This window comes from Notamacropus eugenii, chromosome 4 (assembly GCF_028372415.1).
Source record: "Notamacropus eugenii isolate mMacEug1 chromosome 4, mMacEug1.pri_v2, whole genome shotgun sequence".
NCBI classification, from domain to species: domain Eukaryota; kingdom Metazoa; phylum Chordata; class Mammalia; order Diprotodontia; family Macropodidae; genus Notamacropus; species Notamacropus eugenii.
In genome coordinates this window covers 66,169,324-66,313,130 of record NC_092875.1, presented here as the reverse complement: position 1 = coordinate 66,313,130, position 143,807 = coordinate 66,169,324, and the positions used below count along the sequence as shown (strand labels likewise).

Here is a 143,807-nt window from a genome sequence, read left to right as displayed (position 1 = left end):
CCTCTTAGAATCCTATGTTCCTTTCAAAACTGCTCAGTGAACCCTTCTACGTGAAAGCTTTCATGCTATCCCCAGCTGTTTATAGCCTGCCAAAGGTTTACTTTGTATATATTTATGTAGTTTCCCCCTCAAAAAAATATAAATTTCTTGAGGATAGGGTCAGTTTCATTTTTACCTTTATCTCTCCAGCAGCTAGCACAATGTCACATAACAGGAACTTAATAAATGCTTGCTGAGTGATGGGTGTCAAGCTCTACTAACAATGCATTAGTATGCTTGTCTTTTCATAACCCCTCCACCACTGAAGATTCTCATCTTTTATCATTTTTTCTAGGTAAGGGATGAAATTTCAATTGTTTTGATTTCTCTTACTGCTAGCGATTTAGAGCTATCTTTCATACTGTTAGTAATGATTTGTAACTAAGCATTTCAGTGTGAAATGTCTCATAACCAAAAGCTAACAAATTTGTTTTCCTTCAAGTTATAGGTAGCATGGTATGGTAGAAAATACTGGTGAACTTGAAATGAGAAGACCCAAAACTGAAGTCTAGGTCTTGCTTCTCGCTTTATGACATGGTTACTTAATTACTGGGCCTCAGTTTCTTCCATCTGCAAACCAGGATGACAATACATGCACTAATCACCTCACAAGGTCACAGTGAAGGAATACTTTGCAACCTTCTGACAAGCACTATTGATTCCTTCCATCCCCCAAAGCTTCTTTTAGTTTACCTTGGGACTTAAACTGATGAAGAGTGTCTTCTATAGCATCACTGTGGTCCATGCGGTATCTCTTAACCTTTTCTTGTATTACAGCATCAAAAGTTTCCCTTGTGACTCGCCTAGATGCCATCGTTTAGCCCAGCTAGAAGAAAAAGACATGTTAACACAAAAGACCCTATTTGTCCACTGTGCTTTTAACTAAATGCTTCAGAAGTTTCACACTTATTAACACCACTTGTATCTGGTTATCAGGTATTGATGTGGCATACATTTAAGCACAAGAGAAAACTGAGACTTAAAATCTTTCAGCCTTACTTCATATTACTCCTTTTTGTAAAACACACAGGACATGACAAAATGTAAAACCTGTTGAGTTTTCTCCAGTCTCCTGCCCTGTGCAAACGTTCCCACTTCTGGAACCTGCTCCTTTATCTTAGCCTGTTAGAATCCTTTTATTTCTTCAAAGTACAATTCATCCACCACCTCTTCCATAAAGCCTTTACTTATTCTTCTAGTTAAAAATAATCTTGTCCTACAAATGTTCTTAGAACACTAATCTAGATTTCAACTTTGACTTTTTCATATTTTACCTTGTATTATATTATTTGTTTTTTAAGGTGTCATGTCTTTACTAATAATATGTTGGAAGCTTTTTGAGGTCAGCGATTGTACCATTTTCACCTTTGTATATCACTTGAGCCACACAGCAGGTACTTAAAACTGTTTGTTGAAACCGAAACTATTTGGTCTCACCTTTGAAAAGACATTTTTTTTTCCAGGTGAGGGTATACGGGGCTTGAAGAGTAAGGTAGGTGGCATCCACCTGTAGCCCAATGTCTCATCACAGTTCCAGGGTTATACTGAATTTTCAAATGCTATCCTACTGAGCTGAAATGGCGTCCACTACAAGTCAGCCATGGCTTGTCATCTAAAGACTAGCTTGGCAAAGAGGTCTGCAGGATGCTCATGACTAGGCTGGCCACAGCGTAATGCATTTTCTGTTCCACAGCTACTATCAAACACTGCCTACTGTGTTGTGGGGAGATTGCCTAAATGGAAGAAGCATCTACACGGATGAAAAATGGGATCCTTGAAATCTAAATGTATTTAGGGTCTCTTTTATTAGAGGCCCTGTGCAGGGTGCCGGGCTGGGGTAAAGCGCAGGAGGGAAGGACAAAAGCAAATGATACCAGATTACCGGAGCCTGAAGCCAAGATCAATGGATTGAATGATGAACCCCGGAGGCCTAGGTTCCCAGGCCTGGGGACCCTGAAGGAGAGGAAGCCCCGGGGTTCAAGGTGCCACTGCTAGGGGAGGAGGAGAGGAGGGAGGGGGAGAGGAGTGAGGGGTCCGCATCTCCCCAAGATGCTGGGAGGGAGAGGAAGGGTCTCGGCCTTCTTGGACTCCTCTCTGGCCCAGGCCTGGCTGCTTTCTGCCCCGGGGCCCGGCTCTTCCCATCGAGTCCCCCACCCCCACCCCATCCCCTTCAATACAGCTCCCCCTCCCCCCCCTCCCGCCCCCAGCCCTGCTCCTCCTCCCACCAAGGCCCTTTACCGGCCCTCACTAGGATGCAAAGAGCGGCCGGCTGGCTGGGCTGGGCCGGGCCGGACCTTGTGTGGAACCACCACCGCGCGGCACAGTCACAGGCCCCGGGGGTCCAGCAGATTTCGGGGGCTCCAGACACTGGACTACCCCAGCCCTCAAGTCCTTTAGGCGCTGAACTGCACATGCGCCGGAAACCGCTCCCCTAGATACCCACGTGACCAAGGCGAGGCGGGAGCATGTAAATTAGCTAACGGTCTTCCCAACCCTTCTCTGACTCAAGCACCGCCTAGTCTCGCTGCGCATGCGCCACGCATCCCCCGGCCGTTCATCTGTGAATCCATTCTCTACGAAAGCTCACCAAGACGAATCTTTCCTTTACTGCGCTGAAAACAAGGGGGGACAGGCCTTGCGGTATGGCAGCTATGTAGCTGAAGGCCCATTCACTCCCTAGCCCTTTCTTTGCGTCGCCTCCTCTTCCCCCCACACCCCAAAAGCTCCGCCTGCTTGGGGGGAAAACAGAGGGCTAGTGCGTCTGCGCGGACCAGCCCAGCTGCTACGGTGGCCCCCGAGAGTCAGACGCGACCGCCGGCCGGCCGGCTGAGCCCACGGTTCTCTGCGCGTGGGTAGCCCTGTCCGTGGCTGCGAGCTGGTGAGGCGGGACCTGTCACCTCGGAGTCGAGGTGAGGGGCGGGGCGGGGTGGGGTGGGGAGAAGCTGGACCTGAACCACGCACGAGCCGACCCCTCTGGGAAACCCTGGTTAGCACGTCCTGGGACTATCCTTCGAGGAAATGGGGGCCGGTGAAGTAGCCTACGTACAAGAGAGCCTTCTAGAGAAAGAGCACCAGAGACCTGAGAGGTTACCGAGCCACACATCACAGATTTTGAGAAATCTAATCCATACCCTTCCCCTCCTTCTTACAGAGAGACTTAGTGATTTGTCCAAGGCCACGCTGCCAGTAAGTCAGGGCCAAGATTTGAACCCCTGCCTCCTCATCTTATAAATGGGGAAACTGAGGCCTAGAGAAGGGCCTAGCACATAATAAGCCCCTTAATAAATGCTTATTCCCTCCCTCCCTATACTTTACCTGCTCTTACTTATCATTTATGTGGTCTGTAAAAGTGTGAAGAGGCACATCTCCATTCAATAGATTCACATGTTGTTTAATTTATTAGAATTATTTGTATATTTCTAAAAGGACTTAAGTCTCACAGTCAAAGATCTTAGATCTGGAGACTTGAAGGAATCTCAGAGGGAAAATGTGTTGCAAAGGTACGCAGCACACCTCTGTGGAAGGAGGAGATTCAGAGATAATGAAGACATTCCCTGACTTCCAGAAGAAGCATGTACAAAGAAATAGAATACCAATTAGAATATGGCAAGATGATCTCTAGGGTCCCTACTAACTCTAAGTTACGTGAATATAAAAGAGTCACACAGAATGCTATAAGAACAGGGGAGGGAGAACTCTTCCTGCTGGAGCATTAGAACTGTATAAATGCAAGGATAACACTGCCTTACATTTGTATCATGCATAGAAATTACTTCATTTGATCCTTATGGCAACTTTGTGAAATGGGCAAGGCAACTGTTGCTAGCTCTATTTTATCAAGTGGGCTGAGGCTGAGAAAAAAAATGAGTAAGTTGTCCATAGTTATAGAATCGAATAGACAGTGTACAGACTTAGAGTCTGGAAGACCTGGGTACAAATCCCACTTCAGATATCTTACTATCTGCATGACCATGGGCAAGTCATATAATTTCTCTGTGCCTTGGTTTTCTCATCTGTCAAAGGGGCGATATTTTCCCTCTGGTCCTCAGTGTCAGAGCACATACAAATCTCCGTGGGAGAAGGGGTTTGTTTCTTCATGGGGAGTTCTCTCTGTCAGTGAAAACAAAGTCTAGTTCAGGAGTGGGGAACCTGTGCCCCTTTAGTGCGACCCTTTGACTGAATCCAAACTTCACAAAACAAATCCCTCTAATAAGAGGATTTGTTCTGTAAAACTTGGACTCAGTCAAAAGGCCACCCCCAAGGACCTAGAAAGGCCACAGGTTGCCTCTAGGCCATAGGTTCCCCACCCTTGGAGTTGCTTCTCTCCCTTTCCAGTAAAGTATAATGATTATATCTGGAAGATCTCCATCCCTTATAGGGCTGATGATCCTTAGATGAGAGGAGATAATGGATATAAAACTTGAAAGGGTATAAGATCATAGGATCCTGTCTTTAGAACAGGAAGGGACTTTAGAGGTCATCTTGTCATTTAAGTGGTTTTGCTCTGGGTCACACAAGTCAAGTCTATAAGCGCTTATGTGCCAGGCACACAGGTAAATAAGTGACAGTTGTTTTTTGTTATGTACAGAGTGAACTCAAGCGTCAGAGGTAGATCGCAGTCTCCCTGGGCAAGCTGGGTAATGTGTTGTGTGTGGGGTTCTCATGGTGAATGGTGGCAGTTGGGTTATGTGACTTTAATACACATTACTGAGACCTAGTAGGACTCTGATATGGTCTTGAATGTTGCCCTACAACTTTAACCAGTCATCCAATGGTTTGTATTGAATTTTTAGCTTTGGGGACCGGAGTTGCAGAAGCCTTCCTGAAATCAGCATGGCCAAACGCATCACGCAGGAGACCTTTGATGATGTGGTACAAGAAAACATCACAGACTTTGATATGGACCCTGAGGAGGCTGTGAAAGAAGCTGTCCAGCAGTTTGAATCTCAAGGTATTGTCCCTTGGTTCTTGTGGTTCTGAGTCTAAACCAGCCTGCTGGGGATGCCCATCCCAGGTGTCAGCTGGCCTCTCTGATACAGTGAGTGCAGCTGGTATCATGAGGGTCCCTGCACCTTGAGGGGTGGGAGGCAGACCATCTTATGTCCAGGGGTTGCCTTTCAGTATCAGTTTATCTTCAAAGGCACAAAGAACTCAGGCCTTTGGAGGACTCCTCCTTTACTCCAGTTCAGATACAGGATCTAACTTGTCAGTCATCAGCAAACGTCTGTTAAAAACCTATTATGTGCTGGGCAGGTACTATGTACACAAAAGCGAAATGAAAGCAGTCTCTGCTCTCCCTGGAGGGGCTTCTGTTCTATCAGGAGAGACAACATGTAATCGTGTTTACATGTGTAAACGTGTAAAAAAGGTGTAAAAAAATATGAGGTAATTCCAGAGGAAGAGTATTGGCAGCTGGTGGGGAGAGGAGGTTAGAAAAAGTCACATGCTAAAGGTGCTAGTTGAACTTTGAAGAAAATGAGGGTCTCTTCTTGGCAGAGGGAGAAAGGAGTGCATTCCAGATATGAGAACCAGCCTGTACCAAAGCCTGGAGACAGGAAGTGGAAGATGGAATGTCTCAGATGGGGAAGAGCAAAAGGCCAGCTTGGCTAGGCTAGAGACTGCGGGAAGGAGAGTCATATGATGACAAAGGGCAGGTTGTGAAGTATTTTAAACAAGTCCAACAGACATGTTTGTAGGGAATTTTAGAGGGAATATGGAGACAAGGGAGTTTATGGAATAGGGCAGTGACATGGTCAGGTCTGTGCTTTAAAATCATTCTGGCTACTGTCAGGAGGATGCATTCTCTGAGGGCTTCATCTAGGGCACTGGCTGTTGGAGCACAGAGAAGGTAAGAGATGTTGTGGAGACTGAACAAGATGCCGCAGATGATCAGGTATAAAAGGGGAGGGGAGCAAGGAGCTGAAGATGATCTTAAATCTACAAACCTGAGTGACCTAAAGGACTGTGGTCCTCTCGACCAAAATAGGGAAGCTGTGGTAGAAGAGATGACTTGAGTGCTGGGTTCTGTTTAGAAATGTCTAATGAGCATGTACATATCTGGGGTTCATGAGAGAGACTTGGGATGAATGTAAAGAACTGGGATGTCGGTACATAGAGTTGATAATTTTAAGTCATTGGTTGTTGATGAAGTCACCAAATAAGACATGGAAAGGGAAAGAAGGCAACACAGATTTGGGGAGTCCCCACAGACAAAGTATGCAATATGAATGATGAACCAGCAAAAAAAGTGTGAGAAGTAGTCACAGAGGTAGGAGAAAAACCAAGAAAGAATTTGAATATCATGAAAACTCTGAGAGTAAAGAGAATTCAGGATGAAATTATTGTCAGCAGTCTTACATGTTGTAGAGGGACTGGGAAGGATGAGAAATGAAAAGAAGGCCTTGAAGAGATTACTGGCAGAGCAGTTCTGGTTGAGTGATGAGTCCAGAAAACAGATTCAAAGAGTTGCAAGATGAGAAGAAAGGAAGTCGGTCAATCAATGTAACTTTTTCTAGCGGGTTGGCAATAGTTTGAGGGGATGGTAGAGTCTATTAAGGGTTTTTTCAGGATAGGAGAGACTTGAACATATTTATAAACAACAAAGAACTAGGAGACGAAGAGATTAAAGATGGAGGAGGAGATGACTGTGGGTGAATCTGCTAGAGGTGAGGTACATGTAGAGGGACTGTCCTTGGTGGAAAAGGGTCATTTCTTCATCAGAAGAACAGAGCGGATGTCAAGGGGAAGAGGCTCATAGTGAAGCTAGGTCTTGTGAGTGATGATGGCAAAGGGAGGAATGTCTGGAAGTGGCTGTGGGAAGGACCAGTGGCACAGAATCACAGACTGGGAGAACCATAAGGGGCCTTGGAAGTTATATTGTTCAACATCATTCTTTCATAGACAAGAAAAGAGGCACTAAAAGGGAAAGTGAGTAACCCACAAAGCCTGGGGTAGCTAGCATCAAGTCTGAAGTAAAGAATTAGACTGGAAAAATAAGTAAATAAAAAAGAATCTCCGCATAAAAAGCTATTTATTGTGACAGGGATGCTCAAGGCACAAACCCAGAAGAGAATGACTACAAAAATCTACAACCAAGACCTAAAAATAAAACATAGCTTGGGTACAGACCTAACTAGAATTCCTAGAAGAGATGAAGCAAGAATTTAAAAAACAAAACAATTAAAATGTCTTATGAATTAAATGAATGTACTTGAGGAAAAAATTTGAAAAGAAATGAAAGCTGTGGGAGAGAGAATTAGAAAAAAAATTAGCAGTTTATCACAAAAGATACAAAAGCTTACCCAAGCATCAAACTGAAAATTGGAATAAACAAAAAAAAAAGCCAGTGACTACATGAAACAACGACAAATATTCGTCATTTAGCCAAAAAATAAAAAAGAACCTGGGGTAGGCCCTCACCCTTGCCCAGTGCTCCTCACTCTGCCAAGTCTTCAGTCACTTAACCCAGGACTGTTTTTACTAGGTCATTATTGGCTGACTTCACTTGGGTTTCTCCTTCATTTTGGCAGACAGAACTTTCCTTGTCCTAGGGCACCTTCTGTAACCTAAGAGGGAGCCTTTGCTATGGAATCATAATCATAGTTGTTCATATTCTTGAGATAATTTATATACATTATCTTATTAGACCCTCTGTGCCCAAAGAGGACTACTTTGAATTGAGAAGGAAAACTTTCTATCTGTCCATCCTGAGTTTGAACACATGAATTAGGCAAATCAGCTACACCAAGACACTCAAGACACTATCCCCTCCTGCCCCACTCCCATGACCAACCTTCTAGTACAAGCTCTTTGTAACAACTACCTAGAACAGAGATATTAAACTCACTCCCATTGAACTAGATTAAAATGTAATTGGAAAATATTTAATAAAAAAAGAAAAATACAGTGCGTCATAATGTTAATTTGTGATTTCCTAAGTCTGTATGCTGGGATCTATATGTATTTTAAGTTTGATCCCATTGGCCTAGATTATTGCAGTAGCCTCTTAGTAAAATTTCCTACATCCACTTTCTACCTGCTCCAATCCATCCTTCATATTACATTTTTTTTATTGGTTTATTTGTTTTCAGATTTCTACAGTCACTCATTATTTTTCTTATGGTTAAATCTGATCATACCGTTCCTTCTTTCAGACATCTTCCCTGGCTTAAACACAGTGCCATCAGGCATTGTGGTACAGTGGGAAGAGTCTTTTGATTTAGACCTCCCACTCCCTTATTCACAAATTATGAATTCTTTTATCTGATCATCTTTTCTTTCATCTTTCCTTGTGCCTTATAGCCTCTCACCCTGGTGTTCTTTGTCCTAATGGTGATCTCTAATCTCTTGACCCCTCACTTCTTTCCTGTGCTATCACCCCTTTCCTGGATACACTCTTCTCTCTTCTCCATCTTGACCTCTTCATGAATCAACTCATTTCTACCTTCAAAAAATCCTTGTCCTGTTGCCAAGCCCCTTCCCTGGACAGCACCCACCCTCCATCTCCTTTTCTCCTGGTCACATCTGCCATATGGGAGCTGGAGGAAATTACAAAACTGCTGACTGAGGCCCTACAAGTGTGTCATCTTAGTCTCTAATCTCACTGGGGCTCTTACCAAAGCACAGTAAATATCCTGCTCCTTCTTAATTGACTCCCAGACCCACCCTCTGCAGCAGCTGTTCCAAACCTTTTCCCTCAAGCCTCCCACAGTTCCCCTCTCCACCCCATCGTATCAGCTGAGGACTTTACTTTATATATCAGTGAAAACATTGAGACTATTCACCAAGAGCTCCTATTTCTCCCCTCATCATATATCATTCAGACCACTCATCTTAAGAGGTGGCCCTTCTTACGAAGGCCAGCCACTGTACATATACCTTTGATTCATTCCATCTCTGGCTTCTAGTTTTCTCCTCTCCTTCACTGTTAAACTCTGAGAAAGTCCCCTACATTTGGTGTCTCTGCTTCCTTCTCTGACTCTCTTTTAAACCCTCTGCAATCTGACTTCTGACCGCATCATTCAACTGAAACTGTTCCCTCCAGTGTTACCAATAATCAAATGACCTCTTCTCAGTCCTGGTCCTCCTTGATCTCACTGCAGCATCTGACATTTTTGATCACCTTCTTCTGGATGTTCTCCTCTCTGGGATTTCATGATACTCCTTGCTCCTGGATCTCCTGTCTGTTTGACTACTACTTCTCAGTCTCCTTTATAGGTTTCTTCATCCATGTCATGCCTACTATCCTTGGGAGTCCCTCAGGGCTTTTTCATAGCTACTCTTCTCTTTTCAGTCGTTATTGTCTCACTTGATTATCTCATCAGCTCCCAAGGGTTCAGTGATCATCTTTATGCAGACGATTTCCAGATCTATATATCCAGCGATAGTCTCTCTCCTGAGCTGTAATCACAAATCTTCAGTTGCCTCTTGGACATCTCAGAGTACACAGATGTCCTGTGTTTTCCTGATGTTCCATAGGCAGCTCAAGCTCGGCATGTCCGAAACAACTCATCATCTTTCTCTCAGAACTGTTCTCCCTTCTGAACTTCCCTGTACTCTCCTCCCAAGTTACTCAGGTTCTCAAGCTAGGGGTTCTCATTGCCTCTTCTCTCTCACCCCACATACCCAATCCATTGCTAAGTCTTGGTGTTTCTCCCTTCACATTTCTCACTTATATCCCCTTCTCTCCACTCACCTGCTGCCACCTTAGTGCAGGTGCTTGTTACTTCTCACCAGACTATTGCTTTAGCCTACTTCAAGTCTCTCTCCACTTCAGTTCATCTTCTATGCGACTGGCTAGTTGATTTTTCTGAAGGGTAGGTCTGCCTGTTGCTTTGCTGCTCAGGGAACTCCAGTGGCTCCCTTTTACCTCCAGACTCATGGATCAAGTTCTCTGTTTAGTATTTAAAACTCTACCTATCTTGGCCCCTTTCTACTGTTCTAGGCATCTCACACTTTACTTTCCGCTGGGCATTTGTAGTTCCTAGAACATATCCCTCCATCTCAGGGCCTTTGGACCTGTTGTTCCCCATACCTGGAATGTTCCATTCCATCTTAACTTACTTTGTTTCCTTCAAGACTAAACAAAAAGTCTAACATCTGCAAGAAACCTTTCTCAGTACCCCCACCTGCTGGGCTTTCCCATCCCTTCTTACCTTCTCCTATCTCCTTGATAGGATATCTAGTATGGACCTGGTTATTTCATGTTGTCTTCACCATTGCATCATGAGTTCCTTGGTGGGGGGGGGGATAGAGACTGCTTTTGCTGTTTTCTGTATCCCAAGCCCAGTGCTTGGCACATAGTAAGTGCTTAATAAATGCTTGTTGTCCGGCTCACTACTGACCTGTTCCTGGAATGCACTCACTCTTTCTTCTCTTGGTGAATTTCTACTCAGTTGCTGAAGTCCATCTCAAATGCCTGGTCCTCCTTACCTAACAGTTCATATCTGCCTCAGTAGGTGATGACCTCCATCCCCTTGAAATTCTGTACTCTTCTTTTAATTTTTTCTGCATCCTTTTGATGTACTTGTCATTTAATATGGTGTGTTGTGGTTATCTTTGTTTGTGATCTGTTTTTCTGACTAGATTCTGAGCCCCAGGAGAACAGAGACCTTATTTAAGGTCTCTTTCCCTATGCCTGGATAAGGAAGCTTTTAATGAATGTTGGGATTGAATTGGAAGCACATACAGCTCATTTCTCTCTCCTATGTGTTTCTCCCTCTTTCTTCTGTAGGAGTTGATCTGACCAACATTGTAAAAATGAGACCCAAAGCATCTGCTTGTGGTAACCAGGGGCCAAAACATGAAATTTTACAGGTAGGAGCCAACGGATTATTACAGGAAATGATAATATTATTGCCAGCTTTTAGCAGCCCATGATGACAGTATCAATAGACTTCCCCTAGTGTCCAGCACAGGATGATGCTGAGTAGTTTGGGTATTAAATTCTTGGGCTGTGATGTGCATAATGCTTTCTAAGAGGACCAGAATTGAGAATTCACAGGAGTTGGCCTCAGTAGGACACAGCCAAAGGACAAAGCTGGCCCCTTCTATTTTTTTTTTTTTTATGAATGCCTTTTAGATTTGTATTATGTTAGTTTCTGAATATATCCCCTATTCTTCTGTCCAGCAAACATTTCCTTGTAACAAAAATAGAAAAAAAACAACAGTTTGGCAAAATCAACATATTGACCATATATGACAGCATATGCTATATTCCACAGGCATATTCCCCAACTCTGCAGTAGAGGGAAGGAAGTACATTTTCTCAGCTCTTCTCTGGGAACAAGTTTGGTCATTTTCACTTCATGATACTCAGTTACATTTTATCATATCTTCCATTGACATTGTAGCCACTATGTGGTCATTTTCCTGATTCTGCCTCATCTATTAATTCATGTGACTCTTTTATGTTTCTTTGAATTCTTTATCTTTGAATTCTTTATATTTGGCATTTCTTAATGTGGTAATTTTTCATTGTATTAATGTAGCACAGTTTATTTAGCTATTCCCCTGATTCTGTACATTTTTTTAGGCTCAAACAATTAATTTTTTCATTTAATATTTTATATTCCCCCAATTTAAAAACAATTTCCAACATTCATTTTTAAAATTGAGTTCTAAAATAATCTCCTCCCCTTCCTACTCCCCTCATTGAGAAAGCAAGCAATTTGATATGTTAATCATGCAAAACATTTTTCCATATTAGTCATGTTGTAAAAGAAAATAGTCCAAAATAAAAACCCAAGAAAAATAAAGTTAAGAAAGTAGGCTTCAATCTGTATTCTGATTCCACCAGTTCTTTCTCTGGGGATAGACAGCATTTTTCATAAATCCCTCAGAGCTATTTTGGATCATTGTATTGCTTAGAATAGCTAAGTCATTCCTGGGTGATCATGTTACAATATTGCTGTTACTGTGTACAGTACAATGTCCTCCTGGTTCTGCTCATTTCACATTACGTCAGTTTAGGTTTTTTTGAGAACATCTACTTTTTATATCATGATAGTATTCAATCACAATCATCTACCACAAATTGTTCAGCCATTCCCCAACTGATAGGCATCTCTTCAATTTCCAATTCTTGGCCACCAGAAAAGAGCTGTTATAAATATTTGGGCATAGTTCCAAATTGCTCTACATAATGGTTGAGTTGTTTCACAACTTCACAAACAGTGCATTTGTGTCTCAATTTTCCCATATTCCCTGTAACATTTATTATTTTCCTTTTCTGTCCTATTAGCCAATCTAATAGGTGTGAGGTAGTATTTTAACTTGCATTTCTTCGATCAATAGTGATTTAGAGCATTTTTTCATATGTTATAGATAGCTTTGATGACTTCATCTGAAAATTAACTTCATATTTTTTGATAAATTGTCAATTGGTGAATGGCTCATTTTCATTTATTTATTTGTTTGTTTATTTATTCAGCATTTATTCAATTTATTCCTCTGTATATTTGAGACATGAGGCCTTTATCAGAGAAATTTGCTTCAAAAATTTTTTCTCAGTTATGATTGCTATTTCCCCCCATTTATTCAGTTTTCTCTCTCCTTTCATCCTGTTGCTCCTCAAAAATATTTTGCTTCTGACTTTTACCTCCTTCAATCCACCCTCCCTTCTGTGAGCACCCCCCACCTTCTCTTATTCCCTTCCCCTCCTACTTTCTTGTACCCTAAAGTGCAGGTTAAGATTGATTTCTATACCCAGTTGACTGTGTATGTTTTTCCCTCCATGAGCCAATTCCAACGAGAGTAAGATTCAAGCATTCCCTGCCACCTCCCCCATGTTTCCATCCACTGAAATAGCTCTTTCTTGTCTTTCTGGTTTGAGATAATTTACCTCACTCTACCTCTCCCTGTCCCTTTCTCCCACTGCATTCCTAACTCATCCTTTAATTATACTTTTAAAGATATTAGCCCATCATATTCAACTCACACTTACGACCTCTGTCTATGTATACTCCTTCTAACAGCTCTAATAATGAGAAAGTTCTTATGAGTTACAAGTGTTATTTTCCCGTGTAAAAATGTAAAACAGTTTAACCTTATGATTTCCCTTTTCTGTTTACCTTTTTATGCTTCTCATGAGTCTTGTATTTGGAAGTCAAATTTTCTATTCAGCTCTAGTCATTTCATAGACCGTAGAACTTTGGCCAGTTCTATTTTTAAATGAGTTCCTTTCTTCAGTGAATTTTTGCATCTTGTTTTCCATTTGGACAATTCTGCTTTTCGAGGCATTCTTCTCCTCATTGGATTTTTGTACCCCTTTTTACCATTTGGTGAATTCTGTTTTTTAAGGTGTTATTTTCTTCAGTATTCTTGTGCCTCCTTTACCCAGCTGTTGACTCTTTTTTCATGATTTCCTTGCATCACTCTCATTTCCCTTCCCAATATTTCCTCTGCCTCTCTTAATTGATTTTTAAAATCCATTTTGATCTCTTCCAAGGCCTGAGATCAATTCATATTTTTCTTGGAGGCTCTGTATATAAGAATTTTGATTTTACGGTCTTCTACTGAGTGTCTGTTTTGGTCTTCCTTATCACCATAGTAACTTTCTGTGGTCAGAATTTTTTTCTGTTGTTTGCTTATTTCCACATCCTATTTCTTGACTTTTAACTCATTGCTAAACTAGGGCTCTGCTTCCAGTATGGAGGGTGTGCTCTCCCAAGCTTCAGGGGTTTTATGGAGCTGTTTTCAGAGACATTTCTAGGGACCTGTAAGTTTTCAGTTTTTCCAGGGTGGTATGATCTAAGGAGAGGTGTTTACTCCTTTCTTGACCCGTGCTCTGGTCTATGAGTGACCTTGACCTGTGAAGAGCCACTATAGCCACAAGCTCTGATGTACTAGTGTTCCTCCTTACTCTGGGACTGCCACGCAGGACTGCAACCTACATCTGGGTAGGGCAAAGCAACAACGTCCTGCCCCAGTGCCAGCAAAAAGATACCTGCAATCTTCTGACTAGCTGTTTGATCCCTTTACCATCTGTGGGCTGAGAGCTCTGGATGGAAGCAGCTGCTGATTCATTCACTCCCAAGATGTGCTTCTGATCTGCTAGAGCCCCGTCTGGAGTGTGGCCTGCACTGGACTGTGCTCCACTCTCACCACAGTGTGATAGACCTTTCCTGCCAAACTTTTAAATTGTCTTGGGCTGGAAAATTGTTTCATCCTGTGCTTTTGTGGATTCTGCCAGTCCAGGATTTGTTTTAGGGCATTATTTAAAGGTCTTTGGAGGAGTTTGGGGGAGAGGTCAGGGGGGAGTCCTTGCCTTCTCTCTGTCATCTTGGCTTTGCTCTGATCCTGTACTTTTTGAAGGCATAAAAATGATATCAGGGGTACAAATCAAGTCATAAGTTTTTGCAAATACAGGAATTTAAAGACTTGACTATGCATATTTGTTAGAAGACTTTTGTTTTTCTTTCTTTTCTTAATGGGAGGTGGAAGGGAAAGAAAATAAATTTTTATTAACTGGTCCCCCTCTCCTCTCCAGGGAGGAAGGTAGTTAAAGTTGGTGACTTTGAAACTCTGAACATCTAAAGCCTGTGGCCTAGCATTCAAGGACTTTTACAGTCTGGAACTAACTTCTCTTCCCAGCCTTAGCTCACACTTCTTCACACACTCTGTGCTCCAACCAAACTGCTTTCTTCCCTCTAAGCCTTTGCTCACATAGTTCCCTATGCCTGAAATGCATTTCCTCCCATCTCTTCAAAACACCTCCTCTGAAAGCCTTTCAGTGATACTGCAAGTGTAAGTGATCTGACAACTGAGCAAACATTTTTGAAGCATGTACTACTTATGGGGGCATTGAGTCATGGCCACTATACTAAGTGAAGCTAAGACAGTTCCTCTTCTGCTCTGTTAGAAGGATAAGAAGACCTCAACACTGATGACTATGAGATTGTACAAGTACATTTGAGAAGTCTCCCCCATGCTTCCCCTGCTCACCCTCCTACCCCCAATAGGGTAAGGAGGCACTGAGTCTTCTTTTTTCTTGGCTCTTCCATAATATAGAAGCTAGAACTAGACACATGTAGTCCAGTAAAGCTTTGGACTGACTTGAATTTTCCTTGGAAGAGGAGGATGTCTGTGTGCCCATATTGCTGGATGCAAAGCTGCCCTACCTGGCTGCTTTCATGTTCCTGGGGTGGAGGAGCAGATTAACCTCTTCCCTTGTTCTGCCACACCCTGATGATGCTGAGTCCTTTCGGCAGGCAGTAGGAGGTGGAGCTTGGTCAGTGCCTTCCTCTCCTGGGGTTGTGGGATAGAAATCTACTTTTTTTTCATTATCTGTCTTAGCATTCTTGAGTATGTTTCCAGCCATAAGATTTGTAGATTTTGGAGAGTTGTTCATTCCTGTTTGAATCAGCAGCTGAAAGTAAACATTAATATCTGCTGGAATGTCTTTGGGGAAAAAAGTTGGCAACAGACACACATTTTCTAGACATCTGAGTTAGGCATCTGATGCCTCTCTGAGCTTAGGACATTCTCTTCATCTTTCTGGCCTTAGGGAAGACTAGGAAGTGCCAAACCAGTTTGAGAAGAGAGGTTTCTTGAGCCTCAGAGGCCTCATTTTTCCGTAAAGTTGCTGAGTGAGAAGCTAAGGTCCCTTCTGGTCTAACAGCACATATCATACCTCTCAACGTATATTGGATTTATCACGATATGTGACTGACCCCACGACATACCTGAAGGATATCTGTGTCTCAGCCCTAAGAGAGTGCACTGCCTTGTACAGACACCTATTCTTAGATGAATGAATTTGGGCAAAATTTCCTTTGCTTGTAAAATTAAATATGGAAGAATGAAAATTACTCTAGGCCTCTCTAGTCTTTGATTTAAGAAAACCTTTATTAAGTGCATATAGTTTGCCAGCCACTGGGTTGGGTGCTAGGGATACAAAGACAAAACAGTTCTTGCTCTCAAGGGGTTTATATTCTAGTGGGGGTGGGGTGGCAAATGAATCTATGCAAGGCAGCAAACACAAAGTCTATAAAGAACAGTACAAAGTAACTCCAAGAGGACCTAAATATCACTGACGGGGGGGATCTGGGGATCTGAGTGCACAAAGACTTTAACATTGTGTCCACTTGTTTCTCTTTGTGCTTCACAGACGCTGGATGCTCTCCAGAAGTCTGTTGACTCTGCAGTCCCCCAAGAGGTGGCTGAACACCTTGTGCACTTCAGTGAGCAGTGCCGCGGGCAGGTTGCGAAGCGCTATCTGGCTGCCGAGAAGGGTGCGTACCCTATCGTGCTCTTGGCCTGTCAGCGAGCCAGGACAGAAGATGAGGGCTTCTTGGTAAAGGCCCTGAATGCCCTGGCTGCCCTGACTGAGGGTCAGCCAGACCTGCTGGATCCCAAGGGACTACAGCTGCTAGTGGCCACACTGAAGGAGCATTTGGGGGTGGCTGAGGTGACATGCTCTGGGCTCCGCTGTGTTCGACATGTCTGTCTCAAGCATGAGCAGAACCGGCAGAACTTGGTGAGAGCGGGCATCCTGCCTCTGGTCACTGGAGCCATCGAGAGGCACAGCTGCAAAGCCAATGTGGTCAAGGAGGCCTGCTCTACTCTGAGAATCATGACATTTGATGATGACATCCGAGTGCCCTTCGGTCACGCACATGACCACGCCAAGATGATAGTACAAGAGAATAAGGGCTTAAAGATTCTCATAGAAGCAGCCAAAGGTAGGAACAGTTTGCTTCTGGTATCAGTAGACAAGGTGGCTAGGTGGCACCATAGTGCACAAAGAGCTGGGCCTGAAGTCAGGAAGACCTGAGTTCAAATGTGACCTCAGACTCTTCCTAGCTTTGTGACTCTGGGCAAGTCATTGTAACCCTGTTTGCCTCAGTTTCCTCATCTGTAAAATGAGCTGGAGAAGGAAATGGCAAGCCACTCCAGTATCTCTGCCAAGAAAACCCCAAATGGGGTCATGAAGAGTCTGACACAACTGAACAAATCGGTGGAATAGCCAGTTCCAGCCTCTACATGGTAGAAATCAACCATGGAAGTCCCTGGGTTTGGGGAAATGCTGAAGCCCACAGGTAATGGTGCTTATTGGAACTGGCCCATTGCTTTTGGCGAGCCAGAGCAATAACAGCATCCCATGGAAGACATCTCCTAGCCAGCAGAGGGGACTGGGGCCTGAGATCAGTATTCCTACCACACCTTTTTGGGAATAAGCCCATTCCTCCTTTCCCTTACGGGAGTTTTATGGCTCTCTGTGATTCCCTACAATGGGTATCAAACAAAAGGGGCCTAGTTCTCTCTGAATGGGACTGTGGCATTGTGGAAGCCAGAGGCTCAGCCAGTGTCACTCAGTTTGCTGGAGGAATTTCCTCTGGGGATATCAGACTTCAGAGACTGCCCCATAGCAAATATTTCAGTATGTCTTTGCCTCAGATAGAATGATGAGAAATGTGCATGGGAGCTGACTCCTGGTTAGCCTGAGTGGGAGAATGAATCCTTTTTCACACTGGAATTAAAGGCACTGATGAGAAATCCATTCATGGGACTGAGCAGGGGGTCAGTGGTAGTTCTGAGTGGATCCTACAACCTCTGTGCTATTTTTCATTAGAAGGGACCCTGGGAAAGAGAAACTTTAGCTTTTCCTGAAGAGCACCTGCCCCTTGCAATGCTAAGCCAAGGCCACATCCCCTCAGTTTATGGACTAACTGCTTTGAATGGTCTTGGTTCTCTGAGCACAGAAGCATTCATTCCTTGTTTCCTCCTTCCTTCCACTGGGGCTTCTTCCTCTGGCAGCATTCCCAGACAACCCGACTCTTCTTGGGGAGCTGTGTGGCACTTTGTCCCGCCTGGCTGTACGGAATGAATTCTGCCAGGAGATCGTCGATCTCGGTGGCCTCAACATCCTGGTGACCCTTCTGGCTGACTGCATTGACCACCAGGTGAGTAGCCTGGGGAGATGAGGGGGAGGGAAGGTCTTGGTGACCTTGCAGATTTTGTCTGTCTGGTCTTGGAAGTTTCAACAAAAAGAGGCAGTTACATAGTGCAGCAGAGCCAGCTTCATAAATTTAGAAAGAACTGGGTTCACAACCTGTCCTATCTCTGACACACATCTGGCTGAGTAACCCAGAGTAGGTAGGTCCCTAGTGACTCAGGTGATTCTAACAATATTCTTGTAGAGAATGGGAAGACCAGCCCAGGCACTGGGAGTTTCCTCACTTGGGTTGTAATGATGTCAAGGTTCAGCTCCTGTCTCATTAGAGGTGGGGCAATGGGCATGACCTCATTACAGCCTGGAGAAGGATGGGAAAGGTGAGAAGTGAAATGAGAACCATGTGCATGTCTAGTTCAAATTCTGAGACACGTGAAGCTAAACTAGGTTTGAGAGTCTGAACTATCTGGACAACAGTGTCTTCTTCACTCCTTTCCCATGTCATTCATAATGACAAGACGGCAAAAACACAAAATAAAAATAATAATTCAGCCAAGGACCACTTGCTGGTGTCAAGACATTGAGCAGCATCTGGGCATATGGCAAAGCAGTCCTTCTTGACAGAGAGCCTGTTGTGCAGTTTAGACCTTTTCTGTCTTGTCCTACTGGCCCCCAAGGGCAGGGTAGGCCAGGAGCAGGAGTGAACTCCACCTTGTGCCCCCTTCAGGTGACCCTCAGAGTGAGGCCAACTCACTAAACCATTCCCACTTTAGATTTCCCTTCATGTGCCCATTGCTGTGGTCAGAGCCTGGGATTCTGATTGGCAGACCTCTATCGTAATCCAGCTATGGGACCTTGGACAAGGCATCTCCCCTTCTGGGTACCCACACTGCTCTAAAAGAGAGACAATGCTAACTGCTTCATGGCACTGCCAACCACCCAAGACTGTTGGGTTTTGTGAGCGCTGAGTCAAAGGAGAGTCACCAAGTCTCTCTTTTCAGGGTTGAGCCTAGCAGAGTCAGCAGAGAGTTAGTCTCAGAGTGAGGAAGATGGAGGTTCCAAATTACCTCTGCTGCATGCTGCCTTGTGGCCCTGGGCAAATTGCTGGAACCTCTCACTGCCCCAGGAAAGACTCTTGTTACTGGTTTGCATTGGTGGAAGAAGTGCCCTCACTAAGAGTTCACCTACACCCATGAAATCACAGATTCCCCCCTGCCCCCCAGTTATCTGTTTTCTGAAAGGTATTGGAAGGAACTGGAATTCTCTGGTGGTGTGACATGGTTTGTCTGCTGGGCACAAGAGGGAAGAGAAATTTACCCAGAAATAATGGTGATACAAAAAAATGAAAGATAGCAACCAAAATCAGATTTTCTAGACAGATACTTTCGTGAATTCTCCAAAGCCACAACAGCAGAAGCAGCTCTGGGAAGTCCTAATGGAGGACAGGCTCAGGTTTAGGCATGAACCTAGACAGCCACCAGAGGCAGTGGGAAGGCCCTGACCCTGGCAGGAGTCACAGGGTCTATCAGTTACCTCCTTTGTAAAATTAGATCATTCTTATAACTACTGACATCCGTTCCACATTTAGATCTTCACTTGGGGAGGGGAGCTTCAGCAATTCTAGAAGACTTTTTTTAAAAAATTATTTTATTTGTTTTCAGTGTTCTACAATCACTTCCATATATCTTAGATTTTTTCCCGTCCCTCCCCCTCCTTCTTCCCTCCCTCCCCACTCTCTCCTCAAGACAGCATGCCATCTTATATAGGTTCTACATATGTGGTCCTGTTAAATACATTTTCACTTTAGTCATGTTAAATAGAAGAATTAAAATGAATGGGAGAAACCATAAAACAAAACAAAACGTAATACAAAAGTAAATGGTCTGTTTCATTCTGCTATCCAATTGCATAGTTCTTTCTCTAGATGTGGGAGGAATTTTGCCTCAAGAGTCCATTGGGAATTTTTTAAGTCCTTGCATTGCAATGAAGTACTAAGTCTACCAGAAAAATTCCTTGCACACTGTGGTTGTTTCTGTATACAAAGATCTCCTGGTTCTGCTCCTTTCACTCAGCATCAGTTCATATAAGTCTTTCCAGGCTTCTCTGAAGTCTTCCTGTTCATCATTTCTTACAGCACAATAGTGTTCTATTACATTCATATACCATAATTTATTCAGCCATTCCCCAATTGATGGACATCCCCTTGATTTCCAGTTTTTGGTTACTACAAAGAGAGCTGCTATAAATATTTTTGTACATGTGGGACCCTTTCCCATTTTTATGATCTCTTGGGGATACAGACCTAGAAGAGATATTTCTGGGTCAAAGGGTATGCACATTTTTGTACATACTTACAAATTGTTCCCTCCTCAATTCATAAATGGTCAGGCAATTTTCAAAGGAAGAAATTAAAGATATCTATAATCATATGAAAAAATGTTCTAAATCACTTTTGATTAGAGAGATGCAAATCAAAACAACTCTGAGGTACCACATCCCTCCTATCAGATTGGCAAACATGACAGAACAGGAAGATGATAAATGTTGGAGAAGATATGTGAAAGCTAGAATACTAATTCATTGTTGGTGGAGCTGTGAGCTGATCCAATCATTCTGGAAAGCAATTTGGAACTGTGCCCAAAGGGCTACAAAATGTGCATACCCTTTGCTCCAGCAATATCACTTCTAGGACTGTATCCCCAAGAGATCATAAAAATGGGAAAGGGTCCCACATGTACAAAAATATTTATAGCAGCACTCTTTATGGTGGCCAAAAACTGGAAATCAAGGGGATGCCCATCAATTGGGGAATGGCTGAATAAATTATGGTATATGAATATAATGAAATACTATTGTGCTATAAGAAATGATGAACAGGAAGACTTCAGAGAGGCCTGGAAAGACTTACATGATCTGATGCTGAGTGAAAGGAGCAGAACCAGGAGAATTTTGTGCACAGCAACGACCACAGTGTGTGAAAGTTTTTTCTGGTAGACTTGGAACTTCCTAACAATGCAAGGACTGAAAAAAAATTTCCCAATGGTCTCCTAAGGCAAAATGCCTTCCACATCCAGAGAAAGAACTATGGAATTCAGTCGCAGACTATAGCAGATCATTTTTTTTGTGTGTATTACGTTTTGGCTTGTTATATGATTTCTCCCATTTATTTTAGTTCTTCTATACAGCATGACTATGGTGAAAATGTATTTAATACGAATGTATGTGTAGATCCTATATAAAATTGTATGCCATCCCAGGGAGGGAGGGGAAAAAAATCTAAGTTATATGGCAGTGATTGTAGAACATTAAAAATAAATAAAATTAATATTAAAAAAAATTGTTCTCCAGAATGGTTGGATCAGGTCATAGCTCCACCAACAATGAATTAGTGTTCCAACTCTCCCACATCTTCTCCAACATTTATCATCTTCCTGTTTTGTCATGTTAGCCTATCTGATAGGTGTGATGTGGTCCCTCAAGAGTTGTTTTGATTTGCATCTCTCTAAACAATAGTGATTTAGAGCATTTTTTCATATGACTATAGATAGCTTTAATTTCTCCCTCTGAAAACTGCCTGTTCATATCCTTTGACCATTTATCAACTGGGAAATGACTTGTATTTTTGTACATTTGACTCAGTTCTCTACATATTTTGGAAACAAGGCCTTTATCACAGACACTAGTTGCAAAAATTCTTTCCCAGTTTTCTGCTTCCTTCCTAATCTTAGTTACCTTGAGTTTGTTTGTGCAAAAAATTTTCAGTTTAATGTAATCAGAATTTTCCATTTTGCACTTCTTGTTTGGTCAAAAATTTCTCCATTCTCCATAAATCTGACAAATACACTATTCTCTGCTCCCCTAATTTGTTTATAGTATCAGTCTTTATACCTAGATCATGTATCCATTTGGACTTTATTCTTGTGTATGGTGTCAGGCATTGGTCTGCCACACTGTTACCCAGTTTTCCCAGAAATTTTTGTCAGATAGTGAGATCTTATCCCAGAAGCTGGATTCCTTGGGTTTATCAAACAGTAGATTGCTATATTCATTGATCACTATGTCTTGAGTACCTAACCTATTCCACTGGTCTACCCCCTGTTTCTTAGTACCAAGTGGTTTTGATGATTGCTGCTTTATAATGCAATTTGAGATCTGGTAGGGGTAGGTCACCTTCCCTAGCATTTCTTTTCATTCCCTTGATATTCTGGACCTTTTGTTCTTCCAGATGAATTTTGATATTATTTTTTCTGTCTCTAGAAAATAATTATCTGATAGTTTGACTGGTATGGCACTAAATAAGTAAATTAATTTAGGTAGAATTGTTATTTTTATTATATTGGCTCGGCCTACCCACAAGCAACTGATGTTTTTCCATTTACTTAGATCTGACTTTATTTGTGTGAAAAGTGTTTTGTAATTGTGTTCATATAGTCCCTGGGTTTGTTTTAGCAGGTAGACTTCCAGATATTTTATAGTGTCTACCGTAATTTTAAATGGGATTTCTCTTTCTATCTCTTGCTGTTGGGCTAGAAGACTTCTTTAACGAGGCAATCTGCTCTGATGGAGGGAGTGCCTGTAACCATGCAGTAATGAAATATTCTGAAAAGGTCCAGATTTCTAGTCCCAATTTTGCTGTTTACTAACTATAAGATCTCAGGCAGGTTAAGTTATTTTGCCATTCTGGGCCTCAGTTTCCTTATCTGTAAAATGGCCAGGATCAGGGTAGCAGAGTGGGATTTTGTGACTGAATAAATATTTCGGATTCTGAGATCAAGAACATCAAAATAGTTTCTGGAGCTGAATTTAACTACTGTGCTTTGGCAGCCACCCTGAGCACAGATCTCTCTACCCTCTGATGTGCTCATTTTGATGACCACACATAGGAGCTGGTACGGCAGGTGCTGGGTGCTCTCCGAGCCATCGCTGGCAATGATGATGTGAAGGATGCCATCGTCAGTGCAGGTGGGACAGAATTCATTGTGATGGCGATGAACCGGCATCTCTCCAGTCCCCAGGTACCAACTGTGGCAGCTGAGCTCTCTGTCCCATCTTCATGGGGTTTCTTCAGTTCTTAGGCAGCCTAATTTTGACCTGGATGGTCCCAAAGAAAGGACATTATATGTAAATAGCCTGTAGTTGGGCTTAATAAATGATGAAATCTTGGTCTCTTCTGGCCTGGAATAATTGTGTGTCCCTAAGCTCCACCTATACCTTCTCTCAAGCTTGAGGTCTCTGTGAGGCATGAGGCTGAACCTCCTGGGGTCAGGATGAAAGAGCTAGGAGTTGAAAGGGGAGAATAAGAACACCAGCACATATTCAGAGTACATGGGGGCCATTGTGGTAGAGTGGGGAGAATGCAGAACTGGAAATCTGAAGACCTAGGTCAGAATCCCTCCCTCCTCTGTCAGATGGAAAGAATCCTCCTGGGACTCTCTTCTTCACTGGGATGTTATGAAAGCTAAAAGTAAAAGTCTACATTTCTCAGGATGCGAGTGCAAGCATGTGCATGTGTGTGTTTGTATGTGTGTGTGTTTATTGGTCTGGTTTGTGTAGCTCAGTGAAACACTGACTCCTCTGTCCTGTGCCTGATCCCTGCAGATCTGCGAACAGAGCTGTGCAGCCCTGTGCATGCTGGCCCTGCGCAAGCCAGCCAATAGCCAGGTGATTGTTGAGAGTGGGGGGGCCTTGGCAGCCCTGCAGGCTATGAAGACCCACCCGAAGGAAGTCAGCGTGCAGGTAGGCAGCCAGCTCCTTCTCCTGCAGCCTCCACTGGATTGTTCTTGTGGTTTTACAGGAAGAGGCTCCATGACTCTTTTCCGCATGAGATTGGAGGGGTGGGGATGGCCCCTTTTTGCTCAGGATAATGATATTTCTTACCTGAAAATACTGCCACCACATGTAGGGAAAGGAATCTTTCTCCCTCTGATCTCACCTTTCCTCCTTCTATACCTACGCTGCTACTAACAGACAGAACCAAGATCTGGGCAGTGTGGCAGCAAAAAGGCAGTGAATCTAGTGCTCTATGACAGGGATTGAGGGGTTTTTTTTATTTTTTTATTGTTTTTTAAATTAATTTGTTTTCAGTTTTCTACAGTCACTTCCATAAGTCTTAGATTTTCTCCCCCTCCTTTCCCCCTCCCTCCCCAAGAGGGCATGCAATCTTACATGGGTTCTACACATACATTCTTATTGAACACATTTTCACATTAGTCATGTTGTATATAAGAATTAAAATGAATGAGAGAAACCATGAGAAAAAACAGACTACAACAAAACATAACACAGGAGAAAAGACTCTGCTTCATTCTGTGTTCCAATTCCACAGTTCTTTCTCTGGATGTGGGTGGCATTTTGCCTCAAGTCCTTTAGGAATGTTTTGAGTCCTTGCATTACTGTGAAGAGCTAAGTCTCTCAGAAACAGTCCTCACACAGTGTGGCTGTTACTGTGTATAATATTCTCCTAGTTCTGCTCATTTCATTCAGCATCAGTTCATATAAACCTTTCCAGGGCTCTCTGAAGTCTTCCTGTTCATCATTTCTTATAGCACAATAGTATTCCATTACATTTATGTACCACAACTTGTTCAGCCATTCCTCAATTGATGGGCATCCCCTCGATTTCCAGTTCTTGAGCACCACAAAGAGAGCTGCTATAAATATTTTTGTACGTGTGGGACCTTTTCCCATTTTTATGATCTCTTTAGGATACAGAGGGACTTGAGTTTCTCAATGTGCTCAGGAATGGAGCTTTGCCCTGCCAGTCCCGCCCTAGGCTCCATGGTGTCTTTTATCCACTTCATTATGGCTTAGACCAGTACTTCTTCAACTTTGGGTTGCAAGTGGAAAAAGTTTAAGAAGCCCTGACCTAGACTGTATCTCAGTATTCACATCCCTCTAGATGCACTCAGTCTTAGGCTTGGCTTGTTACTTCTGCCTGATGGAGCTACATGGTCAGCTTCTTGAGGCTCTTCTCCCTCATCCCCTTCCACCACAGACATAACAGCCTGCTTAGGCCCAATTCCAGTCTATTAACATTTGGTTGGGATTTGGAATTTCATTGGTTTGGCAAATGAGCATCATGTCTACATGAGAGGGCCAGTGACCTGCCTGAGGTCACAGAATTAGGATGTACAAAGGAGGGACTTCATGGCTCTAGGCCAGCCAGCTTTCTGACCTCTTCACTGCAGCTTCTCTGAAAACTCTAAGGGTTTCATACATCAGAGGTCCTGTGTTTGGTACTGGCACAGCCAAGACGAAAGAAATCCTAAGCTGCCCTGATGGAGCTTGTGAACACAGAGGCACACATGTCCGCGTGGTGTTTGTGTAAAGGAGGACCTATGACAAACTGTTAGGTGAGTTGAGAGGAGAGGAAGCTGGGGAGGAGGCAGCAGGCCCCTGAGCCAGGCCTCGTGAAAGGGTTCTGAGCTGGCAGAGGTGGAGGGTGGGGAGGGACATGAAGAAATGTGCAGAGAGGGGAAGGGCAGGAGAAAACAGAAAACAATGAGTCATACAGTTTGGCTGGTACTGAAGAATATGTGAAAGGGAGGCTCGTGAGCTAAGGCTGGAGATGGAGACTTGACTCCCAGTCTACAGTAGCAGACAGTGAAGAGCTCCTGAGGTAGTTTTTTGTTTTGTTTTGTTGTGAAATTTGGAAGTGATATGATTAGGGCCATACGTTAGGAAGATTGCTCAGCAAGCAATGCAAAGATGAACTGGAGAAGGGAGAGCCTTGGGGAAAGGAAGCGCTTAGCATTGCAAAGGGGGTCAAAGATAGGTGGCCCCACCTGCTTTCAGGGATCACTAGTAATACTTAGGGCCCCACCCCTTTTGTTCTTTCCAGGCCAGAATGATGAACCCGGGCTAATAGGAAATATAATTAGGGATAGAGATCAAGTCTTGGACTTTAATCGAAAAATCAAATGAACCAAGTGCAGGCTGGTGAAGGCATGACAAGATGAGTGCCTATGAAAGTGACTATGGTTTGAGGCTGCTTTCACGGAGGCCTAGGGCCCAGAGGGAAAGAGGCTAAAGCTTGGCTGTCACTACTCTGGCCAGACTCCTCTGGAGCCTTGGGAAGGCCATTGACTGACTGGAGCTCAGCCCAAAGAGGGAACCCAGGATGGTGGGGGGCCAGAAAGCTGTGCCAGAAGAGGATTGACTGAAGGGATTGGAGAGGCTGGGCTTAGAGAAGAGGAATCTTTGCAGGGTGGGGGGTGGGGAAAGGGCCACTGTGGTTCTCTTCAAATACTGAAGAGACTGTTGTGGGATGGCTAGCCCCAAAGAGCAGCCCTGGAAGCAGCTCAGGGAAAGCCGAAGCAGGAGACCACAGTGGATTTTTGGCTCAGTACTTAAGGACAAACTTCCTAATGTTTTAGGAGTGTCTGAAGGGTAGAGAGAGGGAGAGAATTTGGAACTGAAAAATAAATAAATATACCTGTGCTCTTAAGAAAAAATAATCTTAAAGGTGAATATGATATCAAAAAAAAAAGAATCGTCTAAAAGTTGAATGAAATGCCTTGTAAAATATGAACAAATGAGTTAAGTGCTCAATTTATGTCAAGCACTGTACTGAGTACAAAGAGAAGAAGAAAATCCTTGCTCTTTGTGAGCTCCCACTCTAAAGGGAGAGAGAGCATGTAAAAGAGAGAGCAGCTACCGTAGACAGATGTTAAGGCCCAGGGGTCCTTGGTCAGAGGACATAGAGACAGGGCAGCAGATAGAGCCTAGAACACCTCAGGAGACAGTGGCAGAACAGAGGCTGAACTACTGTTTGTTAGTGCCAGTGCAGGGCGCAGTAAGGTTCATAGACAAGTGTATTGGGAAATGACAGAATATAATAAACAGCATTGGTAAAACTTTTAAAAACTATATTGTAACTGGGTCAGAACAGGCAACACACTGAAGGGAGAGAGCGGCCTGACTTTCCCAGTGGTGGCCTATCTTATATCATTCCTTCAGCCTCAGAATGCCTTCCACACCCCCTTTTCTACCTGTTGGCAATTCCACCCATCCTTCTGGATCCAGGTGGAATAAATTCTATGTCTTCCATGAAACCTTTCGAGATCCCTCATCCATCCTACCCAGTAGTCACGAATCTTTGCCTCTTCTGAACTCCCTTCATACCTTATAACTCACAGTGCTTATTATCTGTTCTGTCTTGGATAGATGGGGCAGTGAGTCTGATGTTTTGAGAAGTGGATGAGAACAAAAGGGCTAGGCTTTTTCTTCCCATCTTCTTCCTCCCCTTCTAGATTCCGACATGCGTCTCTGTGCTCTCTGGTAATAACTTTTTTTTTTTAATTTTTTTATTTTTTTTATTTTATTTTATTTTTTAATTATTTTTTAATGTTTAACAATCACTGCCATACAATTGAGATTTTATCCCCCCCACACCTACCCCCCACTACCCCCCTCCCTCCCCATGACTGCATACAGTTCTGTATAGGTTCTACATATACTTTCCTATTGAGTACATTTTCACCATAGTCATGCTATGTAGTCAGACTAAAATAAATGAAAGAAATCATATAACAAATCAAAACATGATACACAAACACATACACATACACAAACATGATCTGCTGCATTCTGCGAATGACTTCCATATTTCTTTCTCTGAGTGTGGAAGGCATTTTGCCTTAGAGAACCACCATTGGGATTTTATTATTTTTTTTTTTTAAGAAGTTCTTGCGTTATTACAAAATTCCAAGTCTACCAGAAAAAACTCTCGCACACTGTGGTCGTTGCTGTGCACAAAGTTCTCCTGGTTCTGCTCCTTTCACTCAGCATCAGGTCTTATAAGTCCTTCCAGGCCTCTCTGAGGTCTTCTTGTTCATCATTTCTTATGGCACAATAGTACTCCATTACATTCATATACCATAATTTATTCAGCCATTCCCCAATTGATGGACATCCCCTTGACTTCCAGTTTTTGGCAACTACAAAGAGTGCTGCTATAAATATTTTTGTACAATGTGGGACCCTTTCCCATTTTTATGATCTCTTGGGGATACAGTCCTAGTAGCGATATTGCTGGGTCAAAGGGTATGCACATTTTTGTAGCCCTTTGGGCATAGTTCCAAATTGCTCTCCAGAATGGTTGGATGCGCTCTGGTAATAACTTTTGCTTTTTCCCTAGAAACAAGCTTGCCTGCTGATCCGTAACCTCGTAGCCCGCACACAGGCCTTCTCCCAACCTATCCTGGACATGGGAGCAGAGAAGCTCATCATGGAAGCCCGAGCCACGCACCGGGAATGCGATGATGTGGCCAAGGCCGCCCTTCGGGACCTGGGCTGCAAGGTGGAGCTTCGGGAGCTCTGGACGGGAGAAAAGGGAAACCTGGCTCTCTGAGGCCCCTCCTGCACTGTCAGGCTTCGGGAACATTCCACACCCCAACTGGGCCCATGGAAGGAAGCTCTCAGCTGGGAACTGAGGACTCCCTGAAATGTCTCAGGGACCATGGGCTTTAAGAAAGAGTCTGCTGGCTTCCACCGGCCCAGAAGTAAAGTCTGGTACCTCTAGTTCCTAACACACTGGCCCCCTCTGTGCCCACCTCTATCTGGCACACTTCTGAAAGCCATAGTCGGAGCACATTGGTTTGGATGCAATGGGCCCCCTTCCTCCTGGAGCAGTTTTGACCATTCTGTCTTGTTTGCTTTAATATGACCACCTCTTGGTGGCCCTGTGTGTCTTCTGCTTTATTGTCTTTAGGCCAAAGTGTGTGTTCCTGTGAAGATGGGACAACCAGAGGCTGTCAGTAGGAGGTCAGGAGGGCCTTCTTATCACTTTGACTTAACCTTCACTTGCTTACAACAGTGAAGAAGGAGGGCTGAGAAGTGCTTCTCAGGTACTGAAGGCTAAACAATAAAAACCTACCTCCCCATTCATCCTCCTGATGTTGCACAGTCACCACTCGGCCTCCCTCTTCTCTAGTCACTTGCCCCCATCACATCCCCAGGCTTGCCCTGCTAACTCTCCATCCCCTGCCTTGCTGGGGAATGAAGTGGAGAAAATCATCAAACTGTGGTGACTATAAATTTATGTTACATAATCTTTCTTAAGCTGGCCTTTGTTATTCCTCAAATAAGGCCCTCCAAGCATTTCCTCTGGTCGTCCCCTAGGCATAAAATGCACTCTCCTCATCTCCAGCTAATGGAAATTGCTTCAAGTCCCAACTAAAAGTCCATCTGTTACTGGAAGCCTTCTCCAACCCTTCTTAATTCTGGTGCCTTCCCACTGTTAATTATTTCCTATTTATCCTGTAAAGAGCTTGTTTGTAACTATTTGTTTGCTTGTCCTCCTCCTTATTAGCTTGTGAGCTCCTGGAGGGCAAGGACTTTCTCGTGCCCTTTTTTTGTATTCCCAGAACTATCAGCAGTTCCTGGGGCACATAGTAGGTACTTAATAAATGTTAATCGACTGACTGTCAAGGCTGGGCATTTGATTATGTCGTGTGTCCCAAGCATGGGAATGCCAGGTAACCTGTCACAGCAGCCCCCCAAACCAGGTGCTAGGCTTATTCTCTGACAACCCTGTCATGTGTTCTAGAGCTGGGCAGATCTGTTCCTCTAGACTTCCTCTTCCTTCCCCTCAAGTAACTGGCCTCCTAATCCTGCTCTCCTACTTAGGGAACCTGATCTCTCCTAGCCTTCCCACCTATTTATGCTCTACTCTGTCTGCCTACTGGTTAACAATGGCATCAAAAGCAAATGCCAACTCATTTGTGGCAGTTTTAAACCTCAGCACATTTTTTAGCACTAAGAAAATGTTCTCCAAATCCAGTTGTCAGATTGGTCTGCTGGAGTTTGATTCAGGGGACAAACAAAAGTATATAATCGTAAGTTATGCAGAAAAGTGCCAATGTAGCTAGGTGCCACTGTGGATAGAGCACTGGTCTGGAGTCAGGAAGACCTGAGTTCAAATTTAGCCTCAAAATACTAGCTGGATGACCTTAGGCAAGCCACTTAACTCCTGGCTGCCTCAGTTTCCTTACCTGTAAAATGGGGATCATAATAGCATCTATTTTGCAGGGTTGGTATAAGGATCAAATGAGATGTTTATAAAGCTTAGGCATTTAAATGCTTGGTTCCCCTCTCCAAAAAAAATATTTTAATCACCTCAACAAAAATAATACTTTCTGTTCATTTTCTTTTTAATTTGTAGTAGTGGTCAGTAAGGCAAAGGGATATTAGATGGTATCTGTCACAATAGAATCTCAGTTACATAAGCTAACCTTTACCTGAAGCAGGTGTCCTCTCTAAACATCTCTGACAGGTGGTCCCCCAGCTTGAATACTTATGGTGATAGAGAACTTATATTGCCAGAGACAGCTCCTTCTACCTTTAGATAGCTCTAGCTGCCTGAAAAATCTGACTGGAGACATGTCTCCAAAGTAAAGCATGCAAGATATTTCATAGGGATGAGGGGCCAGCTAATTAAAAGATGGGTCACATCTACTACTCTCAAAACACAACTTCATCACCCCTTTACTTTCAACACTCCCTGACTCAGCTCCCTCCAGGTTCTGGTCCAAACCACTGTCCTAGTTCCCAGTCTCCCTTCTTCACCAGGGGCTGGCTGCTCAGAGTGGTTACAACATTGACCTGGACCCCCACAGACAATGTTGGGGAAATTCCCCCCCCCCCCCTGCCCCACATACAACCTGCCCTTAGTGCTTAAGGCCCTGTCTCAGCTGGCTACACTCTGCATGCTGGGCCAGTATTTCCTGCCTAGGTGGGACCAATACCCACTACCAACCAATCACCCAACACCTCCCTTCTCTGGAAGGGAGCACTTGTATCCTGAAGGCCTAGGGGAACCCAGGGGAAGGCCTAGCCACCAACCAGCACCTTCCTTACACCCCACCCTACTCTGCAATCCAGCGACCTGGGCCACCTGGCAGTTCCTTGAATAAGACACTCCCATCTCCCAACTCTGGGCATTTGCAGAGGCCAGAATTTTCTCATCTTTCCCCTTCTTCTCTTCACATCCCAATTAAAATCCCACCTTCTATAGGAAATGTTTCCTGACCCTTCTTAATTCTAGTGCCTTGTGTGGATTATTTCACATTAAAAGTGTATATAGCTTGTTTGTACATAGTTATTTGTACCTGTGAGCTCTTCACAAAAGATGGGGACTACCCTCCCCACTTCCAGTGAAAGATCAGACCCATGGCTCAGGGTCATGCTCTCTTAACATCTCTTGGAGACTAATGAATTTCCCCAGCCATTTGTAACCCATTAGTACCCTCCTATGTTCTGTTTCCCTCTTTATCCTTGTCATAATTAACACGCATTTAGAGGAATATAATCCCTGAACCTCTCCTTATGTTCTTTCATTCCCATTTCCCCAACCTCACCCATGTCCCAGTCCTATACTGTCCACCCCTCCCCATGTACTCTCTGGTATTTTAGTGGACAGAGGTCATCTTAGACCTCTTTTATCTCATACTCTTCACATCTGTCAGTTTTTGCTGAGACCTGAATCCTCTCTGAAGTCAGTGAATCCCCAGTAAACACTTCCAAGGCTGGCTGTACCACACTTCCCCAGCTCTATCCCTTCTTTACACACACATACAAACAGGTCCTAGCAGGGAAGTCCTTGTTCATCCTGCCACTTCAAGACTCCCTTTGTCTCCCATAGTCAGTAACATTTCCTCCTCTGAAGTCCGCTTAAACCAAATTCCTCACTCAACCAAAAGTACCTGAGTTCTAGTGTACTGAAGTCCAGGTCATTCTCCCTCCCTCTCAAAGAGTTAACACCTGATTCACTATTTTTTCCTCCCTAATCCCTGTCCTGATGCCAGGTGAGACAGCCAAGCTTTTGCCTCTTTCCTTCTGGACCCTAGGCCTCTCTGAGAACAGCCTCAAACCATAGTCACTTTCATAGGCACTCATCTTGTCATGCCTTCATCAGCCTGCACTTGGTTCATTTGATTTTTTGATCAAAGTCTAAGACTTGACCTCTTTCCCTAATTACATTTCCTCAACCTCTTAGGTCACTCCCTGACCTTCTTCCTCATTTCCCCTTAACCACACATAGAGATGATGCACATGCTAGAGATAAAGGATGGAAGGGGATCCATCAAGTGCACAAGTTGCTTTGACAAGGAGGGACACCTGTTTGTCAGAGACTGGATTTTCTGAGATGAAAAGAATAGGAAAAGGAGTTCACAACAAATGCCCTCATTTTTTTCAGTAAAAAGGCAAGGTCCTCAACTGAGGGGAAGGGGAAAAGAAGAAGATGTAGATAGCTTCTGAAGATGAGATAAGGAACCAATTAAAACAAGAGTGACTGACCAATTATTGTGGGACTGGGCTTGGCAGTCACTGGGCAGTGCCTAGTGGCTGCCAGGCTGGACCAGAGTGTTAATTTTCAGCTAGAGTTCTAAAGAGTTTTTTCAATGAGGACAAAGACCTTAGTCTAGGATTGGAAGAAACTTCTGGTCTCACTGGGGTGCTCCCTTTTTCACAAAGAACAGAAAGGGGGATCATATACAAAAACTAATTTCTGTTAATATAGCGTGGTTTTTTTAAGTAAATTGATCTTTTGGTACACCCAGTAGTGGTGTCAACAACTGTTTCCCTTCTCATTTTAACTGTATTCATTTTGTACAAAAACTTTTTGATTTTATGTACTCAAAACTGGCCACTTTATCTTTTGTGATACTTTCTGTCTTTTGGTCATGAACTCTTCCCTATCCATAATCGTGAAAAATATTTTGTTCCTTGTTCTGCTTTGTTTCCAGTGTGCCCTTTTATATCTAGGTCACATATTAGCTTATTGTGGCATATGGTGTGAGACCCTGGTCTAACTCTAGTTTCTGCCGGACTGACTGCTTGCTAGTTTTCCCAACAGTTTTCATAAAAACGTAAAGGGGGGAGGGGAGGTGTCCTCAGGATGTCTATTGTCACCATTATTATTTATTATTATGTTTTAGAAATGCTAGCTTTAGCAATAAGTCAAGAAAAAGAAATCAAGGAATAAGCACAGGCAACAAGGAAACAAAACTCGCTTTTTACAGATGATATAATATTCTTAGAGAATCCTAGAGAATAAACTAAAAACTAGTTAAGACAATTAACTACTTTGGCAAAGTTGCAGTATAGAAAATAAAGCCACATAAACCCAGCATTTCCACATATTACCAACAAAGCCCAGCAGGAAGAGAGAGAGAAATTCCACTTAAAATAATTTCAGACAGTATAAAATATTAGGGAGAGTCTACCTTCTAAGACAAACACAAGAACTATGGGAACACAATTAAAAAACACTCAACATAGAATTAAAGTCAGATCTAAAAAACTAGAGAAATATCAATGGCTCTTAGGTAAGTGAAGCCAATAGAATAAAAATTACAATGCTACTTAAATGAATTTACTTATTCCATGCCATGCTAATCAAACTATCCAAGAATTTATTTATAGAGCTAGATAAAAATAACAAGATTTATCTGGAGGAACAAAAGATCAAGAATATCAAAGGAATTAATGGGGGAAAAAATAATGCATAGGTGCCTGGCTATACCACATCACAAAATATATTACAAAGTGCTTTCATTAAAACAATTTCATACTAAGTAAGAGTGATTGATTAATGGAATAGATTAGGTCACAACACAGAAAAACAAATGAGCACAGCTAGTGTTTGATAAACCCAAAGATCCCAGTTATTGGGCTGAGACTACGTTAATGGACAAAAACTGCTGGGAAAACTGTAATCTGACAGAAATTAGGCATATACCAACAGTTCACACTGTATAACAAGACAAGCTCAAAATGGGTCCATGATTTAGGCATAAAGGGTGATAAAATAAACAAATTAGAAACATATGGAAGAAATTACCTATTAGATCTATGGATAGGGAAAGAGTTAATGACCAAGCAAAAGACAGAGAGAGTCAAGGGAGGTAAAATGGATAATTTTTAAAAATAGTATTTTTTCCCAATTATATGTAAAGATAATTTTTAGCATTCAGTTTTACAAGGTTTTGAGTTCCAAATTTTTCTACTGCAGTCAAAATTAAAAGAAAAGAATTTTTCCAATGCAGTCACAATTAGAAGAAAAGTAGGAAACTGAGCAGACAATTTACAGCAAATTTTTCTGATAAAGGTTTCATTTCTCAAACATATAGAGAACTGAGTCAAATTTATAAAAATAGAAACCATTCCACAATTGGTAAATGGTCAAAGGATATAAACAGGCAGTTTTTCAGAGAAAGAAATCAAAACTATCAATAATCATATTTTAAAAACCCTCTAAATCACCAATAATTAGAGAAATGCAAATTAAAACAACTCAGAGATACCACCTCATTCTCATTAGATTGGTAAAGATGATAGAAAAGGAAAATGACAAATGCCAGGGGTGTTACGAGAAAACAGGTACACTAATGCACTGTTGGTGGAGCTGTTAACTAGTTTGATCTAATTATGCCCGAAGGGCAATAAAACTGAACATACACTCTGACCCAGCAATTCTGCTTCTGGGTCTATGCCTCAAGATGAGCAAAGAAAAAGGAAAAGGATCCATGTATACACAAATATTTATAGCATATGTTTTTGTGGTGGCAAAGAATTAAAAATTAAGGGGATGCCTATAAACTGAGGAACTACTGAATAAGTTATGGTTTATGAATGTGCTGGAATACACTGTAAAAATGATAAAAGGAATGATTTCAGAAAAACCTAGGAAGAAATATGTGAACTGATACAAAATGAAGTGAGCAAAACCAGGAAGATCTTCTACACAGTTATAGCAATATTGTAACAATAATCAACTGTAGAAGACTTAGGAACTCCAGCCAATACAATGATCCATCACAACTCCAAAGGACTCATGATATAAAATACTATCTACCTCCAGATAGAGAACTGATAGACTCAGAGTGTAGACTGAACTACATTTCTTTCTCTTGGGAATACAGCTAATACAGAATTATGTTTTGCATAATTTCACATGTGTAATGGATATATTATTTCTTGCCATCTCAATGGATGGAAGATGAGAAATAAAATCTCTCCTGGAGGAAGAGAGAAATAAAATACTGAAAATAAAATTGGGAAGAGTCCTCACTATTTCACAAAAACTGCTAGGGAAACTGGGCAGACATAAATATTTGGCAGACATTAACTTTTTTATTTTTTTTGTATATTTTAAAATTTATTTTAAACAAATACAAAATGGGAAAAGAAAAAAAAACATTGCCATGTACACAGTAGAACATAAGAGAAGATGCAATATAAAAAATAAATTTCTATTTCAAGAAAACCTGTATTATAAATACTACACTTTGTTTTAAAAGTTTTTTGCTTCCTTGTAGGTTTCCTTCTCTGCTGTGCACTTTTTACTTTTCCTTCTCCCTTCCCCCACCCTGCCTAAAGAAGGCTACAATTAAGCATGTATACACACACGTATACACACACACATACACACACACGTACACACAAAGATATCTATAAGCATACACATATATACACATATACATTCATACACTTAGATGTAAGACCATACTATTCTTATTTTCACTGGACTGTTTCTCTGAAGGTGGATAGCATCCTCCTTCATATGTCCAAATCTTTCCGTGTTTTGTCCAAATCAATCAGCTCATCACTTCCTACAACACAACAATATTCAAATTCAACCACATCCTATCTGAGAGATTGTCTATGAAAGTTTTTTTCCCCAGTTTCCTGCATTCCTTCTATTCTTGGCTACATAGAGTTCATTTATACAAGAAAATTTTAAAGTGATCAAAAATATCCATTTTATACTTCAACAATACTCTCACTTTATAATATAGTTAAAGATATGATACTATTGAATCTGCTTCCTTTAAGTCTTTTTTTTCCCTTGGTTTCTTTGAAGTTCTTCCAAATGAATTCTATTATTTTTTCTAACTCAGATAATTTTTTTAGTAATTTAATTGGGATGGCATTAAATAAATAGAATAGCTATGTAAATTTGTTATTTTTATTATATTGGCTTTACCTACCCGTGAACAATAAATGTTACTTTAGCTATTTATATCTGACTTTATTTATATAAAAAGGATTTTGTTTACATTCATATAGTTCTTGTGTGTGTGTTTGGGCAAGTATGCTTTCAGGTGTTTTATACTATCTAGTTATTTTAAATGGTCTAAAATAATATTGAATAATATTGCTGACACATACTGTAGTTTTCTTATTTTTCTCTTCTGATTAAATCTATTTTAACTTTAACTTTGAGATCATGATTTCTACCCCTGCTTTTTTACATTATAAATTCTATTCCTGCCCTTTATTTCATTGTTGTGTGTATCTCTCATTTTTATTATTTCCTGAAAGCAACATATTGTTGGATTCAAATTTTTAATCTGCTATCTATTTCTGTTTTATGGGTAAATTCATCCCATTCACATTCTAAGCTATAGTTATTTGTGTATTTTTCTCTTTCATATTTTTCCTCACTATCCTTCTTATCCTAGTTACTCTATGTCTTCTCACTCTTCTATTGTATTTCTACCCATTACCCATCCCTCTAAGAATCCCTCTCATCCTCTCCCCTGACCCTATCCCCTTTCACTCTCATTTCTTTCTGAATGTAGAAGACTTTTATACCCTTCTAGACATATGTTGTTCTCTTTTTCTCCCATTCCTGATGAGAGTAAGATTCTAACACTACCCGCCCTCCCCCCACTAGCTTCTTCTGTATCAGTTTTTCCTTTTATGCCTCATTTGTATGAGATAATTACTCCTTCTTATCTCCCTCTACAGTTTAATTTTTTTAGACTCACCCCATCACACTCAGCCCCAGCCTTTCTTTCAAACTACCCAAATAATAACCGTCATATAAGTACTGATAATATTTTCATATATAAGAAGCAAACAATTTGACCTCATTGAGTCCCCTGTAATTGGTCATTAATGTTTACCTTCTGTTTCACCTGGATGTTATATGTCAAAATTTCCCTTAAATTCTTCGGTTTTTGTTACAAATATCTGAAAGTCTTTCAGTTTGTTAAATGTCCATTTTTTTTTCATTCAGGATTACACTTAATTTTTTTGAGGTAAGTTATCCTTGGTCATAACCCCAACTCGTTTGCTCTATGAGATATATAGTATTCCAAGACCTACATCTTTTCAATGTAGTAACTAGCTACTAAGTCTTGGGTAATCCTTATTGCAGCTCCATGATATTTAAATTTTTTATTTTTTTCTTGTTGCTTCCAATATTTCCTCCTTAATCTGGAAGTTTTGAAACTTGGCTCTAATATTCCTGCAAATTTTCCTCCTAGGATCTCTTTCAGGTGGTGGTAGGTGGATTTTTTTTCTATTTCTGCTTTACCTTCTTGTTCTAGAACTTCAGGGCAATTTACCTTGACAATTTCTTGTAATACTGTATCAAGATTCTTTTTTAAAAATCATACTTTTTTAGGAAGTTTGACTATTCTTATTTCTTCCATATCTATCCTCTAGATCAGTTATTTTTATGATGAGATCTTTCAGATTCTCTTCTGTTTTTCATTCTTTTGATTTTTGTTTTATGATTTCTTGATGTCTTAGAACATTATTAGCTTCCCTTTGCCCAATTCTAGACTTTAAAGAATTATTTTCTTAAGTTTCTGATTCCCTATTTCAAGTTGTATAACTTTCTTTTCGCAATTTTCTTGATTTTTGTGGATTGCTCTTATTTTTTTTCTCTCATTTTCCTTTATCTCTCTTATTTGATCTTCAAAGTTCTTTTTAAGTTCTTCCCAAGCACTGTTTTTGTGCTTGGGAGCATTTGACATTTCTTATTTAAAAAAAGGAGTGGCTTTTTTAGTTCCATTACCTTTCTCCGAATATGAACCCAGATCTTCTCTATCCTCATAGTAACTATCTGTATCTATAGTTGGCTTCTTTCTCCTTTGCTTACTCATTTCTCTTTATTTGTTGCTTCATTTTGTTTTTAGCAGCTATTAGTGTAATCAAGTTTTATTTCTGAGGCATGGGGAATGATATCCTGAGCCTCAGGTCCTTTATTTTCTGAGGTCTGTCTCGGGGCTCAAACTTGGTCTCTCCTTTCTGCTCCTAAGACACAGTTAGGGCTCCCAGTCACATTGTCCCACAAATGATCTTGCTCCCTTCAGTCCCTCATGTGGCTGCTAACTACAGCTATCCTCTCTGCCCTGGAACTGAAACCAGAGACTCTGCCAGCGAGGTCCCCACCCTTCTGTTACTGCACTCACCAAGTGTGTGCTAGCCCCTTCACCTCAGCAGCTGCAGCCCAGCCTGGAAATATCTGGTCAACACAGCTGTGCTTGGTATCCCTTGACAGTGGAAGGTCCTTCAATCTTCTCCTACTTAGTGGTCAGACCCCTACACTGTCTGTGAGAAAAGGTTCTAAGGCTAAGGCTGGCCTCCCAACTTCAGCTGCCCCAGGACTTGTTTGCTGATTTCTGCAGAGTGGACCTGGAGTTGTTTGCACTTCACTCAGGTCAAACAACCACCCCTGGAGATCTTGGGGTCTTTTCAAGTTGTCTTAGGAGGACAACTGCTTTATCCCAACTTTTGTTTATTTCTGCTGCTCTACATTCCCTCTAAGTTGTTTGTTTTTTTGTGTGTGGAAGAAACTTGGAGATCCCAAGTTTTCTGACCTACTTTGACATCTTCCTAGGATCCTCCCCCTACCCCAGACATTAGCTTTAGACTAAATACTTCATTCCATACACCAGGATAAGTGCCACATGGATTCATGAATTAGAATAAAAGGTCACATCATAGACAAATTAGATAAGCAAGTAACAGACTAACTTTTGGAACTATGGAGAGGGGAAAAGTTCATGACTAAACAAGTGATAAAGAGGTTAGACAAGATAAAGTGGCAATTCTGATTATATAAAATGTTAAGTTTTGGCACAAATAAGATAAAATAAAAATTAAAAGGAAACAGGTAAATGAGAAAAAATATTCGCAACAAATTTAAAACAAATCTCACATTTAGATAAACAGATTCAAATATATAAATCTAAGAGCCATTCCACATAATATAGTCATAAATGATAAATAAGCAATAAATAAATAAGTGGTCAAAGGATATAAACAGGCAGTTTTTAAAGAAAGAAATCCAAGCTATCACCAATCATATGAAAAAAAAATTCTTCTAAATCACTAATAGAGAAACTCAAAATGTTTTAGAACTCTGATCAGTGCAATAAACCAGGAGTCTGAAGGAATAAAGGTGAAACGTGATGCTCACTTCCTGCCAAAGACACGATGAACATAGAACGCAGAAAAAGACATACATTTCTGACATGGCTAATGTGAAGATATGTATTGAGGACATTATTTTTCACATTTAAAAAAAAAATTGCTCTACATGGGGGTGGGGCTAGTAGGAAGAAAATAAATTTTAAAAAATTTTCAATTGAAAAAAGAGGATTTCTTTTTGCAGTCGTTGGTATTTTTGGATTTACTGAATATATTGTGCTACACTGAGGCTGCTGGGTGGCACAATGGGGAGAATGATAGAGCTGAGGACAGCAAGATATGAGTTTGAATCCAGTTTCAGACACTTGCTAGCTATGTGACCTGTGTCACTTAATTTCTTGCCTGCTTCAGTTTCTTAATCTATGAAATGGAAATAATAATAGCACCCACCTCCTAGGGCTTCGAGAACACAACAGATATTGTTAAAATGCTTTTGCAGACTTGAAGCACTATGTAAACGTGAACTACTGAATTCCATTGCTTCTGCGTCTTGTTATAAAATCTGTTCCACTAACTTTTCATTTTAACCAATATCATTCTGATGATTGCTGACAATTTAGTTTGAGAACTAATTCTGCAAGACCTCTGTCACTCTTGCTTTGATTTCCATTATTTCCCTTGAAAATCTTGATCCATTTGTCCTTTGTAATCTGGCATAGGCTCTACTTATACATTCATATTAAACATATTTTCACATTAGTCATGTTGAAGAATTAGAACCAATGAAAGAAACCACTAGAAAGAGGAAACAGAGAGAGAAAGAGAGCAAAGAGCACGCCTTGCTCCGCATGCAGACTCCATCGTTCTTTCTGTGGATGTGGATGGCATTTTCCATCATGAGCCTTTTGGAGTTGTCTTAGATCATTGCACTGCTGAGAAGAGCTAGGTCTATCAAAGTTAGTCATCAAACAACATTGCTGTTATGTGTACAATGTTCTCCTGGTTCTGCTCCCCTCATTTAGGATCAGTTCACATAAGTTTTGCCAGGTAAAAAAATCTCTTTGTTCTAAGGACACCTCCAGGGCTGATGTTCTGTGTTCTAAGGACCCCTCAAAGGATTCTAGATTTAGAGCAGGAGGGGATCTAGGAAGCCACTGAGTCCAACTCCTTCATTTTACAGATGAGGAAACTGTAGCAGAAAGCGGTTAAATGACATTCCCAGAGTTACACAGTCAGTAAGGTTCTGAGTCATAATTCAAACTCAGCCTTCCCGATTCCTGGTCCAGCTCTGTCCACTATGCCAGCTCTGACATTCCTTGTCCCAGTCCAGACATTCTGTGTTCTAAGGGTCCTCTTAGCTCAGATATTCAGTGTCCTAAGAGGCCTCCCAGCTCTGACATTTTATAGATTTTCTGATCTGAGGTTCCTTTTATCTTTAAATTGGTGATCAAAGGTAGTAAAAGGTTAGGAATTTTCCTTAGTTAACAAAGGGAGGGACCTTCTAACCCTTTCTTAGAGAGAGGTCTTCTCAAGAAGGATTTATTTCTGAGGCTACAGCAAGGGAACATGAATCACTGAGACCCCTTCCCAGCATCTCCCCTGCTCTTAAGTCCCTTATGGCCAACACACTAGGGCACTGCTCAGTTAGGATCTGTTTTGAATGATGTCAATCAAACTCTGGCATTGGCAGGAAAAGGCAAACTGAAACCTGGGCCAGAGAAGAAAGGCAAGGCAGCGGTACTGCTCCTGACCTTTACCTTAGTTGGCAGCCTCCCTGGGAGCCTTGCCTAGCCCTGCCAGAGTCCTCCTGCTTCCCTGAAGAAACCTTGGCTAGAAAGGTAAGGCAGCCTCCTTTGGTGGCGGGGGTAGTAAGACTGGGACTCTGGAAAAGTCCCTTCACCTAGCCGAACCTTGGTTGCCTTATCTAGGAAACTCAAGTATAAAGAGCCTCATAAACGAAGCTTGTGCACTTTGGTGTAAATCTCAGACCAAAGCCATATGTAGAGGGAGACAGGGCCCTAGAGATTGCTTCATCTAAGCGTCCTTAGGGTAGGATCCATGGGGGCTGATAGATTCCTGGAGGCCTATGAACTTAGATAGAAAAATAAAATTGAAATCCTTATCTACTAATTTCTTCTAACTGAAATTTATCATTTCCTTACATCATGATTTTTTAAAAGGCTACATTATGCTGAAAAGGGTTCCATAGGTTTTGCTAGTCCAACCCTTCCATTTCAGAGATGGAGAAACTGAGGCACATAGGAGATGAGGTACTTGTCCAAACTCACATAGATAATGAGTGAGTGAATAGTTCTGGGGTGTGAATCCACGTCTCCCAATCCACATCTCCAGGTGTGTGTATGTATGTTTGTATGTGTGTGTGTGTGTGTGTGTGTGTGTGTGTGTGTGTGTCTGAATTTGAATTCTGCCATACTATTGAAGGGAGGGGTAAAATTAGAATGGACAGTCAAAGCTCAGGAATGTGAACAGAACTGTTCCGTCCATGAGATAAGATCCAAGTCACATGAGGTGAGTAGGAGAATGGGGTTAACAAACAGCAAAGTGTACCAGGGCTGTCTGGGTTCCCTCCTGGTTTCTTCTCTGGGGGCAGGAAAGGAGGGGAGATGGAACAGAGAGCCACATGGCTCTTTTCCAGGTCCTCAGGCACCTGGAATAGTAAGCCAGGTGCTAGAAAAGACATAAAATTGTGATGAAACACGGTTTCTTCCCTTATAGAACTTACATACTGGTGGGGGAAAACCCACAGGTAACTGTAACATACAATATTACGTCACTGTACTAGATAGTGTCAGAGTGCTATGCTGAAGAAAAAAGATGAACACTATACACTGTGTTCTAGGCACAAGATTGCCAGAAATGATTTTTTATTAATTTATCATTCTAATCTCAAGCACTGATCTGAGAGAGGAAGAAGAAAGAGAGACAGAAAGAGACAGAGATGGAGAGACAGAGAGGAAAGAGAGAGACAGAGAGGAAGGAGAGAGAGGAGAGAGAAGAGAGAAAGAGAGAGGGAGGAGAGAGAAAAAAGAGGGACAGGAGAGAAAGAAGGAAATAGAGGAGAGAAGGGGAAGAGAGAGAAGTCAAGAAAGAGAAGAGAGAGAAGAAAACAAGAGAGAGGGGGGAGGGAGAGAGAGAAGGAGAAAAGGAGATAAGGAGAGAAGGAGAGAGGGAGAGAGGGAGAGGGAGCTTGAGCCCCCACTGGTATTCTCCCCAGAAATGATTAGTTGAGAATCAGTCAGTCTTATGTAGCTTTTAGAAAAAGGGTATTTATTAAGGCAGTACAAGAAGAGTTAGTTCCAATCTTGTCCCCAAAGTCTGTGATACAGTTCCCCTCAGGACATACAGAGTCAAAGGGAAAGTGGGCCCAAATTACAATGTACATGAGGCAAAAAAGGTAATTCACCGTCCCTGGTTGCTAGAAGTTCTTTTCTCTCATCCACAGAGAGGCCCCTTAGGTATGATATAGTCTCTTTACTTAGCTCCTTGCAGAACAGTGACTTGCAGGATGTTGTCGGCTCTAGAAGAGGCTGATATGACTAGCAGTTAATCTGGAATGTTTAGGCTACCAATGAGAAGATGGGAGGACCACTATCCTCTGAACTCTTGAAGGAAAAGTCCCATTCCTGTTAAAAGGGGTAGGAAAGAACATCTGGCCTCAACCTACGCCTCTCCTTACTCCTCCAGAAGTTTCTTCAGTCTTCACTCTAAAACAAGTGAGCATGTCTTAGAACACCATGCTCACTCCAATTTCTGGGATTCCATCCCTTCTCAATTCACTTGATAATTTATAGATGATCCCTGGGCCTATCTGAACCCGATTCTTGTGCAAAGTCATTCTAGTACAGAGGTTCCCAAACTTATTTGACCCATTAAAAAAAATTACTGGGTGACCTGCTGAAAAATCTTTTGTTAACCCTTTAACTTTTTTGGAAACTTGTATCATTTCAAAAAAATATAAATTTTTTTTTAAAATGATGCATCTTAACATTTAATAATTTGTTGTAAATTTGTGGGGTTTTATTGCTGCACTGAAATTTTGATAATGTAATATTGCACCACATCACCACATAGTATTGTGGTGTAGACAAGTCATTACACGCACATATTCCTGCCAATGCATGCTGGACTTTCCAACAGTGCATGACAAACACTAGTTTGTTAAGACCTATCAGCAGATATGACCAGTTGTAACCTGCATTTTGTGTGCTTATTTGGAAAATGATGTAATCAGTAAGATTTTAACTCTGCTATACAACAGATGAAACATGTAATATTGGTTTTTCAAAATTTTCTTCTCTCCTTATGCTTCCACTGCCTCCTTATTTTTACTCAACACCTGAGGCTATTACCACTCTCCTGGATTGTTTCAGCACCCCCCAAGAGGTGGTATCACCCACTCTGGGAATATCTGTTAGTAGGAAGAACTCTGTACACTTAGTCTAGGGTCTTTGGACTGACCGATTGACCAAAACCTGTTTTCACTAGTTAGGTTATTAAAGTTAAGATGGGGCAAGGCAGTTTCAGACCTTGGACTCTAATCCTGGTGGATCAGTCTGGGGAGCCTAATCCTGGTCCTTCCCTGGTCACTTCCTTCTTGACTTCAGAGAGGACTTCTTCCTATCTGGGAGTTACTTTGCAGAGAGGGGAGCAGGGCATTAAAGAACAGTTGATAAGGATTTCTTTCAAGGTTTCAGACAAGTCCCTTAATGCCAGTCTGTTTCCACATTTGTTTATCCCCCATTTATCCTGTCTTATTTCTATAGCTGTCTGCATGTTATCACCCCTCTTAAGACTGTGAGCTCCCCAAGGGAGGAACTGTCTCTTGCCTTTCTTTGTATCTCAAGGATGAGCCCAGTGCCTGTCTGCTTAGGATACATTTAAAATACTTTCTTAATATTTCTATTAGCAGGTGACTGCTTCCATAGGACACAGGATCATCATAGGTCCAGAGGTAAGTGGTATTTCATAGGACATCTAATCCAAAGCCCTCATTTTACAGAGAAGGACACTGAGGCCCAGTGAGCTTTAGTGACAGGTCCACACTCACACAAGGTGGGAGGTGACAAAGCTGGCATTTGAAACTGGGCTGTCTGGCTCAGCTCCAAATTCAGCTGTCTTTCCACTGAGCTGTGGGGCCTGTAGGTACAACAAATGTTTCCAATTAGCTGGAACATATGGACTCTGTGGAAGGGAGGAAGATAAGATAGAGCTGGAAGACTGAGTGTCATTAGATTGTGGAGGGCCTTAATCCATGCAGCCAGATTTTCATCTTTCAAGAACGATAATAGGGAGCCATGGATAATTTTTGAACAGAAGAGTGATGTGACTTGATCCATTCATAAGACAGATTATTTTGTCTCATCTGTTGGATGGCCTGGAAAGGAGGACCAAGGAAAGGTTAAAATCCTGACAAGGGCCTACAGTTCATGGTGGGAGTGGTACAGGAGAGCAGGAAATGAATGCTAGTAGGGGATTTTCAGAGAAGTGGAAATGAAAGGACTTGGTAACTGATGAATAAAAAATATTTACTTATCTCCTGGTAGGATAAAAAAAAATGCAAAAGCAAATCATCCCCATCTACGGAGGGGTCAATTGTCATGCTATTTCCAACAGCAATGACAATATGACTTTAATGACTATTCCCAGAGAAAGCTGTCAAAAGGAGGGAGGGAGGAAGAGCATTTGCTCAGTGGCAGGCCAGAGGACAAGACACCAGGGCAGACCATGTTACCTGGAGAATGGCTGGGCTGGATGTGATGTGCTGTCTGGGGACTGCGAGGTGTAGTGAGAAGCTGATTTTGTACCTAAAGGATCAGACATATGGGAGAAGAGCCAGAAGCATAGTGTCATGAAAACCTGGAAAGGAGAGTGAATCCAGAGGAAGATGGCGTTGGACAGCGTCAAATTCTGCAGAGAAGTCAAGAAAGCTGAGGATGGAGAAAAGGCTGTTGGATTTGGCAATGAAAAGCTCATCGATGACTTTGGAGAAGGCAGAACAATGAGGCTGGAGGCCAAACTATAGAGGGTTTTAAAAGACAGTCATAGGTGAGAAAGTAGAATTTAGGGAGGAGAGATAGAGGACAATAGCTATTAAGAGGAATGGAACAGAAGGGAGGGTTTTATAAGGAAGGGGGCAGATGTAGGTGTGTTGGTAGGCAGCAAAGAATGAGCTGGACAGGGAATGGACAAGAATGGACAGGGAGATAATAAAGATAAGTAACACTGTGTGTGTGTGTTGGGGGGTGGGATAGAGGGAACAATCTTCTAAAGAAGAGGAAGGGAATGGGATCATTTGTGTTTATAGAGGAGTTTGTCTTGCTAAGGAGGAAGTCCACCTCTTCATGTGAGACTTGTGAAGGAAGGTGTCTGAGGGTGATAGGAAAAGAGGGAGCTCTCAGCAAACAGCCTTGGGTTTTTTCAATGAAGTCTTAGGCTGAGAGTGGGCTAGTGAGTCTTAAGGGAGGCTTCAGGAGAGATAAAAATGGTTTCTGTGGTGAGTAGGATCATGGATCAATTGAAGTATGAAAGGATTGCCTTGCTGCAGCAAGGACCCTATTGAGATGAGGTGTGTGTTCATCTTTCGTTGCTGAAGAAGACTGCCATCAGAGAACTAATAACCTGACTTGCACTTGACTTTGTTTTGAGTGAGGGAGGGCTGATTGAGATGAGGTAACAAATCTATAGTGGACCCAGTCCAGCTCCATTTGGTGGCATGTGAACAGGGGCAAATGCGGTGGGTGGTTGGAGGAATCCAAGTTTGGGGCTTCTGAGGTGGTTAAGGGACAAAGGACAAGGATGTTCAGAATGGTATACTGCTGGTGCAGTTCATCAAGAAACAGAAACAGGGAAGAGTGCATGAGGGGATGGCTTGAGAAAGAACCGAGGGATGAAAAATATGGATTATGGGGGATGAGGATGAAAAATAGGATTAGGGGTCTTAACGCCAAGGGAATAGCACTCAGGTCTCCTGACGCCCAGGCTTATGCTCATTCACCACAGTAGAGACACAGTCTGACCTACAGTCCTGTACTTGAAGTCAGGAAGACCCATACCTTTACTAGCTATGTTACCTTGGGTAGGTCACTTATACTCTCTGAGTTGGATTCCTTGTCTATAAAATAGACCCAACTTCACAGAATTATTGTGGGGATACATCTATATATTACATAGGTATATGTATACTATGTATAGATATAAATGGATATATATGCACATATAGACACATATAAATGTTATGTGAATGGGAGGGCCTCTTTTGATACTACCAAAATAAGGCAATAGCCTTCTTTTGGGCAGAGGAACCATGTTCTCCTTAGGGGAAATACCAAATTTCTTCATCGAGGGCAACTGAAATTTCTAAAGCAGGATGCTGAGCATTAGAAAGATGGGGTTGGCAGTTTACGCAGGGAAAAAGCATAGAGTGGTTGGCTGATCCGAGGGTCCTGCGGATAGAGGCAACGGAGTAAGTGGCCAGACTTTCAAAATGAGTCTGCCCTGGACTGATAGATTGGTAAATGAGGAAGTGGAAAGCAATCAGCTTGGTCTTCTTGCTGTAATGAAAAAAACCACCTGCTTCACTGGAGTCGCCCAGAAGCAACATGGAAAGTGGGGGTCTGACCAGAGACCTAGCTGGCTGGAGGGGTCCCTTGAAAGCCCTGCTAGCTCTTCATGCTGAATATGCCTCACTGAAAACAGCACTCTGATTTTGTCGGTGTTTGAGTTGCACATCTATTACTTCTTATACAGATTTAGAGCTAGAAGGTGCCTTGGAGGTGTTCTAGTTGGACACCCCTCATTTTACTGATGAGGAAACAGAAATGATTTTCAGGTCACACTGGAAGATGAGTGGCTGAACCCAAATTCAAACACTGACTCTCGTTCTCAAATTGTGGGTGTCCTCAAAGTTCTCCTGCAGCTTTTAAGATTTCTGGAACGCTCGAAGGGAAGGCACAAGCAATTTATTTACCGTCTACTATGCCCAGACATTGTAAATGAAGAACTTTACACACTTAATATCTCATTTGATCCTTCCCCAAACCCTAGGAAGTAAGTGTGCCATTATCATCTCCACTTTTTACAGATGGGGAAATTGAGGCAGCCTATGATTAAGGGACTTGCCCAGGGTCAGCCAGCTACTGTGTCGGAGGCAGGATCTGAACCAGGTCTTCTAGTGTACTCCATGTGTCCGGGTACGCTCCTTCTGCCCCGTTACTTATCCGCGTACACGCTGGGCGCCCTTGAAGCAGCGGAGGAGCTTGGAGGCCAAGGGCTCTTTCATTGTGGTCTGCACAACCCCAGAACCGGGTACGATGCGTAGGTCAGAGCCGGTCTCCGCGGGAGACAAGGGACGCGATGCCGGGCGAGAACGCCGAAGCCGCTGCATACCTGCACACGTGCGCCGCCCGGTACCAGCAGCGGGCCCCGCTAACCTTTTCCCCACTACCCCCGGGCCGCTCCGCTGGTGGCCCCGCCCGCGGCGCGGCGATTGGTTAACGGCCTGCTGCCCGTCCGCACCTCTCCCACCAATGACCGCCCTCTTCCCCTGTGCCCGCCCCCGCAAGGAAGGCGCCGCCGCCTCGAGCCCCACCTCGACACCCCACCCCGCAGATGCGCTTTTGTCATTGGTTCATAGGTAGCTTCGGCTAGGAGAGACAGCGAATCGGAACGCTGGGCGGTGCGGCCCTTCCCCCCCTCCCTTCTTCCACCTCCGCCCCCAGCGCAGGGTGCGTGAGGCGGGGCCGGGCTGGGCGGGGCTGGATGGCTGTGGCGGCGCGTCCCGGCCAGTGAGGCGGAGGGAGCGTCGGGCGACCTGAGGCGGGTGACAGGCCCAGGAGAGCCGAGGGGGCGGCGGGAGCAGCGGCCGCGGGGTGAGTGTGAGGTACTGAGCCGGGCCTGGGCCTTGGGCGGGAGGTGGGAGCCGCGGCGTCTCCTCTCTCCTCCGCCCTCGAGGCAGGTGGCGCGCGGCGCGTCCTCCCTGACAGCGGCGCGCGCTCCCCCTCGGCGCGCCCCCGCGACGCCCCCCTCCCCCTCCTGCTCCCCCGAGCCCGCCCTGGGGACGGCCTGTCAGTGCCCCAGGACCTGGGAGTGCACTGCCCCCTCCCTCCGCCCCCCCGATGAAGTACAAACAGATGTCCGCGCTCTCCGCCCCCTAACGGAGGTCTCTGCCCCTCCTGCCCCCCCGTCCAGATGTTGCCTCTTCCCGACCTCCTCCCTCCCCCCAAATCCAGATCTGTGGCCACGTTCCCCTCCCTCGCCCCCCCCCACAATCTGACTATGGTCTTAGCCCCACTTTTTCCTCCCTCCCCAACTTTTAGGTCTTTTGTCCCCCACAGCCCCCCCCCCCAAATACCCATATTTGTTACCTCTCGTTGTTGCCCCTTCCCCACCCCAGACTCCTAGATTTGTTGCCCCTCCCTGCCCTCAGACATCTCTAGCCCTATTGGGAAGGTACAGGAATCGAAAAAGCATTTATTAAGCGCCTCTTATATGCCCGGCACTATGCGAAGCGGGCAGGTACCTCTCTCACCCTAACCCACTGCCAAAAGGGCTGCTGATAAAATCCCAAGGTGGGGGGCAAGGAGAAAAGCTGCAAATAATAAGGAGGGGGACTGTGGGTGGCAAAGGGGGAGAAAGTCATTGCACTGCTGCTGACCACTGTTAGTACCGACAGGATTTGAATTTTGAGTGTGTGTTGTCCCTGTAGAGTAGCTAAGTGAGGGGCACTTGTATCCCCAGCCTTGGTTTTTCTACTTTGCTTCACTTCTTTCCTGTTCCAAACTTTAGGGCTGTGGTCCTTGGACCCCAGAAAACCAGCTGTGTTTCTCTAGCTAGAGGGTTTTTTTTCTTGACTTTTTTTTCTTCCAGACTACCTTTAACTTACAGATGCATGTCATTTAGGGCTCAGTAACATTTACTGCACTTTTTTTTTTTTTTAACAAATAAGGAATGATTACATTTCATTTCCTATAAGGGGAAAGAAAACTATTCCTTTTAACCTTCCTTTATCCCTTATTGGCAAATGATGTGGTGTAAGGGTATTCTTTTAGATAATGTCACTGCCTCTTCTGGTCACCTATACATCAAGTCACCTTGAAAAGTTTTTCCCCCAACACTTTTGACCTATCCTGAAAATTTATTGAAGAATCCAGTTATTGAACATCATCTCTTTTTCTTACTGTCTTGTTTGTTGAGCTATACTCGTGAAAATCTGATTGAAGAACTTTTGCTGAATTCTTTGAACTTGAGCTAACAGAAGAAGCAGTGGGACAGAAATCAGGAAATTTCCTTTGTGCCCAGAAGAAAGGCCCTTATGTTTCCCCTTTTTGTACAGTTTGGGCTATACTGTTTTCCATACCTACCTCACCAAGTTATTTTGAGAACCAAAAGAGAAGTTTAGAGACAGACATTTCTAAAAGTGCTACACCCAGGTGAGGTTTTAGAGGCAAATGATAACATTCAGAAATATTAGGTAAGCTGTATTATTTAAATGGCTAGGCTGCTTTACTATTTAGGGGCAAAGAAGGACTGAGTTCAAATCCCAGTTCTTTTTATTACCTGTATGACTTTGTGAATCTGAAAGGGTCATTGTGTGATTTAGAGTTAAAAGAGACTTTACAGATCATCTAGCCTAAATCCTTCATTTTCTTTTGAGAAAACTGAGGCCCAGAGAAGGTGATTTGCCTAAGGATACCTAATTATTAGTACATTGTAGAGCTAAGATTTGGACCCATATCTTCTGAGATCTAAACTTGCTCCATTCTTTCCATACCACCTCAAAAGTAGTCATCTTAAATCCTGTTATTTTTTTCTACTTTAATAAGACAAGATTACCCATACAGTATTATTATTATTATCATCATTATTTTTTCCTAAGGCAGCTAGGTGACTCGGTGAATAAAGCACTTGGATTTAAAGGCAGGAAGACCTCAGTTCAACTGCCCACAGACACTTACTACCTGTGGGACTCAGGCCATGTCACTTCACCTAACTATTTGTCTCAGTTTCCTCACCTGTAAAATGTATTGGAAAATCACTCCAGTATCTTGTTCATGATCACATCGTGTATGTTTTTTGAAATTTATCTTTTATTATTCTAAACTTAAACACCAAATGAAATGGGAATTTCTATATACATACTGGTAGAAAAAGAGGGTTGTATGTGAAACTTTGGATGTCTATTATGTGTAGCTTGTTTTTCTTTAAAAATACACAATAAATTCAGCATGTAACTTTGACATATTTCTTGCTTCTCATCTTCTGTTCTCTTCTGTGCATTAAAAAAATCACATAGTTTGTTACAGACACTGGACCTGCACCAATGTAGGGGAAAAGAGGAATTGTCTTAAAAAAACAATGTTGATGTGCACAGACCTTTCCAACTAACGTAGATTTTTAACAATATATATTCAGAAGGTAGAAGTAAGGGCAGATAACAGAAAATGAATACAAAATCATAACTTGATACTATCTTGTCAAGACCTCTTCAGTTTATAATGAGTACCAGATGCTGACAAAAGCTGAGATAAGAAGAATATTTTTTAAAGCTATGTTAGGGAAAAGGAAAATCAGGGAAAGAATAGGGCCACTGCTAGAATTGGATAGGAAGATGATAACTGATAATAGAAAGTAGAGCTACTCAATTTTTATTATTTTATTTAACCTTTGAACTGGAAAGAACAGAACAAAAGATGTCTAAAAGGGAGTTGATAACTAACATATATAAGGAGATAATGGTAAGGGAGCACCTCATTGCCTTGATGAATCCAAGTCTCTTGTTCCAGATGAACTACATCCTCAGGTACTGAAAGAACTGGCTTCAGATATCCTGACTTCCCAGTTCATCGCCTTTTCTATTCCCGTGACCTGTACCTTTATTCTACCTCCTCCACGTAACCCTGACACCTGATCTTATCAACCAAAAGTGCTCCACCTCCAAGACTCAGAACTCTGACATTTGTCTTCTGACTATATCCTTCTTTCCTTCCATTTCTACCTTTGCCCTTACCACAGCCTCTAGTCATACCACCTCCCTGCTTTCTCAGCCTTGCTTTGGATTTCCTTTCCCTTCTTTAATATCTTGGTGTTATAGATGACCATTTCAACTTTACTCATCTTCCACCCTAGAATCCCTATCCCCAGTCCTGTCATTCAGCTTTTTCTGTGCCCCAACCCTAAATTACTCCACCCCACCATCCACCTTTGCTTCTACTTGCTATGTTGCTGAATAGTGCTGTAGGAAATCACACAACCATGCTGAGTCCAGTACAAGTTGATCTTGTCTCAGCTGGTTCCTCACAGCTGCACTCTGCTCCTTTTACATTTCCATGATTTTTCCTTGTCACATACTTCACAGATCAACTATTCTAAACTTCTTTCCTCAAGCCACTTACCATACCCCTTCTACCCTTCCCTCAGCAGAAGACTTTATTATATGTTCTACCAAAAAAACCTGAAGCCTTCCCTTGTGAACTCCTTTCCAGTTCTCTACCTGATATCCCCTTGGCATCATCCCCTATTGTCTTCTGCTTTGCTCCAGTCTTAGAGTAAAGAAGTAGTCCTTTCTTCTGAGGCTAGTCCTGCCTGTTTCCTTGATCCTATCCCTTCTGGTTTCCTTTGGTAGCTTGTCTTTTCAGTCATCTATTTTCTGTTTCTAATCTTCAGTCAATCTTTCTTCATCCTGCCTGATTCCTACAAAACAGGTCTCCTTTATCTTTAATAAACCTTCACTAGTCTTTGCCATTCCTCTAGCCAAATTCCTAAAAAAAGTTGACTGCATTCACTGTTTTGGGTCCTTTTATTGCACTTCTCAACCCTATTCAGTCCAGCTTGGAATGTTCTTATGGTTGAAACTGTTCTTTACAAGGTTACCAGTGATTTCTTAATTGTTAAATGCTGTAGGTTTTACTAGCTCACCTGCTTCTTGACATCTCTACAGCATTTGATGCTGTCAGACACCCCCTCCTACATAATAACTCCTCTCTGGGTTTTCGTGACATTGTTCTCTCCTGGTTTTCTTTTCTTCAGTCTGATCAATCCTCCTCATTCTCCTTTCCAATCAGTCCTCCTAAGTCTTCTTTACTAGATTTCTGTCTTTGTCCTTCCCCCCCCCCCCGCCCCATGAATGTCCCCTAATACTTTGCCCTCTACCCTCTTCCTCTTTCCATACTTTTGGTAATTTCATCAACTTCCATGAGTTCAATATTTTATTTCTATGAAGATGCTTCTATGGAGCTGCTGCGTATCTAGCTGCCATTTCTTTTCTGTCTTGAGTTCCGATCAAATCTGCAGGATTTCTCCATTTGTAAGTCTCAAAGACATCTCAAATTCAGTATGTCCAAAACAGAACATACCTTTTCCCAAAGTCCCCCCTCTCCTTTCCTAAATTCGTTATTTCTACATGGCAACACCATTCTTTCCGTCCTTGACGTCATTCATCCTTGACTCTACTCTCATGCTTTCCATTTATCTAGTAACTTGCCAAGTCTTCTTAATCCCCAGACATCTCCCACATCCCCTCTAAATTATTAGATTAGTGCTCCCCCTCACCAATGTTCTTTTGTGTTTACTTACCTGTGTACGTAAGCTCCTTGAGAATTGAGATGATTGGTTTAGTTTTGCCTTGGAAGGGTGCACAGCAGCTGCCTAATTAACCCTTACCACAGTATCCTAAACAAGCAGTCATCTAGTATCTTCTCTCTTTCTCTGTTCTACTAGGCTTGAGAACAATGTGAAAGAAAATTCTGTACCCTGCTTTAGGCACAAGCCTACCAGAAAATTCTTATTAATTCACATTATTCTGATTCAGGCATTTCTGTTTAGGAGAGAGAACCAGAGATAGAAAGAGCCACCCCTTGACTGTGAAAGCCATTTTCTGAATAAACGTTTAAAGCATTCTTACACAATAGAAAAATTCCTCAAGAAGATAAAACATAGTTAGAAAATTCAGAATGAAGTTTGGTTAACATTTTGCTTCTTCAAAGAGAACATTAATCACTTAAATTTTAGCATACCCTTGGAGAATCATTTTCCTAAATCAATGTTTGGACACATTCTTTAAGAACTTTACGAATTTCCCTTTCAAGCTGGTCAAGGGTGAGACTTCTTTTTTTTTCCTGATTCTTTTTAAAAATCTTATTTAATATTTTGTTTTTTCCCAATTACTTATAAAAACAATTTTAACATCCTTTTTTTCTTCAAATTTTGAGTTCCAAATTCTCTTCCTCCTTTTCTCCCTCCCTTTCTTTCTCCCTTCCTCCCTCCTTTCTTCCCTATTAAGAAGGCAAGCAATTTGATATATATTATATGTGTTTTGTCATTCAAAGCACATTTACATGTAAATCATCCTGTGAAAGAAAAGACAAAAAAAAAACTAAGAAAAATAAAGAAAGAAAAGAAAGAGTATCTTTGATCTGCATTCAGGTTCTATCAGTTCTTTCTCTGGAGGTGGACAGCACCTTTCATCTTAAGTCCTACAGAATTGTCTTGGATCATTGTCTTGCCAAGAATAGCTAAGTTATTCATGGTAGATCATCGTACAGTATTGCTGTTACTATGTACGATGTTCTCTTGGTTTTGCTCATTTCACTTTGCATCAGTTCATGTAAGCCTTTCCACGGTGTTATGAGAACATCCTGCTCATTATGTCTTAAAGCACAATAGTATTACATCACAATTACATACAACATCTTGTTCAGCCATTCCCCAATTGATAGACATTCCCTCAGTTTCCAGTTCTTTGCCACCACTGAAAGAGCTGCCATAAATATTTTTGTACACATAGGTCCTTTTCCTTTTTGTTTTTTATCTCTTTGGGATACAGACCTAGTAGTGTTATTGCTTGGCCAAATGGGTATGCGTAGTTTTGTACCCCTTAGGGCATAGTTCCAAATTGCTCTCCAGAATGGTTGAATCAGTATACAGCTTTATCCTATGACTATTAGTTGGTAATCATTACCGTGAAAAAAAATTGTTTATGCTGTTTCTTTGATAAAGACTTCATTTCTCAAACATATAGAAAACTGAGTCAAATTTATAGAAATAAGAGTCACTTCTCAATTGATAAATTCCTCAAAGGATATGAATGGGTAGTTTTCAGACAAAGTAATCAAAGCTGTCTATAGGCAGATAAAAAAATGCTCTAAATCACTATTGATGAGAGATATACAAATCAAAAACAGGGGTAGCTAGGTGGTGCAGTGAATAGAGCACCAGTGCAGGAGTCAGGAGGACCTGAGTTCAAATCTCACCGCAGACTCTTGACACTCATTAGCTGTGTGACCTTGAGCAAGTCTCTTAACCCCAATTGCCTCATCCTGGATCATCTCCAGTCATCCTGATGAATATCTGGTCACTGGATTCAGATGGCTGTGGAGGAGAAGTGAGACTGGTGACCTGCACAGCCCTCCCTCACTCAGAACAAAGTCAAATGAAAGTCATGTCATTATTTCCCTGATGGCATGGTCTTCTTCAGCAATGAAGGATGAACACACACACACACACACACACACACACACACACACAAATTAAAACAACTCTCAGCTGCTACCTCACACCTGTTAGATTGGCTAATATAACAGAAGAGGAAAATGACATGTTGTAGTGGACGTGAGAAAATTAAAACACTAATAATATACTAGTGGTGAAGATGTACAGCGATACAGCTATTCTGGAGAGCAATTGGAACTATGCCTTAAGGGCTATAGAACCATGTATCCCCTATGACCAAGCAATACCACCACTAAGTCTATACCCCAAAGAGATAAAAAACAAAAAGAAAAAGGACCTATGTGTACAAAAATATTTATAACAACTCTTTTAGTGGTGGCAAAGAATTGACAATTGAAGGGATATCCATCATTTGGAGAGTGGCTATTTCCAAGTTGATGAAGACTGATAATTTTCTCTTTCAAATTAGTCCAAAACCTTCAGACTTGGATAATTTTAAAATACTTTCTTAATATCTCTAAGGGGATGGGACGAATCTGCTTCCGTCACTGGAACCAATTTTGCTAATCACTATAACTCCCTGGAGTGTGGTATTTTGTGCACCACAGGTTCTTAATAAATGTTTGCTATATGAGTAAATGAATGAATTTTCCTCACTACTTGCCTACAGTCGTTTATGGCCAGCCAGTCAGCTGTAGTTTTTCCTCAGCCTAACCACTCCTTCCCACCCAGTAACCTCATAGTCACATTCCCAGTGCTTTGCTGGCACTACTGGATAGGCAGTATTTACCTTGAGGTCTGGAGAGTTACCTCTTGCCCTTTATATAATTATTCTATTTATTTAGAATAAAAGAAATCTGCATGCAAAAAGTGAAATAACAAAGCAAGTTGATACAGAGAATCCACACACAATTTGCTGAATAAATGAAAGTGCCTAGTCCATGTTCTCGTATTTCACTAATATAGAAGTTAAGGCTTCTAGAGAAAAGTATGTGGCAAAAATCACATAAACACCTAATTAATGGCAAAATCAAGACAGGAATCCAGGGTTCCAGCCCCAGGGAAGGGCTCTTGCTGCTAAGTTGGGAAGATCAGGAGCCACTAATGGTCTTTAAAGGAAGGAAGCAATGTATTAAGGGGGGAAGGGAACTGACATCTGGCAGTCACTTTAGGAAGTGATTGTAATGATAACTGATATTTACATAGCATTTTTAAATTTACAAAACACTTTAGAGACTTGGCCTCATTTGAGTCTCATAACCCTGCCAGGTGATATAAGTATTATCTCTATTTTATAGATGAGGAATTTGAGGCTCAGAGGGATTAGTAGTCATTCACCAAGGTTTTGAACCTGGGTGACTGGAAGAATGAAGGTGCCCTTGGTAGAAATAGGGTCATGTGAAAAAGAAATCATTTTGCCCAACTCTTTATACAACACTGTGAAGTAGGTGCTGCTGTTATCCCATTCCACATTTATCACAACTGAAAGTAAAGGAGCTGAAGTGACTTGCCCAGGGTCATGTCTGAGGTAGGATTTGAACTGATCTTCTTGACAAGTCCAATATTTTATTCACTATGCTACCTAGTTCCTTCTAATGTAATAAGATCAATGATGTAGATAACAATCCTTTTATGTCTACTCAGCCTCTGCAGGTCATTCTGTCACCTCAAAAGAAATGAAAAAAGGGTAAGGTGGAGTAATCATAGTCACAAAATGATGCGGGGTTGTAGGATGTATGTTAGAGAGTACCAGTTAGGTTATAACTATTCTAAGTTGCCAATACCAGAGACAGAGGGCCACAGGGCCTCAGAACTTGATAGTGTCAGTGATAATTTATCATGGCCTTGTTTTGGAGAAAAGCTCCATGGGCTTCTACCCATTGTTTTCTTACGTTCTGATTGAGCACATACCCCTGGGTGCCATGTCAGGGCATGTCACGAGAAGACCACTCCTATAGACTCTAGGGAGCCATTATTGATTCTTGAGTTGGGGAGTAACATACTCATAGAATTTTAGAGCTAGAAGGGAATTTAGATAAAAATGACATTTTAAGAAGATTATATATCATCTATGTTAAGGATATATGGAAGGAGATGGAAACAGAAGCAGAAGGCCCAAACAGAAGGTATTTGCAATAATCCTGTCTCTGAAGAGACAGAAAAGAGATCGGGGACAGAGGGGCTATTTGAGTATTTTCAGGTATGCCAATGTAAACAATAGCAATCTATTAGTAACATTAAGTTCAAGAATAAAGGGCACCAATATCAGGGTATAGACCAGGGTAATGTAGCAATACTAGATTATGGGTTTCAAGATAGTTCGTAGAATCCCTGGTTTTCTTAAAGACTCATCTCAAAGGAGCTGCCTTCTTCATAAGGCTATAGATACAGTGCTGGAAGGATCTTCAGAGACCCATCTAGTACAATCCCTCCCCTCCACCACTTTACAGAGGAGTAAACAGAATTTTAGTCACATGACCAAGGTTAAGTACCTTGCCAGATCACACAAAGCCTTTCCTGACCCCAGAGCTGCTATTGCCCTCTGTCCTCAAACTACCTCATATTCATTCCATATATATTCTCTATAAACTTGCATGTATATATTGTCTTTCCTGTTTGAATATAAATTCCTCGAGGGCAGGGGCTGTTAGCCTTCTTTGTATCCCCAGTGCTTAGCACGGTACCTGGCACATAGTAGCTGTTTGATTGATTAAGCATCTTAAGAAAATAGCTAGAACGTAGAAGTGAGTAGACTCAAGAGCACATGTTCCTTGTTTGCAGGATATGGTTGCCCCATGACTGTCTCCGTAACCTTATTGGTCATAGGTACCACTTTCCCCAAAGCAAACTGCAAACTGTGTACAGCTAAGAAGAGGGTTTTATGAGTTGCAGCAACTGAGAAAATTCATCTGAACTTAGCTAGAATTCCCCCTTGCATATCAAACAGTTGGAGGTGCTTTTTGGTTGACATTTTCCTGATAACATGGTGTGAAGGTGACCCCTGGGTCTTCCAAAGCTGTACTACTGGAACATGATATTTAACTGGGTCCTACCTCTTGAAAATCCACATTAAAACAAACGACACATTTAATTAGGGAAAATTATTCTTAGTGCTTGAACCAGAAAGAGTTGAATGAAGTGATTGAGTATTTTGAATCTCAGGTTTGGTTTCTAAAAACAAAACAAAAAAACAAACCATAAATTATCAGTGAGATAGGGTGTTTATTGGCTTTCTTGTATAGAGTAGTTTCTGGATTAATTACATCACCAACCTATAAAAAGCTATCAACCATAAAATTGCTTTCTTGGTTCTGGAAATATTTTCCCCTTGTTTTTTTTGAGTAGAAATGTTGATACTGATGAGAGGCACTTGGATTTGAATTCTAGTTCCTCTATTTACTAGCTTTATGACCTTGGGTAAGTCATTTATTCTGAGGAGAAATCAGTTTTCTCATCTTTAAAGTGATCACAAAAATAAATACTACCTACTTTTTAGTGTCCTGAGGAAATCATTTTGTAAACTGCAAAGCTCTATATAAAATATAGCTATTGTTATTCTGATATACCTCCACCTCCATCATTCATACACCAGTGGCATGGTTATTTCAGTTAACCTGGCTCCCTGTGCTTCCTGAGGAAGCTGGAGATTTGTATATGCTGTGATATTGAATCCTTCAGCTTATTATAATGAGTTGATATTTTATTGAATATTTATGGTACTTTTGGTTTATAACATGTTTAGTTCAGATTAGTGTTTCATTTGGATAATATTTTTAAATTTTTATTCTTGTAGTTTTAATCTTTGCTCTAAGAAGTAGGTAGTCTGACTTTATATAGATAGCTAATTTGGAAATAATTTGTAGCTAATATTTCCCCTCTGACTTTTTTTGTGATATTATTTGGTGCTTGCTGTGTCTAGTGCCTTACATTATCTTTTTGAATATTGTATGATGGTGTGAGGGTTTCTTGCATAGTTTTAAAGCTTTTAAAGTCTTTCTCATTTCTAAGTTCTAAACTGTGTTTTATAATGTATTTTGCACCTTCTCCTTTCTCAACCTTTGCATTGAAATTGCTGAATATTAAAATATATGTTGATTTAATTTGTAGAATCTTAGAAAGTTCTTTGGAGGCTTTCTTTACTTCATCATCTACAACATATGTTGGTGTATAAGGTATAGTTATTTTCAAAGTGGTCTCTGAAAATGGTTATCATGAGTACAAGAGGACCAGATGTCTCTTGAACTATTTCTTGTTGTCTTTGGACGCTTAATAGAAACAACCTGTATTTCTTCTTTTCTTTTTAATTTTAAACATTTATGCATATGTGTATGTATATGTATATAATTTTTGAACAAAGATCATCCTCTCAGTTCCCTCCTCCTACCCCAACCCATTAATTGAGAAAACAAGAATAACAAAATCCCTATTTCAATGTACAGTCAAGCAAAACAAATTTTCTCATTGGTTATGTGTAAAAAAAAAAAATCTTAATCGGTGCTCTGGCCATCACTTCTCTCTCAGGAGATAAATAGCATATTTGAGCCCTGTGGAATTGTGGTTGGTTATTATTACACGGCGAAAAGTTCAGCACAATAGTATTCCATCACTTTTATATACCATAATTTGTTCATCCATTCCCTAATTTATGACCAGTCCCTCAGATTCCCAATCTTTGCCACCTCAAAAAGAATTTTAAATATTTTTGTACATCCTTAGAACTTGTTTTCTTTAGGACTAATCCCCTCCTTAATCTGCTCTCTAATTCCCAATTTCCCTTCCCTTTTCCCCTTTTCCCTTCTATTTCACTGTTGAATGAAATGTATTTCTTTCAAATGTGTGTGTATTCTTCCTTCTTTTGACCAGTCCAAATAAGAATGAGGTTCAAGTGTCAGCCACTTTCCTCACTCTCTCCTCCTTGTTGGTATAAGTGTCTACTTGTACACTTTTATTATATATTATTTTACCTAACCTTCCTTTCCCTTCCCCCCTCCCTCTTCCTTTGCTTTTCCCCTCTCTTTTAATTCTTAACATCATCAAACCAGGCCTTGTCTAATTGCATTACCTCTATGACCCCTGATGATCATAGGATTCAGAGGGATATATGTATCACTTCCTCATAAATGTGAGTAGTTGATCCCTATTAAATCCTTTATCGCTGTTCATTTATGTTTATTTTTTATGTTTCTCTTTACTCCTATATTTGTACTTGAGTTTCTCCAGAGTTCTAGTCTTTTCATCAGAAATTCATAGAATTCCTCTATTTTATTAAAGGTTCATTCTTCTTCCCTGCCCCCCATGCAGTGGCATTATACTCAGTTTTGCTGAGTAAATTATTCTTGGCTGTAAGTACATACCCTTTGCCTTCTGGAATATAATATTACAAATTATGTACTCCTTTTTAGGTGTGACTGTCAAATCTGGGCCTTCTTTTGGATTCCTCATCAGAATTTTGTTGGATGCTTTTTCTAAATTGATTAGGAAGAGCTTGTGAAGAAGAACTAGCTCACTGTGTTACTTCCTATCATTCTGCCATTTTGACTCCACTCTCCCCCACCTACCCCCCTTCATTATTTATTTTTTCAGCCATTTTTACATTTGGCTGCAGTCTTCTTTTAATTTATAGCATGGATATCAAAAATAAATCACGTTGGGATACCAAGATAAGGTCAAAATGGGTACATGATTTAAAAATGATATCATAAGCAAATTAGGAATAGTTTACCTGTTGTATCTATGGATAAGGGAAGCATTTATGACCAAACAAAAGATAGAGAACATTGTAGGATGTAAAATGAATAGTTTTGATTACATTAAATTTAAAAGGGTTTGCACAAACAAAACCAATAGAGCCAAGATTAGAAGGAAAATCGGAAACTAGAGGAAATTTTTACAGCAAGTTTCTCTGATACAAGCCTCATGTCCCAAATATATAGAGAACTGAGTCAAATTTTTAAGAATTCAAGTCATTCCCAAACTGATAAGTGATCAATGGTTCTGAACAGGCAGTTTTCAGAAGAAGAAATCAAAACTATCCATAGGCATATGAAAAAATGCTGTAAATCACTGTAGATTAGAGAAATGCAAATTAAAAGAATTTGAGGTACTTACCTTACACGTAATTGTCTAATCTGACAGAAAAGGAAAATGACAAATGCTAGAAGGGATGTGGAAAAATTAGGATGCTAAGGAATCGTTGGTGGAGTTGTAAACTGATCCATTTTGGAGAGCAATTTGAAATTATACCGAATGTGCCAAATTATATATGTATATATATATATACCAAATTATATCAAACTGTATGTAACCTTTGACCCAACAATACCAGTACTAAAGCTGTATCCCAAAGAGATGAAAGAAAAAGGAAGAGGTCCTTTAATACAAAAATATTTATAGCAGCTCTTTGTTTGTAGTAGCAAAGAAGTGGAAATTGATTGGTGAATGGCTCAACAAGTTGTGGCATATAATTATAATGGAGTACTATTGTGGTATGATTTCAGAATGATTTCAGAAAAACTTGGGAAGATTTATATGAACTAATGCAAAGTGAAGTAAGTTGAATCAGGAGAATATTGCACATAGTAACAGCAGTGTTGTATAATGAATGACTTAGATACTCTCAGCAATATAATAATCCAAGACAATTCCAAAGGACTTAAGATGAAAAATACTATTCACCTCCAGAGAAGGAACTGATGGGAATCTGAATGCTGATTGAAGCATACTTATTTCTTACTTTATTTTTTACTTTGTTTACATATTTCTTTTTCTTGTTTTGTTTTAGTCTGTGCCCTCTTTTGCAACACGGCTAATACGGAAATATGTTTTGCATCACTTCATATGTATAATCTATATCAAAGTGCTTACCTTCTCAAGGAGGGAAGTGGGGAAAGAGGGTGGGAATTTGGAATTCAAAAATTATAAAAAATGAATGTTAAAAATCAGTTTTATATGTAATTGAGATAAATAAAATAAAAATATTTATAACATGAATATAAATATTGGTATGACTCAGTTACCCAAAATACATGATCACTTAGCAGTTACTGGACAGGGATCTCACATTTAGAGTAGCAATATATGATGGTTATAGATGATCTGAGAACTGCATGATTCTTAAAAATTCTTTTCACCTTTTCTGCTATTGCAGAAACCGAAGGGAACCTCTATGGGCTGGGGGATAATTTATATTTTCTTTTTTTTCATGGGTTGCCTTACCTGAAGAATTCAGCATCAAAGGTCTGGGCTTCCTGGTAATTTTCTTCGTCCTTTTCCTATAGGTGGGAAATGATGTTTGAAAAAGTTTTACTTATTAAAAAGCAGTTTTGCATTCTTTGCTAAAACTAAATACTGATTGTAAAATTAGAGTATTTTGCTAGGCTTTCCTATTCCTTATTAAATGTTTATTGACTACAGATTTCTAGTTTTACTCTTAATTCAGCAACTGTTGGTTAAACACTTGTTAGGATACTCTCACACCACCTACTGTAGTCACTGAAGAGAATATAAAAGAAGTACAGGACATGCCTTCAATGAATTAAAATGTCCTTAGAAAGACATGTGAAACTTTTAGAACAATAAGAATTCATTTAATCAAGTTCTAAATTTGAAATTAACAAGTACACAAAATGGTATAATATAGGAAGGAAGAAAACAAGCCTTTATTAAGTCCATACTGTGTTCTAAATGCTTTATAAATATCATCTCATTTATTCTCACAACAACCCTGGGATGTAGGTGCTATTATTACCCTCATTTTACAGTTGGCAAAACTGAGGCAGACAGCAGTTAACTGACTTGCCCAGGGTAATACAACTTGGAGGTGTCTGAGACTAGATTTGAATTCCAGTCTTCCTGACTCTAGGCTATGTGCTACCTAATTTTATGTGTTATAGGTGTTCATAAAGGTAAATATGATTGCTTTGAGCTGGAGCTATTTGGGAAAACCTTGAAAAACAGGTCCTTAATACCAGGTTGAAGAGTTTGATTTTTATTTAGTAAGAGTAGTAATAATAAGGGCATTTATGTAATGCTTTAAAGGTTGCAGATCTCATTTTATCCGCACTGCCACCATTGAAGGTAGGCACTATTATTTCTATTTTACAATTGAAGAAACCAAAATGAACAAGTTAAAGTGATTTGCCCAGGGTAACACAATCAGTCAACAACATTTACTAAGTATTTTGCGTCAGACTCTGTGCTAAGCAAGGAGAATATGAAGAAAGGCAAACAAACAAAAACCAAGTCCTACTTTCAAGGAGCCTAGTCTAATAAGGAAGACAGCTTGCTTACAACTATGTACAAATAAGATAGATACAGGATAAATTCAGGATAGCATTTAAGGGAAGGCACTACGTTTAAAGAGAAGTGAAAAAGACTTTTTTTGCAGAAGATGGAACTTAAGCTAAGACTTGAAGAAGGATAGGGACACCGGGAAGTAGAGAGAGGTGCCAGGCCTTAGGAACAGCCAGCGACAACACCCCAGATGGGGTGATGGAGTGTCAGGTGCAAGGAGCAGTAAGGAATCCCAATTTTCTGGATCATGGTGTCAGAAAACTGGAAAGGGCTTTCAAAGCTGAATAGTATTTTATATTTATCCCAGAGGTGATAACCACTAGAGTTGATTGAATAGGGAGGTAACCTGGTCAGACTTAGGCTTTTTAGGAATATTAGCTTGACAGCTGAGTGGAGAATGGATTGAAGTAGGCAGTTTCAAGGCCAGGAGACAGACCAGCAGATTGAGGTCATGTTTGATCTCAGGTTTTTGTGACTCCAAGTCCAAAGCTCCACTTGATACTCTACCTAGCTTCTCCTATGAGGCAATGGGAAGCCATTTAGGCTTTTGAATGGGAAACAGACATAATGAAAGTAATGTTTTAAGATGATTGATTTCCCAGAAGTGTACAGAATGGATTTATTAAGTGTCTACTATGTGCCAGGAACTGTGCTAACTCGTGGAGACCAGTTAGGAGGTAGAATGATGAGAGCTAGGGATGAGAGTCAGGGTTAGGGGAGTAGCTCAGAGAGAGACCCACAGAAAAATCTGGTAAGAAAGAATGCAGAGAAGTATTGACACAACCTGGTGACAAGTCAGAGAAGAAAGAGGGGAAGGAATCACTGAGAAACTAAATCAGATTTAAGAAATTAGCTGAGAACCATCTTGTCATATATTTGTAATGAGGTATTTCCTTGGCTGAATGATGTGGAAAAGGTTACATAAATACTCTCACATTGTGTCTTATTTGTCGCTCCACTCTTTGGAGAGTCACTTTTGGGGAGTATTACAGGGAATTTTCCCCCCTCCCCATTTCCATCATCCCAAAACAGGCCTGATAACTTTTCTTTCACCCCACTCCTAGAATGACTATAATGACACACCACTAATTGATCCACCTCCTTTTTTAAAAAAATTAATTTGTTTTCAGCCCCTCAACAATCACCTCCATACATTCCAAATCTTCTCCTCCTCCTTCCCCCTCCAAGACAGCATGCAATACCACATGGGCTCTACATTTACATTCCTACCAAATAAACTTCTCCATTAGTCATGCTTCACAGAAGAACCAAAATGAATGGGAGAAACCATGAGAAAAACCAAAACAAAACATAACAAAAGGTAGACTAGTCTACCTCACTCTGTGTTCCAATTCCATAGTTCTTTCTCTTGATGTAGATGGCATTTCACATCAGGTGTCTTCTGGAAATGTCCTAGGTCCCTGCATTACTGTGAAGGGCTAAGTCCACCAGAAACAGTCCTCACACACTGTGGCTGTGCCTTGCGGTTGTGCACATCTGCACATCTGCTCATCTCAGCATCTGTTCATATAAATCTTTCTGGATTTTTCCGGAGTCCACCTTTTCATCATCTCTTGCAGCACAATAGTATTCCATTACATTCATATATCACAACTTGTTCAGCCATTCCCCAATTGATGAGCATTCCCTCGATTTCCAGTCCTTGGTCACCACAAAAAGAGCTGCTATAAATATTTTTGTACAAATGGATCCTTTTCTCATTTTTATGATCTCTATGGGATGCAACCCTAGAAGTGATATTGCTGGGTCATAGGGTATGCACATTTTTATAGCTCTTTAGGCATAGTTCTATATTGTTCTCCAGAATGACTGGGTCACCTCACAGCTCCACCACCAACTAATTAGTGTTCCAACTCACCCACATCTCCATCATTTATTGTTTTACTATTTTGTCGTGTCAGCAAATCTGATAGGTGTGATATGGTATCTCAGAGTTGTTTTGATTTGCATTTCTCTAAACAGTAGTGACTTAGAACATTTTTTCATATGACTGTAGATATATTTAATTCCTTACTCTGAAAACTACCCATTCATATCCTTTGACAATTTATCAATTGGGAAATGACTTGTATTCCTGTACATTTGACTCAGTTCTCTATATATTTTAGAAATGAAGCCTTTATCATAGATACTCATAAAAATTCTTTCCCAGTTTTCTGCTTCCCTCCTAATCTTGGTTGCATTGGGTTTGTTTGTGCAAAAACTTTTCAGCTTAATGTAGTCAAAATTATCCATTTTGCATTTTGTAATGTTCTTTATCTCTTGTTTGGTCATAAATTTCTCCATTCTCTGTAAATCTGACAAACTATTCCTTGCTCCCCTAATTTGTTTATAGTATGAGCCTTTATACCTAGATCTTGTACCCATTTGGAATTTATTTTGGTGTACAGTGTCAGGCATTGGTCTGCACCCAGTTTCCACCACACTGTTATCCATTTTTCCTAGCAGTTTTTGTCAAACAGGGATTTCTTATTCCAGAAGCTGGGGTCCTTGGGTTCATCAAACAGTAGACTACTATAATCATTGACTACTGTGTCTTATGTACCTAACCTATTCCATTGATCTACTGCTCTATTTCTTAGCCAGCACCAAGTGGTTTTGATGGTTGCTGCTTTATAATACAATATGAGATCTGGTATGGTTAGGCCACCTTCCCTAGCATTTTTTTCATTAATTTTCTTGATATTCCAGACCTTTTGTTTTTCCAGATGAGTTTTGATATTTTTTTTCCTAGCTCTAGAAAGTAGTTTTCTGGTAGTCTGATTGGTATGGCACTGAATAAGTAAATTAGGGGGGCAGAGCCAAGATGGCGGGGTAGAAAGATGCATATACTCTAGCTCTTCCCCCCACAGCCCATAAAATATCCGTAAAGAAAGATTCCCAACAAATTCTCTAGCAGCAGAAGCCACAGAACAACGGAGTGGTGGAGACTTCTAGCCCAGGGTGACCTGGAAGGCTGACGGGAAAAGTCTGTTGCACCAGATGTGGAGTGGAGTTTAGCCCAGCCTTGACCTCACTGTGCAGGAAGGAGGACTGGAGCAGACCTCGGGGGTGGAATCCCCAGTGGAGGCAGCAGCAGTTCGCAGAGCCCTCAATCCACAGGCACCAAAGGTCAGGGAGAGGGCTTTTTCAGCTGGTCTGAGAAGGGAGCAGGGTTCCCCCCACCCATAGCTCTGACCCCAGGCGGTGGCAGTGATAGAGGCCTCAGCAGGCAGTGGCAACTCCCATGTCAGGCAACAGCCGACATCCATTGATGGAGGCCTCATTGTAAAGCCCCTGGGGAAATTGAGCTGCTGATCTGAACCTCAGCCCTGAGTGCTGGCATGATGGAACTAGAGGTGAGGCTGTTGTGGAGAGGAAATTCTACTATTTGCAGATTCTGGGCACAAAAGTTTCTGGTTGCTCCCAGATTAGTGTGCAGGCTTGATTGTGCCACCTTGGAGGAACTGAGATCTTAACAGAGTATACCCTACTCTTGACAAAGAACCCAAAAGTCAAATAACTGGTTGGGAAAATGCCCAAAAAGGGAAGAAAAAATAAGACTATAGAAGGTTGCATTCTTGGTGAACAGATATCTTCTCCCATCCTTTTGGATGAGAAAGAACAATGCTTACCACCAGGGAAAGACATAAAAGTCAAGGCTTCTGTATCCCAAACATCCAAAATAAATATTCAGTGCTCTCAGGCCATGGAAAAGCTGAAAAAGGATTTTGAAAATCAAGTAAGAGAGGTGAAGGAAAAATTGGGAAGAGAAATGAGAGAGATGCAAGAAAATCATGAAAAGCAAGTCAACAGCTTGCTAAAGGAGACCCCAAAAAATGCTGAAGAAAATGACACCTTTAAAAATAGGCTAACTCAATTGACAAAAGAGGTTCAAAAAGCCAATGAGGAGAAGAATGCTTTAAAAAGCAGAATTAGCCAAATCGAAAAGGAGATTCAAAAGCTCATTGGAGAAAATAGTTCTTTAAAAATTAGAATGGAACAGATGGAAGCTAATGACTTTATGAGAAACCAAGAACTCACAAAACAAAATCAAAAGAATGAAAAATGGAGAAATGGAATGGGGCAGATTATCTCTCATGAAAGAGGCAAGAAAAAGCTTTTTCAGTGGAGGGGAAAAGGGGAGAGGTGAGAGGGAAAAAGTGAAGATTACTCTCATCACATTTGGTTTAAGGAGGGAATAAGATGCACACTCAACTTTGGTATGAAAATCTATCTTACGCTACAGGAAAGTAAGGGAGAAGGGGATTAGTGGGGTGGGGGAATGATAGAAGGGAGGGCAAATGGGAGGAGGGAGTAATTAGAAGTAAACACTTCTGGGGAGGGACAAGGTCAAAAGAGAGATCAGAATAAATGGGGGGCAGAATAGGATGGAGGAAAATACAGTTGTCTTACACAACATGACTATTATGGAAGCCTATTGCAAATCTACACATATATAGCATATATTGAATTGCTTGCCTTCTCAGTGGGAATGTGTGGGGAGGGAGGAAGGGAGAGAAGTTAGAACTCAAAGTTTTAGGAATGAATATTCGAGAATTGTTTTTGCATGCAACTCAGAAATAAGAAATACAGGTAATAGGGTATAGAAATCTATATTGCCCTACAAGAAAAGAGAAAAGATGGGGATAAGGGAGGAGAGGGGTGTGATAGAAGGGAAGGCAGATTTGGAGAAGGGGTAATCAGAATGCATGGCATTTTGGAGTGGGGGGAGGGGAGAGATGGGGAGAAAATTTGGAACTCAAAATTTTGTGGAAATGAATATTAAAAAACTAAAAATAAATGAACATAATTTAAAATTTTTTAAATTATAAAAGAATAAGTAAATTAATTTAGGTGGAATTATCATCTTTATTATATTAGCTTTGCCTACCCATGAGCAACTGATATTTTTTCAATTACTTAGATCTGACTTTGTTTGAAAAGTGTTTTCAGTTGTGTTCATATAGTCCCTGGGTTTGTTTTGGCAGGTAGGCTTTCAAATATTTTAGTGTCTACTCTAAATTTAAATGGGATTTCTCTTTCTATCTCTTGCAGTTGAGCTTTATTAGTAATATGTGGAAATGCAGATGATTTATGGGGGTTTATTTTGTATCCTGAATCATTGCCAAAGTCGTTTATTATTTCAAGTAGTTTTTTACTTGATTCTCTAGGATTCTCTATCAACATATTATCTGTATAGAGTGATAACTTAGTTTCTTCTTTCCCTATTCTAATTCCTTCTATTTTTTTTCTTCTCTTATTGATAAAGTTAACATTTCTTGTACCATATTGAATACCAGTGGTGTTAATGGACATCCTTGTTTCACCCCGATCTTATTAGAAATACATCTAACTGATTCCATTACCTATAATGCTTGCTGATGGTTTTAGGTAGATAGTACTTATTATTTTAAGGAAGGCTCCATTTATTCCTATGCTCTCCAGTGTTTTCAACAGGAATGGATATTGTATTTTGTCAAAAACTTTTTCTGCATCTATTGAGATAATCATATGGTTTCTGTTAGTTTTGTTATTGATATGATCAGTAATGCTGATAGTTTTCCTAATATCGAACGAGCCCTGCATTCATGGTATAAATCCTACCTGTCCATAGTGTATCTCATGATAAGTTGCTATAATCTTTTTGCTAATATCTTATTTAAAATTTTTGCATCTATATTCACTAGGAAAATTGGTCTATAATTTCCTTTCTCTGTTTTGACTCTTCCCGGTTTAGGTATCAAAACCATATTTGTATCATACAAAGAGTTTGGTAGGACTCCTTCACCAGTTTTCCCAAATAGTCTATAGAGTATTGGAATTAACTATTCTTTACATGTTTGATAGAATTCACTTGTAGATCTAGCTGGCCCCAGAGATTTTTTCCTGGGGAGTTCATTGATGGCTTGTTCATTTTTTTTTTTTCTGAGATAGGGTTATTTAAGTATTTTACTACCTTTTCTGTTTCTGGGCAATTTATATTTTTTAAAATATTCATACATCTCACTTAGATTGTCAAATTTATGGGCATACAGTTGGGCAAAGTAATTTCTAATTATTGTTTTAATTTCCTCCTCGTTGGAGGTGAGTTCACCCTTTTCATTTTTGACGTTGGTTAATTTGGTTTTCTTCGTTTTTTAAATCAAATTGACCAAAGGTTTATCAATTTTATTGGTTTTTTTCATAAAAGCAGTGCTTAGTTTTATTAATTAGTTCAAGTTTTCTTAATTTTGATTTTATTAATCTCTCCTTTGGTTTTCAAAATTTCTAATTTGGTATTTAATTGGGGATTTTCAATGTGTTTTTTTCTAGCTTTTTCAATTGCATGCCCAATTCATTGTTCTCCTCTTTCTCTATTTTATTCATGTAAGCATTCAGAGATATAAAGCTTCCCCTAAGAACTGCTTTTTCTGCATTTGGTAGGTTGTCTCATTATCATTCTCTTGAATTAAATTATTGGTTGTTTCTATGGTTTCTTGTTTGACCCACTCATTCTTTAGGATTAGATTATTTAGTTTTCAAATAATTTTTCGTCTATCTTTCCATGACCCTTTACATATAATTTTTATTGCATGATGATCTGAAAGGGGTCCATTGACTGTCTCTGCCTTTCTGCACTGGACTGTTAGGTTTTTATTCCCCAGTACCTGGTCACTTTTTGTGTATGTGCCATGTGCCACTGAGAAAAATGTATATTTCTTTCTATTCCCATTCAGTTTTCTCCAGAGATCAGTCATATCTACCTTATCCAGAATTCTGTTCACCTTTTTAACTTCTTCCTTGTTTATTTTGAGGTTAGATTTATCAGGTCCAGAGAAGGGGAGGTTGAAATATAGTTGTGCTGTTGATTTCTTGCTGTAACTCCCTTTACTTCTCCTCTAAGAATTTGGATGCTATACCACTTTGTGCATATGTGTTTAGTAATGATATTGTTTTGTTGTCTACGGTGCCTTTTAGCAGGATATAGTTTCCTTCTCTATCTCTTTTGATTAGGTCTATTTCTACTTTTGCGTTGTCTGAGATTAGGATTGCTACCCCTGCTTTTTAACATCAGCTGAAGCATAATATATTCTTCTCCAGCCTTTTACCTTTACCCTGTGTGTATCCCACTTTTTCAGGTGTGTTTCTTGTAAATACCATATTGTAGAAATATGATTTTTAATCCATTGTACTATCTGCCTCTGTTTTGTGAGAGTTCATTCCATTCATATTCATAGTTATGATTACTATCTGTGTCTTTCTCTCTATCCTATTTCCCTCCCATTTATGCTTTTATTTCTCCCTTCTCCCTTACTCTCCTCAGAAGAGTTTTACTTTTGATCACTACCTCCCTCAATTTTCCCTCCCTTCTGTCAGCCCCTCTCCCTTTTATTTCCCTTTTCCCTTCCCTTTTAATCCCCCTCCTTTTTCTTCCTTTTTAAAAAATAATTTATGTATTTTTAGTTTTCAACATTCATTTCCATAAGATTTTGGGTTTCAGATTTTCTTTCTCTCCCTCCCCCCACCCCAGGACAGCATGCAGTCTGATATAGGCTCTACATATGCATTCACATTAAACATTTTCTAGCACAGAGTGAATGTAATAATAAATAGTAATTGTTTCTCTTTTACCCAAAAACCCTGAGGGTCTTCCCCTCCTAGTTTGATTTTTTTTTTTTATTAAAGAGGCCATCTTTTGAGTAATTTAAAGTAAGCCTATTCATTGAATGAGGGCAGCTAAGTAATGCAGTGAATAGAGCACCAGTGCAGGAGTCAGGAGGACCTGAGTTCAAATCTCACCTCAGACACTTGACACTCACAAGCTGTGTGACCTTGGACAAGTCACTTAACTCCAATTGCCTCATCCTGGGTCATCTCCAGTCATCCTGATGAATATCTGGTCACTGGATTCTGATGACTCTGGAGGAGAAGTGAGGCTGGTGACCTGCACAACCCTCCTTCACTCAAAACAAAGTCAAGTGTAAGTCATGTCATTAGTTCTCTGATGGCGTGCTCTTCTTTGGCAACGAAGGATGAACACACACATTCATTGAATGGGTGTATCTCATTCAAAGGGAGAATGTGATAAGACCTTAGACTGAAAGGGCCAGGGTCTCACATTGCATCCTGGGCCATCTCTAGTCGTCATGATGAATATCAGGTTCCTGAATCCAGATAGCTCAGGAGAAGAAAGTGAAGTTGGTGATCTTACACAGCCCTCCCTCACTCACATCAAAGTCAACTGAAAGTCATGTCATCATCTTGATGTCATGGTCCTCTTCGAGAACAAAGGACTAACACAATTTTCACATTAGTTATGATGTAAAGAATAATTAGAGCTAATGGGAGGAGCCAGAGAAAGAAGAAACAAAACAACAAAATAAAAGGAGAACAAATAGTATGCTTCCATCTACATTCAGACTTCAGACTTTGGTTTGTTTTTTTTTTTCCTGGATGTAGATAGCATTTTCCATCTTGAGTGTTTTGATCCACCTCCATTGATGCAACCAACCCACTCCAAATACAACCAACTCACTCTGGTCGTTTCTTTCCTTTGTTCTTCTTGGCTTACATGATATAGTAGAAAGAGCAGTCAATCAACAAGCATTTGTTAAGCACTTACTATGTGTCAGGCACTATTAAGCACTGAGGATACAAAGAAAGGTGAAAGACAGTCCCTGCCCTCAAGTAGCTCACATTCTAATGAGAGAGGCAACATAAAATAACATACAGGTGGCACTATCACAGGAAGTAACCTCAGTGAGAAGGCACTAGCAGTGAGAGGGACTGGGAAAGGGCTTTCCCAGAAGGTGAGATTTTAGCTGAGTCTTAAAAGAGGCCAGGGAAGCCAAGAGATAGAAGTGAGGAGGGAGATGTATGGAGGGCAGCCAGTATAAAAGCATAGCATCTGGAAATGGGGTGTTGTGTGTTAAGCTGTAATGCCAATGGGATACCCATAGCAGCTGCTATGAATATGCATGCATATTTCCAGAGTAATTTTGCAAAATGTAATAAACTGTCTTCCTCAAAGGCAAAACCAAAATATTTCTTTGAGACATCGTTAGAATACCAGGAGGTAAGATTTAACAGGGTACTTATCACTAATCCAGGGAGTGCCAACATGTTAAACCTTCTTTCTGTCAGGCCTCCCCATAAAAACAAGTTCCCCTAGACAAATTCCTCCCTCCACCCACTCACAGCTTGCTTCTCTCTCTCTGCTGTGCCTGTGTGGTCAGTTTCTCTCTCTCTCTCTCTCTCTCTCTCTCTCTCTCCCTCTCTCTCCCTCCCTCCCTCCCTCCCTCCCTCTGTCCTTCTCCGTCTCCTCCTTCAACAAGCTTCTCCCATTCTGAGCTCCATGTGAATACAGGTTCCATGTGTTACACCTATTAATGGGTGGGGAAGATCTTCATATTCTATTAACATTACATTGGTCTAGAGGACAGAGTCTGTGTAGAGAGAGAAATACTTGTAAGAAGACTAGAAAGAAGGATAGGAAGGGGCCACGTTGTGAAGAACTTTAAATGCCAAAATTAATTTGATATTTAATCCTGGAGGTAATAGGAAATCCATGAAGTTGTTTGGGTATGTGTGTATGGGTGGAGAGGAATTGCCCCAGTGTGTAGTAGACCTGTTCTTTGGCAACTGATGATAGAATATCCACTATCATAAATTAAGTTTTATGTCAGTTCAGCTTGATTCTACAAGTCTTTTTTCAGTCATTGTTGAACATTCATCTGGATATGCTGTGATCAATGATGCAGTTTGTACTCTGCTTTATTAAAAATTTATGTATTCACCTTTACTGAAGAAATGAAATGAAGTCATTTTACTGGACAAATAAACACTTCAATTTTTTTTAAGCTTCAGGAAATATGTAAGAATGAAATCCATAAGTCATTTACCTTTTTAACAGTGGTGCTTTTTTTAATTAAAATTTATTTTTAGTTTTCAACATTCACTTCCACAAAATTTTGAATTCCAAATTTTCTCCTCATCTCTCCCCTCTGCCCACCCCAGAAGAGCATGCATTTTGATTACCACTTCCCCAAATCTGTCTTCCCTTCCATCACACTCCTACCTTCTCTTATCCCCATCCCCTCTATTTTCTTGTAGTGCAAGATAGATTTCTGTACCCCATTGCCTGTATGTCTTATTTCCTAGTTGCATGTAAAAACAGTTTTTAACATTCGTTTTTAAAACTTTGAGTTCTAACTTCTCTTCCTTCCTCCCTCCCCACCCATCCCCATTGAGATGGTAAGCAATTCAATATAGGTTATACATGTGTAGTTATGCAAAACACTTCCGTGACAGTCATATTGTGAAAGACTAACTATATTTCTCTCCATCCTATCCTGGCCCCCCATTTATTCTATTCTCTTTTGACTCTTTCCCTCCTCAAAAGTGCTTATTTCTAATTATCCCCTCTTCCCATTTGCTCTCTCTTCTATCAATCCCCACCCCCCGCTTTTTCCCTTACCCCCTACTTTCCTGTAGTGTAAGATTTTAATACCAAACTAAGTGTGCATGTTATTTCCTCCTTAAGCCAAATGCATTGAGAGTAAGGTTCACTCTTTCCCTCTATTGAAAAAGCTTTTTCTTGCCTCTTTTATGTGTGACAATTTGTCCCATTCTCTTTCTCCCTTTCTCCTCCCAATATATTCCTCTCACCCCTTAATTTTATTTTTTTAGGTATCATCCCTTACTATTAACCTCACCATATCCTCTGTCTATATATGTGTGTGTATTATCCCTCCAAGTACCCAAATACTGAGAAAAGTTTCAAGAGTTACAAATATTATCTTTCCATATAGGAATGTAAACAGTTCAACTTTAGTAAGTCCCTTGTGATTTCTCTTTCCTATTTACCTTTTCATTCTTCTCTTGATTCTTGTGTTTGAAAGTCAAGTTTTCTATTCAGTTCTGATCTTTTCATCAAGAATGCTTGAAAGTCCTCTATTTCATTGAGTGACCGTTTTTTTCCTTGAAGTATTATACCTAGTTTTGCTGGGTAGGTGATTCTTGGTTTTAATCCTAGCTCCTTTGACTTCTGGAATATCATATTCCAAACCCTTCAATCTCTTAATGTAGAAGCTGCTAGATCTTGGGTTATTCTGAATGTATTTCCACAATACTCAAATTGTTTCTTTCTAGCTGCTTGCAATATTTTCTCCTTGACCTGGGAACTCTGGAATTTGGCTGCAGTATTCCTAGGAGTTTCTCTTTTGGGATCTCTTTCAGGAGGTGATAGGTGGATTCTTTCAATATTTATTTTGCCCTCTGGTTCTAGAATATCAGGGCAGTTTTCCTTGATGATTTCATGAAAGATGATGTCTAGGCTCTTTTTTTTTTAATCATGGCTTTCAGATAATGTGAGGCCAAGCAAAGTAGGATCTTTTGCTGTTTTTGTTTCAGTATAATCAAGAAATACAATGCCTCTATTTGAATGTGATTAAAGAAGACCTTCCTCACCCATTGATGGGCTTGCCCATTGAGGGAAGCTTGATGAGGGGGAGTTGTTTTGTAGGAGGGTCCCAAGTACCTTTTGTTTTTCCTATTGAGGCACTGGGTCAGAGGGTCATGCCCTCTGGCTCTGAAAAGTGTATAAATGCTCTGAGGGTGAGGTTTTACTTTGGGGCTTAGATTTGTAAGAAAGTTTGTGTTCCAGATGAGAGTCTAGGAAGCCACTAAACAGCCCCCCAACTTTGAACAGCCAGATATTGGTACTTCCCTCTCTGGTATCTGTGGTCAGACAGTTGGACCTGTCTGTTGATTTGTTGTATTTGCATTGATTATGGTTGGACAGAGGAAGCCATGTCTATTGATTTTTTATTTCTCTGTATTTTCTTTGAAGTTCAGGGTGCTGACTTTTCCCCCTGAACTAACATAATGATACATGTGCTTGATTAAAATGATTGTTAACCCCTCAAGTTGTCTTTCCTTTTAGAGAAGCAGATCAAAGAACCTGTGGTAGCAGCCCCCCTGTGTATGTTGGGGTGCTTACTATTACAAGTAGTCCAGTGATTTTTAAATTGTCCCTCCTGGATCTGTTTTCCAGGTCAATTGTTTTTCCAATGAGATATTTAATATTGTCTGCTAATTTTTTCATTTCTTTGGTTTTGTTTTATAATTTCTTAATTTTTCATACAGTCATTAGCTGCCATCTGCTCCATTCTAATCTATAAGCAATTGTTTTGTTCAGTGAGCTTTTGGATCTCCTTTTCCATCTGGCCAGTTCTGCTTTTTAGATCATTCTTCTCCTCATTGGCTTTTTGGATTTCTTTTGCCATTTAAGTTAGTCTATTTTTTTAAGTGTTATTTTCTTCAGCATTTTTTTGGGGTCTCCTTTACCAAGCAGTTGTGACCCATTTTTCGTGATTTTCTTGCATCACTCGCATTTCTCTTCCCAATTTGTGTTCTACTTCTCTTACTTGATTTTCAAAATCTCTTTTGAACTCTTCCATGGCCTGAGACCAATTCATATTGTTCTTGGAGGCCTTGGATATAGGAGTTTTGACTTTGTGGTCTCCTGGTCTTCCTTGTCACCAGAGTAAGATTCTATAGTCTGATTCTTTTTCCAGTTTTTGGTCATTTTCCCAGCCCTTTACTTGACTTTTGAGCTCTTTGTCAAGATAGTTCTCTGCTTCCAGTGGGGGTAGAATTGTACTGTCAGCTACTCAATCTTCCCCACAATCTGTGGGCCTAGAGCTCCAGAAACAGACACTGCCTCTGCCCCTGCTGGTGCAGCACTCTCTTCCATCCCCTCTGCTACCCTGGGGCTGGGTCAGTCTCCTCTCTCACACAAGTCTCCCAGGTTTTTTCCACTGCCTTTCCAATTTGTCCTTGGCGTTTTGGGATCCTGAAGTCTGGAAACCACCACAGGTGCCAGGATTCAGTCCCCCAGCCTGCTCAGGTCCCGTCTGTGTCAGGGTGTCCCATGCTGGACTGTACTCTGCTCCTAGGTTGGTGCAATAGATGCTTCCTGTTGATTTTCCATGCTGTCTTGGGCTGGAGATTTGCTTCACTCCATCATTTTGTGAGTTCCACAGCTCCAGAATTTGTTTAGAGTCATTTTTTACAGATATTTGGCTGGGCTTGGGGCTAGAGCTCTAGCAAGTTCGTGCTGTTAGTCCACGATCTTGGCTCTGACCCCCTAACAGTGGTGCTTTGAAATTCATTGTACAGTGTTTGGGAAGTGCTTCAGGATATTTTTTTTATATATTAATTTTATTTATTTTTAGTGTTCTACAATCACTACCATAAAACTTAGATTTTTTCCCCCCTCCCTACTCCTCACTACCCTCCTCCCTCCCCAAGACAGCATACAATTCTATATAGGATCTACATATACATTCCTATTGCATACATTTTCACTATAGTCATGCTGTGTAGAAGAACTAAAATAAATGGGAGAAATCATATAACAAACCAAAACATTAAACACATAAAAAATAATGATCTGCCACATTCTGTGATCGAATGCCATAGTTCTTTCTCTGGATGTGGAAGGCATTTTGCCTTAGAACATCATTGGGAATTTTTTTTTAAGTCCTTGCATTGCTATGAAGATCCAAGTCTACCAGAAAAACTCTCGCACATTGTGGTCATTGCTGTGCACAGAGTTCTTCTGGTTCTGCTCCTTTTGCTTGGCATCAGATCATATAAGTCTTTCCAGGCCTCTCTGAAGTCTTCTTGTTTATCATTTCTTATGTGCTTTAGGATTTTAGAACAGATGAGAAGAGGAAAATGTAGAGTATTATAAACACTTAAGGAGTTGAAGGGTGGAGTTCATGACAATATGAAAATTAGTTTTAAAACCTTTAAACAGATTTCTTTGCTATTTTCCAAAACATTTTGTTCAGAGGAAAAGGTTGCCATTGACTAATTTACCCCCACCTAACCACTTCTCCATGTGATTTTAAAAGTGATGGGAAATTTTGATTAACACAAAAGTATAGGTGGGGAAACAACTAAAGTAGTTAGTATAAAGTCTACCACTTTGAGCTTTGACAGTCCAAACATGATCAAGAAGCAGGTAAACTAGAATGGAAGTTATATACTGTGTACTGTGGCATATTTATTATTTGGGAAAGGTGAGTCATAATACTAGAACACCTGTAAGAAGTATATAAACTGCTGACCCATGTTTGTGAATCCTTCTGAATATAAGTAGGGAAATAGATCAGTATTTGGTTAACTTATTTTTGCTGTCTGGCTTCTGGGACACTTAGATCAGGTGACTAGGAGAAGACATGCAGGAAGGGGCCAAACTCTGGTGGTGTGGACAAAGCAGGCAGGTTTCCAGTGGCCTTTGTGGATTATGTGAATTAGTTCGGTAAGTTCATTTTAGTAAATATTGATTAAGCATCTTATGAATTCATGACACTATACTTTTAGATGAAAGTGTTAACCACAGATTTTGTAGTAGATAATAGAGAACAGAAATAGATCTCATACAAAGTAATCATGGGTGCCCAAGACAAGGACAAGGTGCTGTGCCAGGTCTGAGGATAGAAAGAAGTTTGAGGGATCCTGAGATCATATCACACGAGTGTTGTGTGAAGAGTCTAGGTATGTTTTGAGTAGAGGAAAAAAGGAGTGGGGGAGGGTAAGAAGGGTCAGTGTCACGTGATATAACTGGCTTCAAGTACTTGAAGGGCTTTCATATGACAAAGGGATTAAATTTGTTCTACTTGGCTCTAAATGTCAGAAGGAGTAACAATGTGCAGAAGTTGCAGAGGCAGATTTAGGTTGGATATAAGAAATAACTTCTTAACAGAGTGGTCCAAGAGAGGAATGGGCTTCACTACAATGATATTGTATAAATATTTTCATTTCTACTTTAATGATAAGCGCATATTGGCTTCATGACAGGACAAAGCTTTTTTTTCTTCTACTTTTATTTTCAGTTCCAGATTTTCTCCCTCCCCCGTTCCCATCTCCTTCTTCACAAAGAGATACAAAACCCATTACAAATATTGTCATTCAAAACAAATGTCCACACTAGCCATGTTTGGCAGTGGGGGTGGGGAGCAAGTGAAAGAAAAAAATATGCTTCAGTCTACATTCTGAGGCCATCAGCTCTCTATTTGGAGATGGATAACATGTTTCCTCATGAGCCCTTTGGAACTGTTATGAGTCATAGTGTTACTAAGTCTTTCCCAGTTGATTATCTCTACTATATTGCTGTTAGTGTGGACATTGTTCTCCTGGTTCTACTCACTTCACTTTGAATCAGATCATATAAGTTTTCTGAGAACAAATCCCTTAACCTTTCTGAGCTTCACTTCATCTGCATGATAGGGGTAATATCCATAGTCCCTTCCTCACATTCTTGAAAATATGCATGTAAACATTTGCAAGCTTTATAGTGCTATATACATTTCAATTATTACTCAATATAGGTTGTATTTGATGGCCTTCAGGGTCCTTTCAGTCCAGATTCTATGATTTCCCACTTTAGTGAGAGGTAACCCAAAAAAGATATATGAGATCGGGGCCCTTTGATCTGCATTATAAAGAATGGGTAGCTTTTTCGAGGGGGCAGAGCCAAGATGGCGGAGTAGAAAGACGTACATACACATAGCTCCAAACCCACAACCCATAGAATGGCTACAGGGAAGTAACCCACAGCGAATTCTGCACCCAGAGGCTACGGAACATTGGAGCGAGGGAGATTTCTGTTCCAGAGAGACCTGCAAACCTCTCGCGGGGGGGTCCTTCGCGCTGCGGACTGGGCGCTGGGACTGGGAGCTGAGTGCAGCCCTGCCGCGGTCGCGGCACCGAGAGGAAAAGATCCGAGCGGGCTTCAGGGACGGGAGCTCCAGCAGCCACGTGGGTCCCTCCACCCACAGAGGGACCTGCAAACCTCTCGCAAAAGGTCCGTTGCGCTGCAGACGCGGAGCCCAGCCCAGACCTGCCGCGGCCACGGCACCGGGAGGTACAGATCCGAGCAGGCTTCAGGGACGGGATCTCCAGCGGCCGCACAAGTCCCTCCACCCACAGGTGATGGGGGTCAGTGAGAGAGTCTCTTTGGTGGGTCGAGAGGGGAGTGGGGTGCCCCCATAACTCAGGCCCCCCCGGGAGGTAGAAGCTGAGAGGCAGCTGCAGACGGGGTCTCCCCAAGGGGGCAGGAGCCTGGATCCATTGTGGAAGGTCTGTGCATAAACCCCCTGAGGGAACTGAGCCTGAGAGGCAGCCCTGCCCCAACCTCAGCACCTGAACTTAATCTCACACTGAATAGCAGCCCTGCCCCCGCCAAAAGCCCTAAGGCTGGAAGCAGCATTTGAATCTCAGACCCCAAACACTGGCTGGGAGGATCAGGAGGCAAGGTGGGTGTGAGGAGAATATTCAGAGGTCAAGTCACTGGCTGGGAAAATGCCCAGAAAAGGGAAAAGAAATAAGACTATAGAAGGTTACTTTCTTGGTGAACAGGCATTTCCTCCCTTCCTTTCTGATGAGGAAGAACAATGCTTACCATCAGGCAAAGACACAGAAATCAAGGCTTCTGTGTCCCAGCCCACCCAATGGGCTCAGGCCATGGAAGAGCTCAAAAAGAATTTTGAAAATCAAGTTAGAGAGGTAGAGGAAAAGCTGGGAAGAGAAATGAGAGACATGAAGTCAAAGCATGAACAGCAGATCAGCTCCCTGCTAAAGGAGACCCAAAAAAATGTTGAAGAAAATAACACCTTGAAAACTAGCCTAACTCAATTGACAAAAGAGGTTCAAAAAGCCAATGAGGAGAAGAATGCTTTCAAAAGCAGAATTAGCCAAATGGAAAAGGAGATTCAAAAGCTCACTGAAGAAAATAGTTCTTTCAAAATTAGAATGGCACAGATGGAGGCTAAGGACTTTATGAGAAAGCAAGAAATCACAGAACAAAGCGAGAAGAATGGAAAAATGGAAGATAATGTGAAATATCTCATTGGAAAAACAACTGACCTGGAAAATAGATCCAGGAGAGACAATTTAAAAATTATGGGACTACCTGAAAGCCATGATCAAAAGAAGAGCCTAGACATCATCTTTCATGAAATTATCAAGGAAAACTGCCCTGAGATTCTAGAACCAGAGGGCAAAATAAATATTCAAGGAATCCACAGAACACCGCCTGAAAGAGATCCAAAAAGAGAAACTCCTAGGAACATTGTGGCCAAATTCCAGAGTTCCCAAGTCAAGGAGAAAATATTGCAAGCAGCTGGAAAGAAACAATTCAAGTATTGTGGAAATACAATCAGGATAACACAAGATCTAGCAGCCTCTACATTAAGGGATCGAAGGGCATGGAATAGGATATTCCAGAAGTCAAAGGAACTAGGACTAAAACCAAGAATCACCTACCCAGCAAATCTGAGTATAATACTTCAGGGGAAAAATTGGTCTTTCAATGAAATAGAGGATTTTCAAGCATTCTTGATGAAAAGACCAGAGCTGAAAAGAAAATTTGACTTTCAAACACAAGAATGAAGAGAACCATGAAAAGGTGAACAGCAAAGAGAAGTCATAAGGGACTTACTAAAGCTGAACTGTTTACATTCCTACATGGAAAGACAATATTTGTAACTCTTGAAACATTTCAGTATCTGGGTACTGGGTGGGATAACACACACACACATGCACACACGCACACATACATAGAGACAGAGTGCACAGAGTGAATTGAAGAGGATGGGATCATATCTTAAAAAAAAAATGAAATCAAGCAGTGAGAGAGAAATATATTGGGAGGAGAAAGGGAGAATTGAATGGGGCAAATTATCTCTCATAAAAGAGGCAAGCAAAAGACTCATTAGTGGAGGGATAAAGAGGGGAGGTAAGAGAAAAACATGAAGTCTACTCTCATCACATTCCACTAAAGAAAAGAATAAAATGCACACTCATTTTGGTATGAAAACCTATCTCACAATACAGGAAAGTGGGAGACAAGGGAACAAGCAGGGTGGGGGGGATGATAGAAGGGAGGGCATGGGGAGGAGAGTGCAATTCGAGGTCGACACTCATGGGGAGGGATAGGATCAAAAGAGAATAGAAGTAATGGGGGACAGGATAGGATGGAGGGAAATATAGTTAGTCCTATACAACACAACTATTATGGAAGTCATTTGCAAAACTACACAGATTTGGCCTATATTGAATTGCTTGCCTTCCAAAGGGAAGGGGTGGAGAGGGAGGGAGGTAAAGAAGTTAGGATCAAAGTGTTAGGATCAACTGTCAAGTAATGTTCTTGTCACTAGGAAATAAGAAATACAGGTAAAGGGGTATAGAAAGCTATCTGGCCCTACAGGACAAAAGAGAAGACGGAGACAAGGGCAGAGAGGGATGATAGAAGAGAGAGCAGATTGGTCATAGGGGCAATTAGAATCCTTGGTGTTTGGGGGGGGGAGGGGAGAAAAGGGGAGAAAATTTGTAACCCAAAATTTTGTGAAAATGAATGTTAAAAGTTAAATAAATAAATTTAATTAAAAAAAAAAGAATGGGTAGCTTATTGTTGTTTTATAGGGTAGAGTGATAAATGGTTTATTGGAAGGATAGATATACAGGAACAGATGTCATTCAACAAACCTTTCATTAGTGGATGAAGCCACAAAAAACACTTAAGTCCACAGTCCAATCAGCTGTATATCTATCACCTCAGACTCCAGATTACTGGGGGCAGGAAGACTGCATAGAATAAAGCAGGACTTATTGTTAGTTGATTAAATTCCCCCTGTAGCAATAGTTTTATATCCCAAAGGAGGACAGGATATCCTAGTGATATTCTCATGACATTTTCCTGGTTAATCATGAACAAGGTACCTTGGGGTTAAGTGGAGACATGGGGTTATGACATTACTGATCTAGCTCTTGAAAGGGGCTACAGAAGCCAAAAGAAGCTTATTCCTGTTAAACAGAAACTTAAATAGGTGAAATTTAGAGCAAGCATGAGTATAAGCATCAAGGCAGCTAAGTGACACAGTGGACAGAGCGTTAGACTTGGAGATAGGAAAACCTGAATTCAGATCCCACCTTAGACTCTTTCTAGCTGTATGACCCTGGGCAAGTCCCTTGACATCTGTCCACCTGAGTCCCCTCATCTATTAAAAGGGAATAATAATAGCATCTACCTTCCAGGTAATGAGATAATATTTGTAAAGCACTTTGAAAACTTTAAAGTGTTTTATAAATGCTAGCTTTAATAGCTATTTTTTGAAAAAAATTTCTTTATTTGTTTTTAGTTTTCGACATTCACTTCCATAAGATTTTGATTTTTAAATTTTCTCCTCCTCCCTCCCCTCTAACCTCCCCAAGACAGCATGCAGTTTGATATAGCCTCTACGTATACATTCATATTAAACATATTTTCACATTAGTCATGATGTAAAGAGGAATTGGAACAAATGGGATGAACTATGAGAAAGAAGAGACAAAACAAAACAACAACAAAAAAAGAGAGTAAATAGTATGCTTTAATCTGCATTCAGGCTCCATAGTTCTTTTGCTGGATGCGGACAGCATTTTCCATCATGAGTCTTTTGGAGTTGTCTTAGATCCTTGCATTGCTGAGAAGAACCAAGTTTATGAAAGTTAGTTGTGGCACAGTGTGACTGTACCTGCACACAATGCTCTCCTGGTTTAACTCACTTTACTCAGCATCAGTTTCATGTAGATGTTTCCAGGTTTTTCTGAAGTCCACCTGCTTATCATTTCTTGTAATAGCTATTATTCTTATTAAATTACTGTTATGTAGGTACTGAATGAACTTAGACCAATAATATAACTCTTGTTGTCCACACATTTTCCACACAGAATCTGAATTGAAAGGGATATCAGGCTAAGTTTTCATATCCATGCCTAAAGCATGAATCCCCTCTAAAAATATCTGTCCCAAAGTAATCATTCATTCCCTGATTGAAGACCTCCAGAGATGGAAAACTCACTAACTACATTTTTCTTTTTGCCATCACTCTAATTTAGACCCTCACTACTTTTCTTTTAAAAATTGTTTTATTGCTGTCTTTTTATAATCTAATCTTAGCTTTATGTCCTCATTCTCTGCCCTGGCCCTGTTTAAAATGAAAACAACAATATTTAAGCAAAGCCAGTGGTCAGAGCAGTCTATATGTAGAATATATATTCTGTGTTCTTTCTGTACTTAGAAAAATAGGTCTTCTTATCATGAAATTCTCTAGATTTTTAGATTATTCATTATAACTTGATTGTTTTTATATATTTTAATTATAATTTGATTGCATTTAATGCATTATTGAAGCCATAGTAAATATTGGTGTTGGCTCTGCTTTCTTCACTCTGTATCATTTTGTTCAAGTTCTTCCATGTATCTCTGAATTCTTCATTCATTATTGTCATACAATAATATTCACTTCATCTCCCTGTTGGGGAATCGAACCCCAGTTTCAGACATGATAGTCAGGGTACTCACCACTGTACTAATGAGGATGGCTATTTATGGCCCAAAAACTTATGGTACATCACAACTACTTAGTGCTGATGGAGCCACATTTATTAGTGATAAGGACATGATCCTAGAGAGATGGACTGAATACTTACATAGTGTTCTCAACAGACCATCATCAATCAGTGCTGAAACCATTCACTGTTTACCTCAGGTTTAAGTCAATCCCTCCTTAGATGAACTTCCAAATGAAGTAGAGGTTTTGAAGGCCATTAGGCTCCTTTCATGTGGCAAAGCATTGGTGCTGATTCCATTCCAACTGAGATTTACAAGGTAGGGGAACCATTGTTCATACTAAAGCTGACTGAAATTTTCTAGGTTATATAGCAAGAGGAGGTTATCCCCCAGGAGTTCAAGGATGCCTCTATTGCCCATCTCTATAAAGGTAAAGGAAATAGATTGTCCTGTGACAATCACAGGGGGGTCTCTGTCTTAGTCATTGCTGGCAAGATTCTTGCTAGAGTCTTCCTTAATAGGCTGATCCTTCACCTGGAAGATAGTCATCTACCCGAGAGCCAATTTGGCTTCAGAAGGGGCCGAGGAACAGTCAATATGGTGTTTGCTGCCCGATAACTCCAGGAAAAATGCCAGGAGCAGAACAGAGGTCTGTACACAATGGTTGTAGCTCTGACCAAGGCCTTTGACACTGTTAGTTGTGAGGGCTTATGGAAAATTATGTCAAAAGTTGGTTGCCCTGAGTTCATCACTATTGTTTGTCAATTTCATTATGGCATGTTTGCTCGGGTTCTGGATAGTGGACAATGCTCTCGTGTCTTCCCAGTCACCAATGGAATGAAAAAGGGCTGTGTGCTTGCTCCCATGCTTTTTAGCATGATGTTTTCAGCCATGTTGTCAAATGCTTTCAATGAGGATGAAAAAGGCATCAAGGTCAGCTACTTGTATTGATGGTAAATTCTTCTGTTTGAAAAGGCCACAAACCAAGACCAAAGTGGAGGGAGTGTTGGTGCATGATTTTCTGTTTGCAGATGATTGTGCACTCAATGCAGCCTCTGAAGCTGAGATGCAACAAAGTATGGATCAATTCTCTGCTGCCTCTGCTAATTTTGACCTAATAATTAACACCAAGAAAGCACAGGTGTTCCATCAGCTAGCACCACACCATCCATATGTGGAACCATCTGTTACAACAAATGGAGAAGTTTTGAATGCTGTGGATAAATTCACTTACCTTGGTAGTGTACTTTCCAGGGATGTACACTGACAATGAGGTTGATGCACGCATTGCCAGAACTAGCTCAGTGTTTGGGAGGCTCCAAAGAAAAGCGGTATTGACTACCAAACTGAAGGTCTACAGAGCTGTTGTGCTGACCTCATTGTTGTATGCCTGTGAAACATGGACAGTCTACCAGCGCCATGCCAGAAAACTGAATCCCTTCCATTTGAACTGTCTTAGGAAGATTCTGAAGATCACCTGGAAGGATAAGGTACCAGACACTGAGGTCCTTACTCAAACTAAATTGAATGCTTATTCAAACTATGCTTCAGAGAGAGCAACTCTGAGGGGCTGGCCACATTGTTCAAAAGCAAAATGTACGCTTGCCAAAAAGACTATTTTATGGAGAACTCACACAGGGCAAGCAATCATATGGTGGTCAGCAGCGATACAAGGACCCTCTCAAGGTCTCACTCAAGAACTTTGGATTTGCTTGTGCGACATGGGAGATACTGTTACAGGACCACTCAGCATGGTGTGCCCACATCAAAAAGGGTGCTTTATTCTATGAGCAAAGCAGAATTGAGACAGCAGAAAGTAAACATGAGATGCCCAATTTGGACTATCCACCCCAAATGTTGACACAAACTGTCTGTGCCTAATCTGTGGTAGAGCATTCCAAGCTCGGATTCATCTGATCAGCCACAATCGGACACATTGAAATTTGAGTTTATCATGGTGATGTCATTTTGGTCCTCTTCGAGAATGAAGGACAACAACCTCCACAGTAATATTCTATTATATTCCATTCCATTCATATCCAGTGGGTTTAGACTTTTAATTCAACATTCATTCAATAAACATTTAGTAAACAGTATTTATAGCAATATAAGTTTATAGCAGTCTTTTTTGCAGTAGCAAAGAACTGGAAACAAAGGAGATGCCCATTGATTTAGGAAATGGATAAGTAAAATATGGTACAGGAATGTAATAGAATATCCTTTAGAAAGCTGCATAGCATAATGGAAAGAGCCTTGGCTCCAGAGTCAGAGGATCTAGCTTCTGATGCTTTGTATCTTTGTAACTTTGGGCTAAGTCATATAACCTCCTTGGGCCTCAGTTTCCTTTTCTGTAAATTGAGGGGGTAGGACCAGGTGACCTGTGAGTTCTTTTTCAATTCTATATCTGTGATCCTGTGGTCATTGTGCTGCAGGAAATCATGAATATGATAAATGTTGTTGTAGATCATCCTTCTTTTCAAAGAGGACCAGTGACATCATGGGGTCATGTGTACCTCACAGGTGAATTGGATCTAAGTGAGGCACAGTTGCACAACGTTTGCTTTCTCTTCCAGAGTCATTGAAGTCCAGTGGCAGGACAAAAGTCAGGACAACTGGCAATTAACTTGTGACTAGTGGAAGACTAGGGAGTCTTTGATGTTTTCATGGCTGTGGAACAGATTGGTTTCATATGCCCATTCCTCCAGGGAAAGTCTTCACATGCTTAGGGTAGACATACCTCTAACTCTGACAGATCTGAGATCTGTGGGTTACCCTTAGCCTGGTTTAGCCTGTCTGCTGAGGTAGTTTCATTGAGGTGTGGCCAGTGTGCATGCTACAGCTTACCATTACATAGTAAATGCAGAGAAGCACAAGAATACTTAGATGAACCATGAAAGTGAAATAGGAAGAAAAGTCCGGCAAAGTAATTGAAAAAGAATGCTTTGGGATGATTTACCTGAGTTTGGACCTGAGAAAAGATGAGCATACTCCACCCTGCCTTCTTTTTCTTTTTTTTTGTGTCATTTTTTAAAAAAAAAATTTTAGTTAATATCTTATTTTTCTCAATTACATGTAAAAACAATTTTAACTTTTTTGTTCATATTTTGAGTTCCATATTCTCTCAGCTTTCACTGTAAGTCCTACAGAATTGTCTTAGATCATTGTATTGCTGAAACTAGATAAGCTATTCGTAGTAGATCATCAGACAGTACTGTGTACAATGTTCTCCTGGTTCTGCTCATGTAAGTCTTTCCATTTTTTTTCTTAGAGCATCCTGCTCATCATTTCTTAAAGCACAGTAGTATTCTATCACAATCATATACAACTTCTTCAGCCATTCCCCAATTTATGGGCATCCCTCAATTTCTAATTCTTTGCCAACACTAAAAGAACTGCTGTAAATATTTTTGTATAGATAAGTTCTTTTCTTTTTTGTTTTTTTTAATCTCTTCTCCATGCCTTCTTTACAGAGGCTGGAGACTGTTGCTGTAGAGCACATAGGAGGTGTCAAAAGAATAATTTTTCTGTGGTAGAGGGATTCCTTGTTCAGGTAGTGTACGAACTAAATGTCCTTCAAGCTCCCTCCCAATCTTGTAATTCTCATTCTATTGTTTGCTTAATTTTTTTTATTATGAACCTGAGAGACCAACAAACATAAAACATTTCAGTATACAAAGAACTGGACAAAAGAGAATGCATATGTAACTGTATATGTAAGTTTGTTTGGGTTTTTTTTTTCATAAAAGTGCATACGAAACTTAACATGATAGTAACAAAACTGCCCTACTTGTCTTTAGCCCCTCCTGAACTTCCTCTTCCTTTTTTCTGTATATTTTAAAAAAGGTTTCATTAACAATTTTTTTTTCCTGAATCACCATCATCACCCACCAACTCCTGCCATCTTTGTAGCAAATATAGACAAGCAAAAAATTCACACATAGGCCTTGTCTGTCTCCCTTCTGCCAAGAGAACAATTTTTTCATTTAGGAGTTCTCTGTACCCATAAAATTACTGTTGTAGTCCTTATCCCCTTCATCCACATACCATATTCAAATATCTGCATTCATGTACTGTAATTTTTTCAGCTATTCTGTAACTAATAGGCACACACTTTGTTTTTCATTCTTTGAAACTATACAAAGTGCTACTATAAAAATTTGGTGCATATGAATCCTTTCTGTCTTTGATATCTTTGAGGTACAGTATATGCCTAGTAATGGTTATGATTCAGGTTAAAGTTACAATTTAGTGACGCTGTAAGTACAGTTCCATATTACGTTACAAGAAACAATTAGTTTGCAACTCCATGAGCAGTACATTACTGTGCTTGTCTTCCCATGGCCCCTGAAGCAGTCATTTTCCTTTTGTAACATCTTTGCCAAATGTTTTCATTTATATTTTTCTTATTAATGATCTGGTTGGTGATTTTATTGTGATTTCTGTGTAGGTCATTAAGAGTTTATAAATTACTTTCCTTATAGAAATCTTGTGAGGTAGGAAGTACAACTTATTTTTATCCCAATGAGGAAACTGAGGCCAAAAGAAGCTCAATGATTTGCTACAGTCTCTTTTGACTGGTAAGTAGCAAAGCTAGTACTTGTCCCGGAGGTTCCTGACCTGAAGTTCAGGACTCTTGTCACAGCACCATTCTGCCTTAGAAGAACAACTATTGCTTGTTTGGGGCGGAAAAAGCCCTTCTTTAGTCTTCTCTGATTTCAGTCTTGGGATCATAGAACTGGAAGTGACTCTGACCAATCATTGGCTTCCATACTCTTCCTTGAAGTAGATGATTTCTGTATGACAGTGTACATTTTTGTTTTAATCTAGGAATACCATCCTCTATCATTATCAACAAGACTGGTATGGGTAATGGTGTGAAAGAAGCTTCTGTGGGTTTAAAAGAGAAAGATGTGAAGACCATTCTACCAGTCAATGGCGAGGTAAGTACACAAAATGCTTTCCTTTCTGGTAGCCTTGCTTAATTTGTAGATCTGTCCTGTCAAATATGCTTTTTCTCAAAGTTACTTCTGTGAAGGAACACCATAGTAGGTGGAAACTTAGCATGTACTCTCCATGGTGGTCATGTATATGTTTGTGTGTGTATGTGTGTGCTATACATACATATATACATGTGTATAATACATATAAACGTACATATGTATATGCACATATGTACATCTCTGTGGATATACATATGCATATGTGTATATTATATATCACAAACAGATTAGCTTGCTTATCTGCTTTTCCTTAGCTTAATAGGGCTTATTTTAATAATAATAATACTTCGAAGATCAGTGATTTGGCTGGTGTGGATCTTTCCTTTACCATTACCAATTGCAGCCCCCTTTATAACTTAGTAGCTTGTGTTCAAGAATTGCTTTAGCTGAAAAATTCACACCCCTATGACCAATTTGATCAGCCTCTTCCATTTTAACTAGTTTGACCCTTGGGCAGCAGACATAGAGTTCATCATCAAGCCCTTTATCTAAGCCTTTCCTGCTTGGTAGAACATTCAAGAGCTTACTCTCCACTGGGATAGCCTTCAAGAACTAAAGGTCACCTCTATGCCATGATGAGGCATTGGGAAAGAACATTAGCAGATGTCTAATAATAATAGTGAATCTTATGTTTTACTTACTGATGTAATTTTTTTTTACTTTATTGAAGAGCATAAGAACTATGATTATGTATGTAGTGTTTTATGCACATTTATTTTATTTGGGCCTTATAGGAACACTATGAGGGAGAGTGGAATGAAAGTACTGGTATTTCCATTTTGCAGATTAGGTGATAATCAAGACAGAACTGAACCTTGGTCTTTTGATTCCAAGTTTAGTGTTCTTCCATTTTTAAAAAAAAAATGCTTTAGATGTTTTGGAGGGTTTTGCATCAGTGTCAGTTTTTTGGCGGGAGGGCAAGCAGAAATTTTCTTTGGTAATTTATTTGTTTTTAGTTTTCAACATTCATTTGCAAGCTTTTGAGTTTTGCATTTTGTTCACCTTCTTCTCCTCACTTACTAAGACAGTATATAAACTGATAATGGACCCTGTGTACACATTCATATTAAACATTTTCACATTAGTCATGTTGTAAAGAATTAGAACCAATGGGATGAAGCACAAGAAAAAGAAACAAACAAAAAAAGAGAGAGAGCAAACAGTGCACTCAGTCTTCAGTCAGACTCTGTAGTTGTTTCTCTGGATGTGGATGGCATTCTCCATCATGAGCCTTTTGGAGTTGTCTTAGAGCTTTGCTTCTCAGAGCCAAGTCTACCAAAGGCAGTCGTCTCTGGTTCTGTTCCCTCGCTCAGCATCAGTTCATGTAAGTCTTTCCAGGTTTTTCTGAAGTCTGCCTGCTCATCATTTCTTATAGCACAATGATATTCTATCACAATTATATTCCATAACTTGTTCAGCCATTGCCCAATTGATGGGCATCCCCTCAATTTCCAATTCTTTGCCACCACAAAAAGAGCTGCTATAAATATTTCTGTACATATGGGTTCTTTTCCCATTTCTGTGATCTTTGGGATACAGCCCTAGAAGCAGTATTGCTGGGGCAAAGGGTATGGTTTTTATATATATTTTATATATTCCTATATAAATATATGTATACATATGTATATGTTTTATATACATATATTCTTTTATAGCCCTTTGGGCATAGTTCCAAATTTCCCTCTGACATGGTTGGATCAATTCACAACTCCAACAACAATGCATTAGTGTTCCAATTTTCCCACTTCTCTAACATTTATAATTGGCCTATTTTGTCATGTTAGCCAATCTGAAAGATATGACATGGTACCTAAGAGTTGTTTTGATTTGCATTTACCTAGTCAATAGTGACTTAGAGCATTTTTTTGTATGACTATATATAGCTTTAATTTCTTCATCTAAAAATTGCCTATTCATATCCTTTGACCATATATCAATTGGGGAATGAATTCTTATAAATTTGACTGAGTTTGCTATACATTTTAGAAATGAGGCCTTTATCAGAGACACTGGTTGTAAAAATTCTTTCCCAGTTTTCTGCTTTCCTCCTGATCTTGGTTACATTGGCTTTGTTTGTGCAAAACCTTTTCAATTTAATGTAATCAAGATTATAAATTTTGCATTTTATAATGTTCTCTATCTCTTGTTTGGTCCTAAAGTTTTCCATTCTCCATAAATCTGACAGGTAAACTATTCCTTGCTCTCCCAGTTTGCTTATAGTATCAGCCTTTATATCTAAATTATTTACCCATTTTAACTTTATTTTGATACACAATGTAAGATATTGATCTATGCCCAGTTTCTGCTATACGGTTTTCTAGTTTTCCCAGCAGTTTTTGTCAATAGTTCTTATCCCAAAAACTGACGTCTTTGGGTTTATCATACGGTAAATTACTATAGTCATTGTTGTCACTTCTTAAACCACTTCCCAAATCCCACTCCCCAGTGAACATCCTCCCATGTTCCAAAGAAAAATAGGCCAACACATTCACACTGATAGTCTACAGTGGTCTTGCACACTGCCTACTTATCATTTTTTCTATTCTAAAAGTAAGGAAATGTGTTTCTATCTTCCACCCTCAGAAATCAAGATTCATCATTATTGATCTGAATTCTAATATTTTTTAGTATTGCTGTTTTATATGACAGTTTTGCCTTCTTCACTGTGCATTAGTTTACACCTCCTCATGTTTTTTAAAAATACTTATTCATCATTACTTAGGGTTCAAAAACATTCTAATACATTCATTCATATATTCTGCCCTTTGTTTAGCTGTTCCTCTGTCTATGGGTATTCACTTTGTTTCCTGTTTTTCTGCTACCACTAGGCTGTTGAGGGATGCACAGAGCTCTGGGCATGGAGTTTGGAAGATCAGGGACCCTGGGCAGGTCACTTCACCTGAGTTTCCTAATCTGTGAAGTGGTTATGATAATAACACCTACCCCAGGGTTGTTGTGGGAGTGAGATGAGATCTAAAGCGCTGTGTTATCTCAGTACTCCTGTGATTAATTCTTCCCACAAAATGGCGCAGTGCTCTTTATATCACATCACACCACCTCTTACCCTTCTGCTTAATGATTATTGGAAACTGCCCACCTGGATAGTGGAGTAAGACACTCCAGCTACTTCAGTGTATGAAAGTGCAGGTTTGAATGTTAAAATAACCTCCCATTTTACCTTAAGGAAATGAACACCTCACTAGGAAGGTTTGAATATAGTCCCTTCAAGATGCGGGAATTGTGTATTTTCTACTCTCTTACTAGATGATTTATAAATGTTGATTGAATTGAATTAAATTCATGGTGCTAAAAACTGACCACAAGGAAAATCGGAAATTACTCTGAAAAGATAAATATTATCATGGGTTTTTGCATATCTTTTTCTTTGTTTCAAGGAAGGTTGGAGCTGCAGGGTAATATGATCCTACTGCGGTATAGTATGGTTTATTGGCATGAATATCAGATTGAGAATCAGGAACCTTGCACATAGATGGGATATTGGACCAGATATGAGACTTGGGTACTGCTTTGTTTTCAGCTGTTTGACCTCACCCTCAACACATCATTTTACTTTGTTGGATCTCAGTTTACCCATCTGTAAAGTGATAGGATTGTACTAAATTATTTGTAATCTTGTCTTGTCGCTAACTATTCCATCTTCTCTCCTGGCCTCAGTTTCCTTATTTGTAAAATGAGAATTATTTTTTTGTATTTGTATTACAAATTGGTAATGATAGCAAAATATGGAAATGGCCAATGCTGGAGGAACTGAAAGAAGATTAATGTATTGTTGTTGGAGCTTAGAATTTATCTCAATTCTGGAAGGTGAATGAGGATTACATAAAACAAATGTTACCGTACTCAGTGATGATAAGTCCTATATGCACCAAAGTATATTCTGGCATTTTTTGTGATAGCAAAGAACAGATGCCCATCCATTGGGGAATGGGTTAAACAAATTATGGTACATGAATTTAATGGAATATTACTCTGCTGAAGGAAACCATGAATGTGGTGAATATAGAGAAGCACTAGAAGACTAGGTTCAACTGATACAGAGTGAAATGAGCAGAACCAAGAAAACGATAGACACAGTGACTGTAGCATCTGGATGACTAAGCAAAAAGTATGAAGAGAGCCCTCCCCCTTCATCCCTGTTTGGAAGCAAGGTGTTCTAGGTTATAGGACATTAGACTTTTTCAGTATGTTTTCAGTTTTGCCAGCCTTTTTTCCCCTTTATTATAAAAGGTGGCTCTCTGGGGGAAGCTGAGGGAAGGAATACGGTGGGAGATTGAGGTGATACAGAAGCAGATGATATCAGTGAAAATCATTTTTAAAAGTGCAGCCACATCCCTTGACTCATCTGAGGCAGTGTGACAGAATGGATACAGAACTTGCATAATGTCAAGAAGAACTGGATTCAAGTCCATCCTTTTACCCAGACTAGCTCTGGGACTCCTAAGCAAATCACTTAAACTCAATGCCTTAGGCAACAAGTCTAAATTTCTTAAAAGAGTATTCTATTTTTCCAATAACATGTAAAGACAATTTTTAATATTCACTTTAAAAATTTTTTTTTGAGTTTCAGATATTCCCCCTCCCTTTCCTTCTCCCTTCATATGACAGTAAGCAATTTGATGTAAGTTATATATGTGCAATCATGTAAAACATATTTCCATATTAGTCATATTATGAAATAAGAAACAGATGAAAGAAAAAACACACACAAAAGACAGAGTGAAAATAGGATGCTTCTGAGCTTCTTTCAGACTTCACAGTTCTTTCTCTGGAAGTGGGTAACATTTTCCAATATTAGTCCTTTGAAATTATCTTGGATCATCGTGTTGCTGAGATTTGGCCAAATTACTGAACATTTGCCAAACAGCATTAGTCAAGGATCTAGACAAACCAAGCCCTTTGACCCAAAGATCTTATTCCTAGCCACTCATTCCAAGGAGATCCACAAGCAAAGGTCACATATGTGAATAGTCATTGCAGCATTTTTTATAATTGTAAAAAACTACAGGTAGAATAGGTACTCCTCATTTGAGAAATAGCCAAGCAGATTGTAATACATGAACATAATGGAGCAATCCTGTGTCCTATGAAAAATGTGAAGAGTTCAGAGAAGACTGTGAAGATGACTTATGTCGCAGAATTATGGATTTAGAGATAGACCTTCAAGGACATCTAGTCCAGTGCTTTCATTTTATAGTTGAAGAAACTGAAGTCTAAAGGGATAAAGTGACTTGTTCAAGGTCACACAGGTCAGGATTTGAACTCAGGTTTTGGGGACTGTAAGGACAGAGAACATTAGCAGAACCAGCAGGCAGTGTACATAATAACTACAACAATGTAAAAACGAAAGAACAGCGACTGAGACTGGCTCAGGGAAAGAGTTCAGAAAACGAGCCTCCTCTCCTCCTCAGTATCAGAGCAGGGGACTGTGCTTAGGCAGCACAGCTTACTGCCCAACTCAGTCAGTGTGGTGCTTTGTTTTTATTTCTCAGTCTTTGTCACAAGAGAAGGCTTCCTGGGAAAGGGAAGGGAAAAGGTTGTATTTGGAAATCAATTTGATATAAATTTTTTTTAATGAAGGGTTAGACTTCATCTCTGAGGCTTTTTCAGCACCATCTGTGAATCTGTTTTTGAAAGTTTCCAGATATGCTTCCATTTAATATTTTAGTTCCTGCCCCTTTATTTCACCTGGGATATGCTCATTGAGTTATTTTTCTGTCTACTCTAATGTACAACATGTCCCAGTTTTAGAATCATCTTTGAACTTTGAGTGGACTTTTATATTGTTTTGGTACTACAGGCATTCCTTGACCAACATTGTTTTATGATAACATCATAATACATTATAACCAAAGCTCACTATGTTGCAGAATTCTACTGTAATTGTCATTCCATCTCAGTAGAGAAGCTAGATGACTGGAGCTGTTCTAAGCCCAGTGGCATTAAGTGCTCTTCGCCTGTGAAATGACCCATTGTATTGATATAACTGGCTGTTCACGGTTGCTATTTTCCTAAGTTTCCCCAGGGCCACTAACCACTTTAAGTTAAATATGTGTATTTGTGTTAGTGTGCTGATGACATTTGAAAACTGTTTTCAGCATAGAATGTGCTTTGAGAATTCAGTCATTTCAGAAGTGGTGATGGAGTTTTGCTCTCAACTTAACCCTTTGTGACAAAGACTGTCTATAGATAAAGGTACAAACTGTAGCCATTTAATAGTGAGAGACTAACTGGGCCATATAGGGAGAAAATCTGTGACCAAGGGTAGAGCTTCATTTTTGTTACTCTTTTTTTTAAACAAATGAGACTGGATGGTAAAGAACCATGTGCATGTGTGTGTTGGAGAAGTTAAAGAAAGGAAGATTCTTTATGTTTGCCTTTTAAGCTTTTGGTTCAAAATAATTTTTAAATAGAAATGGTCAAGGTTTATTTGTTTAGTTTGAATGAGACAAAAAAGACTTAGGCCTTGTCTGTTCACAGGTCAGTGATCTGAGAACTTTGTACCTCACATGCGTAGTCACCCCTGCCTTGCAAGGTCTTGCCAGACGTTGTCTTCCTTCTGATTAGAATAATTGAGGTAGTTAACTTTGCACAGAAAGACTTGAATTTAATTTCACCTGGCTTTAATTAGTACAGAACCAATGGAAGTTATAGAAGCTAAGTTTAATGTCTTTAGAAACCATCTAGTGTAGTCTTTTTTGTGTCTGAAACCTATGGACTCCTCAGAATACTATTTTTAAATGCATAAAATACATAGGATTAAAAAGGGAAACAGTCATTTTGAAATTAGGTTATAATTTTTTCCTATCCAAACTCATGGACCCCCTGAAATCTATCCACAGACTCAGGTTAGGACCCCCTGAACTGGTCTAACCTGCTCATTTTACAGATAAAGAAACTGAGGGCTAGAGAAGAGGAGTGATTTAACTAAAGGTATACAGTTACTGAGGCTGTGGTTGAAACAAATTGGTGGAACTCAACTGATTTTCACATGGTTATTTGAAAACAACTGTTTTGCATTTCAACTTACTGGATAATTTCATTTGATCATGGCAAAATAAACTTCCTTTGTTACTGATTGTTCAGTGTTTGTCTTTTTTGGTTTTGTTGTAGGAGGATAAAAGAAAAGTTCTCAACTCCCTGTTATCCGGGGCATTGGCAGGAGCTCTTGCTAAAACTGCAGTAGCTCCTCTGGACAGAACCAAAATCATCTTTCAAGGTAAAAATGCTCTCAGCCCATAGTATAGTGACAACATTTAACTTAAAGATGAAAAAATGTAGGGAGAATGTGATCCCTGACTTCAAGTATTTAAATGGCTGTTATATGGAAGAGGAATTAGTCTAGAAGGAAGTTGCACCCAGATTTCACCTTGCTGTCAGGGAAGATGAACAGTCAGAATTAGGAAAATGGAGTGCGTGTTTTTAGGAAGTAGTTGGTTCCCTCTTACCAGATATATTCTGAGAGAGGGAAAATAAATATGTGAGGAATATTGTAGAGAAAATTCCCCTTCAGCGTCTGAGTGGACTTACTAGATGACCTCTCTAGGAAGAAGAGACAACTCTTCCCTCCTCCCCACTTTTCTGTCCTGTCTCTGTCCCTAAAGGGAGCTAGATCTAAGAGAAAATGGGTAACATTTCCTTCTTGAGTGTGTTTCCTTCTTAGAAATGGTGTTTTTCCTAATCCTCCCTCTAGCTCTAGTTCTCACTTAGAGAGACGGATGGTTAACATCTAAATATTCCTAAATAGTTCTTAACAGAAGGATTTAATGATGATTACCTGAGAGTTACAGTTTTCTAGGAAGAAATGATAGTTCGGATGGACAAATACCACTTCAATTTTTGTCTTTGTTTTCTTTTATTATGTTGCTGGAGTGAGAGAGGCCCTCGTGCAAAACAGTTTTTATCAAATTTCATTCTTTGGGATTCTGTTCTATTAAGAGTTTTGGCATTTCCTTTTCTACTACTAGCTTACTTGATCTTTCCTTCCTTGTACTTGAAAGAGTATTTCAGTACAGCCTTTTAAAATCTATCTGATATGCCCACCAGATTTTGCCTCATGCATGCTACACATGCCCCTTTTTATTTCCTTAGCTCACCAAAAGACAAGTTCATTTTCAAAACTTTGCTGAAATTAAAGAGGAAAAGGCAAAATTACCTTTGCAGAGCACATAATTGTTGTTTTAAAACAAAAAGAGTCTTATCCTGACTTAGCCTCTGTCTGGCCCAAAAGACTGACAACAAAGTTTCTGGTTAACTAGCATCTGATCTGGCCCTCTCCTCTATCCCGATTCCAACTTACCCTAACGGTCTACTTAGACGAAAGATTATCTGTGATGGAATTTGAGGGACCACAGCAAATTTCTTTGCTGCCAGGGGGCTAGTCCCCTGTCTCTTTCTTTGCTTCTCACACTCTTATCAGCCTAAGGATATTTCTGCCCCCTCTTTCTTTACTTAGGTTTTTGCTACAACCTTTAATGTCTCCTAGGATGACATTTTCCTGTGTCTTCCTTCTAAGTTAGAAACCATAGTTGAATATTGCAAGGAATCAGTTTACAAAGGAAGAATAGAAATTAAAAACACAAAATAAAATAAAAACATAATAAATCAAGGTTCCAAAAGATCAGTATACTTGGACAAGATTTCTAAAACTAAGCTAGTTTGATCGTAAACCCTGTCAAGGAGTGGACCCAGCCTCCTGCAACTAGGCTGTAGTTTTTGGCAGGAGGAAATGGTTTATGTATATCTCTTTATCAGCTTTCTGAAGAATTATGTGTGATTTGTTTGGAACTAATCATATTCAATTGATTTGAATTAGAAAGCTGCCTAATTGTGCATAGAAACAGTGTTCAGGAGAAAAGCAACAGGTAATCAGGAAGTTGAGGGCAGAATTCTGCTATTTTGAAAAAAACCTCTTGTAGATTTTATAGATCTAAGATTAGGTTTTTCTGGTATTAAAAGTGGGTGGAGACTTAAGGGACAACTGACTTACTGTTCTTCAGCTAGTTGAAGGGCTGTCAGATTGAAGAAAGATGTGACTTTTTCTGCTTGACACCAGGGGGCAGAATAGAGCTGTCAGCTGAAGTTACAAGGAGGCATTTCTTACTGAAATGTAATGTAATACTAATAGTAATACTTCATAATGTAAACTGTCCAACAATTGAAACACCTCCCTGAGGAGGACTTGAGCTCTTTGTCACTGCAGATCTTGTCACGGCATTAAGGGATTCTAGAGAAGGACGTTGTGTTTCAGGTGGGACTAGACTCAGTGATCCCCAAGTTCCTTGTCCAACTCTAAAGAGTCTATGATTCTGTGTCATGACATCGTTGTCACGTAAGCACAGTCTGTATGAGTGGTTAATAAATGTCAGCACTCCTGCTTTCTGCTACAGCTGCTTTATAAGTTTTATAAATTGATGATACATAAAGTGTGTAAGTCAGTCATTTCCCACAATATATCCTTCACACTGCCAAAATCCTACTGCTTGGTTTTGTCACCTTTCCCCTAGACTGTGGAACTAGGCTTCTAATTTGTCTGCCCCTTCACATGGCTCCTGCCAAAGTAGTCTTTATAGGCCATAATTCTGACTACATTGTTCCCCTACTCAAGAATCATCAATAGTCCCCTATTGCTTTTAACACACACTCTTTTGTCTGGCATTTAAGATTTCACATTTTGGTTTCAACCCATTTTTAAAACTTTATTTCACATTATTCCGTTTCAGCTTCTCTTAGTTCTGGTGAAACTGGAGAGCTATTACTTCTTCTTCTAGTTCAGTATACCTCCTGTCTCTTATCTACTTTCACACAAATCATCCTCTATGTCTTGAATGTACAGTCTTTTTCTTACCTCAGGGTTCAGCTCATTTTTTCCATGAAGTCTGCCATTGGAAAAGTGCCATCTCCCCTACATTTCTCTGCAGCACTATCTGTCTTTTACTTCCCCCTCCCCCATCATGCTCCATCTTACATTTACCCCTGTATTCTTCTCCCCTAGGAAAATGTTGTCTCCTAGAAAAGCCCAGGACTGTCATTTATTTGTTTATGTACTCTGTGGCTTACACAGTTTGAATGTTGAGTTTTATGTCCTCCTTCCACAGCTAGGCTTGAACCTAACTCTAGGTTTCCCTTTCCTTCTAAAGTTAGCATCCTCCCTGACCTGATATGTAGTAAGAAATTAAATGCTTTTTGATTAATTATTGACTTCTTTCAGTTACATTGTACATCACAATGATAGTAGCCAAAGTCATAATACCATTTTACTCCTATCATTTGATGCTTAAAACATGAGGTAAGTTACCCAGGTATGACCATACACATTTTATGAGTGAGAAAACTGAGGCTCAGAAATGGCAAATGACTGACTTGCTATGGGGTTACACAGGTAATCAGTGACCAGATCAGAATTTAAAATCAGACCCTCTAATTCCCAGACCAGTCGGTACCTTTTGTAGTTTATCATGCTGCCTCTTTTCCTTTTCATCAGTGCCTTCCCTGCCCACTCCTCTGCCACTCCATCTTCCTTATTACCTCAGAAAGGACTTCTTTTGGTCAGAATTTAAGAATTGCAAGGCACCTCAGTGGCCATAGAGTCTGAGCCTCATGTTAAAGAAATCCCTGCTATAAAATCCCGTCAAGTGATCATCCGCTGTCTCCTTAAAGACTTCCAAAGAGGGAGAGCCCACCAGCTCTCAAAGGATGCTCATTGCACTTTTGTCCAGTTCGAATTGTTGGGAAGTTTTTTTTTTCTGCCTCTGTGAAACTTTCCCATAGTTGCTGGTTCTGCTCTCAGAGCAGTGAGCAGTGGCAAACATTAGAATGTAAACTCATTGCAAGTAAGGGGATCTTTCATCCTTTGTATTTGTATCTCCAGAGACAGAACATGTCTAATATCTCCTGCACTTGACAGCCCTTCAGGTACTGGAAGATAGCTATCAAGAGCATAATGAGCAAAGTCCTGTCTAGGTTGATAGGTCGGTAGTCAGAGGCTTAGGAAGCTAGGCCTACACATAGCTGACCAATTGAAAGCATGCTTCAGTCCCACAGTACCATGCATTTCATCGACACTTTCTTGTTATTCATATCTGAGTCCTCTCTGTTGATATTTTATAATCAGTGAAACTGAAGCCCAGTATGTTTAGGGTCCATGTTGTTCAGTGGAAGCTGCTCAAATCACCAAATCAATGTTTAATTAAGTTCAGAAAACTTAGTAAAGCTGGAAAGGGCCCAAGAATAGAAATCATATAATGGCCAGAGCAGGAAGAACCTTAAAAGATGGGACATAGAGAACTTTAGAACTGGAACTTCCTTTAGGAACTTTCTCTGGGCCAGAGGTGTCAAATAAGGTCCTGCTGAACTCCCTGGTGCAGCCCAAACCAGATCCAGATATAACTGGAAATATTTAACAAAAAAAATAAAAGTACAGTATGACATAAATAATGTTCATTTGAGGTTTTCTAAGCCTTTGTGCAGTTTGATACCACTGGTCTAGTCCATTTCCTTCATTTTACAGATCAGAAAACCAAAGCACAGAACAGTTTAGTGATTTACCAAAGTTCCTGTAGCTAATTATTGGTGGAACTTGGGACTGCTTCCACCATACAATATTGCCCTGCCATTTGGTTTCAGTGCTTCACAGAATCCCTTATTTCTTTAAGGGAACAGGTTTGTTTTTAATTATCATACCTTTTTTCTGTGTTAATAATTATCATTGTCTCCCATCACTAACCAGTAGCCCTCTCTGTTCAAACATTTGGCTATGCAATGCGTGGAATACTTTTCGTTGTTAAGCTAGTTTAGGGGCGTAAGGTAATCTTTTGCGTAATATTTGCTTTTATAGCATTTTTCATCTTAAAGAATTTCTAAGTGGAGATATATAGAGCGCTAGGCCTGGAGTCAGGAAAACCTGAGTTCAGATCTGGCTTCAGACACTTACTAGCTGTGTGACACTGGGCAAGTAACTTAAGCCTGTTTGCCTCAGTTTCTTTATCTGTAAAATGAGGATAATTATAGTACCTGTCTCTCAGTGTTGTTGTGAGGATCAGAGATAATAATTTTAAAGAGCTTAACACAATGCCTGGTCCAGAGTAAGTGCTATATAAATGTTAGTTACTGTTGTTATTATTGTGGTTCCCTTAAGATTTAAGCAGTCCCTCTTTAAAGAAGGCCTATCATTCCTAGATATACTTGAATGAAAGGCAAATGCAGCCTGTCCATTAGAAAAGTTAAGAGGCCATGGACTGAACCGAGTGAAATCTAAGATCCTTTATCACTGCTAAGATTGTTGTACTCACTGTTCCATTCTGTAGAAAACTACAGCGATTGAGCCACTTCTGTGTCTAAGCTCGGAGGAGAGGCTGGTGCTTTTCATAACTAAGTCCTCTCCCTTGATGCCTGGACAGAACCCAGAGAAGGTGCTTGAAAGGACCAACTCATGCTGAAAATGTCCTGATCACACACGAATAACATCAGCCTGTTCTTCCCAGTCCCTAAAGCAGAAGAGTTAGAAATGTCACGCCTTTTTTCTTTTTTTTTCTTTTTTAAAAAAAATTTTATTTTATTATTATTATTTTTTAATGTTTTACAATCACTGCCATAAAAGTCTCGCCTTATTTTCAAAACACACACACCCTTGGGCCAAGCTTGATCTTTTCAATCAGCAAACCTTTATAACCTTTCCTTTAAGACTACACTTCTTTTTAATAGAAATATAAGGACTGATGATCATGAGAACCATTTAAGTGCGATTTGCCTGGGGTTCTGTGTGCCTTCAACTGGCATAATCCTAGCACTAGCATATGCTGGCGTTGTATTTTCAAAACTCTCCACAAGGAAGGGCCCAACTTAGGTCATTAAAACCCTTTATGACTTCATGTTGTTCAGTGTCCAACTCTTCATGACTCTGTGGATTGACCATACTATCAAGGATTTTCTTGGCAAAGATACTGGATTGGTTTACCATTTCCTTTGCAGTGGATTAGGGCAAACAGGTTAAATGACTTGCCCAGGGCCACACAACTAGTAATGTCTGAGGCTGAATTTGAACTCAGGTCTTCCAGGTTCCAGTCCCACTCCTTTATCCACTGAGGTGCCTAGCTGCCTCCTTATAGTTTCATGGTAAAATATAATTTAGCTTATGAATAAGTAGTTTTTACTTAGAGCTTTCTGTCTTATTGCTTTGCCCTGGGGCCTTGTCACTTCTTGTCATTTAAGCAGGCTCAATCCAGGGTACCTCAGAATAATAAGTATTGTTGATCCTTCAGTGGAGATCAAGGATTCCCCTTCAGCATGAAACTTTCCTGGTGGCTCCAGAATTAGTCTCTTCTAAGAGACTTTTCTTTTTTATTTCTCTCTGACTGTTTCTTCAGTTGCTTTGAATAAAGGGATTCCCCTTCAGTTTATAGACTCTTAGCACCCACCATTTTTCCTACTCACTTTGGCTCACTCACAGTGTTACTGTTTCAGGGTATGTATTTTATCTCTCTGACCAGATTGTAAGCTCCTTGGGGGCAGGAATAGTATCTTGTATTTCTTTTGTATCCTTCATATTGTTGAGCATATATAGGCACTCAAATCAATGCAGTGATTGTCCATTGAACTAAGTTGGCCTGGGCAAAGAGAAGGTTGAGAAAAGTACAAGATACTTCTTTACTGGGAAGAGGAACTAAGGGCCCTGTCTCAGGACCAGACCTCTTAAGGGTCTCCCAGGTTTGGGGAAGGCCATATTCCCAGGGCTGCTGAGCCACCAGGGATAATGTAGAGATATGAGGAGTGCCATGTGGGGTTCCAGCCCCATGTGGCTTCTCTGTTGCCTAAAAAAGGAAAGAATGGGGAGCTGTGGAGAGGAGGAGGGAGGGCTTGGCTGAAGCCTGGACAGAAAGGACATTCTCTCCCCAAGTCAGCCCTGCTTTTCAACAGGTAATGGCCCTTTAAGGTGTGTGAATCACTGCCCATCTTTTGATTTGGAGCCTTTGTCCTTCAGGAAACAGTGTGTCTTGTGAGGACACCCTAGAAAGGGAAAATTCCAGAAGGATGAAGAACAGGAGGGGAGGACCCTCATTTCTAATGGGAATTTTTATCATTTAGAGTATCACTTAGTTTTTTGGTTTTAAGAATGTCAAGTAAAATTCTGATTCCAGAGCCAAAGGTTTAGTCCTTTACTTACAGTTCATCAATAATAGCTGCACATTTTTCAGACTTTAATTCAATCATTGACAGAAATGATCTGTGTTGGTGTTACATGGAACTTCGATCTTGCTCCTGACAAGTCCTGCGAGTCCTAACAGTCTCTTATTCTTGTGTTTTTTCCAGTGTCTTCAAAAAGATTTTCTGCCAAGGTGAGGCAAAGTGCGTAACCCACGCTGACCTAAAGGATTTGCTTACCAGCCCCCTCAAAGTCTTCCTCTTTGGGGTGGTTAACAGCTATCATGCTTGCATTTTATTTGCAGAATGTGTTCTAATAAAATGTTACAGGAAAGAAAAATCTTTGAAAGATGCAATTTTCCCTTTATTCCTCCTTCCCAAACCAAATCTCAGGGATTGATCTGGGACCTAAGCCTAAGGTATAGGGATGTCTTTGCCACCCAGTGATTTGACATGGCCACCTTGCATGGTGTGGCTGGTACCACCACTGCTCGGACAGAGATGATGGTCTAGAGCTTTCAAGGGTGTGGTTCTTGGGAATCTCTTTGCAGCTCTGGTTTTCTTTGCGTGTCTGAGTATGTGCAAGCCAGCCTACATTCCAGAGTGCTAGGGCCTTAAGGGAAGAGTGTAAATGGCTAATGTCTTCCGGTTTGTTCAGGTTTTCAGCCCAGGAATCCCACCCTGCAGGGACTTGCTCTACCCCAAGTGAAATGTTTGAAAGGCAAAGCAAGCAAAAAGCAAAGCAAGACCTGGTGCTTTTTCTACCAATCCCTTAACCTACTGTTCTTGTTTCCTCTTGTATATAGGAAGCCTTTAAGCTCATCTACTTCACCTACCTCAATGAAGGCTTCTTCAGCTTGTGGAGAGGCAACTCTGCCACCATGGTCCGGGTGATCCCCTATGCTGCCATCCAGTTTAGTGCCCACGAGGAATACAAAAGGATGCTGGGCCGTTACTATGGCTTCGAGGGCAAGTAAGGCAGAAAGGGCCCCAGAAATGGGGTGGCTAGCTTAGGAGGGTAGCAGCCTGAGTTTTTGGCAGTGTCATCCCCAGTGTACATAGACCTGGAACTGCTCCACAGAGATGTGAGCTTGTACAGGCAGGGCAGTGGGATTAGGTCATCTGATGTCTTCAGTACTGCTCTTCCCAGCCTGATTCAAAGGTTCATTGTTGAACTGACCAGTGGAGACATTGTTATGCCTTTTTGTTGTGGGTGTGGGAAGGGGAAAAGCAAAACCAGAGGATGAACAGGAAGAGGCAGTGGGCCTTCATCACCTAGTACCTAATACTGTTGCTGTTAAGGAAAGAGTCCAGGTGACAGATCAGTCTCTGAAAGGTACAGACCTAAAGAGTGGTCTCAGCAGTGGGTGTGACTTCAGAGCAGAAGCAGTTACCTGGGTATATAGAGTCTGAAAGGGACTGCAGAGATCATCTCATCCACCTCCCCCATTTTTCAGATGAGGACCCTGAGACTCAGATTAAGTGCCTTGCCCTCAGCTCACACAGGCAATAAGTAGCCCACTCACAGTTTAATTACAATGCTCATTCGAGTATACTTTCTGTTATTCTCAACCCCACAAGATCCAGGCAGGGCCAGCTCTTACCACCATCAGTGCCAAGAGATTGTCATGCACAGAATAGCTCAAGTTCTAGACTTTAACGTTATCAAGGTGACTCATGGCTCCTTATACTCCCCTCTTGTTTGTCTCCCTCACTTCACTTCAGCGCTTTGCCACCTTGGCCAAGGCTTGTTGCTGGTGCGTTGGCTGGTATGACTGCTGCATCTATCACCTACCCGCTGGATTTGGTGAGAGCCCGGATGGCTGTTACACCAAAGGAAATGTGAGTGAAGACATACATGATTATAACTAACATTTATGTAGGATCACTTTCAGAGTTACAAAGCACTTTACATAAGTTTTTATTTGAATCTAACAGAAATCTTTTAGATAGGTACTCCAGCAATTTTCACCCCCTATTTACAGAGAAGGAAACTGAGACTCAGAAGGACAATGGTGTTCCCATGCTCACACGGCTAGTGAAAACCCGAGGTAGGATCTGAACCCAGGTGTTCAAGACTGGCTTCAATCATCTTCTTTCTCTCCAGGCCACAGAGCCTCAGATCTGAGTTGGATTTCCTGGGTCTGAATGACCCTTTGGATCATGAATATCAGCTCCTCATTCCAAACTAAGTTAGTTGGAAGATCTCTTTCCCAAAGCTCCTCACATATAGTGGCATGATGAACAGGCTTGGCATAGGGTACAACAAGTGGTAGAAGAAAATGAGAAAGGCAATAATTGCTTTTTCGTGTTGGTTGGCACACTGGGCATGAATAAAACCTTAAGTATAATCCCGAGTCAGAGACAGGAAGCTCTCATACAAAATATTTTGCTTCATTAGTCCCATATGTTAAAGTTTTATTCTAATACTTGGGTATAGTTCACATGACATACTTTCAGCCAACACCTTTTCACCATACAGTTCTTGCTTTATGTAAATTCACATTACATTGACTTGACTTCTCACAGTGGCCCAGGTTCTGCTCTGGCTCCTAGCAGGCAGCATCACCAGTGTAGCCCTGTACCAGGGGGTCATCCTGAAGCCACTCTGGCCCATGCACTGAATTCACTCAAGCTGTGGGGGCAGGTGGGGCACAGAGCCTAGGAGGGAAAGGTCTGCACAGTGGTCTACTTTTGTTAAGCAAAAAGCCGGGTTAATGTTTAGATATTTAAGCAGACCACATCATAATGTCACAAAATCCCTCTGTCACAAAATTCATCTGCCTGAGACACAAATTAAAGGTCAATTTCCAAAAAAAAAAAAAAAAGGTTGTACGGTTTCTAGGACGTGGTGGAATGTTTCTTTATACTTAGAACATGAGGGCACATCTTGATAGGGTCAGAGGGCTGTGCTCATGTCTCTCCTAGTGCATCCATCCCGGAAGTCAAGCACCATGGTGGGCCTTCCCCCACTGCCTGGCATGAAGGATGCTGCCTTTCCCTTTGGCTCGGGTAATTACTTCTGCAGCCCAGTGCTCCTGGCTGCCCAGTTTCCTTCCAACCAAGATAAAGTGAGGATTGGATTCATACAACTCAAAATGTTCTCCTAAAGCACAGCCATCTCTTATTCTTGCTGACCTTGGTATTGGTGGCAGCAGTCGTCTCAGCATCCTTCTTTCCTTTGGTTTTCTTGATTCTGCTCAGAGCAGTCTAGGAGTTTAGTACTTTCTTTTTCAGGTATTTGTAAAGACCTATTTCTAAAGTATGTATAGTCTGAATGGTTTCCACTCAGGAACCTGTTTTTTGTTTGTAATGTTGTTCCTATGGAACTGACTGCTTCTTATAATGTTGTTTTACCTAACACATTTTGGTGGAAGCAGTTAGTGACCTTAGTTACTGAGAGTAGTGCATTGTCTGAATCTTATTGTTATAGAAATATGAGTTGTAATTAAGTTAAAGTGCTATCATTTTGCACTTTGCCGAATGTTTTATGAAGTAGCTAGTGCAAATATGATTATCTCCATTTTGCACTGGCTAATCTATGATCCCTTAAACCCTGGTCTTAGGATTTCAAATCCAGTACTCTTTTTACTCTATCCTGGTGACTCTGATAATTGAGTAGGTGACCTGTGAAGGCCATTATTAAGATTTCTGAAAATATAGGATACTGATGAGGCCTGGTTTTATTGTTTGACAGGTACAGTAACATCTTTCATGTCTTTGTCCGGATGTCCCGTGAAGAAGGTCTAAAAACTTTGTACAGGGGCTTTATGCCAACGATCCTTGGAGTCATTCCTTATGCTGGGCTGAGTTTCTTCACCTATGAAACACTAAAGAAATTTCACCGTGGTAAGGAGGGCCTTGGGAAGATGGTGTAGGAATATTTCTTCTGGTGGCAAGAGGGGTGGTGAAAGAAAAGCACTAAACTCTGAATAGGGAGTGGATTTGTTTTGTTTTAAAAAACAGAAGTATTCACCATTGATTTGATGCCCACTTCAAATGATATGTCAGGACTAAATTTGAAATTTGGAGAGCTTTTTTCCAGACCTGGAATAGCACTTTTCCCCCAAAGATACCTTTTTTATATGCTTCTTTGTTCCTATTCAATGTGATGTGTAGTCTTAAAAATATTTTAATATTTTATTTTGTCCAATTATATGTAGAAACAATTTTACATTCATTTTTTAAATTTTGAGTTTCAAATTCTCTCCTTCCCCTCCCTCTCTTCCCTCTTCATTGAGAAGATAAGCAATTTTATATAGGTTATATATGTGCGGTCATACAAAACATATTTCCATATTAGCCATGTTGTAAAAGAAAACAGAGACCAGAAAAAAAAGCAAAAAAAATAAAGGAAATTTTCAAAATTAGGCTTCACTCTGTATTTTAGACTCCATCAGTTCTTTCTCTTTTTTCATCATGAATCTTTTGGAATTGTCTTAGATCATTGTATTGGTCAAAATAGCTAAGTTGTTTACATTTGACGATCATACAATATTGCTGTTTTTGTGTAGTGTTCTCCTGGTTCTTCTCACTTCACTTTGCATCAGGTCATATAAGTCTTTCCAAGTTTTTCTGAAAGCATCCTGCTTATCATTTCTTATAGCCCAATAGTATTCCATTGCAATCATGTACTACAACTTGTTCAGCCATTCCCCAACTGATCAGCATCCTCTCAATTTCCAGTTTTTTGCCCCCACAAAAGGAGTTACTATAAATATTTTGTACATATAGGTCCTTTTTCTTTTTTTAAAAATCTCTTGGGGGATACATACCTAGTAGTGGTATTGATGGGTCAAAGGATATACATATTTTTATAGCCCTTTGGGCATAGTTCCAAATTGCCCTCCAGAATGGTGGGACCAATTCACAACTCCACCAACAGTGCATTAATGTCCCGATTTTCCCACTTCCCTTCTCACATTTCTCATTTTCTTCTTCTGTCAAATTAGCCAGTCTAATGTGAGGTGGTACCTCAGAGTTGTTTTAATTTGCATCAGTAGTGATTTAGAACATTTTTTTCATATGACTACAGATAGCTTTGATTTTTTTTTTCTGAAACTGCCTGTTCATGTCCTTTGACTATTTATCAATTGGGGAATGACTCATATTCTTATGAATTTGATTCATTTTTGTATATATTTGAGAAATTAGGTCTTTAATCAGAGAAACCTTTTTTTTTCCAATTTTTTGCTTTTCTTCTAATCTTGGCTGCACTGGTTTTGTTTGAACAAAACCTTTTTAATTTAATGTTATTAGAATTATCCATTTTATATCCTGTAATGCTCTTTATCTTTTTTTTTGTTCATAAACTCTTCCCTTATCCATAGATTTAACAGGTAAACTATTCCAAGATCCCCTAATTAGACTCTTTATGTCTAAATCATGGTAATCTACTCTGCTATCTGCTTCCATTTTATAGATGAGTTCATCCCATTCACATTCAGTCATGATTATTAACTCTGTATTTCCCTCTATCCTACTTTTTTCCCCAGTTTATTCTTCATCTTCTTCTTCTTCTTCTTCTTCTTCTTCTTCTTCTTCTCTCTCTCTCTCTCTCTCTCTCTCTCTCTTTCTCTCTCTCTCTCTCTCTCTCTCTCTCTCTTTCCTCTCTCTCTCCATCTCTCTCTCTCCATCTCTCTCCATCTCTCTCCCTTTCTCTCTCTCTCTCTCTCTCTCTCTCTCTCTCTCTCTCTCTCTCTCTCTCTCTCTCTCTCTCCTTTCACTCTGTTCCTCCTCAAAAGTGTTTTGCTTCTGACTACCATGTCTCCCAGCCTACCCTCCTTTCTAATAGCTTCCTTCCCTTTTTTAAAATTTCCTCTCCCCTGCTACTTCCCTGTAGGGTACAGTAGATTTCTATACTCAACTGAGTAAATATGTTATTCCCTCTTTGAGCCACTTATAGTGAAAGTAAGGTTTAAAAGTTGTCCATCCCCCACCCTCCATCTTCCTCTCAAATGAAAGGCTCTTTTGTGACTCTTTTCTGTAAGATAATTTACCCGATTTTACCTCTCCCTTTCCCCTCCTCCCAGTGCATCCCTCTTTTTCATCTCTTAATTTTCTTTTTAGATAGTCTTCCCATCATAATCAACTCACGCCCATGCCCTCTATGTATACTCCTTCTAGCTGCCCTAATGATGATAAAATTCTTATAGGTATCATCTTCCTTTGTAGGAATGTGAACAGTTCAACCTTATTGACTCTCTTATGATTTCTCTTTCCTGTTTTCCTTTTTATGCTTCTCTTGATTCTTGTATTTGAAAGTCAAATTTTCTATTCATCTTTGGTCTTTCATCAGGAGTGCTTAAAAGTCCTCTGTTTCATTGACTGTCTAATTTTCCCCTGATGGATTATTTTCAGGTTTGCTGGGTGATTCTTCCTTGTCATGCTATCTTCTTTGCCCCCTGGGATATCATATTCTGAGCCCTTCACTCCTTTAATGTAGAAGCTGCTGAATCTTGTGTGATCCTGACTGTAGCAACATGATGCTTGAATTGTTTCTTTCTGACTGCTTGCAATATTTTCTCCTTGACCTGAGAACTTTGGAATTTGGCCATAATGTTCCTGGGAATTTTCATTTTGGGATCTTTCAGTTGGGCACAAGTGTATTCTTTCAATTTTATTTTTTACCTTCAGGTTCTAGGTCTAGGATAGGCAGTTTTCCTTGATAATTGCTTGAAATATTATGTCTAGGCATTCTTATTTGATCATGACTTTCAGATAGTCCAATAATTCTTAAATTCTCTCTTCTTAATCTATTTTCCAGGTCAGTTGTTTTTTCCAATGAGATAATTCACATTTTCTCCTTTCTTTCATTCTTTTGATTTTGTTTTATTGTTTCTTGATGTCTCATGGAGTGCTTAGCCACCACTTGCTCAATTCTGATTTTTAAGGAATTATATTCTTCAGTGAGCTTTTCTACCTCTTCTTCCATTTGGTCACTTGTACTTTTTAAGTTCTTCCCTTCAGTGGATTTTTGTGCTTCTTTTACCATTTTACCTATTCTATTTGTTTTTTAAAAAAAGGTTTTTTTTTTCATTATTTTTGTGCCTTTTCTACCAAACTGTTCACTGTTTTTTCATTATTTTCTTGCATCACTCTCATTTCTTTTCCTGATTTTTTTTCCTACTTCACTTATTTGATTTTTAAAATACATTTTGAACTCTTTTGGAAATTCCCTTGGGGCCAAAGACCAGTTCACTTTTTTCTTTGAAGCTCTGCCTGTAGCTGTTTTGACATTGTTATCTAATGAGTTTATGTTTTGATCTTCACCGTAGTAACTTTTTATGATTAGTTTCTTTTTTTGTTGTTTGCTCATTTTTCAGCCTATTTTTTGTCTTTTACCTTTATGTTAATGTTGGGCTTTGTTCCTAGGATGGGAAGGGCACTTTCCTAAGCTTCAAATTTTTCGTGCTACTGTTTTCAGAGCTAGCTCTGTGGGTCTGTAGTTTTTCAGTTCTTCCAAGGTGTTATGACTAGTGAGAGGTTTGGTCACTGTTCTCCTGGCCTATGCTCTGTTCTGTGAGTTACCATAAATATTCTTTCCTGCCCTGGAACTGTATCCAGGGTACTTGCTTCTGCTGGTGTTCCTCCTCACCCTGGGACTGTGACCCAGAACTACATATAGGCAATGCAACAGAATCCTGCTCCCAGTTCCAGCAAAGGGTATCCTCCTTCTGACCAGTTGTCTGAACCTTTTACTGTCTGTGGGCTAAGAGCTCTGGAAGCCACTGCTGCTGGCTTGCTAGGACAGCCTGTGCTGGACTGTGCTTCACTCTCACCCCAGTGAGGTAGATCTTAGCTGCCAGCTCTAAGTTGTCTTAGCCTGGAAAATTGTTTTACCCTGTCCTTTTGTTCTGCTGCTTCAGACTTCATTTTGAGGCATTATTTTAATGTTGTTTGGAGGGGAATTTAGGAGAGCTCAGGCAGACCCTTGCCTTTATTCCTCTGTCTTGGCTCTATCCCTCAATAAGATAAGATGGGTTTTAATCCAACAAAGTTAATTTTCAGCAGTACGTCCCAGGTGTCCTTCAACTCATACAAAACTATATAATCAAAGCCCTCTCAAAATCATGAAATCCCATTTTGCAGCATCCCTTTTTTGTTGTTTTTGGGGACATCATTCAGTAAGATTTTATCACACCAAATTCAGAAAAAATGGAATAGGCCATGGTGCATCTCTTTGAGGAAAAGGAGGTCATAAGACCGTGGATTTAGAAACAGAAGGGACCCTTTTCAGAACTTAGAGGCCCCCTAGTCCAACTTCCTTGTTTACAGATGGGGAGGTTGAGTGACTTGTCCAAGATCATACAAGTAGTGAATATCAGGGCCTTGGTGTGAATACAGATCACTGCACCACACTACGAAAGCTTTGTTACAGAGCAGAACCCTGCTCAGGTACAGGCTGAGCTGTTTAACCTATGGGAGTCTGTCATTTATAGCTGAGCTTTTTGAAACAATTAAAACATACCCTGGCAAGATGATGACAGGACCTGGAGTTGCACCCTGCCATATTTTGGTTCCTAGATGTCTGTCTCCTCTCTAATTCGACTTGTGAATATTTATTAAGTATAAATGATGTGCATTGAGTAGGCAGCATTTGTTGATTTTCCTCATTTTGTTTCTTTTAGAACACAGTGGACGATCACAGCCATATCCCTTTGAGCGAATGATTTTTGGTGCATGTGCTGGTCTCATTGGCCAGTCAGCCTCCTACCCCCTAGATGTTGTACGGCGACGGATGCAGACAGCAGGAGTGAAGGGTCAGACTTACGATAGCATCATATGCACCTTGCAGGACATTGTCAGGGAAGAGGGAGTCATCCAAGGCTTATACAAGGGATTGAGCATGAACTGGCTTAAAGGCCCAATAGCCGTGGGAATCAGTTTTACCACTTTTGACCTAATGCAGATTCTTCTTCGTAAATTAGATGATGCTAGTGGCAGCCGGAGTTAATGCTCTAATGCTCAACTACCCAGATTACTTACTGAAGCACATGTGTATATGTAGAAAATGCTAGTACTATCCCCAACATTATTGTGAAATGTGATTTGAAATTTTACTTTATTTTTTTAAATAATTGAGTTTGCAGTTCTAAAAAGATGCACTTAAGACTGATCTTCTCTAACACCAAGTTCTCTTAGAGCAGCAAGTAATCTTTGAGCTCTAGGCATTATTTGTCCTCTGAATTCTTCCCCTTGAAGATGTTTCTAACCCTCATATTAGTGAAGAGGACTGTGCTTCTGAACCAGGCCCAAAGCACATCCAGGAATTAGGAGGATATCCTAAGGTGGTCACTGTCTGAGGAGTGTCTAGGGAATATAACATCCTACAAAGTGCAGTATTTCACTTTTGCAAGTTTGGTTGTTTACTAGATACCTGAATTGAGGTTAACATTCTTTTGAAAGGAAACATTCAGAGTTCTATTATTCATTTTTTTTTAAATTGGTGCCCAGAAGGGAGATGGATTCATCAAATCAAGGATCCCAAATGAATTCTTATCCAAGGTCTAGGACTTTTTGCATTTAATCTGTCCATGCCTCTGAAGAAAGTAAATAAGACAAGAGGGTCTGTAGGACCATCATAAGTTTCATCTCATGAGCTGTTGGAAGTAGGTAAACGTTATCCTTTTCTCCAGTGGAATGGGATGAATATATTTTGAGCCCTCCTAGGTCTTGAGAAACTGTTACCAGAAAGTAAGTGTATATTTCTATAAATATCATATCCCTGATCCTCCTTAAATGCTTTCATTCTTGATACAGCATTGTCTGATGTATGAGTACCATAGACTTCCATATTTCCCTAGAAATATCAAAGTTTTTGAGATTTAGAACAGGGAATTTTGTAAACTTGAAATTCATAGGTCACATCCTTCATTGAATATAATTGCTGCTAAGTGACCAGCTTAGAGGAGAATTCAGTCTGTTACCAGACCTGGCAGATCAAGGCAGGTAAATCCTTGTTGTCTTAGGAGCTCTCTCATCAATATGCTTCTTTACAGCTGGTAGATGGACCAGCTTGTGTGCTTCAGATAGAGCAGGCTCATCTTGAATTTGCTCACAGAAAATGACACCCTCAAATACGGCCCTCCCACAGTGACCCACAGTTGTCTGACAGTCACCTGATCCTGTTGCTTGGGTGCCATATTTTCCCAGCTGTAAGTGGGCCGTGGAGCCTGAAGAACAAAGCCTCGCAAATGTGCTGCTCTGGAGCTGGCAGCACAGTGCAGCACTTCCGAATGTCTGCTGTGATATTTCCTGGGGAAATTCCTCCTCCCTGGCTTAACACATCCCCCCAAACACACTTTTTCAAAGGGAAGGGGAACATATCAAATTATTCTAAGCCAAATCTTAGAGCACAAGAATCTGCGTAAGAGAATGTCCCATATCCCAGATGATCTCAGGATCCTCAGTGAGGAGGCGTATGTCCAACTCACATCAGAAGTAGAAAGGTGCTGGGAGGAGATTCTTCCTCCGGAGGGTTTGCTGCTCAGATGGAAAGGACTGCGGGTGAGAAATCACAGGGTGCAGAGAAAGTCCTTTTCCAGTGTAGGTATTTTTAACTGTCTGATTTTTTTAAAGGTCAGAATCTATATCATGACTTCATTAGTGTAAAATGAAGATCATTGCACAGTCAGTGAAATTTGAATGCCCTTGTGTTTGATTCTGATTTTGTACTCTTGCTTTAAAACCAAATAGCTAATGTGATGAGTTCCCATTTTGCAATCAAGTTCCACTTAGCCAAGGACATTCAGCTTGGATATTTAAGTATTCCTCTATCGCTGTAACGTTCAGTAGCTGTACTTTCAGAGTCCTGGTTAAGTTTCCTTTTACTAGGAAGGTGTCCTCGGTGAAGCATTGACTTTCTAGGTGGTGGTATAGGAATAGTGAGCATCTCTTCTAACTGGTATGTGAAGTGCCAATCCCAGCCCCTTTGAAGGGAATGAACTACCCTCTTCTGAAAGGCAGGACTGGAGGAAGGGGATGGTAGCCTGTCCCCACTGAGCCCCCTCCAGCTCAACACTATCTCATAGAGTTCTAGACACCTGGGAAACCAAGGCTTGTTTTGAATGGCTCCTTTTGAACATCTTGCACTGTGTTCATCTGTGTTTTAACACCCCCTTCTAGTACAGCTTCCCAAATCTGTCTTTGGAAAAAGGGAAGTGTAGACTCCTAGCATCCACAGGATTTTGTGTCATGTTTTAAAATAGAGATAGAGAAGAGAGGAGCTTAAATTTGGCTGTGTCACTGTTTGTTGACCTGAAATGAGATCATATCTGGGCAGTCTCCAGCAAATCATCATGGTCCCCTCCAGAAGTATAAACTGGAATTGAAAAAAGATGGACTTTGGGGGAAGCCCAGGGTGGTATCTTTACTGAACAATAAATTTGAAAACCCTCCAGTTACAATAATAGTTACCATGGACCTAAGAAGCTTGTTTTTCAAATCTTCTTTCCTGCAAAACATTTCCCTGATCCACATGTTTATTCACATGACAGACAATCCCATTTTCTGAAATCATTTTGGTTGGGGTTTGAGGGGAACTTTGCACAAGTCTTTGCGTATGAACGTAACTGAGATGTATGTGTGTGTGTATGTGTGCATGTGTGTCTTATATGCATTTTAAATAGAGATATTTTTCCCCTTGCCCAATGCTTGGCTTATGGGTGTAACGAGCCTGCTCTGTGCTCACACTTTGCATGTGGTGTGCCTGTCCTGTAATTTCAGTGCTGCCTGAACAGAGAGGATAGAAATGAGCCATGATTCTCACTGGGGAGAAATCTTCCCACTCCCCCAGGCTGCAGGCTGCATGTTGGAAGGCAAGGGCTGTATTGCTCACACTGCCTTCTCCCCACTCTGTCTTCTGAGCTCAGCTCATTCTCCTGTACTGGCCTCTGTGGGTTTGTTGTAGGAGATTTCGCTGTCCTCTGGCCTCTTGTACGTTCTCTGCCAAGCATATCTGTTACGTTCTGCAGTTATTCCTCCCTCTGACCTCAGTACTCTAGGGGATTTCATTACCCAGGAGGCATTTTGGCCACGCTGCAGGTGTCCAAGGAAGAGTAGTTTTGAAACTGTTGTCAGCCTCTGTTCCATGGAAGCAGGTGCTATCAGTAAAGGTCTGCCCTTTAAGGAGTTTACCGTAATAATCCTGTGTACATTCTGAGCCTGACTGGCAAAAATCCAAAGCAAAGCCTTTCCTTTCATGGAAGTGGAGCATTCAGAAAAGTCATTTTTTCTTCTCAAGATTTGTCCATAGCTCCCTCCATGCACTTCCAGGATTAGGCATTTTTCTGGTCAGAGATCACTAATCAGGGGACAGATTTTAAAAGGGAAGACCCAGGAACACCAGCACCCCAGTCTCTTTGTCCTGCCATGGCAGCTTCCTCCCTTTGGGGTTTTTTAGTCTCCAGTACTATATATGGGTCTAGCAGTTGCAGAAGCCCCGCGGACCACTGAGATGTTATGATGGACGTTTGAAGCCAGGTTACCATCCATTTCCTTGTACTCTGGTTCAACTAAGCTTTAGTAGAAACCGTCGACATCACTGTCGACATCTCTGGAAGGGAGAGTGTAGCCAATGGAGACATTCTCTTCATTGGAGAATTTTGAGGTTCTTTGCTGAGCAGTTTGATGTGAAGGTTGAATGAACCTGGTTAGTTTAGTTTGCTTTAGGCCAGCTTCCTAGAAGGAGTGTGGGAGGATGTGGACCTGATACAGGGGATCATGGCATTTTGTTCTTCAGTGGACAGGCTCAGAGTCCGCACCAGCCATGATGCTATCTCAGAACAAGGACCTACCAGTGGGAGCGAGTGAGTGAGAGAGAGGTGCTTTGTGTGCATGCGTGAGTGGCCTCTGTGAGCTAGCACTTCTTGGAAAAAGTGCAATTTCCAGAATTGGATCAGATAGAAAGATTTTGGTCCTGAAACCTTTCAAGAGCTTTAGAATCAGGTACTCTTGGGCCCTTTGGGCCTCCCTATGCTGCGTTTCTGAATAACCAACTCCCTAACGCCTGGTTCTCCCCAAATGCTGTGTTTGCAGGGACTTGACACTGTTGTCCACCTAGCTTGCCTATGCACATGATACGTGACACTGTTAAATGCCTTTTGTAAAGATGTGTTATTGCTGTCTATGTGTCAATTTTGATTGCTTTTATTGGTCTGGAGTTATATTTTGATGCAGTGAAGATACTTTGTTTATATATATATATATATATAATGTTTATATTTTAAGATTTGTGCCAAGAGAATATATTTAATAAAAATTAAAATAATTTGATTTCATTTCTCTGTCTTTCCTCCTCCATCCCTACTCTTCTTGCCTATAACGGACCATAATATGAATTTGAAGTTTCTTTTAAGATATTTGTTGTATTTATTGAATAAAAATTTATGTTGTCCGTTGCTGATTTTAAAAATCAGTTGAGCTGAAACTTTTTTTCTCTTCTTCTCCATTAAAAAAAAGGAAAACCACTAAGTTAATTTGCTTTTTACTCATGTGGACTTCAACAGGACCTTTTCTGTGGGTCAGTAGCCACCAGTGAAGGTTTCTCTAACCCTGATGGATGACTCCATTTTACCAGACTAGCCTTGTAAGTTGACACCTGTTCACTGGCAAGACCAGCAGCAGCAGAAAGAATTCTTCTCCTTCGCAAACTTCCCAACTCTCAGTATTCTAGATTTGGATTTAAAAGGTCCAGTTTGTCTTGGAGAACCAGTAATCCTGACTCTTGTAGTCAGGAGAGACCTAAGCTTACACCATCCTGGCTCTGATACTTAATAACTGTGTAACCATGGACTCCCACAGTGTGGGCCAGGATTTCAAGGAACAGGACCCTGAACTCCATTGCCCTCACTGTGGAGTTTATTTATAGTATTCAAACCAATCTAGTGGATGAAAGATATTGAGAATGCAGGTTCCTTGACTGTCATAGCAACCCTCTGAATTTGAATGCTGGCTCTGCATCTGAGGAGTGAAGCAGCACACATATTAGTTAGGAATCAGTCCTGTGCAGAATTGCAGGCTCATTTTCAGTGGCTTCAGAACAATAGGTAGGGTGTGAAGTTCTAGGACAGATAAGAGATAGAGGGAGCTGGATTTTTTTATGAGCGTACCAGTCAAGGGTGATGAGTCTCAAGGCACTTTATTTATTCTTTTGCTATTAGGCATTATTTTTTTCTTTTACCTTCCCAATCACACTCAGAAAAAACTCATGTAACAAATGTCCGTAATTGAGTAAAACAAATTTCCATATTGGCTATGTCCAAAAATCTCATTCTGCATATGTAGTCTATCACCTCTCTCAAGAGATGGGTAGCATTCCGTCTTCAGTCCTTTGGAATCATGGTTGGTCAGAGTTCTTAGATTTTCTGGAAATCATTTTTATAGTGTTATGGTAGAAAGTGTGCTCCTTGTTCTACTCACTTCACTTTGCATCAGTTCATACGAGTTTTTCCAGGTTTTTCTACAGCACAATGGTATTCCATCACTTTTGTAATTTGTCCAGCCATTCCCCGGTTGATGGACACTCCCATAATTTCCATTTCCTTGCCACTACAAATATCTTTGCAAATGTAGAACTTGTTCCTTTCTTTGATTTTTTGGGGGGAGGGCAGCACAGTGGAATGGGGCAGGATGCAATAGGCCTAATTATAGTATTGATGGGCTAATAGCTATCTATAGTGCAGTACGCAGTTTGAGTCATAGTTCCAAATGACTTTCCAGAATGACTGGATCAATTTGCAGTTCTACCAAGTATATCATTGTGCCTTTTTTCATGCAATCCCTCAAGCATTTGTCATTTACCTCTGTTGTCAATTCTGCCAAACTTCAGTTGCTTTCATTTGCATTTCTCATTATTTGTGACTTGAAGCGTTTTTTCATTTAGCAATAGATGGCTTGGATTTCTTCCCTTGAGAATTTGCCTATTCATGTCCTTTGACCTTTCATCAATTGGGCAGTGGCCCTAAGGCACTTTTGAACAAACTGTGGGATTGGTAGAATTCCTTTATTGGATATCAGCAACTTTATTTTAATATACCCTGTTATTACAGCTGTTTCTGTCTACATGTACCCACTCCTCCCTCTTGAGGGAGAGCTTGATCTAACCAGAATGAACAAGTCAAATGAATGAGTCATGGGATCCCACTGGGCCTCATTTTCCTCATCCAAAAAATAAAGAAGTGAGCTAGATGATCGCTAAGGGCCCTTTGAACACTAAATCCTTTAAGTTTAAAATCCTTACTTATAATTTATAATCTAGAAATGAGATGTACATAAAACTAAAGGCCCAATTCTAGAAATCTGCACAAAACATTTAAAATACATTGGGTGGTGTCTTAGAGCAATTCTAGTCTGGAACTGGAAGAGCTCTCTCTAATCTAATGCCCTCATTTCTAGAAACAGACCTGGAGAGGTTAAGTGTTTTGCCTGGGGTCAGAATGACAAAAATAGGATTCAAACCTGGGTCTTCTGATAACAAATTTAGTATTTGTCCCCTGGACCACACGTGGAAGATATGGCATTCGAGCTTACCATGTCTGATAACTGTTTGGTTGCCATATTGGCAATATGCTTCCTGAGCCCCCAAATCACCACCAATACCTAAAGCCACGTGGCTTCCTGGGTGCCAGGTGTGTTAGTGCAGTTTTGCCAATCAGTGAAGATTTGTAAATGTCCCACAAGCATTTATTAAGCACCTGTGTGTAAGGTGATGGGTAAGAGGTTATTAACCTTTTTTTCTGTCCGTGTACCCATTTGGCATTGTGCTGAAGCTTATAGGACCTCAGAATAACTTTTTTAAATAATTAAAGGAAATGTGAGTTAAAATAAAGATGTAATTTTTCCCATCTAAGTTCATGGACATCCTGGAATCTAATCATGGCCCCCTTGGGAGTCCTTGGATTGTAGATTAAGAACCCCTGGCCTAGGAATAGAAGCAAACACAGAAATAAGAAGAGTAATTACGAAATAAGATAAATGTCTCTGCCTACAGACAGGGGTGCCCTGAAAGCAGTGTAGTGTTAGGGAAAGAGCAGTGGACTTTTTAGTTGGAGGTGGACCCCAGGACTCAGACTGGCTGTGCCACTAACCTGAGTTTCCCTGCCTCTAAAATGTGGAGATTTCCAGGAAAAGACTCCCTTATATCCTATGATTTCCAAGTCATTTTGTTTTGGGGGCTGCCATTTACTGATCATAAAAAGCATCTGTTCTAAACCCATTTTTACAGAGGAAGAAACCTACCAGCTGTGTGACCCTGGCCAAATCATTTCTCTGAGTTTCTACTTCATTTTCTATAAAATAAGGATAATAATACTTCAACTATCCACCACAAAGACATGAGAAACCCACTTTGTAAACCATAACGTGTCTTAGAAAAAGTTAAACATCAGCAGAGCATGCCCTCAACCCTGCGGCTCACAGGCTGCCTTGAAGGAAGGAGGGCCCTTCACCGCTAGAGGGCACTGCTTCCACTCTCATCTGGGAGGATGGTGTTAACGGAACAAGGAAGCATCTGAGACCTGCTTTAGCCCAACCTGTTGATGGCTGGTGCTGCGTAAGCCTACCCGAGGAACCTTCACAGAGGCCTTGTGTGTGTTGGGGGTGGTCCCATGATGACGTAAAAATGCGAGAACTCCACACAACCTGCATCTCCCACATCTGTGCTTTGCACGCAATGTCCATCCACTCATCTCCCCAACCCCGCCCCTGTTGTTGGGTGGGGGGAACAACATCTCTTAGAGTTCCTACTTTCCTTCAAGACTTTGTTCAGGTAGCACCTTTGTTCACACACCCTTCCCTCGATTAATTATTTGCTTCTCTGTGTACATGCTGTTTCTCCTTAGCCCTCAATGAGAATGGCACCAAGAACGGCCTCTTCCACCTTGGGTTCAGGAGGTTCTGGCTTCAGCTCCCTGCTTCTTCTGTTCCCCCTTCCCTCCCCAATCAGGAAGCTCCTTGAGGACAGGCACCAGCACAGAGCTGGTGAACAGCAGGCACTTGAATCAGATTCCATGGGTTGTACCCCTACCTTTGTCTTTGTATACCCAGCACTTGGCCTGACGCCTTGTACAGGGTGCACTTAATAAATGTCTGGTTGTTGAATCAGGGGTCATGGGACCATAGGTTTAAAGCTAGAAGGGACCTTAGAGTTTGTGTCGAAACCCTTTCATTTTATAGATAAGGAAACTGAGTTCCACGTAAAGGAAGGAGGGAGGGACTCCCCCTAAGCTGAGCTGGGAAGTTATAGTGAGTGGCAAATCCAGGACGCTACTCTGGTCCCTTGATGTCTGGTTCTGTCCTTGTCTCCATTAGATCATGAAACATTCATCGCTACACTGCCTGTCTAGGAATGGACATCAGGTGTTAGTCCTCCTTCCCGCACTGGTCTTAGAAATGGATTGTCTTTCTGCCCCTCTCTCCCCATACAGGGTAAAGCTGCCAGGGGTGTGGGGGCTGCTGAGTCTGTCATCTGGCCAAAGAACTGTGGATCCAAAAATACCCAGGAGGATTGCTTAGGCCAGGGTAGCCCTAGACTTAGTACCCTAATAGTCACAACAGCAGGACTGATTCAATGAACCCAATCTGACAACTAAGACTTATGAATAGTATATTGTGGACAAGGCATTGTTCTAGATACTAGGTGTGTGGTAGACAAAGATGGAAAGGCCAAGTATCCCCCTAGTGGGGGATAGAACATAGTAATTCACCACATACCTTACAGAATTGTTGCCCATCTCCACTATCTGTAAAGCGCTTAATACAGTGCCCACCACTCTATACATCCACCTTAGAGATCCTCAGAGAACCAGGAAAAGACCCAGTGACTCAAGTGCTTGTGTGGAATTTGAACTCAGGTCCTCTAATTGCTAATCTAACATTCTTTCCTTTCCAGTAGGATCATAAAACATTAGAGCGAGTGGACCTCTTAGGACACAGCCTGGCAGAAAGGGAAATGGTACATCTTTTTTATAGATGGTAAAACAGGCTTGGGGGTAGGGGGAGCTGAGTCTCATAGCTATCGAGGTGCCAAAATGATTCCAAAAGGACAAAACAGGACAATTTAAAATAGAAGAGGAAGGCAGCAAAGTTGTATTCCATAAGGCCAGGTTTGAGAGTGAGGGATCCTTAGCTCGAATCCCCTTTTAGACACTGTTCCTGGGAGAGCTGCTTAATTTCACAGGTCTCAGCTTCCACATCTGTATAGAAGGTTGTGCTATTTAACTCCCAGGGCAAAGGAAGTGAGAGACATGGTTCTAAAACCTGAAAGCCCCAGAAAAATGGTAATGACAGGTTGAGACAAGTGGACCCAGGCACCTGGGTACCCAATTTCAGTCGATTTCCTGGCAGCAGAGATTTTTTCTTTGCATTCTCTAGTTGTCTTTGTCTGAAGCCAGGGAGTTCCCAGCTCTAGGGTCTGGGTGACGTTATCGTTTCATGACAGGGGGCAGCTGGATTGGGGGTGGGGCCAGGCCAGCTGCCGGCAGGTCTGTCCCAGGCCTAAGCTTCAGCTTTGGAGGCCCCGGAATGGGCAGGCCCTGGCTCCAGCCTCCTGCCCCCTCTCTTCTCTCCTGTTCCTTTCCCCCCACCCCCCACCCCATTGTCTTTGTCCATCCTCATGGTCTAATTACAGTCTGAGTGAAATTTTCTTTCCCCATTCTCTATCCAGGCACTGTGTGGGCCCCCGAGGTCATGTCTGGGCGGCCCCATGAGAACAGTTGTCTGCATTGCTGGGCAGCAGAGACAGGCCTCCTGGCAACGGGGTTGGCCCCTGGCCTTGTCTGTCCTCCAAGGGCCGTGGGTAACAAGGGGAATTAGATAAAGAAGCCATCAGGCCTGCCGCTTCCCAGGGAGGTGGAGGGAAGGGACCTTAGAGGGCATCTGGTCTGACCCATCCCCAAAAGGGGTGCTCCTTTACACCATCTCTGAGGAGCAGTCACTGGGTGACAGGGGACCCATTACCTCATGTCCCCATCCCATACTTTTATCACTCCAGTTAGTAGTTAGGAAGTTTGGCTTCCCATCAAGACAAAATCTGCCTTGATGCAGTTTCTACCCATTGTTCCTAACTCTGCCCTCTAGGGCCAAGAATGATGCATCTGGTCCCTCTGCCCCTCATGTCACCCCTTAAGCTCGTCCTCCCCAAGCTAAGCCCAGCTTCACCTTTGGATCACCATGTGGCCTGGTGTCCAGCCCTTCTCCATCTGACCCACTCTTCAGTTTGCCAGAGATGCACCAACAGGCACTGATCATGCCTGAGCTCTGAATCCAGTTCATCAACCCTTCAGTCCTTCTTCCTCAGGGAGTCTGAGTCCTGGCCCTTCCCTTTGGTCTCTGTGTAACCTTTACCCTCTGTGGGCCTGTTTCCTTCTCTGCTACCACATGATCTCCAAGATTCCTTGCAGTCCCATAGATCCATGGTAGTTAGGCCCACTGCCAGGCCAGGGCTAGAGCACAGGGTACTCTGGGCTCTGGAAGGGACGAGTGGGAAGCAAGCCTTTCTCCCTGCTCCAGGGCTACAGCCAACCAAAGGTCTCATGCCCACCAGAGAGAAGGCCTCTAGAAAAAACATCCCTATTCCTCAGGGCATTACCAAGAGAGGCAAAGGTCCCTAGGTAAAGGTGCAGAGTTCTTAGGGCAGTGAGAGCTGGGAAGGAGCTGAGATCCAGCTGGAGGCTGCAGCTGCCAAGCAGGTTCACAGGAGCATTAAACCATGGTTTCCCCAACCACAGAAGCACAGAAAGGGGGACCTGCAGAGTTGGTAGGAGGAACCTACCTATTGTTCCTCCTGGAACCTCCAGCTTTCTGACCCCACCCACTCAAAAGGCACGATGGATGAGCCAGGCAAAGGGAGCGAGGGCCATTCTTGTGTCAGGAGGACACCGCCCCCCAAAAAACCTCTCCCTTAAATTCCATCTTCTGGCTCGAATTCTAAGGTTCCAAATGCCCCAGGCTGGAGGAACCAGGAGGTTAGCAGGCTAAAGGTGGCGACCTAGAAGAAGGAAAGCTGCCACGAAGGGCCATAAGCCTCCCCAGGGCTCCACACTGAGATCTACTCTCTTCTCAGAGGCCAGGCAGACCCTAGCTAAACTCCTGACCCAAGGAATGATGGATCTGACAGCCTTCCACATGTCCATTATCCTTCTTTATTCAAGTTAAAACAGGGGCCCATCACCAAGGGTTTGTGAACTTTAAAAAAATATTCTGATAACTATATTTTAATATAATTGATTTCCTTTGTAATTTTATGTATTTTATTTTATGCATTTAAAAACTTTATTCTGAGAAAGGGTGCATAGGTTTTAGCAGAATGCCAAAGGGTTGCAGGACACAAAAAAAAGATCCTGAATGAAAATAAGGAGCAAACTCAGGCCATATAGAACACTTCAGCCACCTCCCACGTGGAAGCCCAAGAGGCTCTTCTCTCTCTCTCTCTCTCTCTCTCTCTCTCTCTCCCTCCCTCCCTCCCTCCTTCCCTCCCTCCCTCTCCCTCTCCCTCTCCCTCTCCCTCTCCCTCTCCCTTCCACTCCATTTCTGAGAAAGAGGTCTCAGAGCTGAGCCAGAAATGGGGGTTTTCTCCCCTTCTATCCTCTCAGTCCCTCTCCTGGAAAGGCTGATTTGATGGGACCCCTTTTCTCACCACCCTTGTCAAAGGTCCCAGGGACCAACCCAGCTCCCAGGAGTCAGCAGAGGTCAAAGTCAAAGGAAGAGGCAAGGTTGGAGCTGGAACAGCAGCTCCTAGCCTGGGGGTCCATGGTCTTAGGCACTACGGGTGAAACTGGTGGGTGAGAAGGGGAGGAGTCCTGAGCAGAGATGGCGGCTACTCTCTCTGCCCAGCACTGCTCAGTGTGGACGGGCCAAGCCTCCCTATATGCCCCTGTCACCATTCCAGGCCACACTCTGGCCTGACAGACCTGAAAAAGGGAAGGCTGTCCCTCCCCTAGGCACACAGTCACATAACCCTAGTCTTCCCCAAGGGAGGCTAGGAAGATGCCAGGCGCTGGTGGAAGTAGAGGCCAAAGAGACTGGTAAGCAGCTGGCATGCAGCTGTCCACCATGTGAGGAAGGAAAAGAGGCCCCGATAGAAGGCAGGGGCGAAAAGGCCACCCAGGGCACCCAGGATCTGGGCCACTGTGGCCTGCACCTCATCTTCTCCCGGGGTGGCAGCCGGGGCTGGCGGTGGGGCTGGTTTGGGAAGATGGCTGGTGGAGCCCAGGCCCCATGAATACCCACCTGAGAAGATGGGTAAAAACAGTAAGGGGAGAGAGCTGGGGGCTGGTCCACCTCTGGACCCTCCCCAGCCCAATCCATACCTAGAGTCTTCAGTAACAGCGTAAGGTGAAGGGTGAGGATGATGGGGGCCAAGTACTGCAAGCTCACCACCGCGACGTAGCAGTAAATCCGAGTGATCTGGAGAGGGGGAAGATGGAGCATGGTGAGGGAGGCAGAAAGTGGCCCGACTCCCAGCTGCCACTGCTGCCCAGCAGGCTTCTAGGGGTCACCTATAAAAGGGTGAGAGGTAGGGAGGAGGCCTAATGTACACCCCCGGAAGCTGGGAAAGACCCAGCAGATAATAATGATAATAACAGCTCCCACTTCTATAGGGTTTGATGAACAGCAACCCCCTGAGACAGGGAGTGCACTCCAGAGCACCATGCCCATTTCATATATGGAGAAATAGGGGTGCAGAGATTCAGTGATTTGCTCAAGGTCCCAAAGCCAGGCCAGTGCTGGAGCCAGGACTCAAACCCAACTTTCTGATTCCAAATGCACCTTTATGCTACACCATGCTGCCTCCAGGCCCCAAACCTAGGGCAATGAACCACACACCTAAGTGCTCAACTGAAATCCCTTCCCAGCTCAGTCCATCTTGCACAGCTACCACAGCAGTCAGACCAGGCCCTATCAATGCCAGCGGCTCCCTATGACCGTGAAGGCCAAACACCAACTTCTCTGGCATGTATATGGATGTATATATGTATGTGCATGTATGCACATCGATGTAGGCTCCCCAATGGAATGGTATCTACCAGACATGTATGTGTGTGCTGTATGTGTACATACATGTATGAATATGTATACACATAAATGTAAGTAGGCTCCCCTGATGGAGTGGAATCTACTATATACAGGTATGTGTCTGCATACATACATACATACATATACATATACATATATATACATATACATATACATACACACACACACACACATCCGTACACACGTCTGTAGTCTCCCCAATGGAATGACATCTAACACAGACATGATGAGTGTTTGTGGGTGTATACACACATACACACATATGTACACAGGATCTCCCCATGGAATGGTGTCTAAGCCTCCCAGAAGGCAGGGGTTTTTTGTTTTGAGTCTTTGTAGCGCCAGCACCTGGCACATAGTAGGGGCTTAATGCTGTTTGCCTGATCAATACATTACTAGGTGTGTCACTATGAATGCCATTTCAACCCTCTCCACTTCACTTTCCTCCTCCATAAAGTGGAGATAATCCTATTTCACAGGGAAATCAATCACTTGGGGTATTCCCCTGGAGGCCCATGGAAAGATCGCTGGGAAGTCTGCAGACAGCCTGCTCCATGGTCAAGGCTTGTGCTGAGGACTGGGGTAAATGGAGTCAAATGAATGACTTAACTTCTCTCTCAATGAGCTGACCTTCTAATGGAGGAGAGAGCCTGTCCATATATCATTGTCTCTAGAAGAAATATAAACAGAATAAAGTGATTCAATGTAAGAGAGTCTGAGTGGGCGGCCAGGGGCAGGGGATAAAGAGCGGCACGATGGAGAAAGTGGCCTGAGTGAGGAAGAGAGGGATTCCATGACCCAGGGGAGAAGGGAAGGCACTCCAGGCATGGGGGATGGCCAGGGCAAAGGTGCAGAGATGGAAGAGAGAGCATTGTGGGTAAGGAAGAGAGAGAAGGCCAGCCCAGCTGGGTTACTGAGGGCAGGAGGGAAAAAACTAGACAGGGTGGCACCCTGTTGTGAAGGGCTTACAATGCTACGGAGTGGGCATTTTATCCCAGAGCCAACAGGAAGCCCCTGGGGTTGTCCAGGGGGTGGGGGTGCATCCTTGGAGAGATCTTTGGAGACAGAAAGACCAAGAATGGACTGGCTAGGTAGGGTGAGGGCCACCGGAGATGCAGGACTTATAGGTCATCAGCACAGAGGTGGTAACTAAAGCCACCAGAGCTGATGAGATTACCGAGGGTGGGGGGGAAGGGAGAGGAGAAGGGCTGAGGACAAAATCTTGGGGAACATCCACAATCAGGGAGCAGGACAGGTCTGAAGAGCTGACAAAGAAGACAGCAGAGAAGAATAATGTGAAAAACCAGGGATGAGAGAAAATCCGGGAGGGGAAGGGGCTCCACCGCATGCCAGCTGCAGCAGACGGTCTGAGAAGCATGAGGACTGAAAAAAGACCACAAGACTTGGCAAAGAAGGGATAACTGGGCTCCTTGTGGTGGTGCATGCCTGTAAGAGGCTGATGGGCCACGCGGACTGAGCTGTCATAGGTGTCCACACTAAGTCTATGCCAATATGGGCAGCTCTTGGTAGGAGGGGTCTACCTAAGGAAGGGGGAAACAGCCCAGGCTGGAAATGGAGCTGGTCAAAGTCTTGGTGCCAATCAGCAGTGGGATGAGGGACTGAAGCAGTCACTGTACTTCCAGCTTAGGGATGGAGAGAAAGAAGGAAAGAAAGAAGAGAAAGAGGGAGAGAAGGAAGGAAGGGAAGGAGAGGTAAACAGAAAGAAAGTAAAGAAGGAAAGTAGATAGCTAGATCATTGGTAATTGGAGAGTAATTTTAGGTGAATGATGAAGAAGGGATGAGATAAGATAAGGATAAATACAGATAGATAAAGAAGGGATAGAATAAGAGGGAGTAAGTGAAAACAGCAAATAAGACCGTTTTTTTCCAAGACAAAGCAAGGTGAGAGGGAGGAGATACAGGACAAGAACTCCAGGGAAGGGAGCATCCAGCAAAGGTCGTTAGGGACATGTCTGAAGCCGTAGGAAAGGAAGCAATGACAAGGAGTGGTAGAAAATTAGAAAGGGGGCGGGGGTGGGGGAGATGATTTAGGATGTAACCTGCTAAGAAAGGAGTGGGGTTGGCCTAGGCCTAGGCCAGGGGAGAGCCACTCTCCGACAGCCTGGGGGAAAGGAGACAAGAGTGGGAGACAAATCAAGGGGTTTGCGATGAAAAGAATGGGAGAAAAGGAAGCTCTTAGAACGACCTCTACTTCTCAAATAAGAGACAGGGTCCTCAGGTGAGAGGGCAGAAGGAGGACACAAGAGAGGCTTGAGGGGGAAAGAGAAGCTTTGGATTAGACTGAGATGGGGAATCAACTAGGGAGGAATCCAAGGGCCCAGCCCATGCACCAATCAGCAAAGTTCTGCATTGTTCTCTGGTTCTGCTCAGCAGCATAGGGGGAGGAGAGGAGGAGGCAGATGCGAGGAATCCAGAGCGCAGATTTGGCAAGAGATGATGGGACAAGGAGTCGAGGGATTCCAGAGAGGAAACAAACAGGACTTAGGGATAAAATGGCCGATGAGAAGTCGTGATTGCAAAGTAAAGAAAGTCCTCTGCAAACCCTTGAAGTGTTATGGAAATGACAGTTTTTACCACACTACACCATGTCTTTGCCTCTTCTCCATCTCCATGGACCCAGCACCATCCCTGGTCTCTCACCTGGACTACAGCTGGGTCCTAAACATTCTCCCCACTTCCCATGCTACCAGGGTAATCTCCCCAAAGCCCAATTCTGTCCCCGCATTCCTCCTCCCCTGCTCACACATCTGCTATGGATCCCCTGGACTCAAGGAGAAAGTCCCAATTCCTCAGCTAGGCCTTTAAGACCCTCCAATACCTGTTCCCAGAAAACTCCTCTGCTCTAAGGAGGCAGAATTCCTCACTATAGACCAGGGACACCCATGTGTCCTCACCTTCATTCTCCCAGTACCCTAACCAGGCTCTTCATCATTGCCCAAGTTCAAACTGAACCAAATCCAAATCCTTCTCTGAATCCCTATGACATTTGTTGAGTCTGAACCACATATTGTAATCATCTGCTCATCATTTCATATTCTCAACCAAGCAAAGGGAATTCTCCTAAAGTCAGATGTAGTGGACAGACCTGGAGTCAGAAAGACCTGGGTTCCAATCCTGCCTTAGACAAACACCAGCTAAGTGACTCATCATAAAATGGAGATGTTTGGAATAAAAACCTCCCTCACAGGGCTCTCAGGGGGATCAGATGAGATATGTGTGATGCATTGGGCAGACTTTCCAATGCTACATTAAAGTATTCAAGTTTGCAAAGTGTAGTATAGCTACTCTATTTATTTTACAGATGAAGAAACTGAGGCAGATGAAAGTTAAGTAACTTGTCCAGGATCACATAGCATTTGAACTCAAGCTTTCCTGATGTTAAGTCCAGTTACTTCCTACTTATATAAATGACAGTTATCATTCGAAATCAACACTCAACAGACAGGAGATAATATGGCTTGGAGACAGGTAAAAACAGAATCTGCTCACCCTACAGAGGACACCCATCCTTCCCAGCTGTGTCCTGAACTACTTGCACTGCATGTCCTTGGGTAAGTCACAGCCTCTCACATCCTTTCTGGCTCTAGGATATGTACTAGGATGCCCCGCCCCCACCATCCAAGGGCCCCCCTACCCTCCGCTGGATCTCCAGTGCACCAATGCGCCCGGCCTCCTTCCTCATCTGTTCTACCCAGCGCTGGGCCAGGCACAGGTAGGCCTGCAGGTGGGATCTGGTCACGGCCAGCCTCAACAGGCACAGAGCCAGCACCAACCACAGGCGGACGGAGTCAAAGGCAGAATCTGACAGTCTGCAAAAAGCAGGGAGAGAAAGGGGTGGCCCCAGGAGCTAGCTTCCCCACAGGTACCTAGAAGGACACATGGGCTCCAGGCTAAGGACCCTGCTCCACCCCATCCCTGACAGGTGCAAGGTCTCCACCACTTGCCTCCTCTCTGGACAGGGTCACAGAGCAGGCGTGGCTACTGTTACACAAAACTGAATGGGGAAACTGCAACCTAGAGAACGTGAGGGCACAAGAGACACAAACAATGGGCAGCAGAGCCGGACCTCACCCCCTCCAATGCTGCACCAGAATACACACGAGGTGCTTCAGAGCCTGGTCTCACCTCTGGGTGTCTGGCCCTCCACTCCTGGGTACCAGAGCATATACTAGGTGCTTAAGGGATGTTTTTTTGTGTCACATGGTCCCTGGGGAGACACTGCCAACCCTTTCTCCCTTTGTCCCTACAACCTGGCTACTGCCCCCCATCCTGGCCCAGAATACGCACAGCTGGACAGGGGCTGTCTTTCCCACAGGGGCTTGCAGGAGGAAGTCCCGGGCAATGGGTTTGACCCACAGACACAAAATCAGCACAGGAGCCAGGAAACTCGTGTGGAGGATGAGCCTGCAGTTCCAGGAAGAGGCAGGAAAGGTAAGCAAGGGTGAACCTCCCTAGCCCCAAGAAAGTGGGTGGAGGGGCCTGCCCTCCTACAGCCTCAAAGCCCACGCTCCCCCAGACCCTGCAAAGCCCCATCCTCCCCCAAGCCACATAACTGGAGCAGGGGTCGATCAGATGCTAGGTGTAACGCATCCAGGTGGGTCTGAGCCAGGCGCAGGCCTGGGAACGTGAGGCAGGCCCCCAAGACAGAGCACACAGCCACCAGGACCAGGCGGAAAGACAGCTTGATCAGGGGGATCCTGTAGGAAGAATACATTGTGCAGTCAGCAAAGGTCGAGGCAGAAAGAGCCCTCTGACATCCTGGGTTCTAAGGCCCTCCCAGCTCTGACATCCTGGGTTCTAAGGCCTTCCCTCCATTCCAGTCCTCAAAGTCTTTTACTATCACTTCTCTCCTCTCCTTCCCTGTGGCCACAGAAGACATCTCGAGTCTTTCATCCCTCTACCTGTGCCCTTCTCTCCCCGTTCCAGGCCTCTGTCCCAACCATCATCCCCTTGTGCATCATCAGTCTCTTCCTTGCCTAAAAACCTGGTCAGGTCTCTCTACCAACATAAAAGAGTCTGTATCCCCCCCTACCCCTCACATTCTCACTGCCTGAAATTCAGTACCTGCCCTGACCATCACTTTTCTCCAAACTCACTGGCCTTCCCCCTGCAGCCTTCACCTTCCTCATCTTCTGTAGCTTCTGATGTTCCTAAACAGCGCCACCCCAGATGCTTTCTTCTGCTGGCTTCAGGCACTAAGCTCTCTGAGCTACTCCTTGTCCTCTCCCTGGGAGGGAGGGGGGGTGCCCCAGGGTCTGTCTGAGTCCCTCCCCTTCCCATCCATTCTTTATTGTGTTTCTCAGGCCCAGGTCTGGTCATGCTGTCCCTCTACTTAAATTATCTTGTGCTTCCTGATCACCTAGAGACAGGTTCAGATTGCTCTGCCTGGCTTTCAAGGTCTAGTGCCCTCTACCTGTCTAGTCTTAGCTCATTTTACTCCCCAGGTCAAAGTGCAACCCACTCTTCCTTTCTGAAATCTCCTACCTCAATTCCTTGACCCACACAGTCTCCTATGCCAGGGACGCCTTCCCTCCTATTCTTCACTCATGGAATTCCAAACCATTCTTTAGATGAAAGCTTCAGGAAGCCATCCTTGATCTTCCCCCATCAATAATAACAATGTTCCCCATCAGACCTCTCAAAGCACTGTGTTCATACCTCTTGAGCATACTGAGGTCAGTTAGTAAGTCAATAAACTTTTTAAAGTGCCTACTATGTGCCAAGCACTGTGCTCAGCATTTAGCTTGTATTAGAATCAGCTGTGTTTGGGGGATGTGGTGAGCATATAAAGTACATATGAGACACTCATACCTTATCACTGAGTCTTCTCCTAGCTTAGACAGTGAGCCATGAGGACGGGAGCAGGGCTGGGGCTTATCTAATCCTGCAAACTGTCCCCCAGGTTTCCACTCCCTCCCCAGTCTCAGGGCTATCCCAGAATCCACCGGGACTAGGAGCCCCTGCCCCCTTAGCCATCCCTCCTGAAGAGGGGGAGCCTAGAACCACCTCACAAGGATGACAAGGTAAGTCTCAGGTTCATTCTTCCAAGTCCACTGGACCCTGTCATCTGCCCAGCCCCTACCCTGGCACTGTTGTGTTTATTTTTCCATTTACATCCCCAAATGTTACAACCTAACAAATGGCTTTTCCTTCATTCATTAATAAATGCTTATTGAATTGTCAGCTCCTCCGCTCTGGTATTCTGAGACACCTGTTCCCTGGTTCTCCTGGAAGGTTCCTGGCCCCAGGTCACAGGGAAGTCAGGAAATCCTCATGTACAAGGTCCCCCAATGCAGCCTGACATCCACCTTCCTCTCCCATCCCTGCCCACACACTTACCACCAATCCCAGCCACGGTTCTTCAGGAGAGGCTCTAAATTTTGGGTGATGCTGGCCAGGCCTGCCATGGTACGGGAAAGAACTGACATCAGCAACCCCAGCAGGAGGAGCCTCACCATCCCCACATCTCCAGAAGACCCTTCCTCTAGACCCCTCCAAAGCCTGTCCTTCAAAGACCACCTTCTCTGTGGAGCCTTCCCTGGTTGCCCCAGTCCACCTAGCCTTCTGTACATTCACACACAGGATGCACGCTCTCTTTATCCTTCATGGAACACAAGCCCATACAATGGGGCGGCTCACCATCAACACCAGGTTCATGGGATCATGAAAAGCCAAGGGAAAGGCCAAGGGCACCTTTGGTGGAAGCCCAAGAGTCACCTTCAAGTTCATGAATAAGTCAATGGAGAAGAACTGGCCTTGTTGTGTTGAGGTCTAGGGGGCAGGAGTCAGATGAATACAGATGGGGCAAGAGGGGGGTGGGGTGGGGTAGAGGAAGATTTGAGCTTCCCAACACACATAGTACATGATAACCCATGCTAGCCCCCCATATAGTTGGGAAGATGTCCCAAAGGGGAATATGCTACCTCTTGGGAGAGCTCCAAGCAAGAGCACAACAATCCCTCATCAGGGGGCTAGAGAGAGAACCTAGTGGTACAGGCTGCACTTGATACCCCTCCAAGTCTCTTCCAATTCAGATTCTGAAACTGTCCATCTCAACCCCAGGGCCCCAGTCCCACAGCCCCCACAGACCTGGCTCCAGGCCAAACTCCAGGATGTCTTCTCGGACCACCAGCACCAGCATGGCCAGAAGCAGGAAGATGAAGGCGAAGGCGAGGCAGACAGAACGCTCCCCGCCCTCCTCCGAGGAGAAGTACAGCCGCATCACTGTCAGAAACACCTTGCTGGGGGCCCACACAGCTAAGGACTGCCCAGGATGTCTGATGGACAGTGGGGTGAGTGGGCCTAGAGCCAGGGGGGGAGGAGGGGGGCGGAGAGGCTGACAGAGATGGGGAGGGACCAACTCGGAGCCGGGATCCCCCTTTCTACTCTACCTGGCCCTGAGCGAGATATCAGTGCACTCCTCTTGAGGAGCCCTGACATCCTATGTTCAAAGGGCCTTCCCAGCTCTGACATCCTGTATTCTAGGGGACCTCCCAGCTCTGACATTCTGGGTTCTAAGGGCTCTCCCAGCTCTGATGCTGTATGGTTCTCTGATTTACCAGACACACCCCTCCCCATCTCCCTCTACCTCCCCACCCAGTTCCAGCTGGTGGGAACAGGCACCCTCCATGGGATGTAGGATACACAGAGAAGAGGACGGTAAGGAGACACCAGAGCACCCCAATGTTGGCCTCCTTGGCAGGGTCCACCAGGCAGTAGTAGCCCTCGGTGAAGACGTAGACGCCACAGGCATAGAGCGCGAAGTCCACAAACCACTGATACTCAGAAAAGTATCGAAGTACTAGGACAGGAGGCAGGAAGGAGGCTGGCTGAGGTTCAGAGAGGACATCCAGACTGGCCAGGCTCCCCTTCCTCCTTCCCACCGATTTCCATGGAAAGAACAAGAAGGGAGGGGAGAGACGGCAGGGACCCTAGGGATCATTGGGAGCAGCACAGTACAAGGCAAAGATCCCTGGCTCTGGAGTCCTAGGAACTAGGTTCAAATTCTGCTTATCAGTCAGGTGCTGCATGGTCTTAGCAAGTCCCTTCATCTCCCTGGGTCTCAGTTTCACCAAATGCAAAAACGAGGGGGTGGCCCAAAGGTTCTCTGAGGCCTCTTCTTGCTTTAGAGCTGGAACATAAGCTCCCTGTAGCTCCAGAGCTGAGAGCTCTAGTGCTGCACACTCAATAAATACTCAGTCATTCATTCTGTCATTCAATGATCCTATGAACCCATCCCTGCTCACTTTCCAGCAGAGGCCTGCACAGACTAGAAGGGAATCCAAGAGGAGTGCCCCCTCCCTCCTCAGGGCTGTGATTACCAAGTGCGTCAATGACCGTGATAGGACTTGTCTCCAGCTGAAGGTTGATGTCCCGAGGTACAGAAAGAGGCTTTTCTTCACTAAAGCCATTTACCCTCCTGGGGCAGAGGGAAGGACGGCTCAGGTCACCTCGCCACCCCCCCACCCCACCCCATAGCATGCTCCGGCAGGACCCATGGACTCCCACTGCTTCCTGAGCCCACCAGGAAGTGCATTAGGGCCCAGAGGGAGGAAGAGGGAGGGGAGCCACTCACCTTTCCTTCTTGCCTTTTGGCTTTGGTTTCCCCGCCAAGGCCCGAAGTTCTTCATCTGTTGGGTGTCTGTATCGGAACAGGCTGCAGAGGGCAGGAGATGGAGATATAGTGAGTGGACTGTGCTGGGGCACTGGGCACCACCCCCTGAAGAGTTCCTGAGATACAGGACCCAAAGTAAGGGCTGGGAGGATGGCTTTGCACCCACTGGGGAGAGAGGTGGGGTCAGAGGGAACGTCAGATCTGGGAAAGAAGTGGGGAGAGACGCAAGGCAGGACAGAAGAAAAGGAAGGGGGGCCTTACCTCCCATTGCAGAGCAGCCATCGGGCAAAGGAGAAATGCGGAGCCATTCTATGCATGAGGCTAGCTGTGAGAAGGCTCACGACCAGCTGGACACCCATGACAGCCTGTGGGGGGAAGCCTCATGTAGATCTTTAAGTTTGTAGGGAGACAAAAGCCAACCTGGCTGACTGCATGTGGGCAGATCATCCCCTGCCCAAGAAACCTGATCAGCCTGCCCAGGGTGCTCTTGGTTCCAGACTTGGGACAGACTATTTATAGTGGCTCTGGGCTTAGGGGAAGCCTGGGTCAGATTAAGGCCTGGGGGAATCTGAGCCAAGCACCAATTCGAGGAGGGCTTGAGATGGCCCCCAGTGGTAAAGAGGTGTCAGGGAGGGGAGAAGTTACCTTTCAGGCATGAGCCTGGGACCCACAAAAGTGTGAGGAACCTTGTGAGATGTCTGAGTAGGGGCTAAGATCCTGCCCAAACACCCACTCTGCCCTCCTTGCCCGCTGCCTCCAATGAGCTAAGTGATGATCATATAGCTTGGCCAATGGAACAAATAAACCCCACTTGGTCCCTGCTGGCCAGGCCCTCGTATCTTTGAAAACCTATAGTACTTGTGTCTACACCAGCATCAGACATGGGTGTCTAGCCATTCTTGGGACTACAGCAAGAGTTCGCTTTGGAGGGAGGATGTCTCTGAGATTGGGTAGCAGAGGAGGTGTAGGAATCTCCAGCCTCTTTCTAGTCAAAGGACTCCTATGCCTTACTCCTTCCCCTTCACTCCCAATTTTGATGACCCCAAGTATAGTTCAGTCTAGACCACAGAATGCCTTAGTTTCTCATCCCACTTAAAAAAAAAAATTCAGCCAAAGTTAACAGCAAAAAAAGCTTAGAATGGCATTTTTGAGGGACCACGGGCTAGGAACTCTGCTTCAATGCCTGCTCCCAAATCTGCGACAACCTCTTTCTCCATTCCTACAAAGCTATCCTTTATTAATTTTAATAAATCTGTCCTCACACTGAGGCCCCCTCCTGCCTTTCTTTCTTCCATATAGTTTCATTTCACACTCTTACCAGCAACCAATCTTCCTTTTTTTCCTTCCTTCCCATACCTGTGATTTCAATGGTATTTAGGAATTCGATGAGCATGAAAGGAGCAAGGTTAAGTGACTTTCCCAAGATCACTCAACCAAGAGCATCCAGGACTTGAAAACTGCTCTTCTGGATCCCCAGGCTGGCTCTCTAGGACAGCAGTTCTCCAGAGTGTGGTCCGGGGACTGCAGGCCCCTAGCCGAGGACCCTTCCTGAGGGTCCCTAGGTCAAAGCTATTTTCACAATAATTTTAAGTGGTTTTAATTTCTAATAATGTAACTATCAATAGATAAAACACATGGAAACAAAATCGGGAGGGTGGGTCCTCCGTCACTTTTATGAATGAAAAGGAGTCCTGAGACCAAGCCTGAGAGTCCCCAGGCTAGCAACAATGAAGCTGACGATGATACATGTTATCCGATCTGATTCCTCACAATAACGGAGTGAGGCGGGTACTACCGGGGGCTCCCCCTTCCTTGGGGCGCCCAGCTCCCAAGCGCTAGAAGCCAGTCTTCCTGACCCCCCTCTATGGGTGGGGACCCTCTAAATGGGGGGAGACGGTGGGAGGCGCTCCGGTGCGGGTGGCCGTTCTGCGAGACTCGGGGTCAGACCCTTGGAGAAGGTCCCTCCAACCTCTCCGAGCCTCAGTGTCCTTATCTGTAAAATGGGGCTCCTCCTCAGGTCCTTCCTCCCGACGGCACAGGGGGTGGTTGTGAGCTACTGCACCGGAAGCGCTCGGGCAGCTTAAAGCGCTATGCAGACGTCGGCGAGTGTTAGGAAGATTATTAATTAATATTAATATTATCATCGCCCTGCTGTTTCTCCCCCTCTTCCCCCCCACCCCCCGCCGCCGTCAGGTGTAGGGGTGGGGGGGAGGGTGTCCTGCTTCTATCCCTCACCAGGGCCCAAATCTCACCATTCTGGCGGCGAAGGCCGTCCCTTGAGCGGCCGGACCGAAGCCTGGGGTAGCACCGAGCCCGAACCCCACTGGGACCTTTAAATGACTCTCCGGCTCCAGCAAGGACTCCGCGCCATAGATCGGGCTCCCGGACCAATCCTAATCAGTTTCGTCACCGACGGGCATCCGTCAGGACCAATCAGCGAGCGTGAAAGGTCCTCGGAGAGGAAGCGGCCCGGAAAGAAGGCGGGTCAAACCGCGCTCCGCAGCGGCATCCCTAGGCACGCTGGGAGTTGTAGTTTTCTGAGTGCTGAGCCTGCCACTGGACACGTGGGCGAGCAGTTAGTTACCTTGGGGCTTCGGGAGCTCCTGGGGGTCTAGCAAAAGAAAATTCCCTAAAGTATTGCACATTGGGTGTGTTTTACTATTAAAAATTAAGGATTTTTGTACGGTAAAGACAATCAACTTTGAATGGTTTAAGAATTCTGATCAACACAATGACTAAGCACAACACTACCCTTGATGAAGCAAACCCCCAGTGGTGGATTCAGAAGGGGAGAGGGAGGGTGTATCAAAGGAACTGCGAGGAGGCCAGTGTAGAGCGATCATAGAGTGTGGAGAGAGGGGGAAGATGTAAGAAGAGTGGAACGATCACTAGTGTCTGGGGGGCTGTCTCCCACATGTTACATGGGGGTGTGATTGTGGGGCAAGGGATTCTAAACAGTCATTTCCAGCCTTTTCCCTCCCCTCCTTCTCCAAGGAAAATTTAAATTGCTGCCAAGAGGAGAAGCAAGAGATTAGGGCTAGGATTATTATCTATCCGCTGCCTTATATGTTTTTAGTCTGGAGGGTGTAGCTTTCAAGCTAAATTTCTGATCGATGTTCATTAGTGGAGAAAGGAAGACACCCCCCCCCCCCATTTTGACTTCTTGGCAGAGTCTTATTTTCCCTTCATCCACCTGAAGTAGGGTTAGCCTCACCTGTCTTCTCTCTCAGAGAGAACCAGAAGGACCCAAATAGACTGGAGAATCTGAAGAGACTCCAAGAGTTCAAAGAATCATGAAACTGAAGAGACTTGATCTTGAACGGACTGAACCTCCAAAACTCTGCCCCACCTCTCCTGCAGCCTGCTGGCACTGATCTCCACCAATGAGGACAGAGTCAGTCCTATACCAAGGACTTGATTTTGGGACTTAAGTTACATTGAGAAGAGGCCAGGTTATGAAAAATTTTAAATACCAGACAGAGAAGTTTATATTGGATCCTGGAGGGTTTTTTGGGAGGGGAGAGGGAGCAGACACTTGTTATAGAATCATTACTTTGGTGACTGGATGAAGGATATATTGGAGAGAGAAGAAATTTGAGACAAGGTAATCAATTAGTAGTCTACTTTTATTAAAAATAGGAGAGTGGTGCTGAGGGCTTGAATTAAGGTTATGGCAGTGTGAGAGCAGAGAAAGGAGCCTATAGGAGAAATATTGTGAAGGTAGAAGTGACAAGATTTGTCAGTGGATTTGATATGTGGAGTGAGCGAGGATGAGGAGTCCAGGAAGACAGAACTTGGAGGCCTTGCTCCAGGATGATGTCTGGAAGGATGGGTAGAAGAGGGGAGAGTTTGGGGAAGGATAATAATATGTTCTGTTTTGGACATCTTGAGTCTGAGATGCTTATAGGAGATGTCCAAGAAACAATTTCTCAGTAACAGCCAACCTCAAAGCCCACAACTCCAGTTTGTGTATGGGATATTGAATCTCCGTTGTTTTTTTTCATTCTCAAAGAGAATCACAAGGGTAATGTCTTGACTTGCTTATGAACTGAATATGAGTGGGTCAGTGCTGTGCAAAGGCGTCAGCCTCACTCCCTCTACCAGAGTCTGCTAAGTTCTCTGTTGTCAAATGCAGTGGGTTTCTGATAACCATCATTTTCCTTCTCTCAGATCTTTAAAGCTAGCATCAGCGTACAGCATAAAGAGTTCAGTTGGATCCTCATAGGCCAATACTGGTGCCCATGTTAGGCAGTTGACCAACTCTTTAAATGTTTGTTCACATTTCCCATCTCTATGGTTTCCATGGATTTTAGCCAATCTGACCTTTCTGATCTTTTGGCATTTGGTTCCTTGCAGTCATATGATCTAACATCACAGAGCACTGAGAAGTTTAAAACAGAAATTCTTCACAATCTCTCCATAGCAACCACTAAATCCTAGCAAAGTCTTTAATTCTGACATGTTGTTTGGATGTGGCTATCTGAGGAGTGTTTCTATCTTCTCTGGATTAACAGTCACTTACCATGATACCTTGTGGCTGACTTTTTTACATATGCTTTAAAAAATTAGTGTTTATTCATTGACTACTTCAGAAAAGCTTCCTCTGGTTATCACATTTATTAGTCTCTCCTCATGCCCTTCAAGTACCTTTTCAAAGACAATAATGTCATCCAGGTACATCTATACTTCCAGGTAGTTCATGTCACCAACTTCCTTCTCTGTTGAAAAGGGACAGTTGGTCTTTTCAAACTCAAATCCATCTAGACAGATGAAAGCTATCTCCCCTTTGCCTTCTTCTGCCGTCAGAATCTGGTAGTATTTGTCACACAAATCCAAGGTGGAAAACCACTGACTGTTTTGCAAGTACTCTGGGTCATCTTGACCTCTTGGCATAGTATGCTGGTCTACTTTAGCTCACTTATTCAATGTCCAGTAGTCAGCAGATATCTGGATCTGGCTAGTCTTTTCTCGGGTCACTCAATTAGGTAATACATATGAGCTGCTAGAGTCAGTGCTGTTACTGTCTATGAGTAGTTCTTTCAGATGGTGTCAGAAATCTTCCATCACCAACAACATGTAGCTCTTAGGAGACTCTTCGATGATAGCCTTCCCTCTGTGAAATGTTTCCTGTTTATCCTATATGTACTTTGTATATATTTGTTGGCATCTTATTTCCTCCAATAGCGTGTGATCTTCTAAAAGACAGGGGCTGTCTTTTGCCTCTTTTTGTATCCCTAGACTTAGCATAGTGTCTAATTATTATTTACATTCACTCTGAGCTGAGCCCAAACAAAAATCATTAAGTGGTGCTTGGGTGAGGACCTATTGTCCGCCAATCAATAAGAGTCAGAGTAAATTGGGTTTAAGGCATCTCCAGTTGTCCTGATCCATATCTGTCCATTAGATCCAGATGGCTCAGGAGGAAAAAGTGAGGCTGGTGACTTTGCACAGCGCTGCCTCACTTAAATTCAATTTACTTTCAAATCATGACATCCTCTTGATGTCATGGTCCTCTTAGAGAACAAAGGACAAACCACACAACAACGGTGCTTAATAAGTAGGTACTTAATAAATGTTCGTAATGACCTCTCTTACAAAGGCCTAGAGTCCAAGAAGTGGATTCTTTCATTCTTCCATGGATTTGCTTCTCAGGCAGATCCCACATCTCTTTTTTGTATCTTATGTAGAGAACATACTTTGGTCTTTTCGGCTGTTCCTTTGACTAATTCTTCCATTTGTCAGTCCTGGATAGTACCCGATGTGAATTTCTCAGGTTCTGCCCTGGCATTAGAGACACATAGTTCTAGTCCAAGCCCTTTATAGGCTGCCATGGAAATTTTCTTAAATGTCTCTCGTAGAAAGTTTACATTTTTTCCATCATTCTACATCTCACTCCATCGCCCAGCTCTGTCTTTGCACTCGCTGCCTGACCCCCATACCTAGAATACTCTCCCACCTCACTCTGCCCCCGAGAGCTCTCCTCTTCCAATAAGAATCCTCTCACATTGTTCGATGACTAACTTTGATAGACTTAACTCTTCTCAGCAATGCAAGGTTCTAAGACAACTCCAAAAGGCTCATAAAGGAAAATGCTATTCGCAACCAGAAAAAGAGTTATGGAGTCTGAATGCAGATCAAAGCGCACTATCTGCTCTCTCTCTCTTTTTGTTTCTATTTCTTCTTTCTTTTGGTTTCTCCTGTTGGTTCTAATTCTTTTTTACATCACAACTAATGTGAAAATGTTTAATATGAATACATAGCCTATATCAGGATACATGCTCTCTTAGGGAGGGGGGAGGAAATGGAGGAGGAGAAAATGTTAACTCAAACTGAATGTTGTAAACTAAAAATAAATACATAAATTTAACTTTAAAAAAAGATTCCTTTCAGGCACCATTTTCTGCATGAAACCTTTTCTGATCCCCCCAAATACCACTGCCCTCCCTCCCCACCTCCTTCGTATTTAACTGCTTGGTATATGTTGACATTTATTCACTTTGTGTTTATGCTGTATGCATTTTATCTATGTTGTTGTTGTCTCCACCATCGTGAATAGACCTCTCTTATTCTTGCAAGAGACAGGGAGAACATGAGCTAGAAGCCCTGTGGTCGAATAGACAGCCTTCCCTCTTCTCACCTCTTCTCCCTCCTCACTCAAATGATTGACCAACCTAGAATATACATTATGGGAGAATTATCTCCTCTTTGCGTCCATGTGCTGCGGAAATAAATCTCCCACAATGCAGAAATTATAAGGGCAAAAGCAGAGGTTTTATTATAACGAAGCATAGGTTCAGGATTTTAAAAAAATAACCCAAAACAAGATTAGAGTTTCTGACAAGTTTTTATACAGAAAATTACATCAGAGAGACAGAAGAATATTGTTTTAACATATAATAACCTTTATGGCCTCTGAGGTCATAAAGGTAACAGAAGCCTAGCTGAACAGATCCATTATTCCATGCTTTCTTCAGTGTCATAAAAGTTGAACAAATTTAGTTAAATGGATCATTATCTCATACATCCCCAAGGAAACAAACCTAGTCAAACAAATTCTATAGGTAAACTAAGTAAGGTTCCAAATTAAACTACATGTAAAAGGGTCACAGGGGGATGATGGAGAAGGGAAATTTACATGCCTATAGAGTCAGAATCTCTTCCTTAAATAAGGTAAATCAAATTAATCTGAGAAGCTTTGACCCTTTTTTGGCTTCTTATCTGAGAAAGGATTGAGACCTTAAAAAACCTTCACATCCTATGAGACAGGTTTCAGTTCATTCAGTAACTTCCTAAATAGAAGTAATGACACTAATTGCCATCCTACCTCCCAATAAAAATTAATAAAAGGAAATCAAAGGGGAAGCTAGGTATTGCAGTAGACAGAGCACTAGCCCTGGAGTCAGGAGGACCTGAGTTCAAATCTGGCCTCAGATGCTTACCTGTGTGACCTGGAGCTTAACTCCATTTGCCTCAGAAAAAAATGGAAATCAGAAATTCCTATAACAAAAGAAAGTCAGATCTGGGAAGGATCTCATCATAGAATCACTACTACTGTGGAATTTAGAGTGTCTCATTTAATTTTAGATCTGAACCTAAACTATCAGGGAACTGGACTGCTCAACCCTAGGTTACCACGTGATGGGAACTAATGAAATTACCAGTCCAGATAATGTAGAGGAAAAGAAAGGAGGTCCCAGGAAACAGGCCTGGGGGACACCCATGGTGAGTAACTGTGACCTGGATGAAGATCCAGGAGAGGAGACAGAGAAGGAGAATCAGACAAGTGGAAGCAGAACGTAGAGAGAGGAGCATCATGAAAGTCTAGAGAGAAGACAGTAGTATCCAGAAAAGGGTGATCAATAGTGTCAAAGGATATGGAAAGGTCAAGTAGGATGAGGACTGAGGAAAGGCCAAAAAATCATGAAACTAGCCCATAAAAAGCTTGAACTTGAAACTTGTCTTCTAGTGCCCAGCCCACTCTATCTAGCACATTTTCCTTTTTCTATACATTTCTAACAGTCTACCAGCACCATGCCAGGAAACTGAATTGCTTTCATTTGACCTGTCTTAGGAAGATTCTGAACATCACCTGGCAGGATAAGGTACCAAACACTGAAGTCCTTGCTTGAGCTGAACTGCCAAGCATTCCAACTATGCTTCAGAGAGTGCAGCTCTGATGGGCTGGCTGTGTGCAAAATGTATGCTTGCCAAAAAGACTATTTTATGGAGAAGTCGTATGGGGCAGGCGATCATGTGGTGGTCAGAAGAAGCGATACAAGGACACTCTCAAGGTCTCTCTCAAGAACTTTGGATTTGACTGTGCAACATGGGAGACACTGGCACGGGACCACTCAGCATGGCGTACCCACATCAGAAAGGGTGCTGTACTGTATGAGCAAAGCAGGATTGAGACAGCACAAAGTAAACCTAGGATGTGCAAATTTGGAGTATCCACCCCAAAAATTCATACGGACTATCAGTCACAGTCGGACACACTGAAACTTCACTTTATCATGGTGATGTCATTTTGGACCTCTTCGAAAACAAACCTAACACATTTCTGACATCCTAAAGCTTGCCCTCACCTCAAGGAGCTTGAAGAGTACAAGGAACTGTCTGTCCAGTATATAGACTGACAAACTAAGGGCTCCAGTAGGAGGAGCTTTTGGAACCTGTCAGCAGTCACCCTGTGTCGCCTGGCAATAGGATTGTGTCTCCTGTATGCTGGACAGAAACTCTGGGACTGTCAACCCAATAGATAAAACCAGCAAACATTTTACTACACTGGGTGGAGTAAGGAAGACAAATGGATAAGAAATCATTCCTGGTCTTGGGGTCCCTGGCTATGAGACCAGACTCTGACGTTAATTACTATGGCTGTGTGAACCTTTCACAAGCTCTATAAAATGAGGGGAGCCTGGGGTAACTGCGTATAGAACTTCTCAACAGTCCCTTCCCAGTCCTATTCACTACAGAGAGGGAGGGTGGTGTCATGGCAAAGATCTGAGAGTGTAGTCCAAAGAGAGACACCAACATGTCGATCTCTTAATTTTACAGATGAGATGGGAAGAGAACTAGACTAATATCTCTAGAGCTAGAAGGAATCTTGAAATCCATCTATGTCAGCCCTCTCATTTTTACAGATGAAGGAAATGAGATCTAGAGAGGAAAAGAGACTTACCCAAAGTCTCCCTTACAGTAAGGAGCTGATCTGGGCTCTGATTCCAAATCGAGGGCTCTTTATGAACCCTATGCCCTGGAGTAAGTCTTCTCAAGCCTTAGTTTCCTCATCTGTAAAATGCTTGTAAGACCACAGGACAGTGTAAACTTTAACGTTTAAGTGGAATCTATGATGAGTAGCAGAAGGACACTCTACATCCCGGTGGGTTTCTTCAAGTGTCTACTGATCTGTGTGAGTTCATAACCATGCAGGCCTTGGTGCCTGGTCTCTCTGTGGGTCATAGGTGGGGTGTCAGTTCATCTGAGTTTGTCCTCCCCAGGTCAGCTATCTTAGATCAATGGAATCCTGTCTCCAGCAGCCCTCTTCAGTTCCCCACATCCTTCCTCAACTGGAATGGAGGGAGACAGGCAGTAAATGGCCCATGAGCCAGACGGGGCATCCCACATGCTTTGTGCTGCCCTCATTCCAGCTGGGTTCTTGCCCCAGGGACTGTCCCTGAGTCCCAGGGAGGAACCCATACTGTTGCCAGAAGGAGGCAGCTGCTCTCCCCCCTCTACCACAATTTGGGCAGCCCAGACTCTACCTCCAGAGCCATCTGGCTTGGTCATTTTTCACTGGGGGATGGGGTAACTGACAGCTGTTTGGGCTTCCCAATGCAAGGGGTGGGGGAGTAACCAACCAGCTTCCTACTCTGAGTGCTGGCAAGGGCAGAATCATAGATCATGGAGGTCAAAGGGAAAGGGACCTCAGAAATCATCTGGTCAGATCCCATGATTTTACAGATGAGGAAACAGAGGCTAGGAGGGATTAAGTGACTAAGTATCTGAAGCAGGTTCCAGATTAAATTCTACAGACTCTAAATCCAGCTCTCAATCCAAGACAAGTGTGACTGGGTATATGCATGAATATGGAGCTGTGGGTACTCTTATCTGTATGGCTGGATTTGTCTTTTTGGAACTGAACATGACAGTGAGTGAGAAACCCCGTGTGACTACATAGGGTTATGGACTATATAATTTGCAATCCTGCATGACATTTGGTAGCATCATGGATAGAGCGCTGAGCCTGGAGTTAGGAAGACCTGTGTTCAAATCTGACATCAGACACTTATTAGCTGTGTGACCCTGGGGCAAGTTGTTTGGCCCCATTTGCCCTCAGTTTCCTCATTTGTAAATGGGATATTAACAGCACCTACCTCCCAGGGTTGTTGAGTGGATCAAATGAGATAATACTTGCCAAGTGTTCAGCACAGTGCTGAGTCCTACACGAATGCTTATTCACCCCCCTCCCCACCTTGTGTGCAAGACTGACCTTGTGTGACATTGGGCTGCTGAATGTGACAGCGGATAATAATCATCTTTGGAAGGGCCCTTGGAGGTTTTCTAGTCCAACTCCTTCATTTTACAGTTGCAGAAACTGAAGCCCAAAGAAATTATCTGACTTGCCAAAATCACATGGATAGTAAGTGGTAGAATCAGTATTTGAACCTTCGTCCCTTGACTTCAAATCCAGCTCTTATTCTGCTCACTGCAGTGCACTGTTCACTCACATTC

General features: G+C 42.0%; 4 protein-coding genes across 21 annotated transcripts in view; 2 read left to right on the top strand and 2 right to left on the bottom strand.

The window, feature by feature from the left end:
* Positions 1–2,718, bottom strand: part of SUGP2 (SURP and G-patch domain containing 2) — a 27,473-nt gene extending 24,755 nt beyond the window's left edge. For 10 of the 14 annotated variants that reach the window (XM_072601579.1, XM_072601584.1, XM_072601574.1 and 7 more), the window contains exons 1-2: positions 2,288–2,461; positions 733–865 (exon numbers count right to left, since the gene is read on the bottom strand). In XM_072601579.1, coding sequence (XP_072457680.1) covers positions 733–853 — 121 coding nt within the window. In that variant the 5' untranslated portion in view covers positions 854–865; positions 2,288–2,461. Of the gene's footprint in view, positions 1–732; positions 866–2,277; positions 2,462–2,626 lie in introns of those variants that run through there. The other 4 variants (XM_072601586.1, XM_072601575.1, XM_072601576.1 and 1 more) reach the window with 3 other exon arrangements.
* The window catches only part of ARMC6 (armadillo repeat containing 6), a 56,084-nt gene extending 26,728 nt beyond the window's left edge, over positions 1–29,356 (top strand). The window contains exons 1-8 of one of the 3 annotated variants that reach the window (XM_072601597.1): positions 2,801–2,917; positions 4,833–4,990; positions 10,772–10,854; positions 16,148–16,721; positions 17,797–17,942; positions 22,816–22,947; positions 23,531–23,668; positions 28,071–29,356. In XM_072601597.1, coding sequence (XP_072457698.1) covers positions 4,873–4,990; positions 10,772–10,854; positions 16,148–16,721; positions 17,797–17,942; positions 22,816–22,947; positions 23,531–23,668; positions 28,071–28,283 — 1,404 coding nt within the window. In that variant the 5' untranslated portion in view covers positions 2,801–2,917; positions 4,833–4,872 and the 3' untranslated portion in view covers positions 28,284–29,356. Of the gene's footprint in view, positions 1–2,800; positions 2,949–4,832; positions 4,991–10,771; positions 10,855–16,147; positions 16,722–17,796; positions 17,943–22,815; positions 22,948–23,530; positions 23,669–28,070 lie in introns of those variants that run through there. The other 2 variants (XM_072601596.1, XM_072601598.1) reach the window with 2 other exon arrangements.
* Positions 29,357–47,833: 18,477 nt separating this feature from the next.
* On the top strand, positions 47,834–113,804 carry SLC25A42 (solute carrier family 25 member 42). 2 transcript variants are annotated; one of them, XM_072601571.1, is made up of 8 exons: positions 47,834–47,991; positions 88,074–88,186; positions 95,378–95,483; positions 102,572–102,597; positions 103,210–103,376; positions 104,129–104,245; positions 106,101–106,252; positions 111,034–113,804. In XM_072601571.1, exons 2-8 carry the CDS (start codon positions 88,109–88,111, stop codon positions 111,357–111,359), a joined length of 972 nt encoding a protein of 323 aa, XP_072457672.1. In that variant the 5' UTR covers positions 47,834–47,991; positions 88,074–88,108; the 3' UTR covers positions 111,360–113,804. The 2 variants fall into 2 exon arrangements, with proteins under 2 accessions (XP_072457672.1, XP_072457673.1); XM_072601572.1 differs by having other exon boundaries at positions 47,901–48,002.
* An 8,717-nt stretch (positions 113,805–122,521) lies between these two features.
* TMEM161A (transmembrane protein 161A) lies at positions 122,522–135,453 on the bottom strand. 2 transcript variants are annotated; one of them, XM_072601568.1, is made up of 12 exons: positions 135,326–135,446; positions 133,335–133,438; positions 133,035–133,115; positions 132,781–132,878; positions 132,104–132,260; positions 131,549–131,700; positions 130,799–130,859; positions 129,013–129,156; positions 128,747–128,863; positions 128,094–128,268; positions 123,712–123,808; positions 122,522–123,176 (listed from the first exon to the last, which is right to left on the bottom strand). In XM_072601568.1, the coding sequence occupies exons 1-12, from the start codon at positions 135,326–135,328 to the stop codon at positions 123,082–123,084; spliced, it is 1,284 nt and encodes a 427-aa protein (XP_072457669.1). In that variant the 5' UTR covers positions 135,329–135,446; the 3' UTR covers positions 122,522–123,081. The 2 variants fall into 2 exon arrangements, with proteins under 2 accessions (XP_072457669.1, XP_072457670.1); XM_072601569.1 differs by having other exon boundaries at positions 122,840–123,631; positions 135,326–135,453.
* Positions 135,454–143,807: the final 8,354 nt, after the last annotated feature.

Bases quoted from the DNA above. Each gene is read 5' to 3' on its own strand.
- SLC25A42 (XM_072601571.1), top strand. From the start codon at position 88,109: ATGGGTAATGGTGTGAAAGAAGCTTCTGTGGGTTTAAAAGAGAAAGAT. The intron at 95,484-102,571 runs GTAAAAATGCTC...TGTTTTTTCCAG, and splicing joins AACCAAAATCATCTTTCAAG to TGTCTTCAAAAAGATTTTCT. The intron at 102,598-103,209 runs GTGAGGCAAAGT...TCTTGTATATAG, and splicing joins CAAAAAGATTTTCTGCCAAG to GAAGCCTTTAAGCTCATCTA.
- TMEM161A (XM_072601569.1), bottom strand. The intron at 132,879-133,034 runs GTGAGTGGCTCC...CCTCTGCCCCAG, and splicing joins CCAAAAGGCAAGAAGGAAAG to GAGGGTAAATGGCTTTAGTG. The intron at 129,157-130,798 runs GTAAGTGTGTGG...TTCTTCCTACAG, and splicing joins AACCGTGGCTGGGATTGGTG to GATCCCCCTGATCAAGCTGT.